General features: G+C 40.9%; 3 protein-coding genes and 1 pseudogene across 22 annotated transcripts; 2 read left to right on the top strand and 2 right to left on the bottom strand.

The window, feature by feature from the left end:
- Nucleotides 1-9,206: 9,206 nt before the first annotated feature.
- On the top strand, nucleotides 9,207-53,626 carry LOC147323814 (KAT8 regulatory NSL complex subunit 1-like). Of its 4 annotated transcripts, XM_086304407.1 has the most exons (16): nucleotides 9,207-9,260; nucleotides 10,951-11,030; nucleotides 19,639-21,106; nucleotides 40,150-40,291; nucleotides 40,512-40,595; nucleotides 42,308-42,417; nucleotides 44,359-44,500; nucleotides 46,247-46,412; nucleotides 48,042-48,197; nucleotides 48,863-49,081; nucleotides 49,202-49,356; nucleotides 50,878-51,002; nucleotides 51,089-51,146; nucleotides 51,480-51,592; nucleotides 51,684-51,936; nucleotides 52,023-53,626. In XM_086304407.1, the coding sequence occupies exons 3-16, from the start codon at nucleotides 19,707-19,709 to the stop codon at nucleotides 52,239-52,241; spliced, it is 3,342 nt and encodes a 1,113-aa protein (XP_086160533.1). In that variant the 5' UTR covers nucleotides 9,207-9,260; nucleotides 10,951-11,030; nucleotides 19,639-19,706; the 3' UTR covers nucleotides 52,242-53,626. The 4 variants fall into 4 exon arrangements, with proteins under 4 accessions (XP_086160533.1, XP_086160534.1, XP_086160535.1 ...); XM_086304408.1 differs by lacking the exons at nucleotides 9,207-9,260; nucleotides 10,951-11,030 and adding an exon at nucleotides 11,083-11,322; XM_086304409.1 differs by lacking the exons at nucleotides 9,207-9,260; nucleotides 10,951-11,030 and adding an exon at nucleotides 15,111-15,900 and having other exon boundaries at nucleotides 50,881-51,002.
- A 1,670-nt stretch (nucleotides 53,627-55,296) lies between these two features.
- Nucleotides 55,297-92,617, bottom strand: LOC147323813 (microtubule-associated protein tau-like). 17 transcript variants are annotated; one of them, XM_086304428.1, is made up of 17 exons: nucleotides 92,456-92,617; nucleotides 82,596-82,728; nucleotides 79,842-79,997; nucleotides 78,457-78,549; nucleotides 77,786-77,857; nucleotides 75,950-75,970; nucleotides 71,899-72,672; nucleotides 71,424-71,452; nucleotides 70,407-70,547; nucleotides 70,079-70,139; nucleotides 68,054-68,307; nucleotides 66,333-66,425; nucleotides 64,451-64,543; nucleotides 62,835-62,927; nucleotides 61,603-61,684; nucleotides 60,994-61,100; nucleotides 55,297-59,151 (listed from the first exon to the last, which is right to left on the bottom strand). In XM_086304428.1, the coding sequence occupies exons 2-17, from the start codon at nucleotides 82,708-82,710 to the stop codon at nucleotides 58,954-58,956; spliced, it is 2,382 nt and encodes a 793-aa protein (XP_086160554.1). In that variant the 5' UTR covers nucleotides 82,711-82,728; nucleotides 92,456-92,617; the 3' UTR covers nucleotides 55,297-58,953. The 17 variants fall into 17 exon arrangements, with proteins under 17 accessions (XP_086160554.1, XP_086160536.1, XP_086160539.1 ...); XM_086304410.1 differs by lacking the exon at nucleotides 71,899-72,672 and having other exon boundaries at nucleotides 92,456-92,613; XM_086304413.1 differs by lacking the exon at nucleotides 71,899-72,672 and having other exon boundaries at nucleotides 75,950-75,967; nucleotides 92,456-92,613.
- Nucleotides 92,618-101,088: 8,471 nt separating this feature from the next.
- On the bottom strand, nucleotides 101,089-103,783 carry LOC147323812 (serine/threonine-protein kinase pim-1-like). The gene is made up of 9 exons (XM_086304834.1): nucleotides 103,650-103,783; nucleotides 103,376-103,546; nucleotides 103,116-103,274; nucleotides 102,834-102,928; nucleotides 102,690-102,737; nucleotides 102,372-102,593; nucleotides 102,099-102,285; nucleotides 101,851-102,000; nucleotides 101,089-101,704 (listed from the first exon to the last, which is right to left on the bottom strand). The coding sequence occupies exons 1-9, from the start codon at nucleotides 103,711-103,713 to the stop codon at nucleotides 101,613-101,615; spliced, it is 1,188 nt and encodes a 395-aa protein (XP_086160960.1). The 5' UTR covers nucleotides 103,714-103,783; the 3' UTR covers nucleotides 101,089-101,612.
- Nucleotides 103,784-106,087: 2,304 nt separating this feature from the next.
- Nucleotides 106,088-107,200, top strand: LOC147323811 (uncharacterized; annotated as a pseudogene).
- Nucleotides 107,201-108,821: the final 1,621 nt, after the last annotated feature.

Below are 108,821 nucleotides of genomic sequence, written 5' to 3'. Positions count from 1 at the left end.
AACGCAAGCATTTGCAGCACCGCAAAACATTCTTGGTTTTTCTTTGCCCCCCAAAAAAGTTATGTAGAAAACGAAGGAGAACAATGCCGGTCCGTACAAAGACAGACTCGACGAAAAGGCAAAGAAAAGATACGGGGGAAAAATCAAAGGAGTGAAAGGGTCAGACCCTTACGAGCACACAGAGTGGACAAAAGACGTTAGCGTGCTGCCCAACTTTCACCACGCTCAGATTTGTAATTATACGGTTCGTGGAGTGAGTGCATACACTCATGAAGTTTAGTAACTTCCGGTCACTGCAACAAGCCCAGGTACAGTTTACCGACGGATGGGTGCAGGACCTTGAAATGCACCGTGTAGAACGAAAGACCATCGTACGTATCATAAGTTTACCAGTCTCACAAATCGTCTTCATAAATACACATTCGTTAACCGTTTATTAATAGGACCTTTGAGCTCAACGGTAATTAATTAGTAGTGGAAATAATTTCTGGTTCGCATCACAGAAATGTAGCAGTGACAATAATACTGTATGCTGTAATCGCACTGGACAATTAGTGATACAAAAAACCTGTTTTACCCTGTGAATAAAAGTATATGTTTTTGTCAATGTACCATAATAACAGAAGCGAAACGCAATATTGTGTCAGGTCAATTCACTATTTATGCACAATAAACAAAGGAGCATAGCGCGACAATTTCTGTTCAGCGCCAGACTTGCTTGTAATTGTATCACCAATTATGTTAAGAAAAATGACGCATTAACTACCACAGCAGACTGACCTTTGTGTAAATGCTTGGAGCAGACTAACCTGTGAGCTGGAGTGTTCTGAGACGTTATATTTGGTCTTTGAATGGCTGCAATCCAGGCCATCCGTCGGCTCTTTGTTACTTCGGAAACATGGCTCGAACAATTTCTCTTCAACGACGTAATCCGATAACAACCGATCTCTTTACCCGTCGGCTTCCCGTGGCTGTCATGCGACCGGCTATTGCAGTTAATAATACAACAGCTTCTTGCCATTTTTTGTGTTTCTTTTTATTGCTGTGTAACTGATTTCAATTGAAAGCCTGCGTGCGCTAGTACCTCTTGCCACGAGTTCCCAGAATCCTTTGCGGTTTTAGCCCTGAATGAGGTCACATTTTCAATCTCTATACAACAGTGTGCATATTTGTACTAAAATTATATAACTTTTTTTTAAATTAAAAATACAGCCTAAAGCTTTCATAGTAGGAAGACTCCAAACAGACACAGGAAAAAGTCCAAAAAGCCAAATCCTCATTCCAAAAAATGGTGGTCATGCACTGTGGTCAGGTAGACAGCATGCACGGCAAACCAGCTGAGGAGCATAAAAAGGCAAACATCCATTAAGCCGGTTCAAAAGGACGTAAAAGCTGCTGCATATTTTGACTGCAAAGAAAACAAGATGAGTTTGGGCAAACTTGTGTGTGGATTTTCCCGTTTTTAAATAAAATTAAAACATCATACCTGGAAGAACTCTTTGGATCTGGAAGCATAAAAGTGTTCAGCAAACCAATGTTTACCCTGTTTTACTTGATGAGGTTTTGTGAGCCTTTGACTTAAGGCTCACAAGATCATCCATCACCTGGAATATTTCCATCTAACAAGTGAGCCTTGTCAAAAATTAGCTGGCAGGATTTCTTGACTTCTTAATTAGACCATTAGTCAGCAAAGAGCCCTGTTCTACTTCTAAAGTAATCAATGTTATGGCAAGAGCCACTCAGCAAAATAAAGACACGCACCAGTGCATCGTTACTGAAAGACTTCAGGGTAGGTCCATCCAGAAAATTGAATGCGATAATTTCTTCAAGTACAAAACGGCATCAAACTCTGTGATTCTCACGAGGACTGCTTCAGGAAAAGAGGACCAACAGTTCAGCACAGTTACAGAAATCAGCAGTTAATAACACTTCAAATGAGAGCCCTCGTCAAATGCTCCCCAGAGCTCAACATCAGAAAACTGTGTGAATCAGTCCTTCACGGAGGAGAGGAGCGAACTGCTGGGACCAGAAAGCACATAGACAGAACATCAGAGCAGAGACTTTCGGTTTCAGCTTTGTCTTTCTGAGAGGCAGAAAGAGGTAAACCGATAATTACAAAGGAGTATTAGGGCAAGTTGAAATGTGGAGATTAAAGTTCCATCCATCCATTCGCTACCGCTTATCCTTTTCAGGGTCGCGGGGGGTGCTGGAGCCAATCCCAGCTGTCATAGGGCAAGAGGCGGGGTACACCCTGGACAGGTCGCCAGTCTGTCGCAGGGCTAACACACAAGGACAGACAACCATTCACACTCACATTCACACCTAGTGGCAATTTGGATTATCCAATTAACCTATCCCCACAAACTGCATGTCTTTGGACGGTGGGAGGAAGCCGGAGTACCTGGAGAGAACCCACGCAAACACGGGGAGAACATGTAAACTCCACACAGAAAGACCCCGGCCTGATGGTGGAATTGAACTCAGGACCTTCTTGCTGTGCAGCAACAGTGCTAACCACCGTGCCACCGTGCTGCCCTGAGATTAAAGTTGTTGTATCAAATTGTCTTGGGTAGATGAGGTGGTGAAATCGTACTTCAGAATCAGTAACAAGAAAGGAAATTATTTTTCCTTAAGCACATGAACACAGTGGTAAGTATGAGAACGCTGAAATAAAAACCCTCACAAACTTGAAACAGCTGCCTGGATTGATACAAAATGAAATGGCTGCCAGTGGACAGATGCAAGGATAGAGACGGTTGCACTCTTGTGCAATAAAGAGGGTGTATGTTGTATCACAAGACACGATAAGGCAGCTGATCAGTTTGCTTCACTAACTCATCTACACGGGACATTTTGTAGAGGCAGCCACGGCAGTTGATACACTTGAAACTTGAAGCCTCCTTAAATGTATCGTTCCACAATTTACCCCAAAATTCTTTTATTCTTGTTATTTTTTTCATTTCTCCTGAAACAAAACTATGATTTATACCTTTGCTTATTATAATCTCACATATTCAATTCCTACACTTTCAAATAAGCACAAGTGGGAATCTGTCTCAACCTTTCACAACAAAAGAACTGGAGGACAATCGATAACTCTGCATGTCTGCCACTTTCTGTATTTAAAACCGTGCCAATCACATTGTGGGTCAATAGGTAATTCTGTGCAGCCAGAAATCAATCAGACTTTGAGAAGTTTAATACCAATTGAAATGGAGTCTCGAAAGTCTCCATAGATGTTGGGATTTGTGTGAAATCATATCACATATGGCTCCAGTGAAAGGCTGGATAAATGATGTCAGACACTGTTTGCCGTATTGGAATGTGAAGAGTTTAGTCATCTTGATCTTAAAGGAAAACAAAAGTGTACATTACCCAGATGACCCTGGGAGCTTTGTCCCATTAGAGCCAGCTGTCATGACAGCTGGCTCTCGGGGGTGCATTTATATGCATGAGAGGTAAGTTCATAACACAGTTAGGAAAAGCACCCGCAGTCCAGATGTAAACAATATAACTTTGTTAAGCTCATTTTCCAGTGAATGACTTCAGCTTAGACCAATATTAAAATGCTTCCTGTTGTGTTTAATCACCTTACTCCTGATGCTTTTGGACTTCGCCTGTTAATAAGTCAAAAATATGGACCACACTTACACCGATGTATAAGTTCATTTCTTTAACCCTCATGTGACCAAGTTGTTTTAGTGACTGAAATTACTGAAGGAGGTCATGTATGAGCTCATTATAATTTAATTAAGAATGGCTTTTGATTGGTTCTGTGTGTGCATTTAAAAACAACTCCAGTGTGATGTAAATTCAACCTTTGAGAGCCTATAAAACCTAAGCCAAGGTACAGGTGCCAAAAACTGCAGTTCCTCTAATGGCCTCTTGAGGCTTGCTATAAAAGTGAGTCAGTCCCCATAGACTCCTGTGTTAAAATGTCCAAATTTACAGCAGAAATAAACATGTTTACAGCCTTGTGCAAAAAGCATTTTTGGCCTCCATGGATAGTTTTCACCCTCATAAATACTTTATAGCTGTAAGGGTTTTTTGTTAACTCACCCACATGGATAATGGTAAGGCTTAAAGTTGGGAATGTGGTTGCTTTCATTAGCAGTTAGCTGTAGCTGATCTGTGCTTTCTAAGCCCAACCTACGCTAACTGTAGCCCCCAAACTGGAACTTTTGACTGTGCTTATGCTGTTGGTGACCATGGTGACCATATCTGAGCATTTTAATTGAATTATCTGATAAAATAATGGAGTCTGGTGTGTTGTAAACACTTCAGTTATTTTAAGTCAAGCAAGCTATCTCCATCTTTTATGTACAGTCGACACTAAACACTGAAGTTGTTCAGCAAACTCATAATTCATATTAAATAAAGTAAAAGAGACCCATCGTCATCAAATATAGTGTTGCATCTCCAAGTAAAGTTTTAGCATTTTTCCTACTCTTTTGTGACTTTTTTAGGAATGGATGTGTTATCGGTATTGAGATGAGCATTTGCATAATGTTCATCTTTGCACAGATGGAGCGGTCTGCTGTCTCATACCTGTATTACCTTCAGACTGAATCCACAGACTCTGACAAATCTAAAAATATCGTTGAGAATAAGAACAAGAAAAACTTTCATATCTTCCCCCAAAGGGAAACGTCTCTGTAACTGCTGGAAAAAATTGTGGAAGCTGTTCTAAAATTAAATTGAAAAGGATCTAATTACAATTTACAAATTAAAATTCAGCAGAAAAAAAGAGTACTGCTGATGAAATTGGACTTTCTGTGAGGAGTCTTTGACTGCTCTTCTGGGTGTGAGATGGATTTTAATGAGCATTTTTCTGTTCATTAGTATTATAGATGAAAATATCCTTTTAATGAAGAATATGCTGCAGAGCGGTCTGAGAAAAGTGATTATACAGAGTTAAATCTACCTAAAGAGGCGTTTAAGGGAGAAAAATGTGGGAATTTAATATATTTTAGCTCAATAAATACTTAGAAACAGATTTAAGTAAAGGATTATATCACACTGTTTTGTAGCTGAATGCACTTATAATTTTTCCTGTGGTTAACTGTAACTGCAAACTGCTGTAAGTAAATGTAGATGCAGTTTTAATGGCATAAAAAGGTAACAGAACTGAATTTCATCCCCCTACACATGTTTAAGACTTGCCATGCATGCAGTAGGGCATTATATGCTTGGATGCTGATTATAAAAGCAAATTAAAAGTAGCACATTTGTGCATAGTGAATATCTGAGTGACCATTTTACAGGTTCTAGCTTCAGTCCGGTGATGTGTTATGTCTCAGCTCCATCTAGTGTTATTTCCATATAACTACATTTACATGTTGCTATCAGATGAACCACCGATGTTTAAAATGAGGTAAAGAAGGTGAACTTTCCAGAGGATTAAGTGAAACATCCTCCTCAGCATCAGAGCATTATGATGACAGTATCCTGAAGACTAATGGTGTTAATTCTCAGTTAACTCTCCCTAAGTTGGTGTTAAATGCAGATAGACAGAGCCCCAAACCATTTAAATGTCAAAACAAAAAGATTTTGTGACAGCCTCCTATTAGGTTTCCTGTTTCTATCACGGCATGAAGAAAAACTCGATTTCGTCAGCTGTTCTTACTTTGTTGAATTACTGTAACTTGCATTTTATGAAAATTAGGGGGGTTTTTTGGTGGGTGGCTGTAGCTCAGGACATAGAGCTCATGGTTTGATTCCTGTATCCCTGTACTGAAGTATCCTTGAATGTAATACTGATGCAAGTGAACCCCTGAGTGTGAATGTAAATGAGAAAAGCTTGTGTTAATGGGTGAATGTGGTCAGTTGTATAAATCACTTTGAGAACTCGAGTAGAAAATTGCTCTACAAGAACCAGCCCACTTACTAATGCATTATTTTGAGGAACATATTTTTATTAAACTGGTTTATTTATTTGACCCATTTAAATCAAACTGGACTTTATGCACTTTTATTACTTGCTATAGCACTCTGGTAGACCACCACTGTTCTCTGTATGCAGCTAAACGGTCATTCCTGTACGTCTATGTAAACCTTAGACTGATTTAGAATCAGTACAGCACTCACACATACGAGTTTATTTATTGATCTGATCATAAAGTTTCGCTGAAGTTTTTTTTATTTGTTTATCTGTTTTAACCCTGTTGAAATGATGTTAACACTGTATTTATCTGATTGTTTAAGTTTAGAGTTGTTACAATCTCTGCTGCCCTCTTGTTGGCATATCTTTAGAAAAATCTCCTGCACAAATAAAGGATGTGACAAATAATAATAAATAAAACATGAACTTCTTGTGCCACTGTACATAATCTAAATGTGTGTATGTGAGGCTGGGTGGAAGGACGAGCTGAAATGAAGGTGGAAAGGTTGCAGAAAAGACAAAGAAAAGGAAGAATTGAGAAAACTGAAAAGGTGAAAAAGACAAAAACAATGATAATGCAGCTGGAAAATGTGAGCATGTCATGTGAATAATAAAGTGTTTCATAGTGCAGTGAAGTCCATGTAAGGTCCTGTTTAAAATTTGGTGGATGATTTCAAGAAATTTGACTGGCCAGTAATGTATCCAGGCTGTCACACATCCAACACGGTCTCAGAACAGGACCTCTTCTTCTTCTTCTTCTTCTTCTTCTTCCAGGTACTTCCTTTAGGAATCACCACAGCAGATCCTCTGCTTACATCCCACCCTATCCCTACCATCGTTTTCTGTGACCTTTCTTCATGTCTTCCTTCACAACATCCATTAACTTCCCTTGAGGTCTTGCTCTTCTCCTCCTGCCTGGCAGCTCCATCTTCAACATCCTTTCTCCACTATATCCACTCTCCATCCTCTGCACATGTCCAGCCCTTCTCAGCCTTGGCTCTCTAACGTTGTCTCCAAACTGCTCGACCTGAATCTTGTCCATCCTACTCTCTCCCAAAGAAAATCTTAACATCTGCTCGGCCTCCAGTCTTTTTGCCAGTGCCACCGTCTCCAAACTACGGTATCCATCGCTGCCTGTCTCGCTACCGTGTTGTAAAAATTCCTGGTTAAAATGTCTACTGCCCTCTCTCCTAGACATCCCCATACCCACACAGTTATGTCATCTGGAACAGCCACCTTTCCACTCTTCATCCTTTTCATACCTGCCAAAATTGGACCACTGAATGGCTTTCCACTATTACTTAAGAGTCAAAATGTATGGAAAGTTTCTAGATGTAGAAAGGTTTTTTGAGTCATAAAGACATCAAGTACTGCTGTATTCATTCTAAAGTTTAATATATGTCTCCATGTGATGACAGCAAACTCAGTGAATGCTCAGCTGAAATTGCACCTTTTCATTTGTTACAAGAAGAGAAAAACGTAACAAGAAAAAGATGCCTGGTGATATTATGTCAAATTTTCAAGGGAGAAGGTTAAAGGAGGTCTTGCTCTCTGGCTCAGGATTCCAGCTTCTTTTTTTAAATTAAATTTGCAGGTGCATTTTTTTTATTAAAGGATTTTCTGGGCCAGGCCCATAGTTTTGGTCTTTAGGGAGTTAATTTTCACCCTCATGCAGTAGAAGTATTTGATTTCAGAATAACAGACGCATCTCATAGGTGTGTAGATAAGTGAAACATGTGTGTCCCTGAAGTTTTGACCACATGACCATCAACGAGCACACAATATTCCAAATATTTCTCTTTCACCAACAACAGTGAGGTTGACCACTGATGTTGGCTAAGGTCTGCCTCACATTCGGAGCCAGATTATTAATTTACTGGCTTGAATAGAAATTCATATTTAAATTCAGTGCCATGTAAGAGGCGTAGAAGATATATCAATTCAGCAGCTGAAGAATGAAAAGGCAATGCGAAAAATCTCAAATACCTCCTCAAAAGATGCATTTTTTTTACATGTAAATGGTGACATTTGAATAAAAAAAGAGGGGAAAGGGATGCTTACAAAGTTCATACAGTGCAGTGGTTAAACATGTGGCCCAAGAGCCAGAACCAGCTGCCAAATGATCCCACTGGTCCCACTCTGAATCCATTAACAACTGTAGTTTTTCAGTAAAATGTGGTGATGTTCGCCTGACTACACAGAAATGAAAATGCATGAAAAGGTAAGTTTTTCAAATTGTTTGAACCACAAATATCTAAAATACTGAAGCTGTATACTTACAAAAACTCCAGATGTGAAGGTTTTTTCCAAGGTGATTTGCAAACTGTAACGCACATGTAATTACACTGTACTCAATGACTGTGGAATAACTTGGATATATTTTTATTTTTGCATTTATTTTTTAAATATTACCTTTTGTGGTTGTTTTTAACAGAGTGGGGTATGGAGACCTGCTTAACTCTTATGGTTTCAGCTTTTTAAAATCTTGCGCACAGCCCAGGTGCCCAGCCCAAAATCTGCTTCTTCACACTTAAAGAAAGGGGAAATTTGTCAGTGGTTTTACTGGCCTGGCTCGCCTAAGATCAAACTGGGCTGCATGTGGCTGCTGGGCTAAGATGAGTTTGACACCCCTGCTCTAAATGTTGAAAAGGCTTCACCCTCGGCCAGGCCTCTGCTCCTAAGTCATTTTCACTCCCCCTGCACGTACCTGAGAAAGGTCAGACTTAAGCTTTACTGACACAGCCCCACAGTTTGCCCCTCTGCGATGCTAACCGCTGGATATTCATGCAGCCAGCACAATGCTGCCTCACTGACTTATATATCCACCCATCCTGTCTCCGTTGCCTGTAAGTAAGCATCAGCAGCTTCAAGTGAATCTCCATTCTTGTAAGGGGTTTACCCGCTATTGTGCCTTTCACCGGTGAAATATCACCCCGCCAGCTCTTATCTGCTTAGAAATACGATGCAACAGAATATAGTAAACAAACTCACGCGCTGCCATTAGCTTTATGTTTGCGTTTTTTTTATTGTGCAGTGAAAACCAGTGGCTCATTTCTAAGCAGTAGTCCCCAAAAGCAAAGCATCAAAATGGGAGACAGTGTAGTTACTTTGAGTGAGAACAGTCGCGTAATGGGGCAGTAAAAGGTGTGCTTCATAAATAACGGGTAAGTTGTGAAACATTTTCAAATAAAAACAATATATTTTGGGATAATGAAGTTTCATGCTATGAACTTTCGTCCACATTTCCGCTGTACGGGCATTTGCAAAGATTGACATCTGCAGCAGCCAATAGAAAGCCTCGAACTGGTCTCTCGACCAATAGCAGCGCAGGGGGGGCTGGTGTTATGGAGTCGTAAACGGTTAGTAACAGGACAAGCAGGTAAGTAAGATTTTGTCTTGTTATTTTCTTAAAATAAATGAACGCTCCGCTTGGCAGGAAAAAAACACACATTACGTTAAGCCCCCGGTTGTTTGGCTTGAGCTGGCGGAGTTTTTAAGCGCACTTTTCTGCTAAACGTGCAGCAGTCATTGAGAAGTCAGAGTGGGATCGGGAAGCAAACAAGCTAGCGAGCGTTAGCATCTCTTGCTAGCTCAGCTGGCTGCTATCTGGCAGCCTGGGAGTTCCAAACATTAGCCTGTTAGCTCCGCAACTGGAGAAACTACTGTTTGATTATAGCATAAATCTCCAGTGGCGCATTCCTTCACACAGCGTTCAGTGAAGGAGCCGCTTTTTGTAAACTTACATTTTAATTTCTACACCGTGGTGCTGACATTAAGCGACATTTAAAACTTTTTCATTATAAAAATTTGCAACGATAACGTTAGTGGATGTTAGCTTTAGCTAGCGTTAGCGTGGCAGCAGGACATTCAGATGAATAAATAAATAATAAATAATAAATAAACAGCTGGGGAGACGATACTCAAGACTGAGTCCTAGAAAAAAATAGTGGGGCGGGCGAAGAGGGTATAATTCAGAAAAAACGCTCAAATTCCGAGATTAAAGTCGCGCATTAACGAGAAAAATAGGAGAAATAGTGTTTATTTGTAGCCAATGAGTGACTTTGCTTCACTTTTGAACATTAAGTTTGAAAGAAAATCAGAAATGTGAACTCCTTGTAATAAAAGACCAACAACACCTCTTTCCAAGTATGTTGTTAAGGCAGACAACAAGCGACAAACTCATTTTCACTACGCTGCAGCGCAGGTCTACGTGCAGCAAGCGGTGGGAGGAGTGCACGGACCCTCAACAGTGTACAGCACTGGAAAAACGTCATGTATACTGACGTCCCGCTTCGCTCTCATACAGTGCCAATTTTATATTTATTTCTTTTTTACGTACACTGCGCCTCGTTTTTCATATAACCCTGGCATTGTTTTTATTTTTCAGTTTTGTTTGTTTGTTACATTTTTTAATTGTGCCAGATTTGCAATTAACCCTAATTTTGCGTTTTTTTCCACTTAAATTTGCTATAAATTTTATTTGTATATATTCCTTTTTTCCCTTCTTTAATTTGCATTCGTTTTCTCAGAAATTAGCCCCACGTTTGTCATGTAAATTAGCTGTTCTTTATGTTAAATTGCCCCTAAATTCAAGGGTTGTTCTTTCCATTTTCCACTGGGCAATTTTCCAAAGTTTGCTATTTTTTTCCTCAAAAATTTGCCCCCCCCACCCCCCCTTTTTTTTCTTGTAAATTTACAATTTTTTTAGTTAGTGTAATGTGCTGATATCGATTTACTCATGTAATTGTTTTTGCCCGTTCGAATTTTCTTTCTCTATAGCATCAGGATTGGCAATCAGCATAAGAACTGAAGTAAAATAAAAAGTAAAATCTGCCAAATCAACAACATGGTCCAACAAGGGCCTTGTGAATTAAGGGAGCAGCTGATAGTAGCTTATATATCTGTAACTTGCAACATGTACAAACAAAAAATTCCACAAGAGTTACAGGCTTGCGCATCACCTAACCCTCTATCTTTTCCTACTACGCCATCATAGTTAAATGTATTGTCTGAAAATTTTAAATATGATTCAAGTAATCTTATTTTTTATTTTATTTGTTTCATTTTAGGTGTCATATTTTCATGTGTGGAAACTGGGAAAATGATCCCATGGATTATTGATTGGAGTTCACCGACAATGGAGTTAAAGGTATAATTGTTATATGCATTTACCTTTATTTTAAAGCCAGGGGGTGCTGCAGCCACCCAATGGCCTTGGAGAAAAGATCACATCAGGGATATAAGTAGTCTGGATTTTGAGCACCCGTGTGAAGAGCAACTGATTAGCATACTCTGTGGACATGTCCCTGTGGATGTATTTTGGTCAAGTGGGATGGATTACATATCCTTGAAGTCTGAAGGGATCACCTAGGAGGAGCACAAGGAAGTTGAGACATCTTTGCATCAGCTGTAACCTGGAGCAAGAGCAAATGGATGGATGGGTATTTGCCAGTTATAACAGTCACAAATCGGTTTGTTTTGTTTCTGTGATGTTTTTCGTTCACGTCCCATGAAGACCTGCGGGGGTCATTTTAGGTTAATACAAAGCAACAACAAAAGGAAAGAAGTAATATTAGGAGGTGAAAATCACACTTTTAAAAGTTACTGTGGTAAATCAATAAGAAATGGCAATCAAATTTTCAAGAAAAAAAATGCAGAAATTCTCAGAAATGAAACTAGCGACAAGACTGGTTCACTGAAAAAGTTATGTTTGTAAAAAGTGTAATATTCTTATAAAAACAACAAACATTTTTGAAAATGATAATCTTTAATATAAAAGAAAAGAAAATCCAGAAATGATCAGAGATTGAAGCCAACAACGTTTTTTTCTCTTAAGAAATGACAAGGTATATTTCTTTATTTTATTAAAGTAATTTGCAAGAGTTAAATGGAAGTATACCCCTGCTTCACTGTACAAGAGTTGGGAGTGGCTCAAGAGTTGGGACTTTGCCTTGTAATCGGAAGGTTGCCGGTTCGAGCCCCGGCTTGGACAGTCTCGGTCGTTGTGTCCTTGGGCAAGACACTTCACCCGTTGCCTACTGGTGGTGGTGGTCAGAGGGCAGCTGTCCGGCAGCTGTCCGGCAGCCTCGCCTCTGTCAGTGCGCCCCAGGGTGGCTGTGGCTGCAATGTAGCTGCCATCACCAGTGTGTGGATGACAGGTTGTGTAAAGCGCTTTCTTCCTCCCTCTGATTTCCACACACACAGATAATGAAGTGTTTATAATGCATGTCCTTTCTGGTAGTCTGATTATGCTCAGAGGCCATGCAAGACCTGTTAGAATAGAATTTTTAATACTTAACAAGCATCAGGAGATCAGAGGTACTGAAACAATCTAAAATCACATATTTTTTTCCATTTTCATTTAATAGTGGGCTTAAATGGTAGTGAGACAAGAGAGGATATAATGTAACTTTGTAAACATCTCAGCTCGGGTTTGTACCCGTTTCTAGACGAAAACACTTCTCAGTAGAGAACTACGTTGAATTTCTCTTTTAGTGTGGGAAAATGGCTGTCAGTGTGCAACGAGTCGTTTATAGGATTATCTTCTAGTGCACAGGATGTTATTAAAAGTTGTTTATTTAAATGTCAAAGAAGATAAACCAGACAAGCAAGAGACACTGGAGTAACAGTATGATCATCTAGTGATGGGCGAGTAGCTGCAGAAAAGTAGCCTCCCTTAGCAAAAAATAAAAAATAAAACCCATAAATAGTGTTTGAAAGAGAAACTTGAATCTGATATTACTTTTTAAACAATTTCAACAAAACACAGGGCATATTTTTCAATTAAAGTTGTGCCTAATGTAACTTGAAGTCCATCCAAGAAAATTAGGTTAACATACTCACTGTGCTAGAGCCGTGCTTAAAATACCTTCATATGATAAACAAAAATTCAATTAATTTGAAGCTACATGATGTTCAGGTTTATCATTCAAAAATAGATAAATGATATCTCAGTGTGTAGCCTCAATACAATTTAGACACAATTAAGCCTGGGAAAAAAATCAAAATGACAATGTAAATGTTTAGAAACAAGCTGTTCAGTGGCAAATATTAATTGTTTATTTTTCCATTGATGTGGATGTCAGTCAGCATCGCTGCAAATAGTAGCCAATAAGCTAGCCTTCAACCCAGCTGCTACTTCATCTCTTAAAAATAAAAATGAAAAGAAATTGTGCAATATGCAAAATTAGGTCAAGAAGAAGGAAGTACAATTTGTTAGATGAGATAAGATAAACTTTTAGTCCCACAGGTGGGGAAATTTGTTTACTTATTTGATCAGGTATATACCTGTTTAAATCTTACCTTAAATTGCAAAAGCTTTTGAAAGCAGAAAACAGTGGCCTGGGTTCGAGTCCAAACTGCTGACACGTCTTTCTTCACTATCCAATTTTTAAAAAAACAATTTTTAAAGGCAAAATAATAAAAAAATAAAATACAATAAAAATACTATTTTAAAAAGGGGGGCTTGAGTATCACTAATTAAGGTAATGCAGAGGGTTTTTCCTAGTTCAGAAGGGGCCTCTGTTGGGTTTGACTACACCCGTAAGCATGACTGATGCACATTTAGCTAAGGGAAGTAGTCTTTGTTATGTTATGTATGGCCATTTAAGAAACAAGCTCGAGTTCATTAAACCTCTGCAAAAATCTTCTTTAAGAAACAGAAGCTCTTTGGTGGGTGTCAGTATTTTGTTATTTGTAGGAAAATTCCTACTAAATGTGGGCCAGTCATGCTTGCATGTGAGGTCGCCCTCCAAAGGCCAATTTTGAGGCCTAAAAAATAACTCATAGCATTTGAACTTAAAGCATTGCATGGATACAAAACACTGATAAGACTGACTTTATCTTACAATAAGATGATAACTCTGTTAGTCCCCACTCCCCTTTACAACTTCCCAGCAACCACATCCCCCCTCATTACTGAGGTCAGGGATTTGCATTTTTCCTTTAATTTGTCACCCATCCACATGATGATCTTTTCATTAAAAATCAGTCAGATGTGAACATTTTTTTTGGTCTGATCCCCTCAGAATCGGTTTTCCATAATACAAAGTAATAAGAGGTTTGTCTATAATAACAAAGACTTCCTGTGATCCAGGCCCTCCCAAATGCTTCATCTGCATCTGGACATCAGTCAAAATAAAATGAAAACGTCACTTTTTATTAAAAACTTTTAATAAAAGGTCTCTTTTTTTAAATCTATTAGGCAACAATTGAAAAATTTCACAGAAACACAGGTAGGAGTCAGAGTATATTATAGCAACTTTTTTAGCCTTAAACATGCTTGTATATATTTTATCCTGCAGTTTTGTTTTGCGGCTAATAAAAAAAGATAGCAGTATAAATGCAACAAAAACATGAGACCGTTCTAAAGAAAATGCTGTAAGTGTTTTAAAACATGCCATAGAAAGTACGTTTTTATAATGTTGTCAGACTAATTGATACTTAACAGGCTGTGTCGCCTTCATTATAAGGATTAAATATGTATTGTGGCTCAGTACAGAACTTTCTGGTCATAAATTGCTCAAATTAGATGGTGAAAAATAAAATATCTGCCACTAGAATGCATTATAATAAATCATTATAATGCATAGTAATAATAATCTAATTAGCACTGTAGATATTTATAATAAATATATTAATAAATAATAAAATTATAATAAATAGGGTTAAAATACACAAACTTTTTAGAAACTTTATTTCTTGTTGACCTAACATTTTGCTAAGAATGACATATTCATTAACTGAGTTTTGTTTCATTTATGCCTGTTCGGACATAGTTGGCGCTGTTTTTTGCACAATATGAAGGTTCACACGCGGCTCTGTGGGGAAGATCTCCTTCATGCGGCCAGTAACACTTGACACTAAACATAAACATTTAAGACTGATGAGTTAAATTGATTCCCTTATAGTTTTAGCTTAGTTTGTTCTTGTTTGGAGGTAGTTGGCGCTATGTTTGGGCACAGCGTGAGGCTTTTATTATTTTATTACACGCAGCACTGTGGAGAAGAGCTCCTTCATGTGGCCGCTGGCTGCACCTCGTCATGAAGCTTGTTGTGTGTAGTGTAGTGTGGTGTTTGTGGGCGATCCTGTTCCTGTTAAAAAGTGACAAGAGGCGCAGGCTCTGTTTGCACAAATTCTTCCAAAAAATAGCTGCTTAGGGGAGCAGATCCCGGCTGTAGTCCTCGTTCCTGTTAGTTATTGTTGATTTTCCGCGTAAATATTTAGCGCACAGGTGGTCTTTGAAGCATAAGGGGTATTTTCTGTGTGTACCGTTGGAGTAGGAGCATAGATATGGCGTGTTTAACCAGAAACAGCAGCGGTCGCGGAACCAGTACAGCAAGAAAATAAAAGTGTGTGTCCGCTGGTATCTTTTTTGGAAGACAATGCCCTCCTGTGGGATCTTCTTTTGAGCTTTTATGTCGTTTCTTATCTGCCCTTTACTCTAGTGGTGACTATGAGAAACGTCTCCCGCCTACCAGCTCTAGCACATACGCACACACTCACGCGCGCGCGCAGCACTTCTATGTTTGTCAGAGTCAAATCCGAGGGAGAGGAGCTAGCCGCCATTTTCTAAGCGTCTCTCCCTAAAACGAGAGAAAACGGCTCGCGGCAAACTGCCGTCTGGATTACCTCTTCCTCACCGGGAATCGGACTTTTCGGTAAAGGATTGCCGTGAAATCGCCTACGTTTGAAGTAATTTGGAGTAGAAAGGACGGTTTCGCGGCCTTGCCCTTATATTCGGCGAGGCTAGCTGGCGAGTAAGGTGTAGCTCGTTGATTCGCCCATTGCTGTATCCGGAACGAACCCGAGCGGCTCTGCGCTGTGGACCCGGGCCCCTTTTCCTCCGCTCTCTGGTTGCATTTATTATTTTATGGATATTAATTGATGGCTGAGTGATCGAGTCAACGCGCCACATTTTGTGCGTGTGTGTGCGTGTTAGCACCCTTGGATTTTTTTCCACCAGAAACTGCAGGGGATTGTTGCCGAAATTCCCTCGGATAGTGCAACCTCGTCACGTGGTAGGTTCCTCCTTTTTCTTTGTTAGCGAGCTAGCTAGACTTGGCTGGGTCTACCCCCAACTTCTCCGCTTTTGACACATTTGAGCCCCATTTGTTTGGCGAACTGAATGAGGACCGCTGTAGATTTAAATGTAAAAACAACAGGGCTGCCTCGCATGTGTTCCTGTAGGTCTAATTACAATGCAAACCATGTCTGCACCCTGCATTTAGCTCCCAGCGCGTTTTAAAATAAGTTCTGGGGATGGCCAGATGCTAACAAGAGGCCAGGATTCATTCTCACGCTAATTCTCCGTTTCGTTATTTATGCTCTCATAATACATGTCAGTGCTGGGCGTTTATGCGCCTCAAACTATCAGCCCGGGCGGTGCGCACAGGTTACGCAGGCTGGAAATGTTTACGTGCCTAACTGGGTTAGCTCAAAGTTTACGGCCGAGATATTGAAGGGAGAGCTTCAAAATAAAAGATCTAATGTGTCGCGGATGGGCAGCTTTTCACTGCAGCTGGAGGCTAAGCTTGCGGGCAGGTTGTGTTTCTTGCATCAGCAGCGTTAATTTGCACACAGTGTGTCTGAAGTGACAGGCTCCACGGAGGAGATATTTATCTGCCGAGTTTCCCTGCTGCGTGATCTCCTGCTCGCGTGTATGTTTTCTTAAGATATTCAGCCACGTCTCGATGCTACAATCGCTCTGCTCTTCGGTGGCTTCAAGGCTATGAATAGACTATTATAGCCGTGTGCTCTCAAAACGCTTTTGTAAACATCAGGAAGACATTTTGGTGATTGCGTTATGCTTTGCTAAACGTTGGATGTGGATATTATTTTTGTCGCATCTCTACAGAGGCTCACTAATGGTGCAGTCGGTCCGTAGGGTTGGTTATTTAAATTACCCCCCGTTCTATGCTCAGCGTGTTGCATGAACTCGCTCAGTGTGTTTAAAGCGGAATGGGCGTTTTTTTTTTTTTTTTTTTTTTTTTAAGGTGGATGAATTGCATTGCATAATCTGCTTCGGAAATACCAACATGGCGTAGTGCGCGCTGACTAGAAACTGCGGTGAAAATACTGAGAGCCGCCTCCATTCATCTCGCCCTGCAGACGCTACAGCGTACATGCAGCTCGCTTTTTATCTGCTGAATTGTGAGAAGGGAGGCTTTTTATCTAAAAGTTTAACATAGATACAAGAGATACTTGGCACGTTTGACGTCCTTAAGGTTTTCTTTAAATTTGAATAATTTACTGACAGATGTAATTGGATAATAATTTAGGGAAAGGTGTAATAGCTGAAAATTAAACAAGAATCCAGTCAGGATGACATCATGTGCTTTGGGCTAATGCTGGGGCCTAAATCCACCTACTTACTGTAAGAAACCCTGCTGCATACTGACTTACCAGGGCACATGTAGGGCAGTGGGGTTTGGGGCAATTTGCATTGGCTTTTCCTGTTCCTCTCTCATAAAAAGATGTCTTCCAAAGCGTATTCTTTAAAGAGCAGCTTTGTTAAGTTAAAGACAATGAGGGCTTGTTCACACAGGCATGGGTGGAGTGGGAATAATAATTTATTAGCCTGGGATTTAGCTCAGTTGTCTGTTTATTCCATCTTTGTCTTTAGCATCACCAGCCCCAAGGTCATTGTGTGCATTTTAATTTCTTTGTACTTACCAGATGTTGTGGGTCCCTCTGTTGACAAATTATTGTTGATTTCAGTGACAGCCAAAGAATGGTTCTGGAGTGAACGATTGTATTTTAAGAGACTGAAAACACTTTTGCCCGGGATTTTCTTACCCTTCAACTTTGCTTGTGTTTTATTCTTTAGCAGTTCACAGGTCAGCAGCATGTCAAAGAGTCAATGTCATGGAGTTTCCATTAGTATTAGTACATTTATATTGAACATATTTTAATAAACATTTAAGGCAAGAAACTTTCTTTTGGGGTGGTGGTAGTAATTTTCCACTCATTGTACAGTCTTACAGAACCTGTACAGCAAGTATTTCTGTTTAATGTTTTGTTGTATACAGGCACAGTCTGCATTTTTCCCATCATGATATACAATTATTATGGAGAATATATTTTAAGTATATGGATGAAACATGGATTTTTCCTGGCTAACAGAGGGGCTGGGTGAGGGGGTGGGATACTACCAACATCAGCAAGATTAGTCGGTGTACAGTAAACACAAGGAGTTCCTGCTTTTTCCTGTTGCCTTGTTTGACAAAAAAAAAAAACAAATACAAATTCTCCCAGTATTTCTAACTATCTTGTGAAGAAAACCATTGTACATATTAGGGGTGGTTGATATAACCTCAGCATTAAATCTTGATAATCTTGAAAATACTGAATTCTTTATTCATGTTTGATTCTTGAAGCTTGTGGGTACACGTAAATGAAGGGCATGGCCCATCCTCCTTTTCTAATGAGCTAATATCATTGATGAGAAATTGCTAATTTGAAGTGTGAATCTATTGAAATAAAGTGTCAACAGCAGCAATAGTGTAGTAGTGACACAGCATTATATCCAGTGACACAGCAAAAGACAAATGTGGCCTTGTTTGCTTTTTCCCCAGGACATTTTAAGTATAAAATTGCTGTTTAACAATAGCTAAACCAACTTAACCCTGTAACAGTTCAGTAGCTGCACAATATTATCACATAATGAAACTGAAAAATATTTAATAACTTGTAACTTTGGTTGAGCTTTTTTAATCAGTTGCTGAAAGTCCTCCTTCACTACTATGTAACCGGATCAGTAATTTCCATCCACCCTTGTTTACATTTGGGAGCTACTAGTATCCCCTCCTCCATAGCCTTCTTTGTTTTTGTTTTTAAAGTTTATTTATTTTAATTATAATTTTTTCCTGAAGTGGTGACACACGTTTGTTTCCACCTTTAGAGTAGAACAATTTTCTTGTACGTTTTTTTTGTAAGGTACCGCACTTTATTGGAGATTGTTGAAATATTTCCCTTTTAGGCACCAAATCTTCATCGCTCTCAGACATGCCTGGGCTTGTTGCACATAAAAGCATATTGTTTTACAGTAATGATATTGTGATGACATTATTATGTCACCATACAAAGTTATGCTGGTATGATGATCCCTGGATATATGATGTATCATGGCTGATGTATGACACAGTTGTAGTAATTTTGTAATAAAAAAAAGAATACAAAAGTCTTAGTATTTAAAATATTACTGTTTGTCTTTTTCTCCCTCTTCTTCTTCTTACTGTTGTTTTTATTGTTATATTGTTGCAATAATAATATTATTGTATTCATATCATTATTATAACAATAATAATAATCATAATAGAAGAAGAAGTGTGGACAACAGAAATTTCACTGTGCAAGCAGTGGTTTGAATAAAGCATATTTTTGTGTATACTTGGTTGCTGAACACAGTCACTAAAATACTGCATTTATTGCATCAAATATGGTTTCTCATATTTCAAGAACAGGTCTTATGGTTCCCTCACCTGAGTAATTTTGAATGAATGAATATAAATGACACTTATGGAGCTGCTGGTTTCAGTTTTAAATGAACATAGGTAGTATCTGTATGTTTGTTTGCACCTTGTTATGAGGCACATCCCTGTATAAGGTTACTAATGTTATCTCTTAAGCGCTGATGGGAAATTTACCACACAACTCCCTCATGTGAAATAGTATCAGAATTTGATGATGGGTGGTTTTTGGTCATAAGGTGAGTCTTAACTTTTATTTCTTTTCTGTGGTTTTTTTTGTCCCTGCAGGCTGTCCTCAGGTGGGGCAGTAAGCGGGTGGAGTGGAGCAGGCCGCGGTGCCCGTCCCTCTGCACTGCATGGCTGCGATGGCGCCCGCTCTCACCGACGCCCCAGCCGAAGCTCACCACATCCGCTTCAAACTGGCTGCCCCATCCTCGAGTCTCTCACCAGCCAGTGCAGAGAACAACGGTAACGCCAGCAACATCCTCATCCACAGCAGCGGCCCCGCCAAGTGCAAGGCCACCTCCGAAGAGTGTCCCCTCGACTATTGTGGCGGAGGCGGTAACCAGGAACAGCAGCAGCCACAGGCCCAATCTGACTCTGTGTCCCAGGCCTCTGCCCTGGGCAAACTCCAGCCACTTGTGGCTTCTTATCTTTACCCGGATGTGACACCTGTCCCTTCAACTAAGGAGTCAATTAAGCTGCAAGGAGTCCTCATTAAACAGTCTGTGCTGAAAAGCCACAGAATACTGCCCAACTCTCTGCTCAACGGCAGCGGAGACTTCCTCAGGAAGAGGCAGGCGATTGAACTGTCGGGCGGCCAGCTCAAAAGTCTCATGAGTGGCGGCACCAACGGAAGCGGCCAGCCCATGGCACCCGTCAACGGCCTGGCCAAGAAGCTGGCCACCATGTCCAGCTCTGGCTGTGTGGTCGCGGTGAATGGCGACAAGCCTCCCGCCGCCACCGACTCTCAGCCCCAGAACCTGCCCTTTGACTCTGAGACCTTGACGGCGACCTTAACAGGGCACATCCCTTTGAAAGGAGCTCTCAAACGGAGGCATTCCTCTGGGGTTTCTCAAAACACAGATGGACAAAATGTCGAACCACCAGTGCTTCAGTCAGCTGCACTTTCTCCCTTTACCAGCGGCAACCCTAACCCAGTTGAACAGGCGAATTTGGAGGAAGCAGATCCAGATACCCCTACGAGTCAGCCACAGGGTTCTGATGGAGAGCGGCCAGGCAGCAGTCAGCAGGGCTCACCGCCATGTACGCCTGCACCTCCCATACCCTGCAGTTCCTCCTCAGATAGCCTCGACGTTCATGTAAGAGAACGCACTCTCATCAATAGCAGCCGCCAGGCTGAGCTCGAGAGCCGACTGCGACGCCTGCACAAACGTCTTCAGGTGGTACAGGCAAAGCAGGTTGAGCGGCACATTCAGCAGCAGCTGGGTGGCTTCTTGGACACGGCCTTGAATCGGCTACTAGGCAGCAACCGGAAATCAGAGACTGCAACCCCCACAGCTTCATGGAGGACCGGGCGCCACTCGTCAAACAACCGGGACGGTCTGAGTCGTTTCCTGAAAAGTGGCTCGATGCCCTTGGAGCTGGAGAGGTTGTATTTGAGTGGCTCAGCCAACCTTCATTCAGCAGAAAGCGCCTTTGACTCTGATGTAACAGAGAGTAGCTCTGGAGGGGACTCTGACCTGGAGGAGGAGGAGCTGTCCCGAGTGGACATTGAGCAGCGGCATGTCAAAATGTAAGTCACCCTCTGAAACGTCAGGCTATTAGGGAGTTTGTACACAAGCACACAGCTGGTTAGAGCCTTCAAAGACTGGAGGTGAACACTGAGGGAAAGACGTCTTATGTTGGAAAAAGGTTTTATACAGAAGCTCCACAGAAGGATTCATTCAAAATTTGGCTGCACTGTTTGGTAACGCCACAGTACTCTGACATTTCATGGTGCTGGGAGTTGTTCAGTCCCTATATTTCCAGGGAAAGTTTCTTGCTGCAGTTTTTCTGTTATGCCATTCCAGGTGCTAGTGACAATTGTAACCACATAGCCTGCCTCAGTAGTTGTTGGGTAAAACCCCAGGAAGGGGTAAGAGGTACGATTCACCCAGAGAGAGAGCGTGTGTAGTTGTGTGGGTGCTATCCTGTGGAGAACGAACCGGCTCGAATGGACTTGCTGCCTCCTGAGAGGGCCTGAGCTGAAATCAAGCATTGTATTTATTTGCAGGGCGAAAAAGTGAGCACCCACAGAGCACGTCACTGTTTTGGTTTAAAACTGAAACCTAGTAGGAACGTAGAACTGCAGGGGTGGTGGTGGTTTTTGCAGAAGGTGTGAGTTTTATATTTTAACATGCTGCCTGTTGTGATGTCAGGTTTCCCTCAGCCAGGAGGGTGGCCTGTGCATGTACTTCATGGGAAGTTCACATCAGAGAACGTGTTTCTGTGTCATTAGATTTGGGGAAAGTGTGTGTGTGTGGGGGGGGGGTAGAGCAGGTGGTGTTAGCAGCATTAATGGAGTTACTGGCCTGTTGAAGATTGGGTAGATTATTAACAAAGCAGTTAAGATCACTGATTTTTATTATCCTTTCCAGTGTTGACTTTAGACCTTTGACCTAAATAACTTCATAACGTAACAAGAAACTTGTGTCCTTAGCATACATGACTGAGGGGTTCAGTTTTGGAGCAAATGGTTTTTGAATGTTTTCTGTGGAGCTCAATGGGGGCGAGAATATGTTGATTAAGTTATACTTTATACAATTTCTGTCTTGTTCAAACACGAAAAGAAGCAAACCAATTAAGAAAACTAAATAAATATGATACGCAAGATAAATAAAACATAAGTTAAAAAATTAAAGGGGAAAATAAATGTAAATAAAATAATTGATTCAACTATAGAGAGAATAACTAAAAATGTAGATCAAATAAAATAGAATGCCAGAGAAAATAAAACAAGACAAATAAAAGTGTTAAAAAAATAAGGTAGAAAATTGGGGAAAGTAACATTAAGCAAAATTGAAAATTAAATAAGATATGTTAAAACCCAGGATAAGAAGTTCTCTAATGCCTTTTAAAATGCCTGTATACAGTAGTAGTACTAGTAGTAGTCATTTAGGTAATAAGGGTGAATATGGCAGTTCAGAGTTGCATGTTTGTAATGAAAGTGAAAGCTGTCATGTCTGCAGGGGGTTCCCAAAGTTATGTTCTTAAAAATACTACGACAGGGTTTTGTTTTTTTGTTGTTGTTTTTTAATTCAGTCTCCTTTGTTTTCAGTAGTGGATACGGTTTGCCAGGAGGTCATCAGGGTCATGGTGATAGAAATGGGAAGTTGTGACATTTTAGATGGCTGTATTATTTGTGAACTCATAGCTGAGAGTTGCATCTTGTCAGTGAAAATGCCAGGCAGAGGAAACAGTATGGAAAGGTTGGTTTAATTAGAGGCCGTCAAGGCAAATTGGTGGATCAACTTAACCCTTTCTTTTAGCTCTAACTCGGCCCATTATAATGTAGGCATCTCTTGAATTTCCCCAAGTAATGATGATCAAAAGCACTTTTCACCAAGCACCTGAAGTACTTCGAGGTATTATTTGAGTTTACATGTTGGGCTCAGTTAGCTCTTTAGACATGATATAAATGACTCATACTGAGCTCATTACATTCAGTGATTTCTTTCTCTAAAGGGGACCAATCATCATGTAATAATCAGCTGAAATTCCCAACAGTGGCTTCATCTTTTCTTCATCTGCTTCAGTTAATCTTCTGTTATAGCCAACATGATATGTCTTGTTGCTGCTTTACCATGAAAGCTTTCCAGCCACCAGCCATCACAAGGCTTTTATTGTGAAGCAGCAACGGCTTCTTGGAGCCTTAGTCACTCTTAACAAGCACTAACTCTTCAGTGAATTCAAGCACGTCTCTGTGGAAAACTGTACACGTATTTACAGTTTTTTTTCCCCTCCACTCTGTGAAACGCTGGATTTTAACCTGTATGGTAAATGACGCATCAGAACTTGTGAGTGTATGACCGTTTCTAAATGTTGTTTTGCTCAGAGAAGATCACTAATCAATCATTGGCTAACAATGTTAACCCTACTGAAGCAAGCTTAGGGCCTACAGGTCAGGAGATGTGTTAAGCAAACAAGTGTCGTTTTTCCACTCATGTATGTGACCTTAACCTGAGAGCAACTAGTTAAGCTTTGTGTTTGAGGGCAGCAGAGTGCTCTTAGCCTGAATTACTTGAAATTTTATCAAGTTTCAACTTAACAAAGAATTGGTTTCACCTTGGATTGATTATAGATAAACATTCAAATTTCAGTTCTTTTAGATAAATCATGATTATTTAACAGATTGTGGAAATATAAATAGATTAATTGAACTCAAGAAACGTTAACACCTGTGGTTCCCAAGTAGTGTGCTCTAGGTAAGTATGAGTGTGCTACAGGATTTGTGACAACCATATGTTGCTGTGATATACAACAATTAAGTATTAATTCATTTGTTGCATCAGTACATGAAAGCTACTTGTCTTGCGACTTTAGTGAGAGGGGATATCAACAGGGCTCAACTGACGTGTGGCATCTGTAGTGAGGTGTTGGTTAATGCCACCATGATGTCAAGCTAGCTGACGAGGCATTTGGAAACGAAATATCTGCCAGTTAAAGAGTGTTGAATTTGAACCAGAAGGCACAAGACAGTTGGGTTGGGTTAAAGTATCAGAAGCAGGGATGGAGTTGAGGTACAGGTTGGGCTGTCAGAAGCCGCATTACAATATCAAAAAAGAATGAACAGCAGATAAGAGTACAGGTGTGCCTTGAAGTTTTGGTTTTGCCATTTGTGCGTGCACAAACCAGTGGACTACATGACTAAGGGTTGCTGCTCTCACTATTCAAAATGCTAGTTGGTTAAACTATTTGTTTTAATTGATAGTAGTTAGCTTCTTCCCTGACAGACAGAAGTGCCTCTCTTGAATGCAGATGAGTGGCTGTAACTTCACAGTAAACAGGTGTTTAAATACTGTTATATATTTGTAGTCAGCAATGCACATAATAGTGGGTTTACACTGAATATTAGTGTTTTATTAATGTCCAACACCAGTTAGCTGCTGGCTCTAAGGTGCTATGCAGCCACCCACCATTAGCCAGACAGGCAAACAACCGAAGTAAGAGGAATTACACCCCCACAAAGTAGTGTGGGTCTGCACTAGTTTGGTGTAAAATGTGAGAGTAGACTGATATCACTTAGCTGGAGCAATCGTTAGGCCTAGTGTGGACTCTAAACATGCTTATGCTCACCGGCCAAAGACAAATTTTGATCTTGGAAAAGCCCCTAAAATATACAGCTGGTAATTTGAAGACATTACACATGACAAGTTTTTCATTTTCAAAGCAGAGGAAAATTCTGTATTTTTTTGTTCATGGTGATACCTGCTAAGAAAAAATGCAATATAAAACTTTTAATTTATCTGGCTCAAAATTGGCCTCTGGAGGGCGACTACAGGTGTATGCAATGTAATTGGTTTGCAGTAAGTCGGTGTTTTCCTAAGTCATCTGTGCATTTTCCTGTTTTTTGTTTTGTTTTGTTTTTTTGTCACATTGATTGTGAGTAAAATAAAACCACATAAAGTCAAACTTCTTTTTAAAAAAAAAAAAAAAATATATATATATATATATATATATATATATATATATATATATATATAACATGCCTGGTGATTTTCCTTGGGATAGAAGGCCAAAACCTCTTCTGTAATCAAGGAAGAACACGGACATTGTGTAGCTGTTCATTCAGTATATTTAAAAAATAAAAAACCCCAAAAAACTGGTTTCTTAGCTCCCAGCCCTGCGGCTCTGAAACCTTAGCTCCCTTTGTGAACATGTTCGTCTTCCTGGAAATAAGGTGTGTGTGTTTATGTACATATAACCATGAAGCCACATTTTCACAACTGGCACTTTGTCTCAGTTACCAATTACTGGCTTACAGCTTGGTACCACTCAACACTACACTCACAATGTAATGTTGTCTTCTTCAGGCCAGCAGCACCTCAATTATTTAATGTCAGCCGAGTTGACAGCGTTGTGTAAAATAACCTATTTGGATGCGTTGCATTACTTACAGCTAATCCCATCATCGCTGTCTTTACTGTAGACGTGGTTTCTCGTATCTCAGAGGATTGGGGGGCCAGCCAACTGGCCAGCATCTGGTGCAGGCTGTCAATGTGACGTCTGTCCATGCCGCTTTCCTTTATAAACTATTTGCAGAATCACTTGGATGCATTAGATTAGGCCTGTTACACTGCATTGAGAAATGAGTGGGTACTTTTTTTTTCTTTTAGTTTCTGAGGCAACAATAAACGCTCATCAGGAAATCTCAGATGTTACATAATGCCTCGTAGACAGAACAATGAAAACGTCTGCGTATTTGCACTCAGGTTTGGGGGCTTTGCATGTTTTAGTTGATCAAACTGTGCTTCAGTGATGGAGTACATGTTGCTCATATGATACTAATGCATCGGGACAGTTAAATGACTGTCTGCCCACCTTGCTTCTGCTTGTGAATCAGGGTGACTAGTTTGGCCGGGACCACAGCGTGCCCTTCATGCTTATGGCTCAGCATTACTCTGCAGTCTCAGCTGCTCAGCTACCTTGTCCCCATACTCATTCCTCCATGTCTGTGTATTTACGGATGTATGCGAGCCCCTGTGTACGTTCCTGTCCTGCTCTGACACATCTGGATGCGTTTAGCTCGAGCTGAGTTCCTGAACACGAACCCACAGTCGTTACATAACCCTCCTCTTTTATGTAATGACTTGCTGCTGCTGCTGCTGCTGCTGCAGCTCTCTGGTTGAATTTGCCCTCTCTAGTTTCTCCTGCCCCACACCCTGCCTCGGCCTGCCTTGTTCAGTTTTCTTCCTATGAAAAGATGAGCCTGACCAGCTGCTAGCTCACCCCTGGCACATCAATTATATCTGAAGAAAATAATGTCAATGTTAGGATAGTTTTCAGCTCTTTTTATTATTTAATGTGTTTGAAAACCCTTCGCACAGGAGGACAAAGAACTAAAATGACAGCTGCTAACTTTAATTTCTCTGTTCTTGTTACATAGTATGAATGATGGCTTGCTGGTTGTGAAGCATAATTGAAAAAAGCGATTCAGAGGTCACACTTCAAAGTATCAATATAAGTATGGTAGAGAGTGGAAGTTATGGGAGTTTTAGTAGTGTAGTTTGGTTGGTTGGATTCATTTTCCCTCATAGTTTGCATACTTACACAAATACTGCAAGTCTTAAAAATGCTAAGCGGTGAATAATTGGATTTTATGATTAAAACAAAATAATAATTCACCATCCCTTTAATTCCAAAGAGAGTTAAAAAGATTGAGTAGCAGAGTCTTAAATCTTTCCTGCTTTGAGCTGTAGGATGCCTGAACTGGTCTGTTCACATTTAGATGATAGCTAACCTAAACTGCATTTGACACAGGGCTGGTACTGCAGCTTTAACCACCTTGTATAGTCCTGCAGAGATGTTTTGGAGGGTCCAACCTAAATCTGAGCTTTTGAAGTACAAATGAAGCTTTGTACTGGCTTTCTTTGTAGTAGTTACCTGTCTTGACAAAACTAAAAACCCCAGTCCCCATGGGCATTGCGATGGTGGTTCGCAGCTTTCAGTGTTAACTTGGGGTTACTGCTTCAGGCTGTAAGTGCACGGTGTGTTTGATGTGTTGTTTCACTTCTGTTTCGCACAAAATAAATAATTTGACTTCCATCTACATCAGTTATTATCAGAGGAATGTGTGATAATGATCTAGAAAGGATATAAACAGAGAAATGTAATTGTGGAGTATTTCTGCAGGAAGGTATTTATTTTTGTGCTTTCACAAATTAAATATTAATTTATTTTACCTCTCAGCAATGTAGTTTATTTGTAATTTGTACATTAGAGCTCTGAAACTTGAAACATGTGTCATTTAAACTGTCTTTTTATTAAGAGTTTTTCCTTTATACATATAAACAAAAAGAGAAGAAAAGGATTACAGATTATCTGTACATTCGGGGTAATTAGCCTGTACACTTAAGGCTGTGAAATATAAAAGGAAAAGAAAGCTTAAATAAAGAAATATAAACATAAGTATTATAATAGTAATATTTCCCCAGATAACATAATCCCTGCAAAATAATCCGATTCATTCCCACCCAGGTCACTGCCCTAGACCTGTACACTGTATTTCCACTCCTGACATGAGGGAGTTGCACATAGACAAAAGTGAATGTACCTGAAAATCTGTGTCATTTAAATAGTTCCTGTGTTCAGGACTGACTCTGTCCCTTAGATCAATGACAGATGTGGAAATCACTTACATTTGTGGATGGATCAAAGTGAAATGAATTTGACTGATTTAAACCTCTTGGTTTTAAATACTTATCAATTTTATAATCCCTGTTCTGTCAGCTGCAGTTCCTGCAGTGTAAAACATACTTGGCAACAGATGAGTCCCAGCGTGAAAACATATTCATGCAAATTCTTGTGACAGTGCAACTCGTACTTGTACTACACAGCTTCCTTCTGCATTGCTAGTTGGGTTGCATATATAAAATGTATTTCTTCAGACACTAGAGCACACTCACGTTAAAGAGTTTTTAGTGTTAAGCTCAGCCTTGCTCTACTTGAACATAGGTCACTAAAGTTAAAGTAATCTCACTTATCCAAAAATCTGTGTATTTTCCTGTCATTTTAGACTTTGGAAGTAAGTGTTTTACTTTTGCATAAATTAACCAGTGAATTCTATTTAAAGTTTAAAATAATCCTCTTAATTAAAAACAAATTTTTCTCTTTTTTTAATTATAACAAACTCTGACATTTCCAGTTATTAAGTACTTGTTTTTAATCAGTGGTGCCAAACAATTTAACTGCAGTGGAGTTAATAATTAGATTTTTAAAAATAAGGTTAGGTTAGGGATTTCAGTGTTACTCCACTGGATTTAGAAGTATATGGAAAGTTAAAAGTATTTGTACCTCCTACATAGATTCTTTCACTCATAAAGAAGTTACTATTATTGTTTAGTTACAACAACAATTACATGGGAAGTTTTTGTAACCTTTCAGCCTGATCTTTAGACTCAAGGAATGACAGAAATGTTTAAAATTGCACTTTCCTGTCATGCCTTCAGTTGCCTGGCACATTTTATTTTAATTTTTTAAGGAAGTGAATTGAGGCAGATCTTTCAGTTGGTCTTATGGACCTGGTAAATGTTCTCCATAATGTACTTATTTAATGATAGAGAAACATTTGCAGAGGTATTTTTTGGGTTAAGGTTAAATAATAGTGATTCAAGTATAACAGCAGTACATTTAATGAATTTTTTGACCCGCTGGGTCAGATTTGACACTCCTGACCTGAACTGGAAGAAGTCTTCTTCCAGTTCAGCTCTAACTTGCCCACTCTCTTTATTGCCAGCCTGAGTAAAATATGAACATTCAATGACTGCTCTTTGGATTTGTGGCACATCTGTTGAGTATCAAATGTGTGCATTTGCTGAAGACTGCTTGAGAGGAAGGTGGAGGTAAAAAACGAGCCATCACTGCAAGTTGGAATGGGTGTGGGTGCACATTTTTAAACTGTCTCTCTCCTGGAAGATATTGATAGTGCTACATTTAGCTGTTCGCATGAAAGAGAGAGAAAAGTACAATGACCCAGCTCCTCTCTGACCTCCACACACAGCTTGCCAATCAGGCTGCGAGCCAGGAGCACATGTCAGATCATAAGTTTACGGAAAGTTACAGATTATGGGAGGCGCTCTGTCAAGGGTGTGTGTGACGCTGATGCTGTTAAATAATATGGCAATATGCAGTTTGGACCCGGATCATAAATATGGGTTAAGAGGAGGGAGAAAGTTAAGATAAAACCTACACTTTTAAACTAGCACTCACTGTATTTGTGCATCAGTGCCACAGAAAGCAGCTGATCACAGGTGACGTGGGTGGACATGACTTTTATTTACATGCACAATAGTTCTGTCTGTGCTTTGGCTGTGCAGTTAATCAAATTTTATATTAAACAAGATGATTAAGATAATCATCTGCCTTTTTTCTTTACTAATAGTCCAAAATTACACTTAGCCAGGCTTGTGGCAGTTTTACTTCAGTTCATATTTCTTTATGTAATTCAATTATATTTAAAGTGCATGGAAATCCACTTAATTCTTCTAAGTTGAAGCTGCTGTTTTTCCTGCGTGTAATCATATTAATCTTGCTGTAATCACAAATCCCTAGTCTGTGTTAATGTCTGTCCTATACTAATTTTAAGTATTGTTGTGTAAGAGTGATAAAGTGAAAAAACAAACCTAACAATGCGTACTACAGTTGTATTAAGACTGTCGAGTTTCACTTATCCCCACAAAAAACAAACACAAATTCATATTTTCTATTAACTTTTCAAAGAAGTAAATGTGTTTCTAGTTTTGAAACCTCTCTATTTGTGTTCCCTTCAGCATGCTTCAGGTGGGATGACTGCTGTCAGTTTTCAGCTTAGCATAAATACAGACAGCTTTTATTTTTAAATGCTTGTGTAACTTTTAAAACATAGTGGTGATAAAAGGAAGCATAAGAAAGGACAATTTTCATCACCTTTTACATTTCCTGATCAGGTGCTTCTCGAAGTACAGCATGAATGACAGCAGCGTCATCTTCACTGCTTTTCTGTTTTCAACCTTTTTGAGGAAAAATGAGGCTATTTGGGATGAATCTTGTAAAACATTCATTCAGTACCCTCTCATACTGCTTTTAATTTGCTGTTATGCTTCACAGGTGAATTCATGGCTGTGGTTGGTGGAAACACATTTTTGCTGTCCTTTGTGGCACCTTTTTCCCCCCTGTGGGTTTAAAAAGAGAATTAATTAGTGAGCTTCATTTCTAAAAAAAAAATGCCCAGCAGTCCAGTGTGATACAGTCGAAGCCCCTCTCATACTGCAGACATGCCTGTACACACTAGGGCTGCTCGATTATGGCAAAAATGATAATCACGATTATTTTCACTGAAATTGAGATCACGATTATTTGACGATATTTATTTAACCCTTTAAGACCTACTATAGAACCAAGTCCACCAGAGCTTATATTATTTTTTTTACATGCTGTAGTGCCATTTGTGGGAGCATTTCAAGTTGCTATACATCAATACAACTGTTATAGCCCATATTTTAATAATATGTATGCATTAAGTCCATAGTAATTACATAAATTGCAAAAAAGTGCAATAAACTACAAAAAAAATTGAAAATCGCTTTTGTTTTGTTTACATATATTTCTACTTGGAGAAATTTAAGAGGTTTATCCCTCAAAACTTTAAATACAATAAAGTTGCAAAAAATAGTTTCCCACCACAGGAAATTTATTTTGAGTGTCTTCATAGTTTTATTTTGGAGATACAGCAATTTTTATATACTGCAGGAAAAACAAAAAACAATCCTATGATGCAAATTTGCAAAGAAAACAGCATGTGCATCATTTCACTGTGGGAAGTGTTACGAACAGCTGATAGGAACGGCAAAGCGTGTTTCTGGAATATTATGTTTTTGTTCCTGCAAGCGCTTTTTATGCAATTTTTGCAAAGCTATATGTGGAACGAAACCGTGACCGAGGACAAGCTGATGGCATAAGATGTAAGTACAACTCCTCCGGTTTCATATGCAAAACAAATTATTGCGCTAGCTTACGCGGTTCAGGTTCTACAGGGATTTAAAAATAGTTACGCAAAACGGAGCGTGCTGCTCTGACCGGCTTTAAAGGGTTAACAATGACTTTAAAAAATAATATAAAATGGTGTGCAACACCACTGAAGTTTTTTTTTTTTTTTAAACTCTCTTTTCAACCAACGGCAGTCACTCTCCAAATAACTTCTGCTTAGCTTTCCGAGCTTCCCTCGGGTCCTCTTAATCAGCGGTCTCCAACCTTTTTTGCGCCACGGACCGGTTTATGCCCGACAATATTTTCACGGACCGGCCTTTAAGGTGTCGCGGATAAATGAGGGAGGGGCTAATAATCGGCTCAGTCATTTTTAATGATCGTTGAAAGCCCAGATCGTAATCGTGATTAAAATTCGATTAATTGAGCAGCCCTAGTACACACTGTAATCAACATGTGCTTTTAATGACGAAATGATAAACCAAAACATGGTGGCTCGGATTACATGTTATTAGAATTGCCAACTGTTACACAACCACATGCAGTTAATTCACCAAATTGTGTTTCTATTTGGAATGGAAGTAAACGGTCTCTGTGGCGCTAGTGGTCAGAAAGATGATTATAGTTGTTGAGGATGCACTCATATATATTTTTTAAACCTTTGGCTTCAGGTGTCTTCTGTTCTAATCCACCACCAGCGTTTCTGTATTCCTCACTGTGGGGTTATGGCACAAGTAACGGGTCAGTAGTGAGAGCATAAGAATTTTTTATTTTCCCTTAGTCACAATTATAAAAACAATCAGATGAACTGTGATTACCATCTTATTGAATAAACTAACAAAGTTAATGTGTATTGAACTAAACCCACCACAGCCTGGTGGGGAGTTTCTTGAGAGGCAAAAGTAAAGGACAAAAACAGAACACGCTTTTATCCTGATAATCGTGTTTTAAATGATTATGAAATCAGATTAACTGCAGAGCCCTATTCTGAGGAGGACACTGGGAATCATTACTTATACGTAAGACAATATTGAGTTCAGCTTAGGGCTGCTCGATTATGGCAAAAATGATAATCACGATTATTTTCACTGAAATTGAGATCACGATTATTTGACGATATTTATTTAACCCTTTAAGACCTACTATAGAACCAAGTCCACCAGAGCTTATATTATTTTTTTTACATGCTGTAGTGCCATTTGTGGGAGCATTTCAAGTTGCTATACATCAATACAACTGTTATAGCCCATATTTTAATAATATGTATGCATTAAGTCCATAGTAATTACATAAATTGCAAAAAAGTGCAATAAACTACAAAAAAATTTGAAAATCGCTTTTGTTTTGTTTACATATATTTCTACTTGGAGAAATTTAAGAGGCTTATCCCTCAAAACTTTAAATACAATAAAGTTGCAAAAAATAGTTTACAACAACAGGAAATTTATTTTGAGTGTCTTCATAGTTTTATTTTGGAGATACAGCAATTTTTATATACTGCAGGAAAAACAAAAAACAATCCTATGATGCAAATTTGCAAAGAAAACAGCATGTGCATCATTTCACTGTGGGAAGTGTTACGAACAGCTGATAGGAACGGCAAAGCGTGTTTCTGGAATATTATGTTTTTGTTCCTGCAAGCGCTTTTTATGCAATTTTTGCAAAGCTATATGTGGAACGAAACCGTGACCGAGGACAAGCTGATGGCATAAGATGTAAGTACAACTCCTCCGGTTTCATATGCAAAACAAATTATTGCGCTAGCTTACGCGGTTCAGGTTCTACAGGGATTTAAAAATAGTTACGCAAAACGGAGCGTGCTGCTCTGACCGGCTTTAAAGGGTTAACAATGACTTTAAAAAATAATATAAAATGGTGTGCAACACCACTGAAGTTTTTTTTTTTTTTTTTAAACTCTCTTTTCAACCAACGGCAGTCACTCTCCAAATAACTTCTGCTTAGCTTTCCGAGCTTCCCTCGGGTCCTCTTAATCAGCGGTCTCCAACCTTTTTTGCGCCACGGACCGGTTTATGCCCGACAATATTTTCACGGACCGGCCTTTAAGGTGTCGCGGATAAATGAGGGAGGGGCTAATAATCGGCTCAGTCATTTTTAATGATCGTTGAAAGCCCAGATCGTAATCGTGATTAAAATTCGATTAATTGAGCAGCCCTAGTACACACTGTAATCAACATGTGCTTTTAATGACGAAATGATAAACCAAAACATGGTGGCTCGGATTACATGTTATTAGAATTGCCAACTGTTACACAACCACATGCAGTTAATTCACCAAATTGTGTTTCTATTTGGAATGGAAGTAAACGGTCTCTGTGGCGCTAGTGGTCAGAAAGATGATTATAGTTGTTGAGGATGCACTCATATATATTTTTTAAACCTTTGGCTTCAGGTGTCTTCTGTTCTAATCCACCACCAGCGTTTCTGTATTCCTCACTGTGGGGTTATGGCACAAGTAACGGGTCAGTAGTGAGAGCATAAGAATTTTTTATTTTCCCTTAGTCACAATTATAAAAACAATCAGATGAACTGTGATTACCATCTTATTGAATAAACTAACAAAGTTAATGTGTATTGAACTAAACCCACCACAGCCTGGTGGGGAGTTTCTTGAGAGGCAAAAGTAAAGGACAAAAACAGAACACGCTTTTATCCTGATAATCGTGTTTTAAATGATTATGAAATCAGATTAACTGCAGAGCCCTATTCTGAGGAGGACACTGGGAATCATTACTTATACGTAAGACAATATTGAGTTCAGCTTAGGGCTGCTCGATTATGGCAAAAATGATAATCACGATTATTTTCACTGAAATTGAGATCACGATTATTTGACGATATTTATTTAACCCTTTAAGACCTACTATAGAACCAAGTCCACCAGAGCTTATATTATTTTTTTTACATGCTGTAGTGCCATTTGTGGGAGCATTTCAAGTTGCTATACATCAATACAACTGTTATAGCCCATATTTTAATAATATGTATGCATTAAGTCCATAGTAATTACATAAATTGCAAAAAAGTGCAATAAACTACAAAAAAATTTGAAAATCGCTTTTGTTTTGTTTACATATATTTCTACTTGGAGAAATTTAAGAGGCTTATCCCTCAAAACTTTAAATACAATAAAGTTGCAAAAAATAGTTTACAACAACAGGAAATTTATTTTGAGTGTCTTCATAGTTTTATTTTGGAGATACAGCAATTTTTATATACTGCAGGAAAAACAAAAAACAATCCTATGATGCAAATTTGCAAAGAAAACAGCATGTGCATCATTTCACTGTGGGAAGTGTTACGAACAGCTGATAGGAACGGCAAAGCGTGTTTCTGGAATATTATGTTTTTGTTCCTGCAAGCGCTTTTTATGCAATTTTTGCAAAGCTATATGTGGAACGCAACCGTGACCGAGGACAAGCTGATGGCATCAGATGTAAGTACAACTCCTCCGGTTTCATATGCAAAACAAATTATTGCGCTAGCTTACGCGGTTCAGGTTCTACAGGGATTTAAAAATAGTTACGCAAAACGGAGCGTGCTGCTCTGACCGGCTTTAAAGGGTTAACAATGACTTTAAAAAAATAATATAAAATAGTGTGCAACACCACTGAAGTTTTTTTTTTTTTTAAACTCTCTTTTCAACCAACGGCAGTCACTCTCCAAATAACTTCTGCTTAGCTTTCCGAGCTTCCCTCGGGTCCTCTTAATCAGCGGTCTCCAACCTTTTTTGCGCCACGGACCGGTTTATGCCCGACAATATTTTCACGGAACGGCCTTTAAGGTGTCGCGGATAAATGAGGGAGGGGCTAATAATCGGCTCAGTCATTTTTAATGATCGTTGAAAGCCCAGATCGTAATCGTGATTAAAATTCGATTAATTGAGCAGCCCTAGTTCAGCTTAAAGATTGCTTTACTTACTCTGCGCATAAAATGTAATTCATTATATTGGCATATTATTGCAATAATAGCTTCCCAGCAATTGCTCCACCAAATTGTCTTTCTACCTCCTGCCTTGTGTACAGGCCTGAAAGTAAACAAGTGAGCCGCAGACAAAAATGTCTCGCTCATAGTGTGAGATTTTCAGCAAAGAATTTGCTTCATTCTGCATCGCAAAAACCCTTCGCTGCTGTACAGGGAAAGCACTTCATGGCAGTATGTTGCATTAACTAGATTTCATCCATCAGTTGTACTCTTCCTCATCTGGTGGCTTTTGAGTGGTAGACTGTGTGATGCAGGACAAAAGTTTATTCATGTTCGGGGAAAAGCCTGTTCTAACGTTTGAGTCTAAGGTTTATTTTTTTAGCACCTGGCGGCTCTTTTTTGCTTCTTATCCGTAAATACTCTGCATCTTTCACGTGATTCAGTTTATTTTGAAAAGTCTCAACAGGATCTTGAGCTTTATTGTGAAAGGTTTATGTGGAAAATAAACTAGCGGAAACGTTGTGGTTTAACCGTCGTTGTTGCTAACAACAACGCATAAAAACAAGCGCTTGCCTGTCTGTAGTGTGGTTATATTAAATATAAGAGAAAGGGAGAACTTTAAGAAATTAATATAGCCACTACAGTGACCATCAAAACGATGAAAAAATATTGCTGTAAATAGTTTATTTTGCGACACCACGAAACAAACGATAGCGTAAAATGAAACGATAGACGTTTTTATATCGTTATTCGATATATATCGTTATATCGAACAGCCCTACACACACACACACACACACACACACACACACACACACACACACACACACACACAGAGCAGTTAAGCATAATGCAATATAGTCAAGAAATAAATTGGTGACTTAAGCAATTTATACCACATCATGTATGATAAGCATTTTTTTTCCTCTCCCATTTGTTGGCAATCCTCTATGCAACGCTTGTGCTAGCTGCTCTTACCTCATGATGAGATAAAAGTGCATTGTGGAAAGGAATTAAACAGATCAGCCATTAGGTCAGTATGTTGAGTTCACCAATATCTGATCAGGATACTAACATCTGATTAAGATATCAGGTTGGTTCATCCTTACTAGCAGGTGAGAAATCCCTATGCACTGCTCATCGTTTTGTTACCAAACTACTGCACACCAAATCTGAATATCAGGTCTAGCCTTTTTGAGTAAAGATTGGACCATTGTCTGGTCCACATGTCGGGTTGTTGCACCCCTGATTAACATCCATAGGAAAACTGGTTGTTTTCACATGAGGCAGCGTCATGTGTCCAGCGGATGGGATATCAGGACCTGCTGGTTTTTGAGAGAGAGCTTTACTGAGAGGCAGCGTTACTGAGCGATTATGGTGGTTTTTGAAGGGGTCACTATGTTATAGACGACATATGTGCTGCATCCAGAGAAGCACCACAATGGAGAATCTGCTGACAGCCAGAAAACGGCCACCGAACCGGCTGCTGCTGGCACTTTGTGTGTGTATGTGGGAGTTGAGGGGGGAGGAAAATTTGTCCTGATTAGAGAGGAGGGGAGGAGCTCCTCGTTGGGAGAAAGAATGGGTGATAGTAGTGGGTTCTTTCTAACTGACCCCTCCTCTTTCTCAACCTCCTCAGTCACCCTGGTGATTGAGGTCATTGGACTTGTAATGATCGCTCTGTTTGTGCTTTTGTAAACTGCAGCTGAAGCTCTTGCTGCTTCTCTTCTGTTATCTGATTTTAGGTTGTTCTGCACTTTCAGAGTGGATTATTTTAACTTACCTGGGATATTGTCTGTCAGTGCTGATGAGGTGTCCTAAGGACTGAAGCTCTTCATTCCCGTTCAGCCTTTCCTTATCATGTCTGTGATGTTTTGCTTCTGCTTTTAAGGAGCTGATGTATCCTCACTCGCCTTGGTGGTTTGGCTGTCTTTATGTGACTGCTGATCTTTGTATAATAACCATATTTAATGAACACATACCAAATTTTACTTTCATGCTATCAATATTTTCAAAGTTACAGACACTAGAAGAATAAAGGGTTGGATAAGTCACCCATCATTATTATTATTATTATTATTATTATTATTATATTTAACAGCGCTTGTGTGCCCTCTTGAATTCTTGAGTACAGAAAATATCTGGAGGAAATGTTCTTTTATTAGGGCTGTTTAAAAACTGTATGTGAGAGGCCTCTCTTTTACATACATTACGTATCAGGCTCATCTACTAGCTGTGATGTCCTTTGCTCAGAGCTTAAAAACAAGATTTTGACTTTAGATTGTCACAGTTGGAGAATGTTTAAAATTTATTTGGTTGCAGTTTCTAACAGATTTTTATGTTGTGTAATAGTTGCTGAACTTTCACGTGGCTCAGAAATACCGTAGGAAATGACGTGGCAGTTTGACACACCCCTCTTTACCTTAAGTGCATATAACTTGATGCTTGTGCTAAGTAAAGCAAGACAGACAAATTATTTTAATGATTATAAGAGGACCAATTGTACTTGCGTGCAAGACTCTCCAGAATGTCAGTCAGTACCTTTACTGCAGTTGGACATCAAGTAGGCTGAATTTGGACCCTTTGGTGAGCTGGCTTTAGGTCCTGGGTCTCATGTTTGATACTTCTAATTCAAAGGGACTAAATGGAACTGATCTAGTGTGTGTGTGTGTGTGTGTGTGTGTGTGTGTGTGTGTGTGTGTGGGGAACAGCAACAGGAAGTAGTGCCAGCAGGAAACACTGCAGCTGTATTTACAGCATTGTCCTCCATACTATGTCGTAGTGAACGGGGACATAAGACTAGCAGATGTGTCAAGGAAGAAATCGGAATGTCTCTGATTGCACTGATCGGCTCCGTGATGGACGTCATCTGCCAGAGGAGCTCTGTTTCTGCTCAGCACCTCAGTAAGGCGGGGATTCTTGGTTGGATTATTGGTTATTCCAGCGTCTGCACCCAGCCCCACCCCCCTCCTGCACCCTGTGCCCTGTAGATTTGCTTTTAAGGCCTGTCTGTTCCTCTCCAGACTGCCAGAGCGACCCTTCCCATCTCCCTTGTCTTTCTCTCCCATCTACCTCTGCCCTGGTGGAGGCTCTGGAAATTGAAAACAGGTTAGGGTGTGTGGGGAAGAGAGGAAAAAGAGGGAGTGCAAGGTCTATCTTTGTCTGCTATCTGAGTCATTACCTTCATTGTTCATCCACAGCCTCTGCGGCCCTGTCTTTGGAAGAAATGGCGCCCTCTGTGGTTGCTTCCGCACTGTGCAGGAGCAGACATTTTCCTCTCATGTCTGCCTTTGAAATGGCCATTCTGTGTGTCATACTGGTAAAATGGAGTACCCTGCTCTCAGCTGGCACTCGTTCCTTTCTCACAGAGCATACCCCTGCAGTGGAAACCCCCAGTTCTTTTTTTCTTTAATTTTTAATTTCTCCACATATTTATAATGCATGCCTAATCATGTTATTTTTTGACTCTAATGCTTTTCCAGGCTGCCTGCAGCTGCCACTGCTGGGAGCTCTGCTATAACGCTGATTCACTGACCTCTGCAGTCTGACAGCGGAAATGCTCCAAATAATCAATTTTAGTGTTTAATAATAGTTCAGTAAAACACCGGAAAGTACTTATATAAACTGGGAACAGACTAATAACTGTAGTTGAAGACCAGTTGCATAAATAAGTGGAGCTTCACTAAAGTCCACACTGGGTCCCAGCGAGATGAGGGCTGATGCCGACTGGTCGTTTTTTCTTATGAAGGTTGCTGATTGAAATGACCTGGAGGTGTCTGTGTGGCAGACACAATAAAAGCTGTTTGAATTCCTTAAATGCTAAGGAAGGGTGCTTCAGTGCTTCCTTTATTACCTCCTTTAGTAGCAGAGTGTACACTGAAACATCCTTTATAAAAGAAAATAATACTGTCCCACAGTTTCAGTAAATTAGGTGTGTTTTCTTTTTCACACAATAGTCTGTTGATATGTTTTGAGCCTTCATCAGCTGGCTGTGTTAAAACCTACATGTGACCTATGAACATCAAACTGCAATAATAAAACATGCTGCTTATCAAGTTGTTTCCTGGTGTGAGGTTGGGGGATTTTTACATGAGAAAGCTCAATAAATAAAGATTATGTGAGTTTGAAGTTCACCACAATTCAGTTGAGTGGACAGGATGAGTAATTAATCTCAGTGAGATAAATATGTTGTTTCACTTCATAGGCTGTTTAGTCCTTTTTATTTAAAATTACAGCCTTGGATATAAAGTTGTTTTTCATTGGTGTTTCTATTTAATTTGACCTTTGTGAAAAGAAATTAGTTTGTTTTTGTCCCCCACCCCAGTCCAACCTAAGGACAATTGAACAAGATAAGACCATGAAAGCAACTCGCTTGTTTCACAAGCCTGAATTAGACCTTGCAATCAAAGCACAATGATTAATCTTTAACTTTGATCTTGCACATATGTTTGTAAGGCTTAACAAGGTGTGTAGAAAGTTTCATTAAAAACAAAGTACTTAAAAAAAACAAAAAAAAACCTACTTGTACATTGCAGCCTTTTGAAACCCCCCTCAGCTCCTCCGTACTTTGATTTGACTCTTTTCAGTGCATCAGCTTCGAGACTCTTCCTTGCTATTGGTTGTTCCTTATCTTTGTGCATATGTGTGAATTTAAACACCAAAATAACAGCACATTTAAGACACATGGCTAACACAGGGCATTTACTCGCAGTAAAGATGTAGTAGTAAATAAGAACTTTATTTATATGATAGAGTCCTAAAAGGGAGATGAAAAAATGGTGAGAGATACAGCATCACATAAAAGGAAGCTTATAAGAACGTGGTTTTAGATTTCACTGGGTTTTTTTTGCCTGGCTCATCTCCTCAGACTGGTGGATCGAAATCCATCAGAGGTCCTGATGCCTCAGTTCAGATTGTCTGCCTGCAGCATAAACCTTCCTTTTTGTTGTATTCTGTATTAGCCCGTTGGCTTTTTTTTTTTTTAGGTGTGCCTGTCTGTCTAGTTCAATGTGTCTGTGGAATTCAAACCATTGCTACAGCTGGTTTGGCTCAAATAAATAGAACCTAAAGTAGTGAAGAGTAGATTTGATCTGGACACACGTGACATAAATCACTATCACCCAGAGTATCTTCTGTTGACCATAACTTAAACACTCGTGTCATCCCCCCCTGCAGATGGAAGCGAGCAGAGAGCCGCTACACCGTGGAGAGAGCTGCCATCATCAGCCACTGGAACTGGCTCCAGGCCCACATCTCGGACTTGGAGTACCGCATCCGGCAGCAGACGGACATTTACAGACAGATCCGCGCCAGCAAGGTCGGTCCTTCCATTTATTAGACACGTCTGTGCATTTTAGTTTTTTTTTCTCTGATGTGCAGAAAAATCTTCCATCAAGTGTAATAAAATCAGAAAAGAGTCCTTTTATGTGTATTTCCACTGACACTGTAGGATGAAGAAGCTCTGTGATGCATTTTAACTTGTATTAATTTCTTTATCTTTGAATTGAAAGTATAACTCTCATCTCTCGATTTCTCAGGGCTCAGTAGAGCTGGGAGGTGTTTCGCCAAGTGGGGTGCTTGCAGGTGGGACAGAAGTAAAAGCAGAGCCTGTAAACACTCAGGTAAACAGATTTGTTTCTTTAAAAATTGTCTTTTTAATAGAACAGTAGCTGCTAGTGGCTTAAAACCATTGTTTTTATTCTTTTTGTTGACCTTTTTATTGTTTTTACATAATTTCTGTCACATGTATTGTTGCATTTGTACATGGTCACATGAAATAGGACAAACATTTAAAAAAATGAGGTCACTGTATGCACGAGTAATCCCTGTGAGTCAGTCTCATAAAGCAGTAAACAGTTCAAGACAGAGGTTGTCTTTAATCAACCCAGCCACTATCTTGGATAGATTAGACAGACTGTTATCAGTTAAAATGGCAATTTTTACTATTTTTATATTCTTTTGATTTAGAAAAACATTTTGCCTGCATTAAAATACAACCGCTGACACGGTTTTCATAGCCCCCCTTTTCTTACTTAGCAAGGCTGATCCCATCATCTCAGGTACACAGCTCTGGCTGCAAGTTGCACAAGCTCCACCCACCAACTGTCCAAACCTTATTTTTGAGATGCACAACTAATCAGAATAAGTTGAAACTGTTTAAGACGGAGGATGAACCGAGATGAACTGAAAGCTTAACAAAGGGATTATTTTTGAATGAAGATGAGTTTAAAGATTTATGTAAGAGGCGAGCCTCAGATCAGTTTTTGTGAATACAAAGGGAAGAATACAAAAACAAAATTAGACAGCAGTAAGGTTACAAAATTTTCTTCTTGTTCTTCCAACAAATAGAAAATGGTGCAAGATAAAATCTTTAGCCTTCATCAATTCTTATAAATAACCCCATTCATTCTTGGCTCAAGTGTATAATGTAAAGATAAATAAATATTAATGAATGAATATTAGTTGTAGCCTTTATTCAGCACTTTGATCTTCGGATGCTGTGTTAGTGGGTAAATATAAGCAGCTCTGCTTTAGTCTATCCCTGAGAATGACTGAAATATTGAGCTTGTTTGTTTTCACACAGGTGGAAATGAAATGGTAAGTGTTCACGGGAAATTGTGTTCTTATCTGTTCCTCAGGTCTGACCGAATCAAAGCAGTTTAGAAAGGAAAAAAAGCTCCCTAACCCTCAGATCCAAATAATTTCTCTTGATGAGTCGGCCTGTCTGGGTGTTTAAATTGTTTATGTCTGTTCAGCTGCAGCTGTGCAGCCTCCCATTGCAGCGGTGTACATTTGCTCTACTGCATGTTGAACCTCATTAAATTAAATGTTTTTCTGTCTTTAAGGTAATCCGATTTGATAGCAAAGCTGCTATATAAATGGCAGTTGTTTATAGTAGCACGTTTCATTATACTTGACATATTTAACACAAGCTTTTAAAAAACTGTTTAAAATAAAAATATCAAAATGTTGCAAAGACGTAAAGTACAAATTAACACACGCTCAGCTATTGAGTTGAAATGATAGAGAAATGTGGAGCAGATGTTTGTGAAATGAGACAAGGTTGACTGGAATCATGAAACTGTTCACTTGTGTAAAAGCTTGCGGAAAAAGTGCTTCAGGTTTTTTATCTTGATGGTTTAAGCCTTGGGAGAGTGAAGGCCTTAGCCCAAATCTGGACTGAATAATTCAAGGCCACAGGACCAAGATGATTTAGTTTGTCTCTAATGCAGTTTCCTGAAATACCGCCGGCTGCCTGAGTGTTCAGCGTGGTCAGCCTGCCAGTTAACACGAGGTGTAGTCTAACTGGTTTTGGTCTTATCTGTCGATGCAGGACGCCGGTTCAGAACGTCTGGAGCACACGGGCACCGCCCATATCAGCAGCACAGAGCCGGGCCCTTGGAAAGGTCAAAACGGGCAGCCAGTCAACGGCGTCCTCAGCAGGTACAGCTGCTAATGATTACCTCATTTTGAGTTCTCGGAAAGGCTCGCTGCCTTTCCAGGAAACGCGAGAGGGGAGTCCTTCGTTTGGATTTGCAGTTAGAGAGATGCTGATTTTAGCTGGAGTGATTAGTAGAAAAGTAATTAACCTTTTTCACAGCAGACATTTCAGCTGGAAAAACATCCACGTTAGTCATCTTTGCATAGTGGTGTTTTGCTGTGGTAATAAATGGACCCAACTATAATATTTGTCTCATGTGCTTTTCACGCAATCACAATATCCTCTATGGACAAAGCTTTGTCTGTGACTTTTGTTTTTTGTAGTCTTAATACTGCATTTTTTTAAAAAAAAAAACTGGCACATCTTCTAAACATCAGCTTCCCTGAACTCATTTTTTTCTTAGCAAATGTGAAAGTGTAGCTGCTAGATGCCGCCTGATGAGACATGAAACATGAACATGAAACATGAAACTTTAACCTCCAGCTCAATAGTGCAAAGTTTGTTGAACTGCACCCGTGTTTGAATCAGGGATTTTTATTTAGTTTATTTTTGTTTCTGTTGTGTTTAGTTTTCAGGATGATTTTCTCCGTTTCGGTTTTGTTTTGATTATTAGTTTCAGTTATTTTTTTTTCATTTCACGCAGTCAGTGGACACAGTCCTGTAGATATGTGTCAGTGAACTTCTGTACAAAAATCTACATAACATTTGTTTTTGTAAGTGTGCATAGGTTGTTTTTCACCTGGTTTTGGTTTTAGTTTCATTTTAATTAACTGTAATGACCTCTGTGAGAATGAAGTGAGTAATAATCGTGTGAGCTCAGCCTCCTACACGCTGTGCTCAGGCAGCTTCCTCATTGCTGATGAAGGTTTCTAAAGCAGGCCATCTCCTGTTGTTAGTGCCATATGAGAATAAGTCATTCTTTTTAAAATTACGGTAACCAAATAGGAAGCCACCTGACAGAATCGGCTTTACTTTCAGTAATGACTTCAGTGGATTTTAATGAAGCAGTACAGAATTTTACCTTCATGCTGTGAATAATTTGCTAAATACAGGCTCTTTAAACGTCGATGGGTGAATCGGAGTTTCCTCTTTTTCAAGTAAATGATATTTACAAGAAATTGTCAGCCCTGAAAATTACATTTAAGCTCTGTTAACACAAAAGAAATCTCCTATCACATACTGACCTGTGAAAAGTGTATTTTGGATAAAGTTTTCTGTAGCGAACGCTTGTTTATGTGCCTCTACATCATAGACATTAAAATTGGTGCAGTTTTGCTCCTGAACCTGTGGGTTAGAGTCACTTGGAGTGGGTGTAGAATTGATTTGCTCTGAAAATGCACCAAATTTCAACCCACTCGTATGGTGCTACAACCGCATCCCAAGGTAAATTTTTATTGTGTAGGTTCATGCTAAGGTTTCTGAAGGGGCACCAGTTGACTTTAATTAATTATAATAAAAAGGTGTCATAGGACAATGTATTGAATTGTGTGTCCAATGTTTGTGTGTGGAAACTGTTGAAGTTACATCCTGAAATATTCAGACTCTATAATACATTAGATTAAGTATTGTTCCAAACACAAGAAAGAGTGTGAAAATGTCCTCACAGATGGTTATTTGTAATCCTGTCACATAGGGTCAGCTCACATGTCTTGTTATTATCTTGAAGCCTGAATCCAGAGTTTAGGATGCTTGATGTGCTCAGTGATTTCGATTTTTTTAATTTTTTTTTTTAAATATTTGCAGTTTTTTGTTTTGCAAAGTTTATAATACTTTGGGCACTGTATCATACAGACTGTACAGCTGCTAGTACAGTCTGCTATCTCTGAGGTGTAGCACATCTGGCAGCTAAAGTCACATTGATGAGTTTTAAGCTAATGAGATGCACTCACAGCTACGAGCACGCCAGCTTTTAACAGGTGCTAAATCTTCTCTCCGTGTTGTAGGATGGCAGAGAGCACAGACGCCAAGCATCAGCAGCCGTCGGCCTACGACAGCACATGCGTGGCTGCACGTACGCGGCCGCTAATCAGCTGCCGCCGGCGGCGACTCATTCAGCCCAACACTGTGCCCAACCTTAACGGCAAGGTGAGTTTTCTGCTCTGTGTGATTATTCTTGAGTTTCACTTGAAAGAAGCTGCAAGGGCACACGCGTGTGAAGGAGTCTTTGTGGAAACGGCGCGAACATGCTGAATGTTCAGTTTCGCACATTTAAGAGCAGTGAAAGGGCTTTTTGTTAGACAGCGCCTAGTGTTTTAGGCTTCACTCTTCGGCTGGTGCGTGACCTAATAACTGAGTAAACGAGAGATGGGGAAAGTAGGGCATCTTTATTCAGAGTCGAACAACAAAGGGTAGTAATGGCCCCATGTGACGACTCACAAGTTTTAGTTGAGGGGGGAATAGAAACGTTTCTCTAATTGTTTACACCCCTTCCCACTCTCTGGGAGACTGAGTGTGACTTTAAGTCTCTAAATGTGTTGAGGCTTTTAAACTGAAAAATACTACTACAATTATGCAGTCATATTTCTCCTGCTTGTTTTTATAAACAATATTTTTAAAAAGGAAAAAAAACAGACTTTCAAAGAAACAACAAAAAGGTCCTTCAAATCAAAGCATGGTGAACCACATGATTCAGAAAGAGAGAAAATCCTATCAGTTCAGCAGGACATAAGAAGCTTAATGCATCTTTTACATTAAACAACTATTTACATTATAAAATCCAAATCGTTCACAGCTGTCGTTTTAAAATGCTGTGCCTCTAAAACAGCTTCTCTTTTTTAACATGTTTTTATGATGTAGTGAAAAAGAATCTTAATCATTTCATGATTAGTTATAAATAACCCCACTTTTATGTTTACAGAGTGTCAGTATTTACAGTGTTGACCTGATTGGTTTATGTTCCCTCCTTATCGAAGCCCCAGGTTGATCACTTTGTGGACTCATCGTCTTCCACTGATTCAGGATAGTTTGGTGATGATCTGTTCATCATGGAGCACATCACAAGGCAAAAGTGAAACCAAGTGGCTCAGAGACCACCTGATTTTACACCAGGAAACTCCCTAAATCATAGCATAGAAACTTGAGGCACTACCACAGCTTCTTTAAAGAGTGTGCTGAAAGAGATTTAAATGTACTATATTAGTGTGTAATAATATGGTTGGTTTCAGTAGTGAGGAGGAAACACTGATTATTTCTGTGGGACGAAGTACAGCGAACTAAACCGGTGTCAGATACGTCCACGCGTGTTCATCTAGCAAAACATAATCAAAATAGGAGCTGATATCTCAGATGAGATGGAGGACATTTTCTGCAGAGGAACTTTTGAACACCAGTGATTTACAAATTCTAATAGGTATTGTCTGATTATATGGGGGGGGGGTTCTAGTAGGAGGACCAAACTCATTAAACACAACATGGCTTAAATAGAGTGGAACACAAACTGAAATGGCTCAGTATGAAAAAAAAATGGCACAGCTAAATAGGAAAAAAATAGAATAAAATACAAAAGGTCAATGGAAAAGAAGAAAATCTAGATAAAATTCAACAAGGAGCTTAAGGAGTGGGTGCAGTCTGTTCTGTTTTTGTATCTATTAAAAGAGAAAGTTTCAGTAAAGTACCAGCAGAACTAATAATAGAGTAATTTTAAAAATGGGGGGAATAGACATAAAGCAGGCACACGGAGCATGACGTCAGCGGCTCTAAAGAGCAGAACATTTTCTGGCATGACTCACTCAATAAGTGTTTAACGGCCGTGTCAGTGAAGCCGCTGAATTATTAATAATCACAGCTTGGCTGTGAATGATTTGCAACCGCTCTCGTTTGTCCTCCTGGCAGGCCCCGAGGAGCAGCTGCATCCAGTGTAACTGCAGGGTTAACCCCACCTGTGTGATGTGCGGTGGCTGGCCCACCCCCAGAGAGGACCCTCAGTACGAGCTGCCCACCCTGGAGCGCCTGTCAAGGCTGGATCTTGGCGTCCACCCCATCCTCTCCTTCCCCGACGGTCAGTGCTGGTCTCAGAGCGGAGCTTGAGTTTACGCAGCCATTTCCTCCTTTACATTCAGAGGGGAAGACAAACAAGGCGTGGCTGTGAGCTCAGCAGGAAGTTCTGCTGAACATATTTAGTCATTTAGAGTCTTCTCTCTCTCTGCGCAGCAAGGAACTCACATAAATGAAGACAGGAATTTCTGACTTTACTGCAAATCAAAACATGAACAGTTTTACACGACACGGACAAATGAAGCAGTAGGTTTGGCTGAAGCTCACAGAATAGATTATCTAAGGTTGCAGTGTAAAGCACACAGCCTGGTGCCAGATTCAGCCTATCAGGACGTCTGATTTGCTCCCAGAGGGAGGGCAAAACTTTTCAGGCAGTTTAGTGTTCTATTTTTGCTCTTAACGATAAATAAAATGTGTAACCAACAAACCAATAAATGACAGGAAATAAGTTTTATTTTTTAATTATACAGGGGGGGAAAGTGTAATTGTCTTAAGTCTGGGTTGTGGGCTGCTCGTCTGTTTTCCTGTAATTTAACTGGGTTATTTCTGAAACTCTGAGCCCAGAGGAGATGTGATGTCGTGTTTTCTTTTCACTGTTTAATCATTTTGTTTTTTCTTAAGCTATTTCAGGGTGTCTCATGGATGTAATTTTCACTGGGCACCTAAATTTGTTTACACTAAAACAAAGGGGGAACATTTTGGAGGTGACTTTAAAGGTTATTAGTGAACATTTGGACCGCTGCTCTGAGGCTTGTTTCATGTGAATCACTAAACTGCAGAAAACTCTTCAAGAGTTTATAGCACTAATTTTAGGAATATGTCTTTTGTATTCTTGGACTTGGCATGATTCATATTAAGGATGATAATTTCACCCACCCTCCACCCCAGACTACTTGAAATGCTATATTTGTGGCAGATATTTGTGTTTTTTCTCCTGTGAGTACAGCAGCATGCAATGTCACAGCTCCATACAGACCTTACCAGTCTGATCCCTGGTAGCTACAGCGCTTTCTTCTCCTGTTCTTGTTGCTTAATGGTGTCTGGCAGCCTGTATGTGCGTTACTGCTGCGTTCTTGTTCTAGTAGTAGTGCTTCAGTAGTGGATATTCCCTCTGGGGTTAAAAAAACAAACAAAAAAAACCCTGAGGGAATATATTTATTAGCTGAAGTTGGGCTGCACTGTGATGTAATATCAGTTTATGCTACTATGTGCTCATCTGAACCTCAATTTGCCTAAAAACGCTCAACACTTAACCCTCATTACATTTGAGTTTTAACACATCCACGGAAAACTTTGCCCCCTGGTGGGGGTAATGTGAGTGTAGTTACAGAAGTGCCCTCAGTTTGTCCTCCTGTGTGAAAAAAGTAAGCTCCTGATTGGCTGCCCCTTGGAAACATCTGGAAGGTCGAGATGTGTGCCTGAGAAGAGCCAAGTGTAGAAAAAAACTGCCCGAGACTGAGTCAGCATTTATCTCGTATGCTGACCTCGTTAATTTGAAAGTTTCACCGTGTTTAACGTGAACCTCCGTCACCATAACAAGAACGTATTTGACAGAATATGAGGGAAAGCATAAAATTTTCTTCAGGAAGTTGATTTTTCTGAGTCTCGTTTCCTCTGCCGCTGTCTTCCTCAGACGTTTGTATAGGTCTGCGCCTGCAGCAGGTGATGAAGAGCCAGTGGCAGACCAAGTCACTGGAGAGGAGCAAACCACTGAAGAAGCTCTCCCTCAAACACAAGCTCTCCTCATCCAAAGAGAAGCACAAGTTCACCAACTCGCTCATGGCAGTCAGTAAGTATGGGAGCTGTCCGAGCGGCAGCTTTCTGCCATTTGACGGCAGCACACGAGCACAGCGACGCCTCTGAGATCACATCACCCAGACTTAAATACGACCTCTCACATTCAAAATAAATATAAGACGTGAAGAAACAGACAAATGTGTACAAATGTACGATGTTACGAAATGTCATTTTTAAAGTCAGCACATTATTGGGACACAGTGTGATTGTTGTTCAGGTCAGGTTTCTGCTTAATTCCAGCTGTGTAGGTTTCACAGTTCACTCTGTCCTAGTAGCTGCCGTATTTCCTAATTTCACGCAATGAGACGCTTCTCAGAAAAGAATCTGCCTTCTGAGAAGGCCCGATCTCGATGTCATATCCACTCAGCTGAGAACAGAGCAGCTGTTGATTGGTTGTTATCCTAGAGGAGAAAATACGCATTTACTAATTCCACCATCTCACACGTGATGATTTAATATCTGACATATGAACATAAGCCAACTAAAAACTTCAGGCAGTGGATTTTTAAACTCAACAAAAGTCTTGGAGTAAATTTTTATTATCTGAACATGTTTGTTTTAATGTGTAATGTAAACGTCCATGACTGTGGAAGCGCCGTCAGTTGTCCTAACCTGTGACATATATGACAGTAACCTGATGTACTCCTGGTGTTGCAGGATTGGGCCACAAGAGAAGCGCTGAGAAGTCGAGGACAGTTGACAGCAGCGTTGGCGGAGGCGGCGGCGGCAGCAGCGGCGTGATGAACGCGGCCAGGCTGGAGGGCCAGGCTGTGTGCAAGACAGAGCGGCTGCAGGCCATCTCGACCCCGTTAGGGCCGTACGACAAGAACTACAGCCGCAAGAGAATAAGGGAGCACTCGCTGGAGAGAGCGGACTGTGAGTTACACGTCTGCAGCAGGGACTGCTTTAATCTGAGGTCCCATCAGTGAACCCGCCTGACTTTTCCTTTCTTTCTTTCTTTCTTTCTTTCTTTCTTTCTTTCTTTCTTTCTTCCAGCCTCCCCCAAGCTCTTCATGGACTCGAGCACCCCCTGCACGACTCTAGCCAACATGCACTCGTCCCTGCACAGCCCCCTAACACGCCAGCTGTCCACATCTTCAGAGAACTCTGTGCCGCTGGGCCTGAGCAGCCAGAGTGTCCCGAGCACGCCTGTAAGGACGCCACCCCAGATCTCACACCTTATTTGGATGATTCAAATCATCAGTCCGGGGTTTTTAAAAATGCTTGCTGTGTTTTTTTTAAGCAGGCTTTACTGCAGTCATATATTTTATTAATGACATTCATTTATTTCAGTAGCTGCGTGGAAATCTGATGGTTTCACATGACACAAGATGACAAGCACAGCATTAAAAAAATGTGTTCCAGGGAAAGTCTTAGACGGGGTGTGTGTGGGAAAGCTGTGCTGTAGTGAGGAAGACGGGAAACAAACTGAGACTTCTGCGGCGGCAGCATGCAAACAAGCTGCGAGCGTCACTGTCTGATGCGTTTTTGGCGCCATTAATGCGAACAAAAGTAAAAGTTGAGGCTCGGTGTGAGAAGAACACTCCCTCGATAAACACTCATCACACAGTGTTTGTCGCTGGGCGGAGGTTCAGACGTTAAACTCGAGCTGAAACTTTTTTGTGGTTGCTGGAGCAGAAAAAGCAGCAGGAAACAAAAACACTCGGCAGACTCGTTGCGCCAGCTGCTGCCGTATCCGCTCTGTAACTCGTGATCTGTGACCCCGTTCGTGGTCGGAGCGCTTTAACGTGCTGCGCTGTCTGGGCTTGTTTTTGTTTTTGCTTTTTTCTCTCATTTTCATCATTATTATTTTAATAATTTTACTTTATTTTAATTCATTATTTTCACACTTCAGAATCAGGCTGTCTGTGTGGATGCTTAGCTTAGCTTCAGGACTTCTTAGCGAGTAATCTGAAACCATGAAGCAGCATTTTACTGATTAACCTGCTGCTGTGGATGGGCTCACTCCAGAGGTTCTCACGGCTGAAGTTCAGTCTGCTTTCAGCGTCTTCTTCCTGCCGTGTGAACTTTTGGAAGCAATTTAACTCGTCCTACTTCTTTTTTGTGCTTGTATTGAATTGCATGTACTCATCTTCACAAACTTGTTACAAGTCAATGATGTTTTGTCTTCATTTACATCCAAAGTTGAGTCTCTAAACCTCGTAAAGCCTCTTTTTCACGGATATTAAAGTTCATCTGGTGATTTTCTTGGAGCTGGATAAATCTGGAGCGCTCGGTTTTGCCTCGGTTTGTTTTTCGGGAGCTGAAGGAGTATTTGGACCTAGAAATGGTTAAATGCTGCAGACTCGACCAACTGATTGTGACCTGCAGGGCATCTTCAGCTCATTTGCACACTCACCCTAAAACATGAGCGTGTAATTGTTGCCTGCTGGTCTTTTACACCAACATGGACAACATTTATTAAACAAAGTCTCCTTGGATTAAGGAGGAAACCTGTAAATTGTAAATATCCAAATGTGTTTGTGAAGTGAGCTCATGATGACCTCAGTTTCTATTAACCTTCATCTTTTGGATTAACATGATGACACGTGTCATCCTCCCTGCAGGCTGTGAGAGCGTTTGAGCTGAAAGTGTGTCGGAGCCGGTCGAGTCGTTATTGTTTGCAGACTTCTGTGTAAAGTCTCGCTTGTTTACACTCCTTTGTTCTCCAGCAGCAGCCAATCAAGAGGAGGCGAGGTGAAAGCTCCTTCGACATCAACAACATAGTAATCCCCATGTCTGTGGCTGCCACCACCCGCGTGGAGAAGCTTCAGTACAAAGAGATTCTCACGCCCAGGTAAACCGATACCTGCATGGAAAAATACCACTCTGCTGTGGCTGCTGGTTCCCTGCACTCACACGTTTTTGTCTTGTTTTCTAAAGCTGGCGGTGTGTGGACGCCTTCTCGCAGCCCATAACCGAGGAGGAGAACGAACGCGAGGTGAGAGAACCACCTCATCTGTGGTATTTATCAGATTTCACGTGTTAAGCTGGGATGTTAGGATCCGTTCAGGAGATCCTGAGCTGCTGAGCGAACAGTGACACCTGGTGGTCGGATCTGACTCGTACATTTTAACCTGTGAAGCAATCATGAAGGCTTTGAAAACCTAAAAACTCTTCTTTCAAATTCTTAGCGTGACATTAAAAGTTATAAAAACATCTCAGCGTCGTTGTTCGAGCTCAGATGGTCAAACTGCTTTCTCTCAGAGTGTTTGATGATTAAACTGAAGCAAACGAGTTTTGGGGGTCCTGATGACATGCGATGTTTCTGCAGGTGGAGGACCTGTCAGACGCAGCTTTCATTCAGCTCCATCAGGCCTATGAGGACCAGGAGCGCACTCGCTGGACTTGGAGGGCCCTGGCTCCTGCTAAGAGGCGGGGCAGCAGGTAAGAGCAGCATCATACGCCTCAGTAAGCGCCTCGCGTTTGTTGTCACGCGGCAGCCGTGACATTGACAACTCCTCCGTTTCTTCCTCAGGTCGTACAAGTCCGTGGACGGGCGCACCACACCTCTGCTGTGCGGGACCAACCCGCCCACCCCTCAGCCCGCGTCCCCCGACCCGGGCCACTGCCCAATGCTGCATGACTACAGCTACGTGCCGTCGCCCATGAGTCCCGCCAGCCCCGACACCGCCTCCAACCCCCACACGCCCTGCTCGAGGGACTCCCACCGGCTCCTGTCCAGTGAGGACACGCGGTGCTCCACGCCAGACTTCACCTTCGAAGAGCGGGTACGTAGCTCCACCCCTGAGGATCAGTCAGCCTGTGAAGCGTCTGAAACTTTCATTCGTTTTTAACACCCGCATTCCCCCCCCAGACGGTGGCGCCGTGGGAACGCCGGTGCTTCCCCCTGCCCGAAGACCCGGCCCCAGAGCCCGAGTCTGAGAGCGACCACCAAGTCAGGCCCAGGATGCGCAGCATCTCAGGTTGCCGAGCGATGGCCTACGGACGCCTCGATTCGGATGACGCAGAGCCGCCCCTTGACGACGAGAACAGTGGCGGCGCCCTAAAACACAAGTCCTCCACCCACCGATGAATGAGGGCCCCCCCCCACACACCCACACAGCTCCTCTCTGGCATTAACAAGCAGAACCTCAGCGCAGAATAACATTAAATGGGTTCCTGTTGTTTGATATTCAAACATCAGTCTAATACTTTCACAGTTTTTAGTGAACATTACGGAGATAGAAGCCTTTCCCGACACTTGTTTTTTGTCACACGAAAGAAAAAAAAAAAAAAAAGATAAATGTTTAAAAAAAAAAAAGTATAAAAACAACACGTTACAAAAAAATTTCTGTAGTAGGCTAAACAATGTACATGGGGGCTTAGTGGTGTTTCATACGTCGCGTGTACACTCGTAGCGCACTATGTAGCGGACTCCTCAAAAATATGGCCAAAGGGTTTTTTTTGTTTTTGTTTTTATTGACTAGTTTGCTTGTAATTCCCATGTACATTTTTAGTGGAGTGACAAATAAAACAATAAAAAAAGGAGAAAAAAAATCAGCCCTTCCTCTTCCTCCGCCCCCTCAGACCTTCCTCATCCAAATAAAACTGATACATTTGAGATGTGGTTCCCCCTCCTTCCACTAGAGGTCGCCTGAACTCACCAGAGCACTTCTTTAAACTGCCAAGTCTGGTTTGCTTCATTATGTTTGTTTTTTCATTCCTGACGTGTTTTTTGTTAGTTTTTCTCTCGTTCTGTTCTGACTCATCCTCTTCTTTTTTGTGCGTTCCTTTTAATAGTAAATCATTCCTTTTTTGATCTCCCGCCGCTGCCTCTGTTTTCAGTTCAGCTTCACAGGGCAGCACAAACAGACGCGGCGTTTTTAAGTTTGTTTTTTATTAGTGTTTTTTTTTTTTCTTTTTAAAGCACTTACCCCTCAAAGCGCCGCCGCTGCATGTCAGCAAACACGCTTGCGTCCGATCCCGACGGCACAAAGGCGTCCACTTAATTTAAAAAAAGAAAAGAGGAAATGGAAACGTCAAATCGCAGCGCGGCAAACAAACCCCGCCCTCCCTCCTCTCACATTTCACATGTAGCAGCTCTCAGCTGAAGCCGCCCTGAGCTCAGGTTCTCCAAGGGAAAAAATCTTCTGCTGCCCCCTCCGACCGATCGATCGATCGAACGTCACACTCAGACCGGATTTTATTTTCACCACATCCTCCATATAACCTCACACACTCCTCCTCCCTCCACCTTAAAGTAACTAATTGCTATGCAAAAAAAATCTATGGTTTTTCATTTTACACCTTTTTATCCCGCAGCCATTCAGTCACTGTTTGTTTTTTTCTTTTTTTGTAGTTAAGCGAGATGTCGATGTACCTGTTTGATTGTTGCAGCAGTTATAACCTAATCAAAAAGCTGAATTGTTTTTTCTTTTTTTGTAAATAGTACCATTAAAACATTTATGTTTAACTTGGTGCCGTGGTCCTGCTCTCAGCTCATTTTAACCTGTGTGATGTCACCGCTCGCCTCTCGCAGGTGTAGCGCTGCGTTTGTCCTCTGGCTCCGGGTGTTTGAATGCAGACTTTTCATAGGTGGTCCTGAACGAGCCAGAAATCTACATTTTTACTGTCAGATTTGATGAAGTGAAACAACTGTGATCAGCGTCCTGATTACACCACCACCTCCACCTGCTGCGTCTGGAAGTGTCATCCTCACTGAAGTGTCCTGTTTTAAATCCATAACCGACCAATCAGAACGCAGTAACATGAATGGTTTATGTAGAAAGTAAGATTTTCTTACTATGAAGCGAGGAGTTTTAATTCTGACTTACTTTGTCAGAGGTGTGAAAGGTTCACAGCTGGGGTTGAACGTACGCCCGGGCTCACGGGCACCCAGGCAGTGATTAAATGGGGAGTTGAGGCATCTGCTGGAAAAATCAGCAGCGCTTTGAGCAGGTTAACAGGAAATGGAGCGACTCTTCTTTCAGGGTGTGAAACTCTAGATTAAACAGCTGAAAGGAGTTTCAATGCCACAACTTCTTTCAGTGGAGAGGTGACTGGTTTAAACAGTTTACTGGTTAATGTGTCTGCCTCACCAGAGAAAGCTCCAGTTGACTCCCAGAAGACCCAGTTATCCTCTGGGATTATGTCAGGAAGAGAATAAAACATGAGGACTGACCTGCTGTCAGCAGCCTGAGGAGAAAGCTGCTGCTTTAAAAGTACAACTAGAAGTCTTGTTTGTACACACACCTACAATCTGCAGTTAGACCTGGATTGTGGGACGAAACTGAAACGCCACCTGGCGGCTCTGAGACGAGAGCGACCTTCCTGTTGTGACCGCTGCACCAATCCTCAGACTGCCGGCTCAGAAAGCTTCATTTCAGCTGAATGATGTCCATAAGTGTGCTAACCTGGCACTAAGTAACATTGTTTTGACATGGGTGACCTTTGACCTGTTACTACAGTTTAAAACTGAGTGTGAAAACTTTTTGGTTGGCTAAAACATTTATAAAAGTATTTTGGGCTTTAAAAACAAAACCTTACTTGATGAAATTGTTAACAGAACTTGTGGCTGTTTATTCAAACTTGGCTGTTTTTATGATGCCTGCTGTGAACTTTGAACTGAAAGAAATTAAAAATAAAGCGAACACTAAAGAAAAAAGCATAAACCTATAGCTATAGCACTGCTATTTTCTTATCGCTGACAACTTAAAGGTGCTTTTTTGTTTCAACGTGTGAATGAAAACATTCACCACCAGTGGGCAGCATTTCACCAGTAGGTGCATTTTAATGTTTCCAGATGTTTGCTGCTGCTCGCGTCCTCTAAAGTCTAATCGTTCACCAGGCTGACATTTTAAAGTAGATCACTTACCTTATTTAAAAAACGTAAGCCTGCAATTTTAAAAACAATTAATCATAATTTAAAAAAAACCTCCACCTTCTAGAGCCTGAGAAAGTTCACACACAGTGCTCCATCTTGTGGTGCAAAGTGGTATTACATCAAAGTATACAGCTGCTTCAGAAATAAAATCAAAGCAGGTTTTACCTTTATTCACTGTTTAAGTGCCAGTGTTGGCCTCCAGTGACTGCTGAGGGCTCCCTGCTGCTTTGCTGATAATATTAAAGAACAGAATAATTTGGACAGATTGTGACTTTTACGTTTATTAGTGAATATCGATATAATTGTCTGCAGGTCCCAGGGTTGATTGTTGTGCAGCTGCACTAAGAGGACGACCTCATACTGAACTCTGGATAAAATAAGACTGAAACAGGCCTTTTAAAAGTAATTTCTAAATTATTAGCTTAATCATTTTTATTCTTTAAATTAAAAGTGATTTTTTTTTTTATTACAGTGACCGTTTCAGCTTTTACACACTAATAAATTTTCCCCCTCTTTTTCACAGCTGTTGCATTTTGCTCGTATAAATAAAAAGGAAAAAGTTTCTCTTATGTTTTATATTTCATAAATGCAGTAAAACACATCGTTACTGTAAAGAAAATGTAAAGCACCAAATAACATAAATATTTGAATTCCGCTGGAAACAGATGAATGAGTCCCGTCTGATCTGGGAGTGATTTTTTTGCACTCCTTCACCACCACGGTGACTTCATAGCATTTATTTTCAAATACACATATACAGCAACAAGAATCATCATAAACCAGTTATTGAGAAAATGCACAATAACGAGAACAATCACATTTCCACAACTGTACAGCGTCAGAAGTAACCCCGAAGAGAGGAAAACAAAAACGAAAGAAGGTGACGAGTTTTGTTACTGTGGAAACCTCTCGGAGATCGGCTCCCGTCCCTGGGTGCTCGCGTCCGTCCTGCACGCAGAGACGAGCGTGGAACTGGAACTAAAGAGGGTTTAGCATGCAGATAATGTTGCAAGCTTTTCGTGTGCTTGCTCGTTTAGGAAACCTTACAGCAAAGTCGGTGACCTTTTGACCCTTAATTGCACATTTTTTTATACAAAAAAAAAAAGAATTGGTACATCCGTCCAGTTCCAGAGCAAATATAAACAGGATATACAGAGAGATCGCTTTGTGAAAGGGGGGCAACAAGCAGACGGCTGTCTCTTACATGAGCTGCATGCAAGAAGCTGTTTCACTCATTTTAATGCGAGTAATGAATCAGCGGGGGGGCCACATCGGGACGTCTCTGAGCACATGAACTGGGTTTGTTTGCAGGGGAACGTCTTAACCTGGCTCCAGCTGGAGAACACAACAAAAACGTGACCACATATGCACCGCGTGGACAAAAGTAAGTGGACGCACCTGTCTGGCTCAACCATTTAAAAGGGATCATATTTTAATCTGATACTCGGGCACTTTTGCTGCTTAAAGGAAGGTCTATCTATCCTTTAACTTTGACGGGTTTTTTCCCAGTGCCAAAAACTGCAGTTCCTCTGATGGCCACTTGAGGCTGCCTCCATGTTCAAACAACAACCTCACAGTGGAAATAAGTGTTGGTTGTTAGGGCCAAATGATGCACCTGTGGCTAAAGCACCATGAAGGCAGTGAAATAATCACCTCCTCTAAATATTCCTGTTCTGGCCTTTGGTCAGAATTTACTGAGAATTTAGACACATTTTCTAAAAGTTAATTAAACACTGAGTCATAGTTAAATGTAACGGCTCATCAAATGAATCCGAGAAAGTACCAAAACCCAAATGGCAAGTAATATCCGGCCCAAGTGTGAGGTTTCTTTTTGTTATCTGGGACCACTGTGTGCTGTGGCGTTCAGGTCTCCTCTGGCCCACCAAACACTTCCTGTGACGCTCATCAAGCCTCACTCGTGACTTTTGGACTACTGCTAAAAATCTGCAGCAGATAAGCTCTCATGCGTCCACAAACTTTTGCCACGAAGTGCACTTTTACTACTTTGCAGGGAGCGAGAAACACGGCCATCTGATCAGTCCTGTGTTTCAGGTGCATGTGTGTTGGATACAGACTGCCTAAGGAGGTCTTCACCGTCCGCCTGCCGTGCAACACTCACAATCTTCTCCGTACAAACGATCCATTAACAGTAAAACAGCCGTTTTCAGTGTTTGTGTCACCGCTGTGAAAACTTTAGTCTACCTACCTGTAAGTGCATAAATACTGTTCTCAGCCTCCTCCTCGCAGTTTAGCTATGAAAATGTCACTTTAAGGTTAATTTTCCCTCCTCAAGCTGTAGCGCATTTACACAAAGCAGTAAAAAAAAAGAACACTGACAGTAGCAGGCACGATACAAATGTTTCTTCATATCAAATACATGTCATATATCCACAGAGTACGATTATAAAACTGTGCCCAACACAAAGTCTCTACTCTAGCTCTTCACTTCGTCTTTTTTCTGTATTTTTTAAATCCAGGTAACGCTCCCCTGCCCCTCCCTCACCTACGACGCAGGGAGAGCGTCAGAAATGAGACCGCGGAGAGGCAGCAGCCCCTCGCTTCGTCACCGAGCTCAGATAATTGATCATTCTGAGCCGAACGACTCACACAGAGAACATGAAACAGCGGGGAACAAAAACCAGCTTAAATAAGTCAAATAAAAACCGAAGAAGAAATGTTGACATTTTGTTTTTTAAATTTTTCCTCATTTAGCTTTAGTGTTCTTACAACACGTGACCGGGCCCTTTAACTTCCATATTTAAGGTGAAATATTCCCCAGCGTGCTGCTCACGTCTGCAGTGGAAGTTTGAACCCGTGAAAGTGCCACCAGGCTGTAACGAGGTCTCAGCAGCTGCGGGTCGCAGCAGACAGCACAGCTTTACCGTATCGTCGCCACAACAACGAGCCAGCTACTTTATAAGAAACTACAAAATCCTGATGCTTCAGTGTATTTATCGGTTAACAAATGTTTCAATGGCCGTTAGAACAAGATCACCCTCACTCGGCCATGTTTCTCCTATTAAGCAGGGAAGAGTTAAACAGCACAGCTGCCGTTGGTAAAGGCCTCTCTCAACCCTCCGTTAAGTGTAATTTCTCTCTTTCTTCTCGATCTCGCGGCTCTGAACGAACATCTGAGCTCGGCGCGTCCCGTAAAAAGTCGCGTGAAGGCGACGCGATCAGTCGCTGTTGTCTCTGCGGTCTCACTTCTGCCCCCTCCCACCCCGCAGTCTCCTGCAGTAGCTCGAGGTGCAGCACATGTCAGGACTACACAAAGCAAAGACAGCAGTGAGGTCTGAAAGCTTTTTCTTTTCTGCCTTGACGAGAAATATTTGCTACTTTTTCCTTCTAACTGTTCCTCCGCCCACTTCACCGGACCCTGTATCTGATCCCTCTGCTTTAGCGCAAACGGACCCCCACCCCCGTCCCACAAACAGTCTGCATTAACCTCCATCTTCAAGGTTCTGTTTTTTTTATCAAAAAATAAATAAATAAAAAAAAGAATCAGGGGACACCCGTCAAAGGTGACGCTGATAAGATACACTTCTAAAAGGGTTCACAGTCAATGTGACGGGAAACCGAGTCTTAGACGATTTAGCGGGATATGTACGGAGATCCTCAGAGGGAGGATTTCGCTCTGCTGGGGTGCTTTAACTCTTAAAGGGACACTTACAAAAGGTTCAAATTAAGTGTAGAGATCAAAGACCACAGAGAGATATTCAATACATGTTGGCCTACTGGTTAATCTGTTTTCTTTTTTAAGACCTCTAATAGCAACGCCTCGACGAGATTCAAAGGTTAGTGGAGGATAAACAGTGACGGGCAGCTAAAAAAATCAAATAAAAGTCCTGTGAAAGTAACGAGGAAGGCATCACAACTCCTCTACGTGGTCGTGCGGTCGAGGCGGGGAGTGCGGCGAGCGCGTTCACAAGCCTTGTTTGGCCAGGGAGGCGGACACCTGGTCAGCCAGCGTGGAGAGCTGTGGAGAGTCGGTCATGTTGATGCTGCCAGAGGAGGACACGGTGCTGAGCTGGTGAGGGGAGTCTTCCAAGGAGACGATCTCGGCGCCGTGGTCAGTGCGGGCCTTGGCTGTCTCGCGGAAGTTCAGTTTGTGGCTCTCAATCTGTGGCGAGATCAGAGGTGAAGGTCAGACATCAGATCAGCCATGGCCTGGATTTTTCTGATTTTTAAGGACTAATGATAGTCCTGCACTACGTAATCTTTTAATTTCCTGCGTTATGATTCGCCCTCAGCTGTTTACTCAAAAGTGTGTGCACATGAGGTACTGTTTGCATGCATGCAACAGAAATAAAGACGTTTACAGCTTCCATGTTCATAACATTTCTTTAAATGTTAAAGGAAACCGGTCAGCAACCAGCGAGCCACCTCCGGTTGATGGTTGCAGAGCGGTTGCAGGAGGTTTCTGGCTGTGTGAATGACCTCTTGGCCTGACTGATATGTTAGGTTAGCTTCACAGCACAGGCCTCAGATCCTGAAAACTCATAATCAGCACTATCCACGTCATGTCTCATGTCTGAGAGTCTGAGATGAAGCAGCTTGTAGGTACTTACAAGAGTCCTCAATCTTTATGAGAGGGTTCGTCAGGATGGGTGTGATGGGTGCTGAAGGGACAGTCGGAGGTGACTGAGGGGGGGTGACAGCGGGGGAGAGGACCGAGGGGCTGTCTGAGGTGCTCCCCTCTCCGTCTTTCCCCTTCTCCCTCTACAGAGGAGCCCCAGCAAGGAAATAAAAAGGCATGCAACAAAAATACACGTGATGGTTTCAACAGAAATGAAAAATAAATAAAATAAAGCAAAACAATTGATGAGAAAATGCAGCACAGCGTCTCAGGGCCGCTGAAGGTAAAAAAAAAAAATACAAATAAAAAAATGTGAGGAGCTTGGGGGAGGAGTCAAATTCAGAGAATATAATCAGAATTTTAAAGTTTGAAGAATTTAAAATTATTTTACAAGAAAAAGACAAAATTTCTGAGATTAAAAAAGACATTTTAAAGGAGAAAATTGGTAAAATTAGAAAAACTGAAATTTATTAGAAAAATCTGATGAATATATGAGAAAATTGTGATAAAATTACAAGAAAGAAACAAACCAATTTATTATTATTAAATTATTCACTGTTTTTCTCATACATTGCCAGTTTTTTCACATAAATTTTGCTAACTTTATCTCTTTAAATTGCCTTTTTTCCCCTGTAAACTTTTAGTTCCAGTGACCCCGAAACGCTGTCACAACAGTGAAATTCGACAAGAACGACAGTGAAAACTTTAAAATGAAGGGAAAATCAGCAGGATGAAGAAAATGGAAGCTTGAACAAAGGAGGGAAAAAGCAGAAAAACCAAGAAAAAAAAAGCTCTAAAAGCTGCTGTGTGTGTGACACCCTCACGAACGTCAGCGTGGCTGTTAGAGATCAGCTGAAATGTTCTCGCTGGTTTTAGTTTTGCTGTTTCTGTGTTGCTGAGTGTGTTTCACCCACAGAGACGCAGAAGAGCTGAAAGCTGGTTTTCCGAAGAAGAGAGCCGAGCACTGAAACATGCTTGAGGCCAAATGGTGCCAAACTTTAGTTAATTTAAATTGAATTTTAATTATATGTGTATATTGTCTATGTACTTTCAGTTCTAGAATTTTTATTTATTTATTTTTTCATTAGTAAATATGATGCTTTTGAAGTTTTTAGCTGCAAATTTTGTCTCGTTTTTTTTTTTATCTTACTCTTAAACTGCATTAGCAGTAAACAAATAAATACAAAAAATCTGATGTTTAACTTTTAAGAGGAATAAGAGGAAAAGCTTGTAGAAATTTGAATGTAGTGAAGATCAAAATGTTTGTTTTCCGATTTTTTTCTTGGCACGGATTGGTCTCCATACAGAACTGTGACGAAGCGCCACGGTGCCCTGAGCGTTTTGCTTTTAGCCTGCAGAGAGCGCGTCGGTGGATTTTTACTTCACCTTCTTCTGCCCGCCTCCAGGAATGTGGCTGATGTTGCCCAGAGAGCCCACTTTGGACTGAACTTTAAACTCCAGCTTCTCGTTTTTGATCTCAATGTTTCCACCACCTAAAAAAAAAATTATAATCTGAGTGCAGCACCATTATTACAGAAGTGGAAGAACTTGTACTGGTACTTAGTGTAAGAACCAGCATCAGTACATTTCCTGCTTTTAAAATCAAACAATCAGAGCTACACAAGTTTAACCAGTTTTTGTTAATATTAAGAAAACCATCATTAAAAAATGTTTTACTGAAATAATCACAGCTGCCTGAGACCTTCAAGCAGGGACCAGCTGACTGTTCCCACCCATCCGAAAATAAAAAAGGCAGACTGAGTGTTTGCCGTTCGGCTCTCCAAGCCGCTTTGCAACCCACCTCCACCCCAGCTTCTTAGGTTAATGCTTTTCATGGTATTCAGAGCAGAGGCATGAACATAAATTACTACGTGTGGTATTGCATTTACACTGAAGGTGGAGGAGACTTCTGCTACTAATTATATTGTCGTTATGTACTCTGTTCACAAAAGCTCGTCACCTAAAATTAAGCAGAAAGTTGGAATAATGTTTTACCCGGCTTGTGACGAATGTTGTCCTTCGAGCCACACTTAGATGTAACGTTGCTCAGATCGATCTTTTTGTGCATGATTTGAATCTGAGAGGAAAAAAAACAGCACAAACAGAGTTTGAATGCAGACCAGCAGAGTCAGCAGCTCTGAAGTCGCCCTGCATGCAGCCACAGAGGAACTGATCCTATAAAACCGGCCTGTTAGTGAAACTGTTCCTGAAAGCAGGTTTAACGGTCTCTGAGTCGTACTTTAAAGTCGCGTTGGAGCTGTCTCTAAACGTGGGAGCTTTTAGTGAATCAACACCTTTGTTTTTAGATAAGAGCGACTCAGTCAGTCAATGAAATCAGATGATGATTTATGGGGGATTGTGTGGAGTCTTTAAATTTAAGGTTTCACTTGTTGCACGATGACCAATCATTTTTTAAATATGTATTAATAATAAATCTGTGATTTCCATCTTTCTCCTTACATTTACGACAGACTTGACTATAAAAACCTGCTTTCTGGAACCGGGTTATGGAAGGAAACACAGATTAACAGCACCGACTAACACACTGGATTAAAACTTAAAGTTTTAATCTGAGCGGTGCGACCTTACCCCAGTGCAGAAAAACGAGTGACCATCTTCTGCACTAACTGATAAAAGCCAGATTTCAGCAGCCATGCATCACCATGCATGGATAGATGATGTCACTCTTGGCTGTTTGTCTGCAAACACAGAGCGCTCAGTCTCTCTGCGAGCTGAGGTCACCTCAGCGTGGACGACAACAGGCACTGTTTGGTGGAGAAGCCGAGGACAGCGGGGCTCTTTGTTACCCGATCGGGACACTTTGAGGGGACAATTAGTTCACTTCACATCAAGGTTTTAGGAAATAAAAATGTCCACAAACAGGATTCATGCGTGTGGCTTCAGGGACAGATTTGAGGGCAAAAACTCAACAGAGTTATCGGGCTTACGTGAGACGCAGAGCATTGCATAACACGGTAGATCCACTAAACTAAGAAGACTCTGATTTAGAAACTACAGAGCATCTAAACCAGTGAAAGAAAAGCACTGGGAGGGCGGTTTAGTGCTGTTCTAGTATGAAACGCTCAGATCTGTTCACGAGTTCAGTAAAACTGTTAATGGGAGAAGTTGACAGGTCAGCGTTTGGGAGGTCAGAAGGGCTGGACACAGACGGGAGGATCTGTGCTCCTTTCTGAGGATGCGTTCAGTGGAAGCACACCTCTACTCACATTGCCACCACCAGGTACATGTTTTATATTATCTTTGGAGCCACACCGGGACTGCACACTGCTCAAGTCCAACTTCTTATCGAGAATTTGCACCTGGAAAGTTGATACATGGGGGTGAAAAAACACAGTTATGGCGGCGAAAGCAAAGAGCTGCGAATGAAGACGATTACTGGAGAGGAAGATTAGATGTTGGAGGGACGAGTTTGAGGCTCGGGGGAGTGAGAGCTGACCGAAACACTCGTGAGGAGATGTCCCCACATCGCCGCACTGGTGCTTTGAAGCCATTACAATCAGGTGAAGCATTTCAGAGGTTTTCAAACTGTACAGGGGCAACCATCAAGTTAGACCTCTGAGGGCCAAGTCATCATCGGAGATGACTCCAACTCTAACCTGCAGTAAAACTGGTTTTAATTTTATTTTCACTTAACTGTTTTCCACATTTTTGACAATCGGGGAAAAAATGAAACAATCAGAAAAAAGTTGAAGGTAATCCTGTGATGACTTTGACCGTACAGGGTTGAGACTTTTCATTAGAGATCGATAAATACACAGAGAGATGACAGCACCAGTTATAAATGCAAGAATATGACATTAAACACTCATCAGATACTTTTTTAGGGCTTAAATACACAAGGGAGTAACAAGGGAATGGGAAACAGGAGGGAAACACAGCTGGGACTAATCCGACATAACGAGACAGGGAGGAAGTAAAACCAATCACATGACAGCAACCTGATGCATTGAGGCATGTAGACATGGTGAAAGACCCGCTAAAGGCCATCAGACTGGGGGGAATAAAGGTGATTTAAGGGACTTTGAACATGGTGTGGTTGTTGGTGCTAGCGGAGTATTTGAGAATCTGTTCATCTTTTCCCCACACATCCATCTGTGGGTTCACAGAGAACTCTAAATGCACAACACGTCGAACCTTGAGGCAGATGCACAGTAATTAGACAAGAGAAGACCGAAGTCTCTGCTGCGACATTCAGATGGTGGGGTCAGAATGTGGCATAAACCCCACGAAAGCACGGATCCATCCTGCCTCTCATGAACGGTTGAGGATGGACGAGGTGGTGTAACGCTGTGGAGGATGTTGCTCACCATCTCTGGCATCATAATCACAGGTACTTTGGAAAAGATCGAGATTATTTACCACGACAGCTCTTTTTACAGAATTTGTAAAAATGGATTCAACATTTCCTCTTTTTATTGAGAGGATGTGCTTGAATTTGAACTTGAACTGATAAAGTTGTAGATTTAGTCACGTCAGACTCTGAAAACCTCTGAAATCCTTCAGTCTGGATGGAGAAGTGCACAGGTGAGGGGGAGACTGTTAACCCTTTGAGTCACAGAGCAGCGAGGCTGCAGGGGGAGCCTGGCGTATTTGGGTCCATGTGACATTTTCAGTGCATAATCAGTTGATTCTGATGAGGTCAGGTGTGAGGTACCTGCTGATTTTCATAGAATGGCGCTACTGTAATGACAGGAAGTTGCTTTTTTTTGTAAAACAAGCTGAACTGCACTTGTAAATGATGCAACAGGCTTTGTGAATAATCCCTTTGCTTGTGCCTTTGTGGAATTAGTGGGACTTCTTTTAAAGCTACAGTCTCTCTCACCTTGCCTCCACCAGGCGTGTGCTTTAGGTTGTCTTTAGAACCGCAGCGAGATTGGACGTTACTTAAGTCCAGCTTCTTCTCGAGGATTTTGACCTGCAACAAGACAGAAAACAAGTAAATTCTTCAGGAAATAAAAGGAGAACAGCTGGGGGGAGAGAATCAGCCCGAAAGGAGGAAGTGAGATGGTGAAAGAGATCTCGGCGTTAAAGCTGCCATCTGTAACTCTGCATAATTGTCACGTTTCGAGGAAGTCGTCAGTTTTCTGACGACTTTAGTGGAGCAGATTGCAAAAATAGCGATGTTTTAATGCAGCTGCAGAGTTTCAAACAGATGTTTTAGCAAGGATATTAAAGTTAATTAAAACTTAATTAAGTGTAAAAAAAAATCTCTTTAGAAACAGAAACATGAATAAAAAACAAAAAGCAACTAAGGAAATACGCTGCACTCACAAAATTACTTAAATGAAAAAGAAATACTAAAAATTGTATTAATTTTTTTTAAAAAATTGCTCAAATTTGTCAACATAACCAACTCGAGGAGGCTGTGTTAATGTTAACTGGGACAGACAGAGCTATTTGTTAAATATCAGAACTATATAACAGTGTTTTTTTTTCTGTGTTAAAAGCAAATCAATAATCAGTTTAATGTTAAAGATGCCAGCTTTAGCTCAGTACATCACCAGTTTTCAGTGAAAGAATTAAAATCATATAAAAACTTCAGTCTTATGTGCATAGACTGCATATAAATGATGGACGTAGCTTCTGGGTCTGAACAGTGAGCTGAATTAAACCTGCATTCTTTCTGTGTCCAGCAGAGGGCGACTCCTGTAGTAGCCAAAAGCAGTTTTTGTTAGGTACACCTGTCCTTCTGCTCATAATGCAATAACTAATTAGCCAATCACGTGGTAGCAACTCAATTCTTACCACTGAATGGACTCAACAGCTATTTTTCGTTTTTTTTTTTTTTTTTATTTGTTTTCTTAGATTTGAGCTTATTTTGCCATAAAGCATCGTCAGTCTGCTAATACAGTCTGATTGGTCTGTTAGGTCTGTCTTACAGGTGTAGAGACTAGTTGGCAACCACCCGGCAACCACCTGGTTGTTACAGAAAACTGTGTATTCACCAACTGGTTCCTGGCTGATGCAAAAAAGGTTCTGCACCCACAACCTCCTTGTTATTGCTTTAGTTGCTAGCAGACCGCCGTAGTCACCCACAGTTTGCACAGTAGAAGCCGACTTGTCTGTTTGTGGAGCCGTCGCTAAACTTGAAAAATTGCATCACAAACCGTTTCAAAATAAAAGTTGTGCCTTTTGAAACACGCTGGTTGCAGCAGCAGGACAACTTTTACTCTGAAGGTAAAACATTTCTGGTTGGTGCAGACAAGTTGCCGTCTTTCGTGCTAACTATGGGTGACAATCTGTTAATGGCCAAAGCAATAAAAAGGTGGTTTCCAGTGCAGCACCATATACCTCTGGGACTGTCAACCAAGTCCAGTAGCGGTTACTGGAAGAGAAAGCTCGTGATTATACTGGTGGCTACGTCTAGGGCTGTCCTTCCCTGTGATCTGGAAGACGCTGCTGCGTTGCATACCTCAGTTTCTCAGCCAAAACTAAGGCGTCAAAGACCAAAACAAACAGCTGGAAGCTGTTAAACGGGACTCAGCCTACCAGGGTGAGTGATGCCACAGTGGCTACATCCATCTTTTATATGCAGTCCATGCCAATTACGGATTATTGAGCAGATTGTGTTTCCACATCCAGTCCACCTTCTGATCGGATCATTAGAGGAGAGCACTTTGCTTTTACCAGGAGTTAGTTTCTGATGGTCATAACTGCAGAGATACTCAAGAGTCTGGAGTTGAGTTCATCCCCCAGTTACTCACATTGCCGCCACCGGGTACATGTTTGATATTGTCTTTGGAGCCACACTTAGACAGCACATTACTAAAGTCCAACTTCTGATCAAGGATTTGTACCTGGAAAAGTGAAAATGTCAGCTTTTAGATTTAGAGTTTAGACGATGGCTTGATTTGATTAAAGAAGTGGGAAGAAACTCGTGCGGGAGTGTGACCGCATGCGGGGTTGGTGAGAGTCGATAATTCAAAGTGTGCATTGGTCTTCACTTCTTCTCATTTCTTTACTTGTCCAACACTGGCAGGAACCAAAGACTGATTTTTCAGCTCTTCTATCATCTACCAGAATAAAAACTTTCTAGTTTGAACTCTGAATGGAGCTGAATTATTTATTTTGGTCCATAAATATCACAACACGTGATACTTTTGAGTTTCATCAGTAAAACATCGGACACGTGACTGCACCCTGAATAAAATTAGACCAACGACCTGCATGGCTTTAGCTAAAATAAACCTCTAGCGTCTCACACACACACACACACACACACACACCGACATCACACTGCAGACTACACTCGACACACTGAGCTGCAGACTGGAGTTTTACTTCCACAAACATTTCTTAGAGACACGGCTGCCCCGGGAAGATTAGAGCTAAATAATATTGAAATAAAAAAATAACAATAATAATAAAATATCTTTTTTTTAAAAAGTTACATTGTGTCCTTATCAAAACTAACTTGATTAAAATAATCTTTAGTGTATTTGTCTGTTGAGACCTGAGGTGTGCGGATTATTGTGAGTCAGCTGCCTGACTTGTGTTTGTATAGTAACACCTGAACTTCTGAAATCTCACCCTGACAAATCGTCATCATCTAGTCTTCTTCTTTCGGTTCCTCTTTTTAGGGTCACCACACATCCCAGCATCCTCTTTTCCCACTTACCTTCACTACATCCTCCTTACATCTTCACTGTTACACCTGTCTCCCTCACCTGTCTGTGCTCTTCTCTTCAAGTTAAACTAACTAGTTAATCTGTGTGCTCTTCATTCTCTTCATAGCTGCTGGCCCCTGAAATAATGCCCTATATGTAATAATAAAAGTAACAATGGAGCAAGTAAAAAACTAAATGAGCAAATCCACTCTGGAAACAGACATGACAGGGAAATGGTAGGTGGAAGGAACAACAAAGGGTTCAGGGCCTTCTGTGTTGGTATTAAAACTCAAGCATGTAAAATGACCGAGTGGGGTCATCAGATGTTACACAAAACTGATTTGCAGTTTTTAAGAGGTGCTTCTCAGACCTGAAACCTGGACAAAACCTGAACTTCCTGCCTGGTCTCATCACGTTATTGTGCAGAAATATCAGCTGATTCTGAGGAACTTTGTCTCAGATTTGATCGTTTTTATAACTGGAACGACTCTCGAGGCTCTCGGTCTGTTAGCCACGGTTCACTGCAAAACATCACGTTTAATCACAATGCAGCGATTAAAAGAGGAAGAAATGATGTTAAAAACAGCTTTGAGGCTATCCATGATACACCAATAGGCCAAAATGAAACGCTGCAGAAACAGAGGGACACATTTGTGGCAGGAAAAGGTTTTATGATTAAAAACCCACAATGGCACATAGAAATATACGCCTGGATCATAGACGACTCCACTCGGTCACGTGAATGTTAAAACTCTGATCTGCAAACTCAGTGGGCAGTGTTCTGTGAGGGGGTGTATTCAGAGTATTTCCTGGGTTACCTTTCCCCCTCCGGGCTGATGCTTGATGTTTTCTGTGGAGCCGATCTTGGACCTCACGTTCTTCAGGTCTGGCAGCGGCGCCGCGGCAGCCAGAGGAGCCGGTGGACGGCTCTTCAGCGAGCCCGGGGATTTGGGGGTGGAGCGAACCACAGCCACCTTCTTCACTTTGTTGGCATCGGCCCCTGACTTTGCAGAATTTGATTGGCTACCGGGGGATTTGGGAGTGCCGGGGCTGCTCTGTCCACTCCTGGCATCTAGAGGATCCAGAGAAATTATAAGTTAGGAGGAGTGTGATGAGTCATGCATGTAGAAGAAATCATTAAAAAATAATAAAAAATAAAGCATACTAGGAGCTCTACTGGCTAAAAGCTGACCGAGTTTGATCCAGAAACAGCAGATCAGACCGTGTTATTGTGGCCATGCAAGGCTGGAAGCGATTTCTAATCATTTCCTTTATTTGATTTGATTTTTTTACCTTTTTCATTTTTTGGAGTGAGGGATTTGTTGGCACGAGCTAGATCACAGAAAATATAACACATCATTACCGCGTACTCCAAAAATACGGAAGCCTATATTAAAAATAATAATAGATTGGATTTATATAGCGCTTTTCAAGGCACCCAAAGCGCTTTACAATGCCACTATTCATTCACTCTCACATTCACACACTGGTGGAGGCAGCTACGGTTGTAGCCACAGCTGCCCTGGGGCAGACTGACAGAAGCGAGGCTGCCATATTGCGCCACCGGCCCCTCTGGCCAACACCAGCAGGCGGTATGGAAAAGTGTCTTGCCCAAGGACACAACGACAAGGACAGAGAGCACGGGAATCGAACCGGCGACCTTCCAGTTACAGATACGCTTCCCAACCCCCTGAGCCACATCGAGCTTTAAGAGCAGACTAAATAATTATTTTACCCGTTAGGTGCCATATTTTCTTTGAAGAGTTTCTCTGCACAGCTGTTTAGCCACCGACACAATTTCTGTTTTTCATTCACTTTGTTGCTTTTGGATTTTGGGGGGAGATTATTTCATGCCTGTTTCTGTGATTTAGTAAAGAATAATAACATTTCTACTGGTACATAAATCACATTTATGCAAAGAGTCCACTGATTCTTGGTTAGATGTGGGCAGTTTCCTAACCACAGATCCAGTCACACAGAGACTGGTCAGCGACCTCTACCAGCTGGTTTGCATGTGGTTGCTGGAGGTTGCAGGGAGTTGTGAGGTACTTACAACCTGCTTGTACCTTCTTTTTTTTTTTTTTTTCTCCGCCTGTCCCATTTGGTTCTTTAGCCATCAGAATTGTTGTCTGAAGACCAACAAGGATACCCAATGGATTTACTTTGCCAAATGGATCATCGTGGCATTGCCGTATTGGTCCATTTGGTCGATCTTTGTTTTTATTATTTATTATATTTTATTTTCAGATGTTACAGACGGGACAGACATGAGTGAGAGATAGGAAAGGGAGAAAGAAAGAGGAAGGAAAGGAAAAACAGAAGGGGAGAGGGACAGTGAGAAAGGGGGGGAGAAAAAAAAATTGCTTGTACCTTCTGAGATGGTGAGGCACAAGCACTACAGCACGGCCTGCGTTGCAGACAGCTCGGTGTCTATCAGGGACTACAAGTGACTGCAGCAACCTGCAAGCAACCAAAGCAACTACCACTAGGAACCTCTAACAACCACTCCCAGCCGGCGAACACATATTTTCCAGATGGATGGATCTCGATCAATCAGGATTTGGCCCAGAAGCTGATATCCAGCAGAGAATTACAGAAGGTGTGAATAAGAAGGGTCAACACTGTGAATATTGACTCTCTGCATAAAGAAATTACCGAAATATTTAACTGAAAAGGGCAATCACAGTCTGCAAACTAAAAGTAAATTTACAGCCAAACCCATTTGCTGTAAAAATGAGCGTGTTTCAGGTTTAAATGATATGGCTAATACAGTCCGCTTTAGGCTTCCATACTAAAATCAGTAAAATAAAAGTTGAGTTTAGCACAAAGTCCTCGGCTCGTACCTGGTTGAGCTGCAGTTCTGGCAGAAGTTTTGGCCCCTGGAGTCTGAGACTTTGCACCGCTCTGAAAGTCACCACAACACTATTTTAGTTTCCAGCAAAGAGACGTCTTGGAGATGGTTGAATGCAGTAACATTGCACACTAATCAGTGGGGAATTGATGAGTTGTTTCTTCATATAATGTTTGGTGATAATAGAGGGAGGAATCAGGTTCCAGTCCATGTTTTTCTTTGACCGTTTCAAACAAGATTCAGTCAGCGAGTGTGAAGAAAACTGAGCGAGTCAGTCGGCTCACGTCTGAGCTCTAAGCTGCATTCAGACCTGTACTTACTCCAGGCTGCCTGGGCCCTGTGCTGCTGACTTTAATGGGGATCGAGCTGTGGCCATTTCGGGAGGATGCAGGTGATTTGGCGCCCTTGGCGGTTATGGACGGTCTTTGAGGGGAAGAGGTCGGTGTGGTGGCAGTTTGAGTCTTTTTCATGAAGAGGAAGAAATGAATGAAAAACAAAAGGTCCAATGACAATGACCACAAAACAAAAGAATGATTAAAAATAACTGAAAGATGATAAAAATAAAGGATTTTTTTATGACATGAATGAAATGTTCTGGTTTATTATAACTTGGATCTTGTTTTTACACAAACAAATGTAGTGCCAAGAGAGGGGATAGTCCTAATATGGTCATCTCAGGCACAGAAGCCCCACCTCCCTGCTGTTTAGATAGGGCGTCCAATCCAATTTATTCTTATTATTATACTTGGAAGTTCAAGGGGGTGTGCTATTGGGCAAATCAGGCAGGTGCATGAACCAGCTTTTATAGAGTCGTTGGTTCAAGTCGAGAGGCATCATCCTGGGAAATGAGGCCAGTGCCTAAAAACTGCAATTCCTCCTGTGGCCACTTGAGACTTGCTCCAAATGTGAGTGAATCTCCGTAGACTTGCATGTTAAAATGTCCAACACAGGCAGGTGTAGCTGCTAGCTGCTTATTATGAATCACCTCCACTAATTGGAGTCCAGCAGGTTTTTGATATTGGTGCTTTTGCAGCATTTTGATGGGATTATATAATATATAAATATTATAGTTTGCAGTGTTTGTGCTCCAGTTTGAGCTAAACTGCAGTATTTTCTTAGTCTGATAATAAAACAGTAATTACTGAGAGCTCAACACTGTCGCTGGAAGGAGTTCAGTTAAATGTTGAATATATGTGATAGACATGGGTAATAATACGTCGTGTTTGTTAACTAAAGAAAATAAAACCAAAGGTTTTAATAAACCAGAATATTTCACAACAACTAAAAGGCATAAAGAAATGAGCGACTGAACCTAAAAAATGCCGTTGGTGACGTACCTTATCTCCGTTATCCATCACTCCTTGAGCTATAGAAAAGAAATAGAAGCAAACTTTAGCTTTTGGCACCTTTTTTTAAAAGCTTAATATCTATATTATATTTTCATATCCACCCAAGTGCAATAAGTTAAGACTTTTGCTTCCATGAGCGTGCCAGAATGCATTCTCATGGAAAGTGAAATGAGTGATGTTGGGTATGCAGCATGCAAGAAAACACATAAAACAAAAAGGTGGCTTTTTTTAGGGCTGCATAACCAGCAAAGTGAGCAGAGATGGAGAGATGAAAGAAAAAAGCTAAAGTGGGGGGAGGGAGGACGACAAGCTTCTCCTCGGGTCAAAGTTAACGTCCATAGAAACACTTCGGAGGGAGAGTGCTGCATAACACAGAGCAGAAGCTGCGTTGGAAATCAAAGGAGTGGAAGGAGTGAACTGAAGAGGACTGGTTCTGAACTGGTGAACATGACAGCACACAGACCTTTGAAAACAGCGACCGGCACCAAAGACTTTCTGGCTCGGGTGCTTTGGGGGGGCGTTTTCTGGAGCTCGGCGGTGCCGGTGGTCTGAGCCACACCGCTCCTCATCTCTGAGTCATTAGAAATGTCAGGCTTTGAATAGCTGGCTGTATGTAACGATGAGTCACCGCTGTTTTCAGCTGCCGTGTCAGATGGCAATTTGTTAAAAAGGCGCTGCTTCTTGGAAAGGTCTTCACAATGAGAATCGGAGCTAGACTGGAGCGCACTTTGCGTATGAGGAGCCCGGGGTGTTTCTGACGTGATATTTTTGCTTCCGGAGTCACCGAGGGGCTTCGGAGCTGCTCCTTCAGCAGTCAGTCCATCGTTTGTTTCTTCAGAAATGAGCTCCTCGCCCTGAGGAACACACAAGTTTCTGTCCCCAATGGATGTCAAGTCCTCCAAAGCCGTGCTGCGGACTAAAGACATTCCAGAGAGGTTGCTCATTTCACTGAGGCACTCGGAGGCGTCGAGACTGATGGCCCTCTGAGGATCTGCAGCTCCTGCCCACTCAGGGCTCCCCCTGCTGGCCTGCATGTCCCGTTTAATCTCTGCCCCGCAGCTGAGGTCTTCAGAGACCCACGAAGACTCACTTAGCCTCTTCCCACACTCTCCCACTGCTTTGCTTCCTGGGTCCAGAGAGCAGGAAGCTCCCATGAAGTCAACGCCCTTCCCAGCGTCTCCGTGCAGATCGGACTCTGCAAATCCAAACTCACCACGGACTCCAGAACCAGGCCTCGCTAATTTGTTTGGAAAGCAGATTAATGGTGACATTCACAGCAGCACTTGTTATCCATCTCCCCAATGAAACAAAAAAAAAAAAGAAAGTGGAGAAGTGATGAAGGAAAACAAAAGACTGTTTGATTACCCAGAACAAACACCAGACACTCAGAGAGCTGTGAGCGGTGATGATGCAACACAACAAACCCAGAAGTGATTAAAGGTGGAAAAGTGTGAGTTCACATGAAAACAAAATAAAAAATAATGCATCACAGTTGGGTGTCAGACGGAGAGATGATGCATTCCAGTGAACACAACACACAGACCAGTGATTTATGCTGTTACAGAATACGTGATTAAAATGTGATGTAAAGCCTTTCTGAGCCGACTCTAGCAGTGCAAAAATAACGTATCCCACCCCACAACGGACCTCTAAGTACACACACGAGTCTGGAGTGTTTCACAAGAATGAATTTGGACATTAATATCGTACAGTTATGCAAAAACGAATAATTAAATGATCACACAAAGAAGCAAATTTCCACATTCTGACATTAAATGATAAAAACCTTAAACAGTTATGTAGTTAAATACATGTATTATTAATCAATAAATTTATTTTTACTTAAACATATAGAATTATCCATTAACTTATTTGATTTGTATTTAATTGTTATTTTAAGTAGTAGTATGAGCCACTGGATTCAGGGATGCCAGGTCATGATGCAGAGCGGACCACAGAGTCTTTATTATCAGGGACTGTTGTTAAAGCAGGTTTAGCCCAGTGCAGAGCTGTTTCTATTCAGTTTCATTTACAGGATCATGTTTAAGTTGAAGATTTGTCATTTTTCTTTTTCCAGTTTGATTTTTCTTTAGTTGGCTGCACTGCATCCAACACACTGAGCCACGGTTGTGAAGAAAGGAATAAATATTTATTTCTGCCTCCACCAGTCGGTCAACCTTCACAGTGACCTTGAGCCCGAGGACAGTTTGAGGGAAGACGCACTAGGCGATCACTGTGTGCAAGTTTCGTGATGAATACTCTGAGCCTAGAAGAAACATTTGCAAATTTGGACACCTTGCCGTGGCACGAGGTCATCAGTTCTTCAGCTGAATTAGCCAAAAACGTCATAAATTCCTTCGACTTTGATACAATACGGAGGCTATCCATGTACACCGACGTGTCAGGACTACGTTTACAGTATCTGGTCAAACGGTCAATATCAGAAAAACTATTCATTATAACACATTTTCCCTTTAAACTGAAAATAATGTTCAATTCCAGGAATCTCGAATTGAAAACTGCAGATGCTCAAATCTAAAAAAAAAAACAAAATAGAAAATATAAAAAAATGTAAAGACTGAATAATAATTATAAAAAAGTGCTTTATTGTTTCTTATTGTTACCGTAATGGGTGAGGGTTAGTGCCGTTTTAAAACTATAGAAATACTCTAAAAATAAAATAATGAAAAAATAATAACTTGTGCTAAATTATTATATTTACATATTGCGCAAGTTTGTTGTTTTGAACTTTTAAATGATGCTTGGTGTAATGTTTAGATGGAGGCGGATGATCTGCCGACCCTTACAGGAATCAGCCGAGAGGAGAAGGTGGTGTTTTTAACCTTTAATCCATAAACGCATCATTAAAGGAAACTGATGCAGAAATTTTAAAGATGTGTGTGTTTTACCATTTAAATAAACTGAAGTGACTGATTACATCTGAATTCAGGTGGAACACTCCAGACTCTTTAATATAGTAGCAGGAAAATCAGAAACTGTGGTCAGAGGTTTACATATGCAGACATGGATGCTGTGGTGATTTCAGCCTTATAATTATTTCCTTGAACTGTTTTTTTTTCCAGAGGTGGAATGATTGTACAACATACATGTTTAAGGACTTGGGTAACACGAGTTTGAATATATTAAAAATATGAAATTGTAGACACAGGCTCAGATATATACATACATCCACTTAAATCTTTGAATTAATGGTGTTGAAGGTTCTAACTTGACAAAGCAGAGGTCTATTAACTTCTCATTAGTGACTGTGATTGATTAGAGCTGGTAGTTCTTCTTTGCAGCATTTGGAAGTTAGAAAGGTTCTTGGAGCCATTTCTAAAAAAACTGCAGTTTTAAGATCAGCAGTTTGAACAGCTGCATGAAAGTAAAAGTTATTCTGTCACTGCTTTGCTGAGGAAGACCCAAACTGTCATCGTCAGATGAGAGTAAACTGGTTAGGATGTTCAGGAACAACCACCAAGGCTCAAGCCTACCATGAAACTGCCTGAACACCAGCATGGCTGATCACAGTGAAGCAAGGTTTACATCTTCAGGGATTGAGAAGATGCCAAAACAAGAAAGCCCTCCAAAAATCCAAAATCCAATGCTCCAACACCAACACCTTCAAGCTTGACTGAAATTTGAGACTTCCCCTTTACGGACAAGCCAAATGCCTTCTGGAGAAAAGCCTGATTGTTTGGTCACCATGATGTTTGGAGCACAGGTGAGTGATGTGGGTCAGGTCTGTCATGGTGGTGGTGCCATCAAACAAAGTGGATGGAATAATGAAGAAGAAGGACTATTCAATTCAATTGTATTTATATAGCACCAAATCACAAACAAGGCTGTCTCAAGGTGATTTATATTGTAAGGTAAAAACCCTACAATAAAGACTATACATGTATAAACTAATGGCCTCCCCAAAGCACCGACCTCTACGCTTTGATTTGAAAATTTGTGGATTACGATTAAAAGTCGAGTATGTGCCAGGAAACCAACCACTTTAAATTAATTCCACTGATTCTGCCATGAACAGTGGGCAAATGTCCAGACAGAATTATGCCAACAGGCTTGTTGATGGATACAAAAAACATCCGGCCGAGTTGCAACTTGCTAAGGGACATTTAAACTGATATTAGTGGGAGTGAACCTATCATTTTGACCATGTGTGGCTTAGAGAAAATCAAAAAAACTTTATTTGTTTTTGTTTTTTAAAGTCAACAAAGATGTATGTTGCACAATCATTGAACCCTGGAGAAAAAACAGTTTGAAGAAATCATTAAAAGCCCAAAATTACCACAATATTCATGCGTGTCTGTAAACTTCTGACAACAACTGTAGAGAATAGAGGATCCATTTAATTTAACACTATATGGAACATACTAAAACACAACAGAGTGATCAGCTGCTTCCTCTCTGAGGTTGCTTTCATTGCACCTAGGCTCATTCATATCTATCTCCTGCAGTAAATAAATACTGTCTACGTGCAATCAATAAAACATACAACAGCCTACCTGTTGAAGACGCTCCTGCTGCTGATGGAACATAATGAGACAGATGGAAAAGATAGAGAGCTCAGTCAGTAATGGCTCTCTGTCACTCGTGTGTGATTAATACACCCACCCGGTGCAAACGAATCAATAAAAGCTTGCATACAGCATGTCTTCAGTCAAAGCAGAAAGCCCACAGCAAATACAGGTTAGATAAAGACATCATTCAAAATCATAAAGATGGATAAGCAGGCTTTTATTTTCTTGCCTCGTGCAGCAGTACCACACTGAACGCTGCTCTGTGTGGTACTTGAGCTGTTTTAAACATTACCCTGGCTTTCCCCGCAACCGTGCATCTGTTTAACAGATCACAGGACTCTTAAATCTGCCTGTGGTCTGGACGTTCCTTTCATTCTGAAATAGCCAGGATGTAACCATCTTTTTGTTTAAAAAAAGGGGGACATGTTTGCCTCTCGAGCCTTCTTACGATCATGTTGCAGTTCTGGAAGGGGCCGCATATATAACCGTCTGAAAGTAAGCATTGGAAGAAAAAAGCAAAGCCAAAACAGAAACCCAGAAACTCTGTTTTCCAGTGAAGATACTGAAAGAAACGCACAAACATACAGAGCAGCAGCAGGAAGCTTTGGTCACTTTGAAAAATACACTTATCAACTTTCTTCTGTGAGAGTTATCTAAGAATAAGAAGTCATAAAGGTTCCTCTGGCATCAGTGACGACTCACCATCAGCTTTTATGTCATTTTACAGCGTGCAAGGTTGAGCAGGGCGACTTTTAACCAAAATCATTACCCTTCTCTAAACCTCACCAAGTAGTTTTTGTGCCTAAAACTAACCAACTAACCAAACAATGTGTGAAAGCGAAAGAAAATGGATATGAACAACAAAATCCACAGAAAAAAGTGAAGCTTGCAACAATCTTAACAACATTGGAGGAATTTCTGAGAATAACCAGAGTGTTTAATGGTCTGGGAAGAACGTGCTGAAACACTAACACTGTTCTCACGTCTGTACACGCAAAATAAAGACAATATTAGCTACAGTCAACCAGCTTAGCATATAATGAGCTATGTTATAATGGTAACAGAGACAACTAGCTGACATGATAGTTATAGGTGCAAAATCATATAATTTTAACTTTGCTTTACTGCCGTGTCTCTTAATGCATATCTGTGGAGACAGAAGGTCAGTCCACTAATAAATTCATTAGAACTCCCCGAATTTTCAATTTGGTATCTATTTCCGATGGAATTTTCCTTTTTCTTCCTCTTCCCAAAATGGGATACCAACTTTGGTCTCCTGCATGCACTCAACCTCAAATTTTGTGAGCATTTCAAATGTGAATGAAGTCGACCTCTTCTGTAGTCTCAACCGGCAGATGGCCCCGCCCCTCCCTGAGCCTGGTTCAGCCGGAGGTTTCTTCCTGTTAAAAGGGAGTTTTTCCTTCCCACTGTCACCAAAGTGCTTGTCATAGGGGGTCTCTGTATGTATTATTTTAGGGTCTACCTTACAATATAAAGCACCTTGAGGCAACTGTTGTTGTGATTTGGTGCTATATAAATAAAACTGAATTGAATTGTAGTTCACATGAGAAAACCTTCTTTTAATAAATAACTGAGTGTTACAGGACTTGTCAGGGGGCCTCCTGCTTCCACTACATACATAACCCACGTAAACAAGTGGAGTCTCATGCTAAGCTAAGCTAAACTAACAGCTGTAGCTGCACATCTCATCGAGTAAGTGTATTTCTCAAAATGTCCTGCTATTCTTTTAACGATGCTGGGGAAACAAAAGGAAGCACGAGCAGCAGAAAAGAGGCAGCAGCTCAGCGTCTGGAGGCGTACCGAGTTGCCCCTCGTCTTTGCTCACGGTGCTCTCTGTATCTTCAGCTCCTGCTTTCTCTGCAGGCGCCTCTGCTGTTGGATAAATGGATCTCAGTCAAACATCAACAGGAATTGTTAAAGTCTAATCTGACACTTCATCAGGTTCACACAGCTCAGGCTAATGTTGTGTTTACTACCACACGTCAGCAGCTTCAGAAGCTGTTAAAGAGATCAAGGAGGTTTTTCAGCCCGATGACTTCCCACCTCGCTTCGCTTTGAAAAAGCTGTCAGTCTCAGTATTTATGATCAAAGCCTGCTCGACCCGGGCTGGAGTGACGCTACTGTGGCCACATCGTACAGGCACAGAGGGGCATTGTTTTCCATGTTAGTCACTGATCTGTTCATGTTCGCTGGCTCTTATTGCACTCTGTGTGGTAACAACACAACTCGCTGTAGAATCAGGCAAATCAAAAGGTTTTAGCAAGAAAACTCAAACTTGAATCATAAAAGTTTAGAGTTAGGGAGCAAAAGAAAACCAGCAAACCAAGACGAGCGTTTCTCTCAATAGAGCTCTAAATGAAGAAGATAAATCAAGTGATGATTTGCACACAAACTGAACCATGCTAAATAAGAGCTAAAACACGGGTTAAGCTGCAGCTCAGGCTTCATGTCAGAAGTGCAGGCGGGCGTACCGGGCTGCGCCTCGTCATCACAGTGGCTGCTGTCTGGCTGAGAGAGCTCAGACACAGAATTCACCCCATTCTCACTGAGTGCTGCTTCATCCTCTGCAAATCAAAGGTAAACTGGAGGTCAAAGCCGAGGTAATCGTGACAGAAACTTGGAAAAAACCAACCACACACGCTGCTTAGAGGTCAACTGTGAAGCAGAATTCAAAATGGTTAAAAGGCATCAGCGGCAGTCTGACATTTAAACCCAGAACCATGAAAAGTCTTCAGTCGGCTCTGTTTAAGGAGGTAACACATTTATTCACAGTCTACTCACCTTAAAACAATAAATACTGAACTACAGCAGAGCTACTGCCTCGATTTTCCAAAAAGGAAGACTATTTCTGGAACGATGCATTCAGACAGCATCGCCAGCCTCAGCTTGACTGAGGGCTACATGGCAGATTTGGATTATGTTAAGGTCCGGTTTAGAAAACTAGACATATATTTCCTGGATTATACTGTTGTGTGTTCATCAGGTCATCCTCACATACAATCTGCTTCATGTAAAGACTTCAGCAAATCACCAAAAATCCAGACAGCCTAGACGTTTACCCCATTTTGTTAGTCACAAGTATCAGCAGTGTTGGGAGAGTAGATAAAAACAATAGCCTAAAATGTTTGTGTTTTATTAATGAATTATTTATAATAAATAAAAGTCTGGCAGTCAGTTTAGGTCGTATTTGGTGCCCTTGTTTTGCTGTACACCACTTACAGGATATCAGACTATCTTAAATTAATTAGATAATTTAATTAGATAATTATGTTTTTCAGATTTTGACACTAACAAATTTTAACGGGAAGGTTGTTTCATGTCTGCAGCATCCAGACACAGTGGGGATGTGTCACCAAGGCAACCAAAAAACGCCTGGAGGCGTACCACGTCTTTGATGACACCGCCAAAATGTTAAAATCTGTCCCGTTATGGACTCGGACGGTGTAATTCTGTAATTCTGTAATAAATCAACATTATGGGATTAATTATGAAACTCTGTTTATAATCTCTTAATTATCTAATTTTAGAATTGTTATTACAATAATATTTATGAGGCATTAGATCAGGAAAGTCTCTAACTCTCTTAATTATGACATTTTAAACCCATAACTATGAGATTACAGTTGAAAACAAAATTAAAACACTAAATTATCTCTTGTTTGTATCGCACTTCCTTGCAGATCAATAGATACAGTTTTGAAAGCTCCAATTTTGTATGCATCACTCCAAAGAACTAAGCAAAGCACCTCTAAAGCATCAGATGGCTAAAAGCTCTAAATATCCTAAACGAACTAATCTCACTTTACAAATACGTCACTTTCCACACACCACATCTGCTGCTTAAAGGGATACTCACTTTGTGTTTCACTGCTGATACATGTGTTGTTTACCCCTGCAGATGGACCTGACTCTGTGCGCTGCTTCCTGTTAGCACATAAGATGATGGGAAATGGAAACGGGGAGAACGAATGCACTAGTGAGGGCTGTAAACTGGGGAAAGCTAGGCTACGTACTAATTAGCCATGTGGTTGATTTGGGTAGATTAGAAAAAAAGGGGAGAACACATTGCTGAGAGGTCTGACACTGCTTATTCGCTCTGTGACGAATAAATCTGTCCAAACACAGTGAAGCAAACACGATGCATCTTTAGCCATTTATCTGCTCTTCGTTTACGTTTCAGGCATCAAATGGAGCTTTCTGAAAATGCTTTCTGTGCTGCGTTAAAGGCCCGATTGTTTATGGACTGAATTGCGAGCGAACAGTGGAGCTGGATGGAGACGGGGCTCTTTCTCAGGGGTCTGACCCAGATGCCCGGATTACAGAGCACAGTGCAGCTGCAGTCGAGCATGTCTTCTATCCATTATGTAAGAGATTAAAACAAAGCTCTGTAGAAACTCAGGAGCTCGGCCTCCACCCAGACGACAGTGAAATTTGGTTTAACTCTACTTTTAAATTCTTCTCTTTGACATTCTTTGATGTCTATTCTAGGATTAAAGCTTTAATTAGAAACCCTTTACCTGTGAGCCCCACACACAGCTAATACATGCATTTCATACGTTGTTAAAACACATTAAATTGTAGTTTAATGTAATAATTAATATAAAGCATTTAAATCCTCTAATGAAGACAAACTGGATTTTACAATTTGGCAACTGTGTTTAATTAAGATGTCATAATCTGTTTACATAACAGCCTCTTTCCATCAGTGCTACAAAGGAAAACGACAAATCATTTACTCCAGGCTTTTATATGCTTATAAATGCTAAATAGGTAAGAAACTTAATAATAAAAGTGTTTATTGCACAAAAGAGCAAAGCTGTTTATTCTTTAGCACAAAGTTTCATTTATATTTAAATATTAAAACATTTTACATAACTTCCACTCAAACATGCTGTAATTTCAGAGACATTTTTACAGTTCGCTATAATTAGCAGCTAGCTCAGTCTATGTGATGTGATCATAGAGTTTGATTACAGCCTGCTAACGGCTCTCCTCCTATTTATCCACATGTAACATTTAGCCTCAGTGTTAGCAGTGACGCAGTGATCAATCAGTCAGTTTTATTACAGGGTGGGATCATGGTGGCTACGTCCATCGTTGATCCCTTTTCAGGAAGCTGTTATTAACACAAGGAAGATAATACCTCAGAGGTTTTATTGTTGTGGGCACCTCACAAACCTTTAGAGCTTAACTGCAGATGAAGAGCGGTTGACAACAAGTACGAATTTAGCATTTTTCACATTTCATAATCAGACGGATTTTTGTTGCTGGTGTACAAAATGAGTTTGTACTTCTGTAGGTCAGTTTTCATCAGACTAATAATATATAAGTCTTCGGGTATATTCAGAGACAACACGTTCTCACTCCAAAAGCGTAACATTTTACGCTAGGTGACAAATCGTCAACATATTACGTTTTCGGCTTCCTAAATATGAGAACCGTATGGACTCAATCTACACATGTTCGCTCTTTTTCTTCAAATCGCTTAGAAACACGCTATTTAACATCATTAAAGTCCTGGTTAAGGTCAGGAAAAAGGTTAGGTTTAGGGCTGGAATACAGGGCTGGAACGTCTATTACTGTGGGAGCGTCATTGCACTGGATTTCGGCCATAACCTGCCGCGTACCATAAGAACGCCGAAGGTCAAAACGTCGTGACAAAACGTCGGCATGTTACGCCTCGGGAGTGAGAACGGGCTGTCAGAGAACGTGTGGTACACACCAGCACTGGACACTCGACTGTGAGCCTCAGTGTAGGTGGACAACGGAGGGAAAATATGGAATGATATTAAAATGATTCATATTACACTGATTTTTACTTAAAGTTCAACTTAGCTAAGTTTTTACAGTTAATTATTTGTGGTAATAAAAGTAAGTGATAAAAAGGAGGTGATAGATCATCGATAGGCCTCTCCTGTTCCTACAGTCTGAGCTGAACATATAAAGCCCTCACACGAGCTGATCCCGGATATTAAACCAAAACCAACGCGATGGCTCACTTGCACAGTTTTTCCTCATACTACAAAAACCACATTTATACAAAAAAGTTGCCGTTGTCTCAATTTTTTCCTTAAAAATAATACTTTTCCAAGAGTTTCCAGAGGTGTTGTATCACGTTGGATCCCCCTGATTGCATAAACCCGCTCTATGCTTTTATACTGATGAAGAGTGGGGTCATGTAATTTCCTGTCTTCCCTCTACTAGAGGGGCGGCTAGCTACGATCAATGAGAAGCGTGGAATTGACAGATTCTTTGGACGTGCACCATCAGATAATCTTTTGTATCCTTGGAAACTGAACATGCGTAGGTCTAACAGCACAAAAATAGCATCATCTCTACTCGTGCTGTGAGAAATAATGGTTTGCAGACAGAAGAAAAGAAAGCTGCTCATTGTTTAATCCAAATCATCTGCCAACCAAAGTGCAGCAACATCTCACAGCTCTCTGTCATCAGACTGATTTCAGACCCACCAGTGGAGCTCAGAGGATTCACAAGTTGAGCTGAAGCTGGAAAAAGATCTCATTAAAGACACTTTCTTGTCATTTTTAGTGAGTTTGCAGTTGTGTGTTGGGTCCTATTTTGCTTCCAGACTGTATTTCTAATGTCTGACCTTTCATTTTGACTCCGTTCTCCTGGTGGTGCTGATCCTTGATGGTCATGTTGGCTAAGGAGCTGCTCATGGTGTCTCCAGAACTGTAGCTGTTCGCGTTGTTCACGTACTCCATTGCCAGTCGCGGGTCGGGCTGCAGGAAGAAAAAAGCAAATTAATGAAGTACTGAAGGTCCAGGGTGTGTCACGTTACACATGTCAGCTGAAAGTAGCTGACAAGCAAGAAAATGGCTGTAATGATGGCGCACTTAACAGACACTTTGTCTTCCGGCCTGCAGAACAAGCCCGTCACCACAGAATGTAAACAGACACTGTGCCTGTGAAAACCTTGTTATTTATACATCCTGACGTGGGGTCAGCGCTTCAGGTTACAGCCTCACAGACAAAAATAGTGCCCTCTGCCCATGTGCACGCTGTCCTCGCTGTGACAGGGCTGCACTTCCTAAACACCCACTGACTAACTGCAACAACAAGTGCAGCCACGTCTCAGCCGTGGCAGGCAGGTCATCAGGATGCAAACGCTCCCCACTATACAACACAACACTGACGCTCCTTCAACCGCCGAGATGTGAATTGCGTCCAATCTCATAAAAAGAGGATTACATGTCAGATTAAACCCGAGCCTCTGGTTACATCAGCGCTTTTCAGCTTGAATCATATTTTTTCCCTCTCCTCTGACACAAACACACACACGCGGACAGTGTGGACAGCTTATGCCGTAATCAGTCTGTGCATCCAAACTGCATGCCCCGAGTTTGTTTGGTGATGCAGATTTGGCAGCTTCTGGCCTTCGGTTTCGCCCTCATGTCTACTTTGGCACATAAACATGACACTTTAATCTCTGAGATGTACAATACAGCTTAAAGCGGCTATTATAGTAGCACATAAAATTGTCAAAGTAGTCACGGAAATAAAACAGCAAGTGCAAAAACTGCTGCTTCTAACTCAGCGAGGGAAAGTGGATTTCCTCAAGAATGAAAGTGAAAGTTTGGCCCATTTAATGCTTTATCCTTCTGGGCTTTTCTCTGTTACTGCATTTATTCAGCCGATACAGTTACTCGTTACTTTACAGATTAAGATTTATACATGAAAATACTATGAGCAGCTTATAAAATCGTAATAACCTCATGAACGCTTATTAAAAAAGAAAAACCTGCTCCATCTTCTGCTGCCCTTACTTTAGCTCGATGCTACCGAAATGTCCAGACCTCGCTCACACTAACCACCTCCCCCACTTCTTTCTGGGAGGTTCTGCCCACAGATGTAAGTTAGCTGAGAGACAGAGTGTCTCTATGTCCTGGATCTGCTGCTGGGCCTCCTCCTCATCTAAACACATCACCCAAGAGTTGTTCAGGAGCATGCCAGCCGCATACGGAAACACCTGAACTCTCTGCTTTTACTGAAAACAAATCTCACGAATTCCTGTGACGCCACCTGATGCAAACGTCGTCTTAAGAGCAGCAGCGCCTGAACTGTTGCTATAGTTACCCACCCTATAAAACCCACCCTAAAGGCACGCTCAGCCCAGCTATGCGACCTTCCCTCTGTGTACCTTCATGTCTCCTGACCTTGGGTGTTTAAACAGCGCTCCACATTCAGCACAGATGACAGAAAAGGGACAAGGTGGAAACAAGATCAGGCTTAAGCACCACAGAGAGGCTCGTTTTCACAAAGAAGCTCAATTCTCCTCATAGTTCAATTACACAGAGAATTCATCCAATCACCTGCTGTGAGTTCGTCAAAGCCTGATAGATATTGTCTGTAAAGGTTCTCAGTCATCCAGGTCATCGTAGTTACTTGTGAATAGTGAGTATTTCCAGCAGAAGAAGTGAGGCAAAATAAAGTGTGGCACTCACTTCTATAGAGGAATAAGATCTATCAGGTCTAAGGAGCTTGGAAAGAAAAGCATCTGAACTTCTTTAAGTTTCTTGTAGACGTTTCACCTCTCAACCGGGAAGCTTCTTCAATTCTAAGAGTCCCCAATTTTAAGCCCAAGGTGTGAAAACAGGCACGGGTCACAATTTACTGAGGTCAATCCTGGGCCATTTGACCTTAGTAAATCACATGATAGAGTGGGGCTAGGTTTCACACAGGTTCACCCACACCAGTTTTCACTCCTTGGCTCATGTGATTAGACAGAGGATCAATACGGGGTCCATGACCCTCTTGGGGACACTCCCATAGGGCTTAAAATCTGGGACTCTCCACATTTGCTCTTAGAACTGAAGAAGCTTGGGCTTTCTTTAAGTTATTAAAAACTCGGCCATGTGGAGCTGAGATACCCAGATAAGTCATTTATACACCCACGACGTAGCTGTTATGTTCATTACCGAATGACTAGGATAAACCTTGTTATAGGACAAAAACAGGAGAGATGGTTCAACAAAAAGAGTCACTAATGTGTGTGATGTACACACAGTATGCTTGGTGTTTACAGTTTAACAGTGAAGGGCTACTTAAACTGTTGTAGCTCACTGCCAGGAGCGAGAAAAGGTGGATGTCAGCTGGAGCCATCCAAAGGCCCAATCCAAAGAGGGCAAACTCTAATGGGCCAATCACAGGACTCCACCTGTCTCAGCATTAAACACAGACTCGCACACTGTCTGGAGAAGCACACCTTAATTTTTCATGTCAACATTAGCCAAGTTGTTGCCATTTCACTCAGCTGTACAGTGGATAAGCTGGTTTCTCAGCTACAGCTACTTTGAGTAGTCAAATTGAATAGAAAAGCGCCAGCCTGTTTATTTGTACTTTAATGATAACAACAACTACATGGATTAAACAACAACTACATGGATTAAACAACAACTACATGGATTAAAAGCAGTTTTATTCTGACAAAAAAACTCATTAACATAGGAGGAGGTCCTAATACATTATATAAGTGTGTATCCCATAGGAGCTCTAATGAATAGTGCACTCTCCCGGTCCTCACACACAGTTCCCCAACAAAACCCTTCATTGTAGCGTTACACATGACAGAATCCAAACAACAAGGAGAAGGCAGCACTCGTGCCAGCAAAGACAATCCCTCCGAGAGGTCGTTCACTCTGCATCCGGGAACTCAGACGGTTGGAGAGCAAACAAACTCGAGTCTGATAAGGAGCAGATCCTTCAGATAATCATGTGTACACGAGCACTGTACGTTAGTGTGAATCATATCCTCTGCCTGAGACAGTAAGGCCAAAATAAAGAATCTATAGCTCAAATACATAACAGATTCACCACATCTAATTTTAAAAATAGAGGCGATCTTAAACCCGTTATCAGAAATGCTCGGGCGGAAGCAGTCCTGTAAACTCTCCTTCCCAAGAGCATTTCACTAATTTCGGTCCTCTGCAAACTTTACAACAGAAACACTTTAGACGGGACCAGCACCTCCTTAATGATTTGAACTGGGACAAAAACACACACACACATTTCACCTGCTGCAGAAAGGGAACGTGACAGCAGTCTTTGTCGCAGCTTCATGAGGGGGAAAAGCCTCAGAGGGCTGCTGATGCAGCTTGTTCCTCTCAGGGGCGTGTGAAAATGTGATCTTGGCACAGACCGTGCCTCTGCAAGGAGCTCGGTCAACAGGGATGTTGACACAGCTCCAAGAGCTCTGAGCACTCAGTGAGACAAGCAGTCTGAAATTAGGTGCGTGTGTGTGTGTGTGTGTGTGTGTGTGTGTGTGTGTGTGTGTGTGTGTGTGTGTGTGTGTGTGCATTTAGCTCAAATTTAGAGCAAGATGCACTTTATTTCCTGTGTTTCTGCTGTTTCCCCTAGTGCGACAATTAAGATAAGTTTGAATCCCTGCAGAATTCCTGATATGTTGCTCATAAAGATTAACCATAAATTGTATATAAAGCTGCAGCCGCACTTTGGCCACTGTCATGTTGGCTTTTAGGGCCAAGAAGGGACCATATTTAAATGTTAATGGGTTGCTAAGTCAGCAGCTAGCAGTAGACACAGGTATCTGTTAAGTGCTTCCAACTAACCAAACAGTAAAACTGAAGAATTTCATTAATCAAAAGTGAAACACAAACTACTTAGATGTGCTGTGCCATGTATTATTTCCCATTAAACACTTTAGCAGCACCAACAGCTTAAACACAATCGAGTGGTGAGGACACCTGCCAATCAAAGAAACCACGCCCATAACTGCAGAATCCAGAGAGACGAGTTATAAAAAGGTTACCCTGTCAGCTGTTATATCTGTAACAGGCTGCAAATGTTTATTTCTGATATAAAGTTGGCTACTAGAAGAACTCCAAACCTGCAAGTCATAATGATCCAGAGTTAAGTGGACTCAGATTTGACTTTACAAACAGTTTGTGCAGCTTCCTTTATAATCTGAACATGTAGAATTACAAATATGCAGCAATCTGGGGACACTTGAATAATGAAAATTATGAAATTGCATTATTCTTAAAGCCGGCCCAAAAAACAGAAAAATATAAAAGGTTTTAGTTGCTAATTATCCTTTATTGACAAATAATAATGAGGGTTACTGTCTGTATAAGTGGATGAGTGCCAGCACGGGTCCTTAGCTGCCCGTTACGGATCATCTCTGCTAATTTGAGTAACTGAGCTGTGCCTCTTAACTGTGTTTGTGCTTTCTGGAGCATTTTAGTGCAGCGGTCCCCAACCTTTTTTGCGCCACGGACCGGTTTATGCCCGACAATATTTTCACAGACCGGCCTTTAAGGTGTCGCGGATAAATACAACAAAATAAAACTAGTACCGGTACCGAAAAAAAGAAGATTTATTCATAACACACGTGAAAAGACCCAGGAAAACCGAGTAAACGATAAAAACGATGACAAAATAACGCTGAAAACCGATAAAAACCCTGAAATCCATACATTTCACACCTGAGCCTCAACTCTCGCGGCCCGGTACCAAACGACTCACGGACCGGTACCGGTCCGAGGCCCGGGGGTTGGGGACCACTGTTTTAGTGGACTTATCAGAAGTCTTTGCTCCAGTTTTAATGACTTTCTTCTCTTTTTGTATGTTACTTTGCACTAATTAACACTATCTCTTTCAGTATGATGCACAGATACAGCTTTTGAGCAGCGTTTGCCAGCGTTAGCTTTTATATTAGCACTCCATCTTCTTGTCCAAATATGGTCTTCATAACAGACCAGGCTATGTCCATCTTTTATATACAGTCTAAGGCTTATTTTGAAACCATAATAAGACAAATCCAGTTCAGTCCTTAGCATTTTTACAGATTAATTAAGTTTTATCTACGGATTGATCGAGTCATGGTCTCAGCTGCTATGTATTACAGAAGAAACCTGGGCAGATTTTCTGTTTTTAGTGTGCAAAAACAAAGATATTTCATTTACACTGACATAAAAGTAAAAACAAGCAGCAACTTCACATCTGAGAAGCTGAAACCAGATTATATTTAGCATTTATACTCGACAAATCCCAACAACTCTCAACCAATCTAATGTTATTGACCAATTCATTGAGTGTGTGACAGTTTTAGAGGTAAAATGGCTCACACTGAGAAACAAAGGCATTCGTCTGATGCCGTGTACGGGCCTGCCGCCTCACCAGCCCTGCGTGTAGCTCAGCTGAGAGACGAGGATGCTGCTCTCATGCTTGATTGCCTCTGTATCTCTGACCTACTTTGCTCACCACTCGCTCTCTCCCTCTCTCTGTGCTCTGGCCCAGCCTCCGGCAGCCAGCACACTCTGACTCTACCTTCCTAATGTGGGCCCGGCCCTGCAGCGGAGGAGCTGAAGGTGGAGCCCGTTTCCATTTTCCCCTCCATCTAAGCGCTGGAGGGGAAACATCTTGCAGGGCCGGTCTGCACACGGCACCACCCCGACGTCCCGCATCTACAAGCAGCTAATGTTTGCAATATTTCACCTTCAGGATTTCAGCCACGCCCTGCTCTGCTATCTTCACACGCATCCTCCTTTCAGTTCACATTCAAATAACTGGCACATAATCAATGCCAGACTTGTACTTCTAGGTTCCAAAGAAGTAAAAGACAAACCGCGACATTTCTGAGGCCACAATGTTGCATTATGGAATTCAAGATATGAGGAATTCTTCTCATGTTTGCACGGCGCAGACTGTTAAATAATCAGGGACTCCAGCTGCTGCTGTATGTTCACAATGAACACACACACACAGGTTTCCCAATGCAATGAGCCAGTCCTCAGTCAGCATGGTGCCAATTAAGTGTGTACAAGAATGCAGCTGAAATCCCGCTGTGGCATTTCTTCTTCTATTTAATGAGGCAACGCATCCAGAAAAAGGCTTGTTTTGTGAAACTGTGAGGTTTATCTTGTCCTTTATGTGTTCAGTAAACTAGAATCAATGCATAAAGTGATATCAAAAAGATATCTTTTAAATCAAGAGTGGTATATAAATGTGGGTTACAACTTTCAAACTCTCTTGATGACATGCTCAAACTTCTTGCAATGTTCAAATAATTTAAAACAGGGAAAGAGCAGCACACGGACATTTTTGAGGAGTTTGAGCCTTTTTAAAAATAATAAAGTAACTTAAAAGAATATTTCCTTAAATCAGTAGCTCAGCTGCCTGTTTGAGCTCTGAAGCCAAATAAATCTGAGTAACTTTTAGAAAAGCTCCACTCTGGAGACTTAATTGCTGTGGTGCTGTTTATTCTGCCAGCCTAAGCTCTGCAGGCGGGTCCGTCCAAACTGAAGCCGGCCGGCTGGATGCGGTCGCCTTTGGACTCGAGCCGACAGGGGCCAACAGGCTGTCAGTCTTTGCTAAATGGAGCACTTCAGTGCGGACTCATTTCATAATGCCCGACGCTTGAGGCCATGATGGAGTCAGCAGTCACATTAAGGAGAGTGATTGATTTATTTCAAAAGAGCTGCACTGCTCACATCAGCCTGCATCTTTAACTACATTACACACGTCTGCGTTTTCAGTTCTTTAGGTTTTCTTTCAGCTTCGTCGCCAGTTCTTTTGGATTTGCTCCGTTTGTACAGCATACACACCCGCATACCAGAACAAGTGTCGTGTGTAGAAGGAAAAGGCTTTAAAAGTAAAAGTGCCATCATAAAGTTCTGGACTCAAACCGCATTTAGCCAATCTCCCCTTCGGGATCTTCTCCTTATGCACTGCTGCTACTGTTTTAGGTGGACATCCAATTCTGACTTGACAGTTCAGGCTTGACGTTTTCTAGCCAAGTGATGACGTGTCTAATGCTTGGGACTGTAATAATCCTGTACGACCTCATTCTTTGTTAAATGATAGGACTGCTCCTAGCTACACTCCTGACCTGATGCATCGCTTTCAGGCTTAGACGCTGTTTGGTCTCATCGCCGCTGATGATTCCCAAAAAGGAGGTTGGGTCAGTTTGAGACCTTTGGCTTTTTAACCACACCTTTTTTCACTTATAAACTGCTAATAGAGCAATGTAAAAATACATCATAACAGGTAAAAATACAGTCAAAATCAGAATGTAAAGGATCACAGAATAAGTCTCAGGGGTGGTCGGATGATTGATGAGTGAGTGCTTCTGAACAAATCTGCATATAGTTCCCTGTCTTACGAAGCCTCGGATGATTTTACTTCTTTGTTCCTCAAACAGCTACTTAAATGAAAACATCTGAGTGGTCTGGAGCAGAAATGTCTCTTTGGTGAAAACAAGAAACCACAACTATGGTGAGACACAGGCTGGGCAAGCTGGTCTTTTTTGTGGAAAAATGTCAGAGTAATACATGTTCCAGAGTAAAAAGCTTGACATGTTAAGCGACTAAAAGTAGGGATGTCTCGACTTCTTCTATGTTGATTTTGATGCTCACAAACTTTGTGTGCTGTGCTCCAGAAACCCAAAATACAGCCAGTGTACATGCGTCAGTATGTAAAAATAACCTTCCCAAAAATATATCATGTAGAATTATCAAGCTTATAATCACATATCTCAAAGCTAAAATCTGGACCCAACATATTTCTGGTCCCTGACAAACCAGGTGGCAACTTAACTGATATCAAACATTATTTCATCTACATGCATAAAAGCAATCGTACCAAATATGCTGCACAGTGATTTTTCAAATATAACAACACACTGACAATGTCTTTTAAGTTCTGCTATAATGGAAATATGAAACTTTCCTATTTTTATTGACAGTTTTCAACAACTCTGCACCGTCGTCTGGCTTGTCTGCAGTTGAAATTGTGCTTCATATTGCCAGCATTCAATTAATTATGCATACAGTAAGAAGTGGACCTGGGACCCCTGGCTGGAGATGTGTGCACTCAGTTGCCAGCTTTGTTGTGCTGCTAATCCAACTAGACAGGTTTGGATGCCCAAATCGAAAGCAGAGAATCAGCTACAGTCTAAAGGTTTTAGAGGATAGATGCCTCAAGGCTGATCTGAACATGTCCAGCAGTGTTTTTTGGGGGGAGGAGCCCCTCTCAGACCTCCCTGTGCACATACCAGCGTGTCTCTCCAGTCGTGCCCAAGTGCTGCAGAAACTTGCAGAAGGATGTCTGAGTTTATCAAAAAAACAAAAAGATGGCACTGAGATGTGTTTCACTGCTTTCTGCGCATCAGTTGGAATGGCTCCCAGCTGCGGTTACTGACTACAACATGCCCGCTCCTCTTCACTGTAATTGTTACAGAAATCGATGCAATGAGTGAGAACCAGTGAGGGTGGGAGAGAGGTGTGTCCGTGGAATGAGACGAGAGATTCTCACTCCAACATCCCTCCACCAAACCAAAGAGGAAAAAATGACATATTGTTCATGTGGCGGGCATAAAGGGTTCGCGTTAAAAGGCTTTCATGCACCTACTGTGGGTCAGATCGCGTCCGCTGACCCTGGGAGGATTACCCAAGAGCCCATATGTGTCAGATAAGCAGCCTGGTTCACTGCACTGGCCGTGTGACAGCACACGGAGACATGGGCGCTCTCCTCTGTTTATAATATGAAAAAAAGGCGAAAAAAAATGGGCTTGGCATTTGCGCACAAGCACTGCTTCATCCCGATTTCCAACACTATCCGCTCTCGAAACAATACAGAGACGCAGGGAAATCAATTAAATACACCAGGGGCTTCTCGTTTTTGCGTCTATTTACATGTCAGAATCTCACATATTAAAATCAAAGGAGCTGGTTTGTGAGGCAGCTGGTCTGGAAAGCATTTAGGCCTCAGATGCAAGAAAGAAGCGAAAGATCCAGAATAACGGGAGGGGAGGGGGGTGCATACAGCCATAAATTCACACTCAAAGCCGACGACACAAAGAACACAAGTGTTATTAAATTACAGTAAATCTTAGAGAAATAACACCGCTTTGTTGCCCCCATGGGATTCTTTATTAATGAGATTATAAATACTCTGGAGGATTAGTCTCGTTACTGCGCGCCAGCAGCAGAGTGGCAGTAACGAAAACAGGACCTGCTCCGGAGGATGATGGAGACATTTTTTTTCCTCTTGAGGAGGAAGAAAAACGCTGAATGTATCGTGTTTGTAGGGAGGTGACTGCACCTCCAGGGCTGGTGCGATGATGGCTGCAACAAAAACACGTTTTTCTGTTTATTGTAGGTCGATGGAGGAGCAGATCGCGCACAATGAAAAGCGTGAGCCCCGAAAACACGCAAAATGAAGCTGCTGCAGGAGAATCTGTGCTGTCATGAGATATAAGAGAAAAAAATACGCCTCGTGTTCAAGTGCACGAAATTTCTATACGTAAAACGCGCACAGGCCCAACCTCTCCCACCTCATGCAAATAAAATATCAAGTGACAGGCCGAATGCCGACGCAGAATTACGACGCGGGGTTTGAGTCGCACGTCGCCCGCTCTCCTGATGTTTCGGTGTGATTGCAGCCACACCGGATCGGTTAAATAAAACAAATATGTCTGGGTTTTCTTACCTGAGTGCAGACAGCGGTCTTGTCTCTTCAGCGGCAGTCGCTCACCGGGCGCGCACGGCTTCTCGTCGCAGTGCAGGCGCAGGCCGGAGCGGGGCGCTGTGGAGCGGCGATGACTGCATGTCATGAAATGCAACCTGTCTGCGCGCAGCAGCCTCCAGCCCATTTGCGTTCATCTAGGGTGTAAACAAAGAGGTGCAAAGACGGATGTTTTGCTCTCAGTTCTTCTGTTTATGCAGAAACAGCCCTGCACAGTTATATAGACAGCTATCTACACACACAAATAAGGACATTTTAAAAGGAATTTGAAGGTTTTAAAATGTCTCAGTCAAACTAACTGACTGGTAAATAGTAACTGTAACTGCAAAAAAAATCATAGGATCCTTTTTTTTAATCTTTGGCAATTCAACTGTCAAACAGTTGCCTCAAGGTGCTTTATATTTTAACCTCCATGACCCGAACTCTTCCACGGCATGCATTTTTAATTCCTCTTTGATATTTGGACATATTGGGGCCCGATGAATGTAAAAACAAAGAATTACCAGATTTTATTTTATTTTTTTACCTTATTTTTGTTTTTAAGAAACATGAGAGCCACATATGAGCATATTTGTTTAAAATTTTGAACAGTAGCAGTAGCCTATAATGTCCTCGTAAGTGGATATCAGGCCCTTGTAGAGCAAAATTGAGTATTTTGGTGTAAATAACCCAAAATGTGATGTCCACATATGTGGACACCAGGTCCTAGGAGGTTAAGGTAATGATCCTACAATAATACAGAAAAACTCCAACAATCAAAAAACTCCCTTTCATCAAGCATGGAGGACCAGGCTCGTGGAAGGGCAGTTGCCAGTTGTGCGTCCACGTGTGACCACTTCCAGGCCAGTAACATCTGCACAGTATCCAATCACTACTGAGGACATCATTTGATCTTTTGCAGCCTCATAGAAAGAAGGTCCTGAGTTTGAATCTACCAGCTGGGGTCTTTCTGTCTTTCTTCCCCCCACAGTCCAAAGACAAGAATTGGTGATTCTAAACTCACCCTGTTAATGCGAGCCTAGATAAACCACCTCCTGTGTGTTAGCCATGACAGATGGATAGACCCCATGGATATGACCCCAAACTGGATAAGCAGTTTAAAAAATTATAGATATTTTCAAGACAATTTCAGAAAAAAGAAGAATTTTAAACACCATCTGACATACCCCTGGACCTTACTGTTGTTAAATCAGAGCAAATAGTCGCAGGAGGTTCAACACCTGTTAAAAAGGCTGAAACCAGAAAAACAGAAGCTGTTACACAAATATCTCTTTAAATCCTCAACTAAGAAATTTTAAAAAGCCATTTTTAAAATGAAGATTTTACTGAACCATCTGACAAATGTGCTTAAAAAATAATTGCATTACATTTCATATTTGCTACATCTGGGATAAAAAAAAATGCTTAAAAATGTATTGTGTAATATATTTCGATTTTTTCAGGAGTCAAAAAAACACACAGATGATGTTGAAGGCTCAAAAACTCCAAAAAACCTCATGTATCACATATGGTACACTAGGCGTTGAAGGGATATGGGCAAAATGCTTAGCTGTCCACATACTTGTGGACATATGTTATGACATATGATACATGTTATGTTAGTACAATACTATATTATTAGTATATTTGCCGAAATATCAAATATATCGAGTCAGTCTGTAACATTAAACATTATTATTTTCCATATTATCAACAGCAGCATACTTTTGTTCATATAAGTTCAAATGTGCGTGGATCATTGTTTTCTTTGTAAGCCTTTGTACAGTTTTCAGTATAACCTCCCTAAATACTTTGTTATTCTGTGAATATGTTATTTTTACAATATATAGTTGTTTAAATTAGGATTTATGCATTTGTGTATTTTACGTGTATAAAAAGGTCTTTGATCATTTTATTAACATAGATCAGTTTTGTGTGAATTGATTAGGTCCTTTAAGAAGCAGCAGGCTGATATACGGACTGTGGGTCATGGGGACAGGTCAAATTAGAACTTGAAGTTGTTTTAAATGGCTTAAAGTTAATTAAATTACCCTCTGCCAATCAGGCTCAGACAGTCAATAGTCTTTACAGTCACTATATCTAGCTTTGTTGTAGATGTTTTGCCAATATTATATAAAGGAGTGAGCACATATACGTTAGTTAAGTCAAATATTTCTAAAAATCCTCCCCTTTCACTGCTTTTTATTTTGCTTACATATTTCAAACTCAATTAAATTCTGAAGAATCAATAATTTTCTATGAGTTGTAAAAATAAAAAATATATTTCAATCCAAATATAGTTACAATAAATTCTCATCTGATGCTCTTTAAATAACCTTTCTCCATTCATTTTTAGCACTTTTTATATCAGCCTCCTAATAAAAGTGAGATGCAGGAGTGGCAAGATCTTCAGTAACACATCAGTAACTGTGAACTTGTATTCAAGCTACACCACTCAGTCCAGAACAACGTGCTACTGGTATCTTACACAAAGCAAACAGGCTCCTGATAGCACTGCTGCACTTAACTCCATTATCATTCTCTGGATTTTCATTTTCATTGGAAGTTGCAGTAGAGCTTAAGCATGCATTTCGTAACTGGATATATCTGGATAACAACTGTGGTCAGAGTAAATTAAGTAAAAAAAACTTGACAGAATAGCGCAGCAATAAGGACACATTTTCAGGTTTGAATATGTTACTGACTGTAACTATAATAAAGTTTTAATGAAGGTAGAAAGGTGGAATTTTACGAGTCTACAAAAGGAAAGTTATAAATTGATTTTTTTTTTTTTATCCATTTGTGAGAGGGGCTTCCAGACTGGACAGTAGCTACAGTAACAGATGGATGCGGTGGGCTCACAAAGGTCGAGTGTTGGCTCATAAAGCAGCTGAGACCTGCCAGACTAAACAGTGCACCCTTGTGTCACTCCTCTTTCACTGCCCTCCCTGTGGCCCCTCGGTATCACACACTGAGTGCCAACTTTTACACTGAGTCGAAAAACCAGCAGTGGAATTATTGACGTTCGAATTCATGCTGGGGCCATGATGTGTTGGCAAGACAAGTGCTTTCTTTCTTTTTCCTCTCCGCCTCTCTGTTTTGCCTTTCTGGAATTGTGCCCAGTGCAACAGCTGGCACTAGCTGTGTGGGTTAAGATGATTTGGTTATTATCCTGTGGTAGGAGTTCTCTGTGAGCCAGGTGCTGCCACAAGACCCTTCCCTACCATGTGGGCACCGGCCTGAAGGAGCTGCTTCACAGGCTCAGGGACTTTCCCTTTTCTTTCCAAGCATTCCAAATAAATACAGTTCAAATAAAGAAATGGTGTAAGACAAATATTTGAAGTTACAGGTTTTTATCTCAGATAAAAGATGATTTTAATATTAAGCTGGGGGATAACTTTTACTGATTGGCCGTATAATCATTCTTTCCATACTTTAAAAAACATGATGCTAACTTCAGGCATCCAGATTAATCAGGTATTCCGACTAAAGCTTATAACTTTCTCCGGTACTCTGGGAAAAAAAGTAAGATTTCTCCTTTTGCATCAACTTACTAGCAACAATCGTCAGTAAGCTAGCAGCTCTTAATAACTAGCATCCCTGGAGTATTTACAAGCGTTCCTATGAAAGGATTCATTATCCTCAGCTGGGAACTAGCATTAATTAGTTAATATGTTAACAAGTTAATATAATAGTTTCTAGCATTAGCATTAACTAGCATACCCAGCCTACAAACTTGCCTTCCTAGGCTAGCAACTAGCATTCCTAAGATAGCTACTATTAACAACCAACCTACACTACTGACTAGAATTTCTAGGCCAGCAACTAGCATGTTTAAGCTAGTAATTATTATTACCTCACATCCTTATAATACTGACTAACATTCCTAGAATGATAAATAGGATCCCTAAGTTGGTGACTATTATTAACTAGCATCCCTGCACTAGTAACTAGCATTGCTAGGTTACTACCTAGCATCACTAAGTTATCATCCCTTAAGCTCCCAATTAACACTCCTAGGCAAATGAGTGACAATATTAAACTAAAAGCGAGCATTAATTAATAGAACCAGGCCTATATTTCTAAGCGAGTATGTCTAAGCTAGAAACTAGCAGAACTAAGATAAGCTGCCCATAGGGTTTTCAACTTTTTAACTATAAAATAAGGGGCACTCTGGTGTACCAGAAGCGCAGTGCACAGCCAGCTGGGCATAGTGTAATAAGAAAAAAAATATTCAAATAAAATACTGTAAATAGGGACTTCAATCACCCAGTTTATTATGCTACACAGACAAAAATCACCTTATTTTTACAAATCACGTATTACTCTTCACATCTAATGTGCATAATGGGCCGTCACTGAATGTTGTGACTGGGCAGAAACAATCATCTGATACAACTGCAGTCAAATCAGATTTAAGTGGCATTACAGGTAATGGTCAATATATACAGGACATCTGAGGTAGAATAAGAGACGAACCATTTTTGCTGATTATACAGGATGTCCCAGCTAAAACGGGCAGTTGGCAACCCTACCTACACAACAATGGTCAAAGAGAAGTACAAGTTCTCTTTAATTAAGAAATATTTCCATAATAAATTAAGATAATTCCAAGAAACCTTGGAATTATATTTTCTGTATTTTCTATACAGAAAATACACAATTTCCAATTTTTTTCTTCCAAAACACTTTGATTTACATCAGTTTCACAAGTTGCTTATCCGCCAATAATAAGGTATAGATTTTTGTCAGCATGCAAAGCTTAAAAAGGAAGTAAAAGCACATTTTTACACATATATTCTGTAGATAAAAGTAATGTGGAAAGACACTATGAATTTGATTCTGTAAAAATAGTAGAGGTATACAGTTTCTTGCATATTACACTAATTTCTTTATGTTTCAGTTCTGGGACTCCACAGTAGCTTTGCATGACCTTTTGTATATTTATCTTATACGATCCATTTTTGTAGTCTTTTAGCTCATCATCCTTCTTAAACAAGACCTTTCAGCTCTTGTCTCTTTAAGACCCCCCTCCTTAAAAGTCCTCTGTTTTATGATTAGCAGACTTCTGGAAGTTTACTGAGGGGCAGCACTGAGCGTTTTTGAACTGTACTGATCATTCAGAAAAGTAAATATTAGACCATTGTGAAGCCTGAACATTTGGTCCACATATGTTCATTTTAATATATGTAACAAAAAATAAGAAAAAAGGTAACATCCATATGACGAGTAGAACTGAAAACAGAAAGAATGTTTGTTTGTTTTTTCTAGATAGAAATTAAATTTTAAAATAAAATAAAGACAATGATTAAGAAAAATAACACTGCGCTCAATGCTTTGCCTAAATATGAAAAATGACGTATGTGGTCCTTAAATCAACTATAGCTGCAGCCACTATTTTCCAGCCACTGTCCTCACTTTCTATACGTGAAGTGAACACATGTTATTCACCACATTATTTGTAACTGACTGGCGTATTTACTGGCCTGTTTTGGCATCACAATTGAATTTTGTCAGAGTTCCTCCATATTTGTTTATGTTTAGACTCTTGCAGGAAAACATTTTGTACCTTATGTAATCACGTCTTTGACCATGGCAGTCACAGCAGACGCCAACAGAGGCTGTGGTCTGCTTTTCAAAGCAGAGGAAAAATAATGGAACAACATTAGATTGCTGAAATATTTCAGCGCTGACTGTGTCAGTGCATTTAGACCAGAGTTTACCCTTCAAAGAGTGTTTGGGTTGTCCTCAGGACTGTCTGGAAAAATCTTAAATCCATGAAGACCATCTGCCTCCATCACTCTGAGGGAAAAAGGTTGTGTAACGGGTTTACCCAAATCAGACCCGCAAGCTGTGATAATTCCTTTAGATTACTTTCCAGTAACTTACATTACCCATTCAGTCAGCCATGTAATTCACTACAACTAACTAGAAGGTGTTATAGCTGCATGAAGAGAAATGTGTCTCAATACTCAAAAGTGTTTCAAACGCATACAATATGATCCAAAAGCGTAAACTAAGATTTAGAAACGTGTACATTTACTTGTGCGTCATTTTTGAGGACTCACAAAAGCATGGTCCAATCCACACAAACACAAAGCAGTCTGACCACATGTAAAACTATTTAACAAATAGGTATATCCAAACCCAAAAAACTATAGACCCCCTATGCTAAGCAAGCCTACCGCAGACATGAGCGAGACAGATAAATATGAAGGCATGCCGGTGTTGTGCCAAAAAGTGATTGTCTGCCAAAAACTGATTGCTCGTATTTAAACTGCTATAAGTAACTTGTTGGGCTATAATATGTGAAACATATGTCAAATGCATCCCTCATGGATGACATAAAGTCATCTTGAGCCACAAACAACATTCGTGTAACAAGGTAGAAGCCGCAATCAGTTTTTGGCAGTGACTTTTATATAACCTTTATTTATGCAGTTAAAAAAATCTCATTAACATTAAAAATGTCTTTTGTAAGAGGTAAGTTGGCCAAGAGGACAGCAGACATGGCAGCAAATATTACAATATTTCTGTAAAAATATTTTAAGTGGGGATAAAGGACCGGATTGGTTATACTGTAAGTACAATAGCAGAGAGTTGTAAAGATACTTGAAAAACAGATATTGTTTTAATTCTCTATATAACCCCTTTGTAAACCCTGTTCACCGAAGTCTATTTACAAACATACGTAAAGATATTACACATAAAAAATACACAGAAACATTGGAAATCAGTTTTTGGCAGACAATCACTTTTTGGCACAACACCGGCTCGGTCAACAAGGTCCGCATCAGGTGTTGAGGAACCAGGGCACCCTGACGAGAAGTGGGCTACTGGAACAAGAAGGCATCGGTGGGCAAGAGACGAAAACAGGGCGTTGTTGGAATGCTACTACGCAAGTAACCCTGGCAGAAGGGGCTACATGAATAGGATGAGAGACCTATGGATTCTTCGATATCCAACATCCACAATGACGGCGAAACAACTAGTAGCTCAGTGTTCCAACATTTTTCATCTGCAGTCTGGAGGTATTATAAAGTTGATGATAACAACATTGCCATAGCAAACTGTGAGATATGTAAACTTGGGAAAGCGACCCACTTCAGTACTGGAAAGAACATGCTAACCAGTTTCCCTCTATGGCTGCAACCCAATATCTCAGTGCCCCCTGTAGCTCTGTGGACAGTGAGAGACTTTAGTGCCGTTGCAAACGTCCTTGATGAGAACAGAAACAGGCTCAAACCTGACAAGGTAGAGATGTTAGTTTTCATTAAGAGAAAACACACATTTCCTTCTGTGAAACTTACTGCTATGATGACAGTAAGAGTTAGGAGTGCAGTTTCTAAAACCACATTACTAGCTTTGCAAACACTGTGGCACTTTTATTTTTTTATTTGTTTACATGCCTGCCGGATATTTAAGTTGAGGTGCTATTTGTTGTTATATTAGTCTTTTTTTATATTTACTGTTGCACTAAAGTCCATAAGTGAAGAATTTATGTTATTTATTACTTGATTGTTCAAGCTACCTCACAAAAGTGCTTTGTTTGTTAACAGAGTTGTTGAACGTTAAAATAAAGTGAATTAAATAAAAAAATGAGGAACATCCAGGATCTGTTTCTTCGTTCTGCTTCATTCTTTTTTTATGTATTATTGAAGTATTGGATCGGGACTCGGTATCGGTAGATACTCAAAATCAAATGACTCAGACTCGAGGGCAAAAAAACATGATCAGCACATCCCTAATTGACACCTTGCTCGGACACTGAGTGGCAAATAGCAAAGATTGCAGATGAGTGCATTTAATGTTTTTGTCTTGTGTAGCCATTCTAAAGCTAAACAAAGGACAGGCTTTGTGTATAACCTGTGGTATGTAGCATACACATGTAATATAATAGAATTTTACACATCAGCTGAAACAAAACCTTCTTGGATGGTCTCGTCGATTAAACATAAATCCATTTCATTTGTTAGATAATTGCACTAAAATGCTGTAAAGAGCAAAAAACGCACAAACATTGTCAAGTGAACCAGTTCGCAGACTTCAGAAGGCACTCACAGCAGTTGTTGCTGTCACGATTGAACTTGAGCTAATGCAGTAAAATGAGACACTCCAAGACCTGATGGTAGAGAGATGAACCAGAGCATGACCTTCAATGCAGACTGCAGAGTTCACAAGTTGCTTAGCGGTCACATTAGGGTCAACTTTTGAGATAAGGACGGTGAGGTACGTTGTCCTCCCATCATGGTGAATTGTATGTGTGGATTACATAGATTTATGTTTTATAAGACATTAAACCTGCAGTGTTCCGGTCAGAAACAGCACTGGACCATTTTTGTGTTTGGGCGTTTCGTCCAAGTGAAGCAATGAAAACTCACAACTGCATTTCTTAGCATGACAGGACAGGATGATCACACTGACGTGTTTAAGACGGGAAATTCACACACTTTAACTTTCAAAGAAATTGTGATGCATTAGTACAAACAAATAATTATTATAATTATAACAAATTAAATCAATTTCAGTGAAAGGTTTATGTGATATAAGCAGACAGGCGATGCAGGATGAATTATTCAGATTTATTTATTAATTAACTGATAAATTTAGATTGTCCAATTACTGTTGCTGCTAATTCCCTGATTAATACATTTCTTTAGATTTGTCAAATTTTTTGGTTAAATTGATTCATGAATAATTAATTGATCACTGATCAATTAATTATTGATCAGTGCAGCAATACAGGTTGCTACTATGCACCTGTATTTATAACTCAGGTTCATAGTAGCAACTCTTTTTAACCCAGCACAAGCTCTCTAAGAAGACGAGGAAAAACTCCTCAAAAACTTGAGAAGAAACCTCGGGAAAGGCAATTCAAAGAGAGATCCCCTTTCCACGGATTGCTGGGGGTGGGTGGGGTATTTTCCATTTATGGACAGAAACCATGTATGGAAAAGACAATACATGGAAGTTCCACTTCGATCTCGTGGTTTTTGTGGGGTGCCTCTACAGGGGCAGGACTGTAAAAATGACATAATTGTTAAAAACATACACAGATATGTGACATGGCTTCAGAATTTGACCAAATACTTCTCTGTTAGAGCTTATGCTCTGTAACCCTGTTGTGCTTGGAGTCGATAAGTCATTTGAACCAGGGATGATTTCGAAGTTCCTCTAGGGTGAGGCGGTCTTCATTTTTGGCTGCCAGGCAACCTAACAGAAAACTCTCGCAGTCTGTTTGGAAATATAATAGAGGGTGGGGTTCACGTTTGTCATACAAAAATCGATATGTGCGTTACCGATACAGATAACACATTAAACAGAATTTTCTGTTTTGTAACGCAAATCACGACAGGTTAACGAATTAACATCTGGCTTACTTTCTGAAATATCAGTACGCTTCGAATACATGTTCTTGGAAGAGGTGATGTTGTGTAACAGCCTATCCATCACTCTGCCCAGCTGCAAAACTGTGATGCAATCGGCTTTGGTGGCGTTAAACAGCAAGTTTAGAGCCGGTGATTTTCTCCCTAAAATCCAAAGAGAAATTATTAATGGTAAGAAATGAATGTGGACACAAGGCGTGTGGGCAGGCAAGAACATGTAAACAATGAGGCTGATGACCTACCATTTCTTCGAGTGACTGCTTCTGGTGTAAAAAAGACTCCACAGCCAAAATCAATGTATTTGACACGCGGACGTGCTAAACGTTCAGCTGAGTTTTCAATTATAATATTGTCTGTCTTAATGTCTTGATGGAAAACACCCTTGGAGTGCATTTCAGTGGCTGCATCTACCAACTGTCTCATTATGACCTGACAGACAAACGAAAGATACATTAAAACCATAAGATCTAAATTATTCATAAAAGACAAATATTTTATTCTTGCTACTCACTGACCTTAATGTCGCTCTCACAAATCCTTTCTCTTCTGTTTGACAGGTAAACGTCCAAGTCTATGCCGTTTTTGCCCCCTTCAAAGACCATAATAAGTTCTTTTTCTAAGTCATACCAGTCGAGTAAAACTGGGGTCACATTGCTGCTTGTAGCCTCTGGTCCTGCCCCCACTTTTATCAGCAATGCCACCTCCAGAGGAATCTTGGTCATTCTACCATTAAGAAGCTTTAGAAACAGAACATCCGGGTCAGTTGTCAAACATTAGGCTGTTTGAGGTACATGCTGCCCGAAAAACAACCGAAAAAGACAAACATCTCATACCATTGGCTGGCGGTAGAGCGACTTCTGAGGAACATGTTTTATTACCACCTGCATTAAAGAGAAAATGTGTTTGAGAAAAAGCACGTAGAGAACAGGATGAACTACAAGAAAACATGCGTAAAGTGCACACATAAGAAGCCATACTGGGAAGTTGTCTTCTCTACGTTTTCCAAAGAACACTTCCCCATACTGTCCTTCACCCAGCATATCCTGCTCGTCATATTTTTCTTCAAAGTCCTCTACAGAGAGACAAAACAAACACGGGGTTGTGATTAGTTGCATGTAGGAAAGCTGACATCGTCTCATTTTACACATTCGTACAGGCTCTGTTGGAAGCTTCCTAGTGATTACCAGATGGATGCCAGCTAAATTCTGAGAGCTTGGGAAGGGGCTCTCGTTTAAGGTGTGATTTGAACTTTTTCTTACCTGTAGTGTGACCGTTGTATGTGCTAGGTAAAGGATCATCTGTCTCATAGATGGAGTTGTTAGACTCCTCCTGTGAGCTTGATGTCCTCCTCTTTTTACTGCGTGGTTCTTTTGTTCCATCGCTGCTCTTTTGTTTGCTGCTCTTCTTTCTGGAAGCAGCTGCATAAACAAAAATCAATTAGACCTCTGAACTCCACACAGGCCTACAGATGATCAGAAACTATAAAACAAAAAATAATCTCTGTGAATGTCTCACTTACACTTCTCAAAGAAAACATGGCTGGGGCCTGGGGTTGGACTTTCGCTGTCCTTTCGTGTTTTGGAAGCTTTTTCCAATCTCTCTGTGGAACCATCTTTTCTTTTGGAGCTCTTGATTCGCCCATCTGACGTCCTGTCCTCTATCCTGAAGGACCAGGGCTCAGTGTGGCGTTCTGCAGTTTGTAAAAAAATCTGTTTGTTACTGCTGAATCAAAGCACCTGAAGTAAAAGCCTGTAATTTAAGATGAATTGACAGGTAAAGGAGACTTCACTCACCTAGATATTTACTTACACCCACAGCACGTGGCGTAGCAAAGGTCGGCCAAGATTTTGACGACATATCGGAAACTGGTTCAAAATTGTTCTCCCTGGACTAAACTCACTTTTAACTATTTGATTTTGTATGTAGTTGGAACTTTGAAAGGTCCCTTTTTAAAACTGTTTTGATGACATCACGGAACTTAACATTCTAATATATGCAAACTGTCTCTGCATGGCTACACAACATCAAATTAAATCACAACAAAGGAGTAACAAGCAGGAGTATACAGGAGCAGTCTTACAGTATAGGTCACATGTTTGTCAGCATACAGAAGTGAAGTGAGCTATTCTGTTCATTTAGAAAAATTAACGCCTGCTTTATTAAAAGAAAACCAATAAATATAAAAATAAAAGAATGCAGGAATAGAGACAAAGCCCAGATGTCCAAGTTTTGCAATGGGACATGAAAGCAGCTCAGGGAAGTTGACAGTGAGAAATTTGTCTCAAAAGCTCACCATGCTATCTGTGTGTATGAGGTGAAGCACATACATGTAAGGTTCTGTAAACCAGCGAGAGAGATGTTACATGAAGTTTTAGACATTTCTACGCACAGAAAGGTTTTTGAACGAGAAGCTTATCCAATTCGTGGAGCTGAGCTTAATAAATAGTGATTATTTATGCACAATTTATTTAGGTTTGGATATATGCATTTGTAAAATTGTTATACATGTGGTTAAATTGCTTCGTATTTGTGCGTGGACTGAAGCACGCGTTTTTGAGTCCTCCAAGATTACACACAAATCACTGCACACATTTTTAAATTTGGTCATTCAGTGTCCCACTTGTCATTCTGGATAGCCCTGACCAACACCCAACGCACAATAATGTCACGAAAGCATATTTTTGGTGATTAGTATCCCATAGCTACTAACTGTTATCCTTAAGCTAGTAATTAGCATTAACTAACGTCCCGATGCTAGTAACAATCATCCTTTTTGTGCCAATCACCAATAATTAGCATTTCTAGGGTAAACCTTTTCCCAAACTATTAAAACTACCCATATGGCAAAGAAATAGAAAAAACTTATAAAAGACTTGCGTCAGCTTTAGCTTGCTAGTGAATCATATAAGGCTTAATATGATTTACTCATGGGGCAGCACGGTGGCATGGTGGTTAGCACTGTTGCCGCACAGCAAGAAGGTCCTGAGTTCAATTCCAACATCAGGCCGGGGTCTTTCTGTGTGGAGTTTGCATGTTCTCCCCGTGTTTGCGTGGGTTCTCTCCGGGTACTCCGGCTTCCTCCCACCGTCCAAAGACATGCAGCTTGTGGGGATAGGTTAATTGGATAACCCAAATTGTCACTAGGTATGAATGTGAGTGCGAATGGTTGTTTGTCCCTGTGTGTTAGCCTTGCGACAGACTGGCGACCTGTCCAGGGTGTACCCCGCCTCTTGCCCCATGACAGCTGGGATAGGCTCCAGCGCCCCCCGCGACCCTGAAAAGGATAAGCGGAAGTGAATGGATGGATGATTTACTCATGAAAGTGGCCACTTTCTCATTACTTTCATATATTGTTTTAGTAAGTATCCAAAACATACAAGTTTCATTTATATAAATGTTCAAGGGATCTTACATCTGTTTTCACTCTTGTATGCTTTTCATACAAGTTTCACACAAGACAGATACAAACCTTAGAAGATTTATATATATCTTTTCCATACTGACTGCATTTTTTTTTAATCCTGCCACCAGGGGAATGTTGGTCATTTTTCCCATTAAGAACATTCTGGTCTGTGTTCAAACATTACATGTACATGTTACAGGAAAAACAACAGGAAAAGACAAATCTCATCATTGGTAGGCAGTCGACTGCTGAGTAACATGTTTAACAACCTCCTGCATTATAGAGAAAATGTATTTTAGAAAAATCATGTACAAAATCGATGAACTAGAAGAACTGTAAAGTGAACAAATAAGAAGCCATACTTGCGTTTTCTAAAGATAGGCCAAAACCTTGCTGCATCCACCCCTTCATATTTTTATTCAAAGTCTTCTGCAGAGAGACAAAACAAACACGGGGTCGTGATTAGTAAAGCTGACATTGTCTTAGCTTAGAAGGGGCTCTCTCGTTGCAGATTTTAACAATCTCTTACCAATCCTGTGATAAAATGGAAAAATCCACACCGGGCATCGGTCTCATAGATGGAGTTGTTGGAGTCCTCCTGTGAGCTTGATGCCCTGCTCTTTTTATTGTGTAGTTCTTGTGTTCCATCACTGCTTGATTTTTATTTACTGGTCTTCTTTCTGAAAGCAGCTGCAAAAAAATATATACATGTCTACAGATGATCATTTACTATAAATCAAAAAATAGTCACTTCAGTGTTGTCTGTCTGCCTTACCACTACATATTTCAAATACAACGAGGGTTTCTAGACAAAAACATGGCTGTGCCATGGGCTCCCCGGTGTCACCTATTGTAGCCAACCTTTACATGGAAGAAGTGGAAAGAAAGGCTCTTGGCTAAAGGGAGAGTACCCAGCCACTGGTACAGATATGTAGACGACATCTGGGTCAAAATCAAAACACAAGAAGTGGAATCCTTCACTGCGCACATTAACGCTGTGGATAAAAACATCAAGTTCACCAGGGAAGACACAAAGGACGACTGCTTGCCTTTCCTGGACTGCGCTGTGCACATTGAAGAGAACGGCAACCTCAACATTGAAGTTTACCGGAAGCCCACACACACGGACTAGTACCTCCTCTTTGACTCCCATCATCCTCTGGAACACAAACTTGGAGTCATTAGGACCCTACACCACCGGGCAGAACATGTTTCCTCTAAGCCTGAAGGGAAAAAGAAGGAACACACACGTGTAAAGGAAGCACTAAAAACATGTGGTTATCCTAACTGGGCGTTTATAAAGTCAGCAAAGATGCACAGAAAAGAAGACCAGACACCAGCGAGGGAGGATAAGAAGGACAGACGCAACAACATTGTCATCCCCTATGTAGCCGGTGTATCAGAAAAACTCAGGAGAGTTTTCTCCAAGCATGACATCCCGGTGCATTTCAGACCCAGCAACACGCTCAGACAGAAACTGGTTCACCCGAAAGACAAAACTCCTAAACACAAACTTAACAATGTGGTGTATGCTGTACAGTGCAGCGAGGAATGCTCAGACCTCTACATTGGAGAGACCAAACAGCCACTTCACAAGCGCATGGCACAACACAGAAGAGCCACCTCCACAGGACAAGACTCAGCAGTCCATCTGCATCTAAAGGACAAAGGACACTCTTTCGAGGATGCCAATGTTCACATTTTGGACAGAGAGGACAGATGGTTTGAAAGAGGAGTGAAAGAAGCATCTATGTCCACTGTGAGCGACCATCTTTGAACAGAGGCGGTGGTTTACGACACCAACTCTCTGCCATCTATAATCCAGTTCTGAGATCCTGTCACTACCCGATCTGTACCGGAAACCCGATCGGTACCCCGCATGCGCTAAAAGGTGTCTACTTCTGGTCGAAGCGTTTTATGATAGAACAGAGTATCTGTTAAGATGTTAAGAATAATAAGTATCTCTTAAAATGTTTCCAATAATGAAACATTTCAATATAATGTAGACAAAAACTAAAACTAAAAAGATAGTTATGGATCAGGACTCCCTGATCCTTACTGCGCATGTGAAAATTCTGACCATACAAATCGGGTCTACCCGATCCTTGCCACCTCCAGAGGAATCTTGGTCATTTCACCATTAACCCTAGAATACTATCGCTAAAAGTAGTAACACCATCACTAACGCCAGGTGATTTTATACCCAACAAAAAGTACTTCTCATCAAAATATGACAACACATGACAAATTAGAGTGGTCTTCTTTTTTTCTTCAACTGTGCCATGTCTAACAAAATGATGAGAATAAAAGAAAGAAAAATCTGTGTTGCTCTGGACTCCTCTGCAGAGCTGCAGTTTAAAAACTTTAAGCTGTGTTTAAAGTGTTTAAAAAACACTTTCTCCATAGCTTTCATCACTGGTAGATCTACAGTCTGAGGCTGGAGCCAAACAAACCTGCAATATTACAAAACCTGTTTTGATCAAGCTCACGAGCAGGATGAAGATTTGGGGAAGGAGGTACGGCTGCATGCAGGTTTACTGTAGCGGCTCAGTTCCATCAAAGGGTTTCCACTAATTTAAATATATTTAGCCAGCAGGGAGAAGCAGACTTACTTCTTTGTGCCTGCGTGTGATAAATCTTTCATGCCTTGCTCCAGAAAAACTACTTTGATACTCTGAGGTTGATGTGGAGTGTTGGATATGGAGCATCTCTTACTGCTCTCCTCATTGCTGTTGTGGTTTTCTGCTGTTTCAGGTTGGTTTTGACACCAGAAACCTTTTCATTAAAGGCTGAAAACGACCACATTGAAATGTCAGAATAAAACATTAAATATGCTTGTGAGAGTTTCCATGTTAGTGTAATTGTAATATATATATATTTACTTTATTTCTGCTGTAAATTTGGAGTTTTAAACAGAGCTGTATGAGAATTGACTCACTTTTGGAGGCAGCTTCAAGTGGCAACTAGAGGAACTGCAGTTTTTTGGCATTTGCGTTAGCTATTAAAAAACAAACAAACAAAAACACTTAAGCTAATGCTTGTTGATAATTGACTTTGGTTAATTGACTCATGTTGTTTGGATGAGCAGAGGTTCATAGCAAAGGCTGCAACCCACATCCTGCTCATTATGGGCAAAAATAGTCTGAGCATGCTCAAAATGTGCCCTCTTCTCAAAACAATAACGTTATAGCTGTCTATAAAATCCTTCCTGGGTTACACTGTCTCCCAGGTGTTTCAGCTGCAGTACAAAGCAGCAGTGACCTGCTTCACTTCTTCACTTCTGTTGTCTAACTTTTCCTGGTTGCTGGTGAGGGGCCTGTATCTGCACACTGTGCTGCTCTTCAACTTCATTCAAACCAGGAAGCTGCTGTGGATGTTGGCTGGGGTCATTTTGGTCATTTTAAATAATTTCTTTGTCAGACACAAGATTAAAGAGTAAACAACCACAAATATTATTAATCATACTATGATCAGCATTAAAGCATTAAAGTGCTGATTATGTTCAAGCTTAAAATGAAGTTCCTGAATCTCGTGACCAAAATCACGAGTGTTCAGATTATCT

The sequence above is a fragment of the Aulonocara sp. 'chitande type north' Nkhata Bay genome, linkage group LG8 (assembly GCF_057382095.1).
Source record: "Aulonocara sp. 'chitande type north' Nkhata Bay isolate Kocher_YH1m ecotype deep benthic linkage group LG8, A_spYH_male_GT1.1, whole genome shotgun sequence".
Classification (NCBI taxonomy): Eukaryota; Metazoa; Chordata; class Actinopteri; order Cichliformes; family Cichlidae; genus Aulonocara; species Aulonocara sp. 'chitande type north' Nkhata Bay.
Note: the sequence above shows the minus strand (reverse complement) of the source record. Positions and strands in the feature narration are given on the sequence as shown.

Bases quoted from the DNA above. Each gene is read 5' to 3' on its own strand.
- LOC147323813 (XM_086304428.1), bottom strand. From the start codon at position 82,710: ATGGAGTACGTGAACAACGCGAACAGCTACAGTTCTGGAGACACCATG. The intron at 70,140-70,406 runs GTAAGTACAGGT...GGTGACTTTCAG, and splicing joins CAGGGCCCAGGCAGCCTGGA to AGCGGTGCAAAGTCTCAGAC. The intron at 64,544-66,332 runs GTGAGTAACTGG...GTCTTGTTGCAG, and splicing joins ATGTACCCGGTGGCGGCAAT to GTCAAAATCCTCGAGAAGAA.
- LOC147323814 (XM_086304407.1), top strand. From the start codon at position 19,707: ATGGCTGCGATGGCGCCCGCTCTCACCGACGCCCCAGCCGAAGCTCAC. The intron at 48,198-48,862 runs GTAAGTATGGGA...CTGGTGTTGCAG, and splicing joins CAACTCGCTCATGGCAGTCA to GATTGGGCCACAAGAGAAGC. The intron at 49,082-49,201 runs GTGAGTTACACG...TCTTTCTTCCAG, and splicing joins CTCGCTGGAGAGAGCGGACT to CCTCCCCCAAGCTCTTCATG.
- LOC147323812 (XM_086304834.1), bottom strand. From the start codon at position 103,713: ATGTCGTCAAAATCTTGGCCGACCTTTGCTACGCCACGTGCTGTGGGT. The intron at 103,547-103,649 runs GTGAGTGAAGTC...TACAAACTGCAG, and splicing joins GGGTGTAAGTAAATATCTAG to AACGCCACACTGAGCCCTGG. The intron at 102,929-103,115 runs GTAAGAAAAAGT...GTCTCTCTGTAG, and splicing joins ATACAACGGTCACACTACAG to AGGACTTTGAAGAAAAATAT.